Source organism: Bubalus bubalis, chromosome 24, assembly GCF_019923935.1.
Source record: "Bubalus bubalis isolate 160015118507 breed Murrah chromosome 24, NDDB_SH_1, whole genome shotgun sequence".
In the NCBI taxonomy this organism is placed as follows: Eukaryota; Metazoa; Chordata; class Mammalia; order Artiodactyla; family Bovidae; genus Bubalus; species Bubalus bubalis.
In genome coordinates, this window is record NC_059180.1 from 27,172,711 (window position 1) to 27,316,889 (window position 144,179).

The 144,179-nt window shown below is 42.1% G+C and overlaps 1 long non-coding RNA gene across 1 annotated transcript; it reads right to left on the bottom strand.

Annotated features, from left to right (window-relative positions):
- Positions 1–31,119: 31,119 nt before the first annotated feature.
- Positions 31,120–108,534, bottom strand: LOC123331563. The gene is made up of 3 exons (XR_006548269.1): positions 108,408–108,534; positions 106,281–106,398; positions 31,120–32,101 (listed from the first exon to the last, which is right to left on the bottom strand). It is a non-coding gene; the product is annotated as an uncharacterized LOC123331563 (long non-coding RNA).
- Between the last annotated feature and the right edge of the window lie 35,645 nt (positions 108,535–144,179).

Consider the following 144,179-nt stretch of genomic DNA (forward strand, 5'->3'; position numbering starts at 1 on the left):
GCAGAAAGTGAATGAATAAGAACTAAAGAGCCTCCTGATGAAAGTGAAAGAGGAGAGTGAAAAAGTTGGCTTAAAACTCAACATTCAAAAAACTAAGATCATGGCATCCAGTCCCATCACTTCATGGCAAAAATAGGGAAATACTGGAAACAATAAGAAACTTTATTTTCCTGGGCTCCACAATCTCCACAGATGGTGATTGCAGGCATGAAATTAAAAGACGCTTGCTCCTTAGAAGAAAAGCCATAAACAACCTAGACAGCATATTAAAAAGAAATTACTTTGCCAACAAAGGTCAATCTAGTCAAGGCTATGGTTTTTTCCAGATGTCATGTATGGATGTGAGAGTTGGACCATAAAGAATACTGAGTGCTGAAGAATTGCTGCTTTTGAACTGTGGTGTTGGAGAAGACACATGAGAGTCCCTTGGACTGTAAGGAGATCCAACCAGTCCATCCTAAAGGAAATCAGTCCTGAATATTCACTGGAAGGACTGACGCTGAAGCTGAGGCTCCAATACTTAGGCCACCTGATGCAAAGAACTGACTCACTGGAAAAGACCCTGATGCTGGGAAAGATTGAAGGCAGGAGGAGAAGGGGATGACAGAGGATGAGATGGTTGGATATCATCACTGACTCGATGGACATGACTTTGAGCAATGTCCGGGAGTTGATGATGGACAAAGAAGCCTGGTGTGTTGCAGCCCATGGGGTCGCCAAGAGTTGGACATGAGTGAGCGACTGAACTGAACTGAATGACTAATGATGTCAGTATTTTTTCATATGCTTATTGACTATTTGTATATTTTCTTTGGAGAAGTATGTATTCAAATTCTTTGCCCACTTGTAAATTGGTATATTTGTCTCTTTATTCTTGAGTTGTAAGAGTTCTTTTAAAACTGTGGGTACAAGACCCTTACCAGATATATTATTTTCAAAAATGTTATCCTGTTTTGTGAATTTTCTTTTCACTTTCTTGATAGTGTCCTTTGAAGCACAAATTTTTTTTTTAATTTTGATGAAAGTTCAATCTATTTTTTTCTTTTGTTGCATGTGGTTTTTCATATTTCAAAAACTGTTGCCAAATATAAGGTCATAAAATTTTACTCTTATATTTTTTTCTAAGAGTTTTACAGTTTTAGCTCTTAAGTTTATTTAGATCTATCATCTATTTTCAGTCAATTTTTGTATCTGATGTTAGGTAGGGGTCCAGCTTTCTTCCTGGATGGAGATATCCAGTTGTCTCAGCACCATTTGCTGAAAAGACTATTCTTTTTTCCATTAAAATTGTCTTGGTAACACTTTAGAAATTTTAATAATTTATTTCTGGACTCTCAGTTATCTTCCATTAACCCATACGTGTATCCTATGGCAACACACATTGTCTTGATTACCATAGCTTTGAAGTAAATTCAAAATAGGGAAGCTTGAGTTTTCCAATTTTTTTTCCACCCCAAAGAACCTTTTATGCTATTCTTGGTCTCTAGCATTTCCATATGAATTTTCAGAGCAGTTTATCAAATTATGTAAAAAAGATAGCTGGGATTATGATAGGGATTGCACTGAAGCTAAAGTTTAATTTGAAGAATATTAAATTATTACAATATTAAGTTTTAATATCAATATTGTTTTCCAGTGCATGATCATGAGATCTATTTCCATTTATTTAGAGCTTCTTCAATTTCTTTCAACAATGTTTTTTGGTTTTAATTTAATAAGTCTTATACTTGCTTTGTAAAATTTATTCCTAAGTATTTTATTCTTTTTGATGCTCCTGTAAATGTAATTTTTCTCCATTCTTTTTAGGTTGTTCACTGATGGTATATATGAATACAACATTTTTTTGTATATTGTTCTTATATCCTACAACCTTGCTGAATTCTCTTATTAGTTCTATTCCATTTCTGCATGTGATTTCTTATCTATATTCTCCACACACTGCTGATAAAGTACTCAAACTTTGGATGGTCTCTTCAGATGCAGATACCACATTGTTTACAATCATAAACCTTCTATACCCTGTTGGTTCTAATGGACTTTTTGGTCTTGTTGTTTCACTATTTTTTTACCACCTAGTGTCTATTCCCTCCTTTTCTGGAATAGTTTCCAGGGGTATACTCCCTTCCTTACTGTCAGTCCATAAATTCAGGGAGCTCCAATTCCAGGCATTGACACAAGCCTGACCGCCACTTCCATCTGGTTGTAATAACTCGTTTGAGCTGGGCATATAGCACAATCAGAGTCAATGAGTTGCAATCTCAGGACTTTGAACAGTTGCCTACAAGATGACACGTTTTTATTTTTGGCTGGTCTTAGGGTCAACACAAAGAAAAGAAAGGGAGAGAGATTAGTTCTGATGTTATTACTTAAACTCAGGATCACATTAAACTGGAGGCCCAGTCAAGCCCTTGACTATTCAGGTTTGTGAGCCAACGAATTATCTTTATGGATTAGCCAGTTCAGGGTGAACTGTCTGTCACTTGCACTGATGACTCCTCAGATCATGTGTGAGGATAAAAGACCATAGTATTTCTGTGTTGTAACACCTAAGCATTTTATTTTAAATAAATGGTTTAGTAACCAAAGATGTAACAGACAGTTTTTAAAAACCCTCATGCTTTGCCTTTCCATTCTAGGAAGAGGGCTTAAATCAAGAAACTTGATTTTCTTTAGGGGCACACATATTTAAATTATTTAGCTTTACCTTTGGCAATACACTTTGCTTGAACTCCATGTGCAGCCCCTCTGGTGGTTAATTTAATAGGTAACAATTCAGGCTTCCTTCTCTTCCAGTAGCTTTGCTCATGGTGAGTTTGCTGTCAGAGTGGACTCATCGCTATAGCATTTTTTAAACTAATCCCATTAGATGGAAACAACTGTTTTATTTTATTAGGAAGATCTCTAGAAGGAATTTTGCATAATATCCAGGAGTGTTAAGCAAGAAAAAAGAAGAAACTCCTTTAAATAACCAGTTTCGCAAGGGAGGCTGTTTGATTTTACTCCCTTACACAGCTCATTCCAGAGAAGGAAAACCACCCCCAGCTTATGATTTAACATTTACCAGGAAGTGCAGAGGTTTTCAGCTCCACATACTAAAAAGTATACTTGTGGCTCAATTCTTTTAGCTCATAGGGAACAGGAAATTACTCCAGGGAAGGGGTTCTTTTATCGCCCAGCTATAGATTTATTTAGAAAGAAGGGTTTAAGGAGGAAGTCAGAGGGTGGTCCTCTCCTGACTAAATGGAGTTGGTTACCTTTATACAGTAAAGGCATACAGTGGTGCTTAACATATTAGACTGGGAATTTGTCAAACACGGATCAAAAATTTGCCTCTACTGCTCACTAGAATGTGCCCAGCATAAAGTTCCTGGAACACTCTGAGTTTCAGACTCTTATGTGAAATGCGGTTAATCATAAAACCTACCTGATAGTGTTTTTTGAGGGATGACGTAAAATTCACTTAGTTCCTGGTACTTTAGAAATGCTCAAAAATATTATCATGTCATTATTGTTATTTCTTAACCTTAGGAATGGTGAATATCAAACGGCCCTTCCTCCCTCTAAGAAGGCATGCTCATAATCCAATCTCAGAATCCAGGTGGCCAAGATAAGTAACTTTGCCAGATTTTATCCAAGTGAAACAGCTAGCATTATCTGTTCCTGATGCTCTCCTTGGAGGAATGGGTATGTCAAAGCAACATGGTGTCACAACCATCTAAATACCATGAATTTCAATATTGTACAACATGAGGAATATAGCAAATATTTTATAATAACTATAAACAGAGAATAAACTTTAAAATTTGTGAATGACTACATCGTCCACCTGTAATTTAAATAACGTTATATATCAACTATACTTCAATTAAAAAATGACCCTAACATTAAAAAAAAAATTACCAGAAATTTCAGCTCTGAAACAAGTATTGGATTTTGCATCTAGTTTTTTTCTCATTGTTATTTTTTGCCTTATGATTCCCTTTCCTTATTCATAAGTTTTACAAGATTTAGGAGATACTGCCATTAAACTTCTCAGATAGGTCTTTGTTTTTATCCCATCCAATCTACTTAGAGCATCTCTTCCGAAATTTGGCCAGAAACAGCAAGGGATCATGAGTTAATTCCACTGAGAATCCATGCAGAATGATAACTCCCAAACTAAAGGCATTTTTCAATCATCACAGTGGAGTGAATGATATGGACATTAGTGCTCCTACTTACAGTCATTGATGAATCTGCTCTTAACCCCTGGAGCCCACAAGTGTGCTGCAGCAATGGGGAGGGGGTGTTTTACAGGGGGCATGAATGAGTTCATGGTACCTATATATTTTGGAAGCCAAGACCATTGCCAGATTGCAAGAAATGGGATGCAAGAAAAATGATTTTATCACTGAAAATAAAAAGCAGAGACATCATTTTGCTGACAAAGGTGTGTACAGCCATAGCTATGGTTTTTCCAGTAGTTATATATGGATGTGAGAGTTGGACTGTAATGAAGGCTGAGCGCCAAAGAATTGATGCTTTTGAACTGTGGTGCTGGAGAAGACTCTTGACTGAAAGGACATCAAACCAGTCAATCCCTAAAGGAAATCAATCCTAAATATTCATTGGAAGGACTGATGCTGAAGCTGAAGCTCCAATATTTTGGCCACTTGATGCAAAGGGCTGACTCATTGGAAAAGACCCTGATGCTGAGAAGATTGATGGCAGGGGGAGAAGGGGAAGACAGAGGATGAGATGGTTGGGTGGCATCACTGACTCAATGGACATGCGTTTGAGCAAACTCTGGGAGATAGTGAAGGACAGGGAAGCCTGGTGAGCTGTAGTCCATGTGGATGCAAAGAGTTGGACACAACTGAGCAACTGAACAACAAATCACTGAAAATTAAAAAAGGATTCAACAAAAGCTAACTCTGGAAAGAAAGAACAGTCAGTGGTGCCCCGTTTCTAGCTCTTCCAATTATGGTATTGGTCTATTCCATTACACTAGTCAAGGAAAAAGTCCTCATTTACAGGTCTGTTCTGCTGGAGATGATGATTATTAAAGCAATTTGTTAGAGACAGTGTGTGTACATATTAAAGCAAGATAATCATATTGGAGAAGTTGGCCTGAAGCAGAGATTCACCTGGAAAGGCCACTGCACATAACTCGGTTTTCTCGACCTGGGTAATGATGGTCACCCTTAGTGACCAAGCTGCACAGTATGCTTTAATTGGATTTTCTCCCAAATATATCTGGTAATGAGATTAAGCCTGCTTAAAAAGTAGACACTTCTGGAATCCTGCTTTGATATAAGAGAGGAAAGCTTATCAATCAGATCACAGCTTCTTTTAAAAGAGAAAAAAACCAGTATGCCCCTACAGTCTATTTATTCACTCAACAAATACTTATCCAAGACCTACTCTGCAAAGAGGTGGGAATATATGCAGGAGAGAATAAGAAAGACATTATCGCTGTCTTTGTGGGGTTTCTATGCTGTGGAAGGGATCAAAGAAACCATTATGCAATTGAATATTCAATCACAATCATGACAAATGCTTCAGAAGAGAACTATAGGCTACTTTATCTATGCATGTTGGGAAGTCTACCTAAACTGAGTGATCAGAAAACATTTTCTTGAGGTGGGAGCATTTGAGCTGAACACTAACGATGAGAGTTAGTTAAGAAGTGGGATGGAAAGCAGAAATGTGTTCCAGGAATCTGTCACAGCTCCCAGGCAGGAGTGATAATGAGAGAGAGTGTGATTGGAGCTGGCAGAGTAACCGAGGAGAGACGCAGGAAGGTTCTGGAAAAGTTGCTAGAGCCCTTTGCATATGCCACCCTCCTTGCCTGGAGCACAGTGGGATGCCTTAGTGTACAGGATGGCATGGGGACCAGCATCGTGGACAGCATCCAGCTCCACTCCTAGAGCCCTGGGGATCCTGGGGATCCTGAGCAGGGGGTGTGACAATAACAGCGTTTCTGAAAGATCACTTTGCCTTCAATGTGAAGAATGACTTGGAGAGGCGCAAGCAGGAGTGCAGACTGCAGAGGTATTCAGGAGGAAAAACCAACAGTACTTGGAAATTATCTGGATATAGAAGGGACAGATGAACTTCTGTGAAATATGACTAGTAGGAAAATCTCATTTTAGAATCTGATAATTGGGGAAATTTCTAATAATTACCCCACAACTATCCTCTCTGAGCTTCATTTAGTTCGTAAGACAAATAAAAGCCGTGTCAGAAGCACTGACTGTGACGGTATCATTAGATGCACTTGTGGTAACACTGGAAAAAATCAGTGGGAAGATACACAGGGTACTTTAAATGTGCTCAAAGCTTTTCAAGGTTTCAACCATGAGAGGGAATATGAGGCATGCGACTTCCCATAGCAGACCCAGAGGCCTGGGAGGCTCCTTTTCTGAAAGTGCTTAAAACTGTGTTTGAATGATAAGTATTGTGAAGTCAAGCATGTGTCAGTTCAAAGTCTCACTTTTTCCTTTATTTTGGATGATTCTGACTTTTGAAGTGGTTACTTGACCCCTCTAAGCTTCATTTTTCTTATCTGAAAATTGACCTGAAAGAGGTAAGCGACTCACTGTTTGGTTTAAAATATTAGTTCCCATAACCTTTCTCTAAGAATAATTATTAAAAAATGTAAGGACTTCCCTGGCATCCCAGTGGTTAAGACTTCATCTTTCAATACGGGAAGTGCGGTTTCAATCCCTGGTCAGGGAACTAAGATTCCACATGCCTCATGGCCAAAAATCCAAAACATAAAACAGAAACAATATTTTAATAAATTCAATAAAGACTTTTTAAGTGGTTCACATAGGAAAAAAACATAAAAAATAAAGGTGTAACACTTTTTAAAAAGAAGAATAATTATAAAGATCTAGCTAATAATCATATCTGTAATAAAATAAAAATAGTTCATAGTCATTGGATGCCTACAGTGTGCCAGCAATTATGCAAGGCACTTATATTTATTAATTCATCCAGTCCTATAACAACCCTTGGAAATAGGTAGTGTCATCATACCCATTTAACAGATAAGAAAACTGAGGCCATAGACTCAGGGCCACTCAAGTGAGTGGCAGAGTCAGGATTCAAAGACAGCTAGTTTGAATGGGTGTTAAAAAAATGTTTCCATGCAACTTATGAGACAACAACAGGCAGAAATAGAGGATGCAATTTATGTTAATCACCTTCTGTGACTCTATACTCTCAATAAATTCAGACAGAAAATCCCAAGTTGATGGCACAGAGGCACAGCGCTCTGAAAAATTTAACACTGTGCCATGCTTATGAAGAATGAAACTCACTGGATGTCTATTTCACAGCATTCCAAATGTTCTCCCACCCTTCGTCTTACAACCGAGGAACAACAACTTCAATTTATATGCCAACTCATCATGTCCTGGCAAGCCAAGTACTTTGCTGGGGACAAAGCACAGTGGTTTAAGGGGACAGCATGTCGTGCTGGGTTAATTAATGACAGAGAGAAGATATAGCACTGCTGAGATCCCTAGGTTGGATTTAAGAAACGGGGCTCAGTCAGGGATCTGGCCAAGTCAGCCCAGCCCAGACTGGAAAAGGCTGAGTGTGCGAACCAACCTTCCCTTCTGCTCTACTCTGATGATGGACAAAGAAATCCTTCAAACCTGGACGTTTTAAAGTCCAGTGTTAAAGTGGAAACCAGCTCTTCAATGCAGGGTGCTATCATCGCAACCACTGCAAAGATAACAAGGGGACCGTATAAGATGACACTTGGAGAACAAAGATTTTGTTCCACATTTTGGAACAGGGATCACTGAATACTGATGTGCAGTGATGCTGCGTGCTGTTATGTAATGCCTGCTTTTCCAGAGAACTCTGTGAGGAAGAGTCAGTTTGATTCTGTACTACCTCATAGTACTCAGTGTGCATCATGCCTGGAAAAATACTAATAACAATAATGAGGAGGAGAAGGAAGGAAGCCAACAGTTTCCATACATTGTTCAATTACAAGAGGCCCATTGTAGTCTAAATATTTTCCATGAATTATTGTTTAACCCTGACAACAATCCTATGAGATAGGTTTTATTACTACTGTGTTTATTACTGCATAATGAACTGCAGTAACAAACTGAGACTGAGAGATAGATACAGAACTCGAGTCCAGGCTCCAGCTGTAGGCTATGTGCTCCCAGCTGCTAGAAGAGGATGTCTCTTATAAAGGGTGGAGATGAGTTAGTATTTGTGGAATAAATAAATGTTCTAGAAACTATTGCAGTAGTGAGAGATGTGAATGGGGAGTGAGTGAGTGGCTTCTAAAAGGCATACTGGAATTGCTGGGGAATTCTTTCAAACTATCCATCCTGTTCTTAGTCACTTTCCATCTCCACTTCTGGGTGAAAATCCTCTCTGTGGTCAGTCACTTTTAGCAGTACAAAAGGCTGTCTCCCCCAAGCATATTTCGAGGGAAAATGAGACTAGAAATTAATGATCTAGAACAGTGGTCCTCAAGCCTGGCTGCACATTTGACCAAGCCAGCTTTTAAAAATACTGATACTGCACCCACCTCAGATGGATTAAATACAATTGCTGGGGAGCCTGGGCACTGGTTATTTCTTAAGAGCCACCCAGATGATTTCAGGTGAAGACTGAGAAGCACTGGTCCACACTCCTCAGCAAAAAGCAACCAAAGGACTCTCCGGACTCACCTTATTCCCCTTCCTTAGGTACTAACATAGAGGTACAGTTCCCTGAACAGATATCAAGGGTGTCAGCTATTTAAATTTTAATTTAATTCAACAAACATTTCATGAGCACCTCCTATGTGGAAAAGGCAAGCGCAAAGTAAAACTTTTATAATTTATGACCTTAAACCTTAATGAGAAAATATAAGCACAGAGATGAGTATATAACATAGCTATAACATATAAGAAAACAGCATAGATATAGGAAAGAGTAGGAGGACTGCAGGCTTCCCTAGTGGCTCAGACAGTAAAGAATCTGCCTGCAATGCAAGAGACCTGGCTATGATCCCTGAGTCGGGAAGATCCCCTGGAGACGGGAATGGCTACCCAACCCAGTATTCTTTCCTGGAGAATCCCATGGACAGAGGAACCTGGTGGGCCACGGGCTACAGTAGGACTGATAGGAAGAGAGACCCCGATGGAAAGCAGAAGTGACTCTCTAGACAGCAGAGGAAAATGCCATAGAGGCACAGAGGAAACAGATGAGGAAAAGCAGAGAAAGCAAGGGGGGAGGCATCTCCTTCCTTTCTTTTACTTTTTGTTTTGAGGTAATTGTAGATTCACAGACAGTTATAAGAAATCATACAGAGACATTTCATATGCTATTGTCAGTTTTCCCCAATGGTTAACACCTTGCATAACTATAGTATTCTATTTTTTTTTTTTTTTGACAGAAGGCTCAGAATAAGCAGTAAATTTTTTAAAACATTTAAAATAGCCTAACAGATAATATAGCTATGAGCATAGCTCGATATTTTATTAAAAACTTGTGCAAAAGAGAGATCTTGCTTGACCTTGGAAGACGCATTCAACAGGAAGAGGAAGGTGAGACAGTCACAGTTAGACTGCTGCTAAGTCACTTCAGTCGTGTCTGACTCTGTGCGACCCCATAGACGGCAGCCCACCAGGCTCCCCCGTCCCTGGGATTCTCCAGGCAAGAACACCGGAGTGGGTTGCCATTTCCTTCTCCAATAGTTAGACTGGATACATGTAAAAAGAACGTCTGGTTAAGAAGATCATTAGAAACTTGACTGACAGTCAGCTAAGCAGGTGGGTAGGTAGTTTCCCAGAAGAAGTCTTAATCTCATTAAAGTTTAACGTAAACTGCTTAAGCATTTTATCACAAATCTTTATTTCTTTCCCAGTAGGAGGCTGTGAAATACATCATGAAAAAAAAAAAAAAAAAAAAAAACCTGTCTCAAACCCAGTTTGGGACAATTTTTCATATGCAAAGGAATTAAGTGCAGTGTTGAGATTTGGAACATGACAGACACCTGGACCTGAACCCCTAGAAGATGACCCAAGAAGAGACCCAAAGGTAAGAGACCAGCAACATGGAGACTTTAGCTTCTGTGTGACGTAAATGACTTGATGTTTGTTATATATTATTTCCATGTTAGACTGTAATCCCTCTACAACATAAGTTACAGAGGATGGGGATTTTTATCATTTATACTGATTTTTCCCTTGAACATTACTAAGTACCTGTTATTAACATGCAATAAATATTGATTGAGTAATTCTTAAACATTGGGATAACCAGTAATCTTCCTGGCCCTATATTTGGATCATGTTGGAGGTGGGGACAGTTAATTCAAGATGACATTTCATGAGCTAATATTTGGGGAGCAAATGTATGAGCACACTGATATACACCAATGCTACAACCGTGAGGAAAATTTCAGCTTCATCTTGTACAAGGACCTCTACTGAGACACATTGTTGGGAATCCAGCAATCACTCAAGAAAGCCTTTGTTTTAATTTTAACAATGAAGAACAAATCAGTGGTTACTGGGAACTGGGGTTGGGGTGTGATTACAGTGGGATAGCATGAGAGAGTTTTGGATGCCATTCTATATCCTGATTATAATGTATATGTCTAATAAATCTATACAACTAGTAAAGTTCATAGAATACTGTACATCAAGTCAACTGTTTTAAACATAAAACATTTACCACTAAATGCCTACAGAATGGAAATCTTGTAGAGTCAGCCAATGAATCAGTATTCTTGTCTCTTTGACCATCCTCTGTCTCCTTGACCACCCTCTGTTTCCACACACGGTTAGATTTCCAGGAATGCTACTTATATTGGGACATTCTGTCCCCACCCCACTCAAGATGATTGATGATGAGCTGAACCAATCAGGTTTCTCAGATATTTGAAATGTGGGATTGTTTCCACAAGTCAGTCTCCAAAAGTGGATGGAATGGTAACAACAAAATCTATGATTGTGAGCCAGCCATATTCTATTAAACAAATACAGAATTGAGAAAGCTGGTTTGCAAAGCAAGACAGAGAAGGATGCAAACCGACCAAAATAAGTAGCGATGAAAGAAATGAGAAAGAGAAAGACAAGAGAATCAGACATGCTGACTGATCAATTTAATGGTTCCTCTTCTCATTCCTCTTCATAAAGTCTATCTACTTTCTTACATTTGATTTTAATGAGCTATTCTATGCTTTTATAATCTTGTTTATGTTTACATTTAAACAAGCTCAAATAATCCTGTTCCTAAGATCATAGACTCTAATTTATGTGCCATTAAATACTAACTCTACTGTCTTCAACCCATGAGAATTTGGGCAATTGAACCTCTCAGTACCTCAGTTTTCTATCTCTTAAAGAAGCCTAATATCTTCCAAAGAATTCCTTGGATTCTATTTCATTATGACCTTTATGACAGCTCTTTAAAGCAGACATTACTGTTGAAATTCCATGGATGAGGAAATTAAGGCTCAGAGAGAATCCAATGTCATTTTGGCATTGAATAGAATAGATAGGATGGAGGTCTTCTGGCCCCAGGAATTAAGCTTTTTCACAATAATCATATCTGTACCTACCAAACAAACAGCTCTGCAGATGAAGCTAAGCATGGTATAGATATTTTTCCCACTTCTCAGATTTTACTACCGGCTTGTATGTTGTATTCCCTACATTTTGTGCTCACAGAAGCATGGTAACATAAGCAAGCTATCCTCATGGTCTAGATTATGAAGTCAGGTCTTTAGTGATTCAAGTTTAAGGTCATTTTGGGGGTATGTGAATTAATAAGAGTATAAATCTGGAGAATCAACCCAACTATCTCCTTCCTTCAAATCCAGTACTCTATGCCATTACATGCCACTGCCTTTTAGGTTATTTTATTCTTAACCCTAGCATTTCAAATTATCAACTAAGGCTGAGTGGTGGAGACATATGTTCCTTGTAGTCAGAAAATTGCCAGAACTATGAGAAAAACAGAGAAGGCAATGGCACCCCACTCCAGTACTCTTGCCTGGAAAATCCCATGGACAGAGGAGCCTAGTGGGCTGCAGTCCATGGGGTCGCTAGGAGTCGGACACAACTGAGCAAATTCACTTTCACTTTTCACTTTTCACTTTCATGCATTGGAGAAGGAAATGGCAACCCACTCCAGTATTCTTGCCTGGAGAATCCCAGGGACGGGGAAGCCTGGTGGGCTGCCGTGTATGGGGTCGCACAGAGTCAGACATGACTGAAGCGACTTAGCAGCAGCAGCATGAGAAAAACACACTTACTTTTCCCAATGGGATAGAAAAAGAGCTATGGTCAAATAATAAATATTGCACAAATGTTACAGAAGAATAACATAGATCTACATAGTCCAACATAGTACAAGATGGAGTGTTAAATGTGGGAGGGGGTGGAGGAAGAAAATGTTAAGACAGATTAGGTGTTTGCTTAAAATAAAAGAGGAAAATGAGCCACACTACATCGGTATAAAAAAAAAGAGCGTTTCTCTAGAAAGATGTCATTCATCCTAGGATAGATCAAGGGTGTGGTCCTCACACCTGAAAGAATACAGTGTTTCTCTTTCTTAGGGCCAGGGGAGGTGATTGAGGTAAGTGAGGAGAGCTGATTATAGGCACCATGTGGCTGAGGATAGAAATTCTCCTAGCTCTAGCTATCCTGCAAATGGGGTTTGCCTTGGAAGATAATTGCAAGAGAGAGGTAGTGAGAAAGAATAATGTGTGCATGTGTGCACCCATATATGTGTGTGGATGTGCACATGTTTTGTAAGATCTGTGTTTACCAGAGCTCTGGGAGCCTAGGAACATGTTGGCAAGAGAGCAGACAAAACAATATGTCACAGAAAAGATCATTCCTTTTCCTCATCAGTACCCACAGAGGTCCAACACATGACTCAGGTGACTTTATGCAGTGGAAAGATAAACTGGGTCATCGCGTTTGGGCAGGCAGTGTAATCTCAGGTCACTGCTGGTTTTCTGCCCGACTTTAAGCCGGAAATGCAGGTGTTTCAAGGGTGACCATGTGAAAATGACAATTACCGAAGCCAAAAACAGCATGAGTCCTCAGCCAGCTGAGGAGGATTTCTGTTCTTCCTTTTATCTCCTCAATATAGGAGAGCAAATCTGCTTTCCTGAAGAGTGTTCGCACTCCTTCTTTGTTAGAAGTACCATAGGACAAAGGATCCAGGTAAGGAAGAAAGACATTATCATAATATGTGGTTTCAGCGACTTGTAATTTAAATCATAAAAGGAATGTGCCCCAGCTTCTACTTTCTGCTGTGACAGTGGCTCACATCACGCTAAATCCTCTGCCAATAATAACCGCAAAATCCAGGTAAAATACCCCCAGAAAGGGGATTTGAAGCACTGAAAGTCAGGGAAGCAGGATGGTAAGATCATGGAGAGATACTGATCACTGACTTTTTTCCCCTCGAGATGTTTCATAGTCCAGGGCACAGAGGCCAAATAGAATGCCACAACCTAGAACTTGCAGCTACCTTACAAAGCTGGGAGGTCAACATCAAAGTACAGGACGACAAAGGCATGTGTCATTTAGTAAGTGCATTGCTTAACTTCCAAATATTCGAGGATCTTCTAAGACCCATGACCCTGGGGAAAAAGTGTACTAGTGAGAAGTGAGCCAAAAATTCTACCTGCAATTTTCCCTCAAGACCATATGCAAAGCTTCAAAAATGCACACACATGAAGCAAGATGCTGAGAATCCGAGAAGAAAACATGTGCCAAAAAGCCAGAGTTGCCGAGACAAAATTTGGAGTTCCGAGGATGCCAAAGAGAGTAGGCGCTAATTAGAGATAGGAAAAATAAAACACAATTTGAACTGAAACTTCCAATAGGCTGGTTCCTTGGATTAAGCATTATACCTTAGGAGAATGGACAAGCTGGGAATATAGGTAGTCCTTACGAAATCTGAAAGCAGGTTTCTACCAAAGTAAGGTGACCTGCTTATGTTCTTTCTGGCTGCCAGGAGAAAATTACATATCCTGTAGAAGAAGATAATATTGTGCAGAGTCTCTACTACTTTCATACAAAACATCCACCATTCTCCAAAAAGTTATCAGACAACAGAAACTATACCAGAGATGATACAGATCCTGAGTTATTATACATATTATTTTGTCCAAAAATAGAAATCCATGGAGAATGTATAACAGAATTAGAATCCATAAGAAATGAACAAATGGAAATTCTAAAATTTAAAAATAGAGTAACTCATATTTATAATTCAGTAGTGATTTTAACAGAAGATAAAACAGAGAAAGGAAGAGTAATGAAATGAAAGGTAAAAAATTAGAATATATCCAAGTTGAGGCACAGACAGGAACAATACAGAAAATAGATAAATGACCCGTGGGGTGTAGTGAAATCAGTTAAGAAATGTATAGAGTCTCAGAAGGAATGAATAGAAAAGATAAAAAAGCACTATTTGAAGATTAGGATTAGGAATTTTCCAAAATGATGGAAGATAATTCTACAGATTTCCAAAATCTCTACAAACACTGAGAGGAAATGAATATAAAACAAAATATCTGGACACACTGTTCCAAATCAAAGAAAGAAAAGCTTGCAAAAAGCAGCTACAGGAGAGAAAAGTCATTTTTACTTTCAAGAAGTATCAATAAAACTAAATAGCTGATATATTAATAGAAGTGTTGTTGCTGCTGCTGCTAAGCCTCTTCAGTCGTGTCTAACTCTGTGCGACCCCATAGATGGCAGCCCACCAGGCTCCCCTGTCCCTGGGATTCTCCAGGCAAGAACACTGGAGTGGGTTGCCATTTCCTTCTCTAATGCATGAAAGTGAAAAGTGAAAGTGAAGTCGCTCTGTCATGCCCAACTCTTAGCAACCCCATGGACTGCAGCCTTCCAGGCTCCTCCGTCCATGGGATTTTCCAGGCAAGAGTACTGGAGTGGGGTGCCATTGCCTTCTCCAATAGAAGTGATAGGAACTAAGATATTGAAGCAGCATCCTTAAAATTATGACAGAAAACAATGGCCAAACTAGAGTTCTATACTCACTCCCAAAATTCCTCTAAAGTAAACGTAGAAAAAAAATACATTTTCAGACCAAAAAAAAAAAAAAACTAAGAGATAAAATTACAGCAGATTGGGACTAGAGAAAGTGCTAAAGGGAATTTTTCATGTAGAAAAAAAAAAAGAAATGACCCTGGAGGAAATTATAGAAACAGGAAGGAATAAAGATTTCTGGAAAGACAGACATGTGATTAAATCTAAACGGATATTGACTGCTAAAACATCGATAGTATGTTATGTAGTACAATATATTTTTAGAATTAAAATACATGACAACAATGAAACAAGGGATAGGAGATGTAAATAGAAGTAAAACATTAATTCAAAAGAAAACAAAAAATTGTAAACAGATGAAACAAAAATATGACAGTATATTTAAATGTAAATATTTTAGTAATTAATATTAAGTATAAACAAACTAAATATATCAATTAAAAAAGAGATCGTCAACTTGGACAAAAAGAACCAATTAAATGCTGCTTTAAGATACCTTTAATATAAATATATAGAAGACTAAAAATTTAAAAAATGGAAAAATATACCAAAGATATACTGTGTGTCAGTATCCATTTAGATTTAATCACATGTCTGTCTTTCCAGAAATCTTTATTCCTTCCTGTTTCTATAATTTCCTTCAGGGTCATTTTTTTTTTTTCTACATGAAAAATTCCCTTTAGCACTTTCTCTATTCCCAATCTGCTGTAATTTTATCTCTTAGTTTTTTTTTTTTTTTTTGTCTGAAAATGTATTTTTTTCTACGTTTACTTTAGAGGAATTTTGGGAGTGAGTATAGAACTCTAGTTTGGACCCAATGTGTAATTGTCATTTCTGACAAAGTAGAATTCATGGCAAGCCGTATATTAGAGATAAAGAACATTTCATAATGATGAAAGAGGTAATCCGCCAGAAAGATAAATTTGCATGCACCTAATAACCTAGTCTCAAAACATATGGAGCCAAAGTTGACAGGAGAAACAAAAAATAAAACTAAATGAAATCATATCTTTCTTAGAAAAATGCAGACAAAAAAACAGAGACATAGACATGTTGAAAAACACCCTCAACCAATTTGAGATAACTGACATTTATAAATCAGTACACCAAACAACCTCAGAATACACATATTTCTCATATACACACATGCTTGCTTAGTCACTCAGTCATGTCCGACTCTTTGTGACCCCATGGATTGTAGCCCACCAGGACTCTCTGTCCATGGGATTCTCCAGGTAAGAATACTGGAGTGGGTTGCCATTTCCTTCTCCAATGTACACATAAGTGATTTATTAATATAAAAATAGATAAAAAGTTGTCTCCAAAATTATACAAAATATGTTCTCTGGCAGGACGCTAGGGAACATGAAAAGACCAATGAATTCCATGAGCGTGGGTCCACTGCTGCATTTCCTTTGCTATGAAACGACTTCTTTGATTGGCTCAAAGCTGTGTGCAATACCATGGTGGTCAGTAAGACGCTCTGTAAGTTCATGGACAGAAGCTGTGGCAGACGCATTGTGTGCAAGCAAGGCAAGTCCACATGGGGTGCACTGAACCCTAGAATTTCAGTAGTACACCACATTTTAATGGCCAGGAACTTATTCTCTTCCAGGTGCCCAAGCCTCCATCTTAAAGGTACTGTCCCAAAAATTTGGGTGGCAGGGGGGATGGAAGAGGTGTGGCATGCATCAGGGTCCCCCTGCTTCCTCAGTCAGAAAACCCCTAGGAGAAGGTACTCACCTTCTCCAAGAAACAAACGCCAAGGGTGGGGCTAAGGGAGTAAGACATACTTTTTACCCCAGGGCTCCTGCTCTGATCTGACACTTATGCTGCAGACCTTTATAACGAGGTCCTTCAATGACGAAAACTCTTTAAAAGTGCCAGAAGCCAGCTTGCCTTTCACCCATGTCTATTCAGAGTGACTGACTGAACACTATATTGAGACTTCAATTATGTTTATTATGAGAAGGTTGGGTGATACTCAAGTGAGCAAGGGGGAAATTTTCTAACTATAAAAACATTAAAACCATATGATTTTGCTAAAAACATCCTGAAAAATAAGTCTTTGTAAATTCTCCTAATTCAAACCTTAGGATGGGAGAGAGAATAGAGAACAATGATAAAAGAGAATGATGTTTGCACAGACTTCATCAATTAAGAAATGATAAGAATTTATCACTAATTTGAGAAGAAACAAATATATGTTTTGTTTTTGTTTTTTTAAACAGGTACTTAAAGCTGCAAACTAGACTTTGAGTATACATTAAAGCAGAAAAAAAACAGCAGGGTGTCTCCTTATGCCTTATCCAGTTGCATTAATGAGAAGTAGGGCATGAAGGTAAAAAGTTCCTTTGGAGCCATCTTCTCCGGAAAATTTGCTTATTCCTATCTTGTGCCCATCAACTTGGCAGTCTTCTAAAAGGTCTGTTTTCTTAATAAGCAAGTCTTATCTAAAATGATGTATGGTTATCCCATGGGTGCTGCATCTCTACCAACAGGGAAACAGAGTTCATGCTCTATCAGCTACCTGGAGTTTGAGATGGACAAGTCATGACAAGAATAGGATGTTGTTCAGTTGCTAAGTCATGTCCTCCTCTTTGCGACCCCATGGACTACAGCATGCCATGCTTTCCTGTCTTTCACTATTTCCTGGAGTTTGCTCAGATTCATGTCCATGGAGTTGGTGATGCCATCTAACCATCTCATCCTCTGCTGCCCTCTTCTCCTTTTACCTTCAGTCTTCCTGAGCATCAGGGTCTTTGCCAATAACTCCGCTCTTCACATCAGATGGCCACAGTATTCAAGCTTCAGCATCAGTCCTTCAAATGAGTATTCAGGGTTTATTTCCTTTAGGCTTGATTGGCTTTATCTCCTTGCAGTCCAAGGGACTCTCAAGAGACTTCTTCAGCATCACAATTTGAAAGCATCAGTTCTACAGTCCTCAGTCTCCTTTATGATCCAACTCCCACATCCATACATGATTACTGGAAAACCCATAGCTTTGACTATATGGACCTTTTGTCTGCAAAGTGATATTTTTACTTTTTAATCCGCTTTCTAGGTTTGTCATAGCTTTCCTCCCAAGGAGCAAGTGTCTTTTAATTTTATGGCTGCAGTCACCATCTGCAGTGATTTTGGAGCCCAAGAAAATAAAATCTGTCACTGCTTCTACTTTTTCCCCTTCTATTCGCATGAAGAAGAGGATGGCATGCCTCCAAATACTGTGGCCTATCTCAGGACTCCTGAGCACAGGTTCAAGTGGACCAGTGCTCCAGGTGTCCCGAGGCCCCTTTCTACTCTGTTGTTCTCAAAGCAGGTCCTGGAGTGGGGTGGGGACAGGTTGAATCTTGGGTTGTACTTAGGTATCAAAGAGAACATATAAAATCAGTGCACTAAGGATCGGTGGTTCCCAGCCACTGGCTCACAGCCTTCTCCTCCTTTCTTTTGGCAATGCAGCTCTTATAAATAGCAAGGTTTGTTTTTAAATTGGGTCTGTCATTGGACTCTGTAGGAGAGGGCGAGGGTGGGATGATTTGGGAGAATGGCATTGAAACATGTATAATATCATATGTGAAACGAATCACCAGTCCAGGTTCGATGCATGAGACAGGATGCTCGGGGCTGGTGCACTGGGATGACCCAGGGGGATGGGATGGGGAGGGAGGTGGGAGGGGGGTTCAGGATGGGGAACGCATGTACACCCCTGGTGGATTCATGTTGATGTATGGCAAAACCAATACAGTATTGTAATTAGCCTCCAATTAAAATAAATTTATATTTAAAAAATAAAAAATAAATAAAAATAAAATAAATTGGGTCTGTCATATTTTTTATCCCCATAATATGTATTTGAAAGTTTTGTGCTTTTGTGTTACATAATTAAAAATAAAAGTTAAATTATAAAAATGTAGATGATATCCAGAAATATGTTTGTCAAGTAATCCATTATAATGGAAATACAAAAAAAGGAATGTGTCTCCTACCCTAATTCCACACTTCCCCATCCTTAGCAGCTTGATAATATATACATACACGTGTGTGTCACAGGATATGTACTTATAGGCTTTGAGGCCCATATAAACACATACAAACATTAAAAAAATAAAGGTAAGGACTACCCTGGTGGTCCAGTGGTTAAGACTCTGCACTTCCAATGCAGGGGGTGAGGGTTTGATCCCTGGTTGGAGAACTAAGATCCCACATGCCACATGGTATGGCCTCCCCCACAAAAATGAAAAAATAGAATAAAGGTAAGATATTATTTTAAAATAAGTAAACAATAAAATGATACCCATGTCATCCTGTTAGCTTCCCTGAAACACTCATTCCTTTGAAATTCAAATGAAATTCACTCAAGCCATGTGCCATGTTCTGGGTGAATGAGTGGTGAAAGTCGCTCAGTTGAGTCCAACTCTTTGTGATCCCATGGACTGTAGCCCACCAGGCTCCTCTGTCCATGGAATTCTCCAGGCAAGAGTACTGGAGTGGGTTGCCATGCCCTTCTCCAGGGGATCTTCCCAACTCAGGGATCGAACCCAGGTCTCCTGCATTGCAGGCGACTTCTTTACTGTCTGAGCCGCCAGGGAAGCCTGCCAGGTGCTGGAGAAAAGCTCAGTGCTGACCCCCATCTATGGAGATTCTTGAAATGTTGGGGTTGTCACCATCACTGAATCGTTTCTAGCTCAGAATCCCGTAATTCAGGTGAGGCCATTCAGTTTGTGCATAAACACAGTGTCTGCCCATTTCCGCACTATTACCAGACACCAGTCTCCATCTGTGAACCTCAGGCTGTAAGTGTGGCAGACTTTTTTTGAAAATTTGTGACAATGAAGAAAAGTTTACACCACACCAAAAGCTGTAGCGGCAAATCACCTCACTTAAAGCACTTAACACACTCCAAGCTTCACAACTTCTAAACCAGAGACCAAACCAAAAGTGACTTCTTTAAGGACTCCTTTTTGGTGTACCACAGGTATAAAGCTTTTTAACGTGAGTGAGTGCTTAGTCACGTCTGACTCTTTGTGACCCCATGGATTGTATAGCCCGCCATGTTCCATGGAATTTTCTAGGCAAGAATACTGGAGTAGGTTTCCATTTCCTACTCCAGAGGACTTAAAGCTTTTTAAACTGAAGGTTAATACAAAAATTTCCACACTTTCACCTCCACCTATCAAAAAAAAAAAAAAATTCCTTCGATCTCCCTGTCTGCCAAGAGAATTCCCACGGACCACCCATCTCAGCCCCGTTTTCTCTCTCCTTCCTTGTCTCAGCCTTTCTTTGCTCCACGCAATCCATAAGGTACCTCCCTACATTCTGTTAATCTCTTGTGCAGGACAGTTTTCACAATCTCTTTATTTCACTGTCTCTTTCCTAACTATGCCTTCCAAACTCAAGTGATCTGTATGAAGCTATTTAAATAGCAATAGGTCTCTCCCTAAAAGAAACTCAGCTGCCAGATTGAAAATTATTAGTTTTTACTCTGTTTCAAACAAATGATATAAATTCCCTCCTACTTATAAATTCAACCAGTGGTTGGTACTCAATCTGGCCAGACACTAATGTGCTTCGGATATAGTGGGTGAATGTAATAAATTCCTAATTTTATCAAGCTCCCAAGAGGGGGCTCAATAAATCCTCATTTGTTTGGAAAAATATAGTAAAGTCTTCTGCATTAATGAATGAATGAAAGGTATCTTTTCCACATCTGTGATTCGGAACTCAGACTTTTACACCTAATAATGATTCTTTCTCTTCTTAGGATATCTACCTAGACCCCTTCTTTCCATAAAGAGGGGAGCCAAAAGCTACAGAAACAATGTTCCTAAATCCACTTTATCAAAATAAGCAACACTCTCCATTTCCTCTGCAAAACACACTGACTGCTCCCCACAGAAACCAGAGACCTTTTGGCTAATAGGCAGCTCTCATTCTTCTGCTAGATTAGCCAGCCAACTACCAGTTCTAATTATATCAGATTAGAAGTCTTCTACTGTATTTTTCCAAATAAAAACAGTTTCTCCCCAAGTGGAACTCTCATGCAGGCAGTTGAAAAAAGTAACTGCTTTCTTCCTATCCCATGCAGATGTCTGGATGCTTCAGCAAGACTTCCAGGACTACACAGAATTCACCTCCTCCTTATTCAGTTCAGTTCAGTTCAGTCGCTCAGTTGTGTCCAACTCTTTGTGACCCCATGAACTGCAGCACGCCAGGCCTCCCTGTCCAACACCAACTCCCGGAGCCCACCCAAACTCATGTTCATTGAGTCGATGATGCCATCCAACCATCTCATCCTCTGTCGTCTCCTTCTCCTCCTGCCCTCAATCTTTCCCAGCATCAGGGTCTTTTCAAATGAGTCAGCTCTTCGCCTCAGGGGGCCAAAGTATTGGAGTTTCAGCTTCTACATCAGACCTTCCAATGAACACCTAGGACTGATCTCCTTTAAGAGAGTATAATTCCATTGTTCATGTGCAGGAAGGGAATGTAAGCAGTGTTATCACTTGTACTGATGGCTTAAAACAATAAGCACATATTATTGCTGAGGAGTCTGTTGATAAGCAGGGAGATTTTACTGACCTGAGCAATGCTTCGGTGGCTTGACCTTGTGTCTGCAGTCAGCTGGCAAAGTCATCAGGAGTTACCTGGTCAAGGATAGCACTATATAGCAGGTGATTGATTGACTGTTGGCAGGAGAGGAGGAGTGGCCAAGTCCTGGAATTTCTACATCCATCAGGCTAGACAGCAACAGCAAGACAGAGTTCAAGAAGAAAGGTAGAAAGTATAAAGCCTACTGAGGTCTAGTCTCAATACTGACACACTGTCACTTCATTCACATTCTACTGGCCAAAGCAATTAACATGAAGAGCTCATTTTAAGGGTAAAGGAAACAAGTTCCACCCTTTTATGAAATGAGCTACAACACCATATTTCAAAGGTTGTAGATATAGGGATGGATGGAGAATCCAAGTCATTATTGTAATCAAGGTACTACATACAAGGTACTACATGCAATCAAGGCAGTGTAATTAACATTTTTTTGTGTTGTGTGTCAAATTTATCTGGAAATTTTAGTACTCAGAAGAAAATCAGTGGATTTCCTTCCATTTCAGACATAGAAAATCATGAGTGACAGTTGTTCTCACCCAAAAGATGAAAATAACTCACTCAAGCTATACCAAAGAAAACATACTAATACTCAATCACATTAATAATTACATTAAATTACAAAACTACCCAGTTAGATGGCAGAGATTGTCAGATGGCTGAGGGGAAAAAATGTAATAACTAAATATTACAAACAACAACAATACATTTTAATTATCAAGAAAAATACAACTTGATATAAATGTATACCATATAAACACCAAGCACAAGGAAGCTGTAATGTCAATATTAATATCAAACAATTTAAAATTGGAGAAAATAGTACTATTATGGATCAGTTCACTTAAGTCACTCAGTTGTGTCCGATTCTTTGTGACCCCATGGACTGCAACACACCAGGCTTCCCTGTTCATCACCAACTCCCAAAACTTGCTCAAACACATGTCCATCGAGTCAGTGATGCCATCCAACCATCTCATCCTCTGTCATCCCCATCTCCTTCTGCTTTAAATCTTTCCCAGCATCAGGGAATTTTCCAATGAGTCAGTTCTTCACATCAGGTGGCTAAAGTATTGGAGCTTCAGCTTCAGCATCAGTCCTTCTAATGAACATTCAGGACTGATTTCCTTTAGGATTCATTGGTTGATTTCCTTTCAGTCCAAGGGACTCTCAAGAGTCTTCTCCAATACCACCATTCAAAAGCATCAATTCTTCAGCACTCAGCTTTCTTTAAGGTCAAACTCTCACATCCATATATGACTACTGGAAAAACCATAGCTTTGACTCGATGGATCTTTGCTGGCAGAGTAATGTCTTTGCTTTTTAATATGCTGTCTAGGTTGGTCATAGCTTTTCTTCCAAGGAGCAAGCATCTTTTAATTTCATGGCTGCAGTCACCATCTGCAGTGATTTAGGAGCCCAAGAAAATAGTCTGTCACTCTTTCCATTGTTTCCCCATCTATTTGCCATGAAGTGATGGGACCAGATGCCATGATCTTAGTTTTTTGAATGTTGAGTTTTAAGCCAGCTTTTTCACTTTCCTCTTTGACTTTCATCAAGAGGCTTTTTAGTTCCCTTTCACTTTCTGCCATAAAGGTGGTGTCATCTGCATATCTGAGGTTATTGATATTTCTCCCGGCAATCTTGATTCTAGCTTGTGCTTCATCTTAGCCCAACATTTCTAATAATGTACTCTGCATGTAAGTTAAATAAGCAGGGTGACAATATACAGCTTTGGCATACTCCTTTCCCAGTTTGGAACAAGTCTGTTGTTCCATGTTCGTTTCTAACTGTTGCTTCTTGACCTGCATACAGATTTCTCAGGAGGCAGGTCAGGTGGTCGGGTATTCCCATCTCTTTTAGAGGAACATTTCACAATTATAAAAGTATCCACTCATCAAATAGACTTAACAACCCTAAATGTTAATGGGCCTAACAACAGAACTTCAAACATATAAAGTATATTGACATGGAACATTCTCCAAGAACTTAATAAATATAAAAATAGTAAGTCATACAGAAGATGTTCTCTAATCACAATAGCAGTAAATTACAATTCAATAAAAAATAAAGTATGTGGAAAATCCCCAAGTTGTCAATTAAATAACACGTTTATAAGTAACTCATAAGTCAAAGGAAAAATGATGAGTAAAATCAGAAAATATTGTGGATTGAATAATAATGAAAATAGAGCATATCGAAATTTATGAGATGCAGCTAAAGCAGTTCTCAGAGGAAAATTTGGGGTATTGAATGCTTATTTTATGAAAACGACACAGTTTTAAAATCAATAATTTAAGACAGGTGTCAGTAAACTATACCCATGGGCTAAATCCAGTTTGCTGCCTGTTTGTTTATTTTTGGCTGTGCTGGGTCTTTGTTGCAGCACAGGCTTTCTCTAGTTGCAGGGAACAGGGGTTACTCTTCATTTGGGGCTGGGGCCTTCTCATTGTGGTGCATATAGGCTTGTGGGCTCAAAAGTTTCAGTGCATAGGTTTATTTGTCCTGTGGCATGTACAATCTTCCCAGACCGGGGATGGAACCTGTGTCCCTTGCATTGGCAAGCAGATTCTTAACCACTGTATCACCATAGAAGCCCTGCTGTCTGTTTTTATAAATAACCTTGTTTTGGAACACAGGCACAACCACTCATTTACATTTTGTCTATGGCAGCCCTCATGCAGCAGTGGAAAAGTAGGATAGTTGGAACTGAAACTGCTTGGCCTACAAAATATTTCTTTGCATCGTCCTCTATTCTTCAATCTCTTAAGCAAAATTTTACCTTAACAAACTAGAAAAAGAACAAAGTAAGCAGAAGGGAAGAGAACATAAAGAGCAAAAATTAGCAAAGCAGAAAACAGGGAAACAATGGAGGAAAAAAATAAAGTCACAAATTTGAATTTTAAAAAGACTAATGAAATTGATAAATTCCTACCAAGATTGAAATAAAAAGGAGAAAATAAAAAATTATCCAGAAGAGAAATATAAAAAGAAGAACACCATTACAGATAACATAGACATTAAAAGGATGGTCAGGGAGGTTTTTGAACAAAAATATGCCAAATTCAAAAACTTTAATGATATTATAGGCCCCTTCCTATGGGGAACACGTGTATACCTGTGGCAGATTCATGTTGATATATGGCAAAACCAATACAATATTGTAAAGTTAAAAAATTAAATTAAAAAAAAATTTAATGAAATGGGCAGCCTCCTTGGAAAACAGATTATTAAAACTGTCAGAAGAAGAAATAAGCTCCAGTTTCATTCACCTCATTAGAACTGATTCAAATGTGGAGCCTATTATATAGAGTGAAGTAAGCCAGAAAGAAAAACACCAATACAGTATACTAACACATATATATGGAATTTAGAAAGATGGTAACAATAACCCTGTATAAGAGACAGCAAAAGAGACACTGATGTATAGAACAGTCTTTTGGACTCTGTGGGAGAGGGAGAGGGTGAGATGATTTGGGAGAATGGCATTGAAATATGTATAATATTATATATGAAACAAGTCGCCAGTCCAGGTTCGATGCATGATGCTGGATGCTTGGGGCTGGTGCACTGGGACGACCCGGAGGGATGGTATGGGGAGGGAGGAGGGAGGAGGGTTCGGGATGGGGAACACATGTATACCTGTGGCGGATTCATTTCGATATTTGGCAAAACCAATACAATATTGTAAAGTTTAAAAATAAAATAAAATTTTTAAAAAAAAGAATAAGAAATAAATCTGAATAGTCTCATATGTATTAAAAAATTAACTTCACAGTTAAAAATAAAGAAAGCTTTAGACCTAGATGATATCACTAGGAAAGCCCACAAATTTTGTTTTTCTTTTTTGCCTGGACTGGTCTTAGTTGCAGCACACAGGATCTTCCGTCTTCTTTGTGGCATGCGAATGCTTATTTGTGGCACATGGGATCCATTTCTCTGACCAGGGATCAAACCAGGGCCCCCTGCATTAGGAGCACAGAGTCTTAGCTACTGGACCAGTAGGGAATTCCTTCTACAAAACTTTTAAAAAAGAAACTACATCAATTCTACTCAATTCTCTTGGAAAACAGAAGACAAAATACTTTCTAACTCATTTTAGGAGGCCCACATAACCCTGATATTTACAGTTGACAAAGATTACTACAGAAAACTGCACACCAAACACCTCCTGAAGAAATGTAAAAATTCTTCTGAAAAATCTTAGCAGAAAGAATTCAGTAATAGTTTTGAAAGTTAATACACCATGACCAAGTAAGATTTATCCAAGGAATATAAGATTTATTTAACATTCAAAAAAATCAATCCATGCAATATATAACATTAGTGAAAGAAAAAAGTTATATAATTATGCCCATAGAGGCCGTAATACCTTTTCATGATTTAAAAACTCAGCAAACTGGCATAAGAAAAAAAAAAAAAAATTCCCAAGCTGAAAAGCAAATCTGTGAAAAACTTACAGCTACCATCATATCTCTTACCATACTTAATGTTAATCCTTTCCCCCAGATAAAGGCAAGGCGATAAAGTCTGCTCTCGTCACTTGTATTCACCATTATCCTAGAAATCATATGTAGTGCAATAAAAAGTAAAAGAAATAAAAAGTATTAAGATTAGAAAAAAGACAAAATCCTAATTATTTGCAGGTTACATGATTGTGTATGTAGAATGTCCAAACAACTCTTCCAAACTCTAAAATTAATTAGTAAATTTAACAAAGTGATGGGATATAAGGTAGATATGAAAAAATAATTATTAATATATAACCACATATAAGCAATAAACAAATTGAAATTTTTAGACTTACTAGTTCTTTTCTCTTCCTTTCCCCTTTCCTTCCTGGATAATTCTGCTCAAAAGTCATTAAGTGGGGCTGAACGTGGCTAAGTATCCCCGCAGGGAAGTAGGGCAAAGTTGTAATGGGACGGTACATGGTATTGAAGCCCAAGCATAATAAAGAGGACATTTACATGAGAGTCTGACCCCAGTTAAAAGGGTCCAAACCTGAGCAGAGTGAAACAGTTATCTGTACATGGGAAGGTGGCTGATGTGGGGCACCAGAGCCCATGTATGCTGAGCAAGGCATGGATGTGGGAGAGCTGCCTGGTACAAGGTGAGGGAGTATGAGTAGGGTGTGCAGGGGTGGTAGCAATGATGATTTTGGCACCTAGAGGTGGATTGAAGAAATAAGTAAAAACATTGAGGGTAACAGATGTGAGGTTTCTCACTGTCAGTAAAGGGATTACTAACAGGAAAGGGAGAAAATTGGAATGAACTCTGCGGTGCTGGATGCAACTGAGTGTGCTAGTGCTGCTGTTGCTCAGTGGCTCAGTCGTGTCCGACTCTCTGCAACCCCATGGGCTGCAGCACAGCAGGCTTCCCTGTCCATCACCAACTCCCAGAGCTTGCTCAAACTCATGGCCATCGAGTCGGTGATACCATCCGACCATCTCATCCTCTGTCGTCCCCTACTCCTCCTGCCTTCATCTTTCCCAACACCAGGGTTTTTTCTAATATGTCAGCTCTTGACAGCATGTGGCCAAAGTATTGGAGCATCAGCTTCAGCATCCGTCCTTCCAATGAATATTCAGGACTGATTTCCTTTAGGATTTGACTACTTTGATCTCTTTTCAGTCCAAGGGACTCTCAAGAGTCTTCTCCAACACCACAGTTCAAAAGCATCAATTCTTCGGTGCTAAGCTTTCTTTATGGTCCAACTCTCACATCCATACATAACTACTGGGAAAACCGTAACTTTGACTAGACGGACCTTTGTCGGCAAAGTAATGTCTCTGCTTTTTAAAATGCTGTCTAGGTTGGTCATAGCTTTTCTTCCAAGGAGCAAGCATCTTTTAATTTCATGGCTGCAGTCATCATCTGTAGTGATTTTGGAGCCCAGAAAAATCTGCTGGATCATGGAAACAGTAAATTTACAGTGGAGAAGCCTAATAGGCACATTGTAGTAAAATCATCAGTAATAGAACAAATTAAAGCTATGTAATACTTGTAGGATATAATAAGAATATAGACTTATTTCTGTGATATTTCTGCCAAAGATGAATAACCTGAATCGAATCAAAAGGAAGATCAGATCAACCTAAGCTCTATAAAGTAAAATCTGTCAAGGTCATAAAAATGAAAGACTGAGGAATTTTTTCAGAACAGTACACCTAATAATTAAAGAATCAGATCATTTTACTATAAAGAGCATCTTTGGGACAACTGACAAAACTTGAACAGAGTCTGAGGATTATATGTTAATAATGTATTCTTGCTGATTTCCTGTTTTGATGGTTGTGCTGTGGTTATTTAGGGTAATGTCCTTGTTTTAGGAAATAAACATAAAGTTTGAGGGGGTGATAGGATATAGTGTTGGAAACTTATTCTCAAATACTCCTGGAGAAAACTTTCTTTGTTCTCTACTTTTAAATTTTTGAAAAGTTTGAAGTTGTCTCAACAAAAAAGCAATATAATTTTTAATAACATCAAAATGATAAAAAAGTATAGAAAAAACACCTAATGAAATATGTGCAAGACACCTAAACACAAAATGTCACTTAAAATCAAAATCCTGAATAGCTGGGAGTTAGTTATACAATGGAATTCAGCTGAGCTATTTCAGATCCTAAAAGATGATGCTGAAATGATCCTAAAAGATGATGATGTGAAAATGCTGCATTCAATATGCCAGCAAATATGGAAAACTCAGCAGTGGCCACAGGACTGGAAAAGGTCAGTTTTCCTTCCAATCCCAAAGAAAGATGATGCCAAAGAATGTTCAAACTACTGCACAATTGCACTCATCTCACACGCTAGCAAAATAATGCTCAAAATTCTCCATGCAAGGCTTCAACAGTACATGAACAGTGAACTTCCAGATGGTCAAGCTGGATTTAGAAAAGGCAGAGGAACAAGAGATCAAATTGCCAACATCCATTGGAGCATCAAAAAAGCAAGAGAATTCCAGAAAAACATCTACTTTTGCTTTGTTGACTACACCAAAGACTTTGACTGTGTGGATCACAACAAACTGTGGAAAATTCTTCAAGAGATGGGAATACTAGATCACCTTACCTGCCTCCTGAGAAATCTGTATGCAGGTCAAGAAGCAACAATTAGAACTGGGATTGGTTCCAAATTGGGAAAGGAGTACGTCAAGGTTGTATTTTGTCACCCTGCTTATTTAACTTAAATGCAGAGCACATCATGCCAAATGCCAGGCTGGGTGAAGCACAAGCTGGAGTCAAGATTGCTAGGAGAAATATCCATAACCTCAGATATGCAGATGACACCACCCTTATGACAGAAACCAAAGAGGAACTAAAGAGCCTCTTGATGAAAGTGAAAAAGGAAAGTGAAAAACTGGCTTAAAACTCAACATTCAAAAAACTAAGATCATGGCATCCGATCCCATCACTTCATAGCAAATAGATGGGGATGCAATGGAAATAGTGACAGACTTTATTTTCTTGGGCTCCACAATCTCTGCAGATGGTGACTGCAGCCATGAAATTAAAAGATGCTTGCTCCTTGGAAGAAAAGCTATGACCAACCTAGACAGCACATTAAAAAGGAGAGACATTACTTTGCCGACAAAGGTCCATCTAGTTAAAGCTATGGTTTTTCCAGTAGTCATGTATGGATGTGAGAGTTGGACCATAAAGAAAGTTGAGCACTAAAGAATTGATGCTTTTGAACTGTGGTGTTGGAGAAGACTCTTGAGAGTCCCTTGGACTGAAAGGAGATCCAACCAGTCAATCCTAAAAGAAATCAGTCCTGAATAGAAGGACTGATGCCAAAGTTGAAACTCCAATACTTTGGTCACCTGATGTGAAGAACTGACTCATTGGAAAAGACCCTGATGCTGGGAAAGACTGAAGGTGGGCAGAGAAGGGAACAACAGAAGATGAGATGGTTGGATGTCATCACCAACTTGATGGACATGAGTTTGAGCAAGCTCTGAGAGTTGGTGATGGACAGGGAAGCCTGGTGTGCTGCAGTCCATGGGGTTGCAAATAGTTGGAGACGACTGAGCAACTGAACAGAAACTGAACTGAGTTATACAATTTTCATAGATTGGAAGACTCAATATTGTTAAGATATTCACTGACCCTAAATTGGTATACAAGACTCATTACAAAAACACAAGATAATTTTTAAATTTATATGGCAATACTATAGATGTAGAATAACCAAAACAATATTGAAAAAGATGAACAACAAAGCTGAAGAACTGAGACTTCCCTGGTGGTTCAGTGGTTGGAAACTTTGTGTTTCCACCCCCAGAGGGCACAGGCTTAGTCCCTGGTTAGGGAACTGGGATTCCACAAGCTGCGTAGTGCAGCCAAAAAAAAAAAAAAAAAAAAACACATTATTTTTTTATTTGGAAGATAATTGCTTTCCAGAATTTTGTTGTTTTCTGCCAAGTATCAACACAAATCACCCATAGATATACATTTGTCCTAAATTTTTTAAAGAGTGACTAAATAAATTTGAAAAATAAAGCAAAAATTAAAATATTTTTAAAAAGCTGAAGAACTAACAATTTCTAGTTTCAAGTCTTATTCTAAAGCTACAAAGATATGTTAATAGTTGGAGAGTAGGATAGAAAACTAAATCAGTGGAAAAGAATAGAGTGTGTAGAAATATACAATACTTCTTTGGTCAGTTGATTTTTTTCATAAAAATGAGAAGTCAGTTCTATGGGATAAAATACATCTTTTTAACAAATGTTGCTAAAACAACTGAATTTTATATATATATATATATATATATATATGCTGCTGAATCACTTCAGTCATTTCCGACTCTGTGCAACCCCATAGACGGCAGCCCACCAGGCTCCTCCATCCCTGGGATTCTCCAGGCAAGAACACTGGAGTGGGTTGCCATTGCCTTCTCCAATGCATGAAAGTGAAAAGTGAAAGTGAAGTCGCTCAGTTGTGTTCGACTCCCAGAGACCCCATGGACTGCAGCTCACCAGGCTCCTCCATCCATGGGATTTTCCAGGCAAGAGTACTAGAGTGGGATGCCATTGCCTTCTCCATATATATATATATATACTGCTACTGCTGCTGCTAAGTCCCTTCAGTTGTGTCTGACTCTGTGCGACCCCATAGACAGCAGCCTACCAGGCTCTGCCATCCCTGGGATTCTCCAGGCAAGAACACTGGAGTGGGTTGCCATTTCCTTCTCCATTGCGTGAAAGTGAAAAGTGAAAGTGAAGTTGCTCAGTCGCAACCGACTCGTAGGGACCCCATGGACTGCAGCCCACCAGGCTCCTCCATCCATGGGATTTTCTAGGCAAGAGTACTGGAGTGGCTTGCCATTGCCTTCTCCAAAAAAAAAAAAAAATATATATATATATATAAAACTTTATACCCCTTTCTACCCATAAACAAAAATTAGTTGACTATTAATCGTGGATTTAGACATAAAACTCAGGACCTTAACACATCTAGAAAAAAACATGAGAAAATTCTCATGACTGTGGGTGGATAAAGGTTTTATTGAACAGGGCACCAAAAACATAACCCTAAAAAGTAAATTTTGAAAAATTATACTTTATAAGAAATAAAATTTCTGCTCATCAAAATACATTAGTAAGACAATGAATAAGCAAGGCACAGGTTGGGAAATATGTTTACAACATCACTATGGGACAATGGACTTGTGTCCAGAATATACAAAAGAACCATAAGTCAACAATTTTACAAATGAGCAAGGAAATAGCTTAAAAGTCACAAAATATTTGAACAGATGCTTCACAGAAGTAGATACACAAATAACCAACAAGTGTCATTAAAGAACTCAATGTCATTAAATTCTTAGGGAATGTAAATTAAAGATCTTAATTAGATGCACTTGATACCCACTTGAATGATTAAAGTAAAAGGTTGACAACCCCAGAAGTTGGCAAAGATATGGAACAACTGGAACTCTCATCCATGGCTGGTGTGAGTATACAAATGCTCAGTGTTTAGATTTCTTCCTTCCAGAAAAGCACAATGTTTGAAAAACTGAGGACATAATATGTATGTGTGCACACTTGTGACTCAATTTTGAAATAGTTGCTACTCCACAAAACAGAACATGGAGAGAAAGCGATCACAGTTCATGTGTAATCAGCCAGATGCCCACGATGTCGTGGTTCATATCCAACCACCAGCACTTCCCCGTTCATGATTTGGTGACCAAGCAGTTACAACTGCATCGCAGGGGTACACAGCACTAGCTTGGAGTCAGAATTCTGTCTTCCGATAGCATCATGCTCTTCTTTCAGTAATTCTGTGAGCCAGAAGTCTAGTGGTAAATGGGTAGCTCTTGTGATTTCAATCTATTAAGTGGACCTCTTCATCTTAGGTCTGTAACATCAGTTCCAGTCTCAAAGGGCCCCTCCAAAATTGTAAATGGATCCTTTGCTCAGCTCCTCACACCTTCATCCACTCCCTTCTCCTCTTTGGGAAACAGAAAATAAATAATAAAAAGATGCCACATAAAATGGTATGAATATTGGAAAGTAGAGTCAGAATGTAGAATGCTTTTCTTGAACACAACAGTAAGGGGGTAAATAGACATTTACTTATTTGGGGAGTTATGCGTGATTGATGATGCCACTCGGCAGCTCCACATTCTCATTTAACGCCCCTCAAGCGTGCAATTGTTCGACAGGCTTAAAACACATGATTCTGCTTCCAGAGATCGAGGCAGACAGCAAGGTCCTCCTGCCCGAGTGTGTGGAAGAAAAAGCAAGCAGCAAAAGAAACCGGCCACGGAGGATGAGCACATTGGCAGTTGCTGCTCCATTGGTTTCAGAATGGAAGCAAGGAAAATGCTCTTTGGACATTTGAAAACTTTCTATGTCTCCCCTGCTAAGCTTGGCAAGTGCCAAGCTATCCCTGACTCTCTCACCAAAGCCCCAGATGCCCACATCTCTCCTTATTTCAGGATATGCTGCTGCTGCTGCTGCTGCTGCTAAGTCCCTTCAGTCATGTCTGACTCTGTGCGACCCCATAGACGACAGCCCACCAAGCTCCGCTGTCCCTGGGATTCTCCAGGCAAGAACACTGGAGTGGGTTGCCATTTCCCTCTCCAATGCATGAAAATGAAAAGTGAAAGTGAACTCGCTTAGTCGTGTCCAACTCCTCGAGACCCCATGGACTGCAGCCTACCAGGCTCCTCCGTCCATGGGATTTTCCAGGCAAGAGTACTGGAGTGCATTGCCATTGCCTTCTCCGATTTAGGATATAAATGTGACCAAAATCATCTCTTATTATAAGGCAAGGAAAGAGCTCCAGATTTAGTCACTGGTGCTACTAGGACCTTGCTGAACCAAAGAGAATGCCAAGACGCAGCAGCATGGCAAGAAGGCCCTTTGGATAGATCCACATGCTCATAATTCGTTCACACACTTTCCTCTGAGCAAGGCGAAAATTTTAAATCATCCAATGTGGGTCTTCCTGGAGTTAAAAAAAATAGGAGTGTGTCCAGAACTGAGGATTGGTTGCCCCCTGTTCCCCAGTGCCACCCCAGATGGAAGACAGCCAGAAACTGGGTTACACAGTTTCTTTGACAGAAATGGAGATTAGCAGGTGTTAAAGACAGATTAGCGACTAAATGAGTTTCTCACTGGTATAATAAGTATTCCAAAAGGAAGGGTTTAGAGTGAAGTTGGGCAGCTGATGGGAGCCTTCTCCAGTGAGAAGAAATTTTCCTGCATTTACCAAGCCTGTGCAAACTAAAGAAACTGAAGTAAAAAGGTAGTCCATAATTGAAATCTGTAGCAGGCAGGCACTCAGATAGAATGTGCAACTGAGATAAGATGGGGTGACAGCAGGTTTTGTTTTATTTGGGGGGCACTTCCTGGGGATTGGCAGCAGAAAGCTCTATTTTTGTACTTTCTTTATCTCTAGACTGAGATTCTGACTCTAGTTCCAATCAATATTCCTGTGGTTGATGAGGTACCTCTTCCTGCACCCTAAGGTTTGGCCACAGAGCTGGAGGGTAGAAGGAAGAGTTTGAATGGTCTCAGATGAAACAACACCAACTTAATCAGTGCAGGCTGCTATAACAAAAATACTATAGACTGGGTTTAACATCAAGGATTTATTTACTAGCAGTTCGGAATACTGGGAAATCTAAGATCAAAGCGCTAGCAGATCTGGTGCATGGTGGAAGCCCTTTTCCTGGTTTGCAGATGACATCTTTCCTTGTATCCTCCTGTGGCTGAGAGAGAGAGAAAGAGGTCATCTACCTGATGTTTCATCTTCAGTTCAGTTCAGTTCAGTCGCTCAGTCGTGTCCGACTCTTTGCGACCCCATGAATCGCAGCACACCAGGCCTCCCTGTCCATCACCAACTCCTGGAGTCCACCCAAACCCATGTCCATCGAGTCAGTAATGCCATCCAACCATCTCATCCTCTGTCATCCCCTTCTCCTCCTGCCCTCAATCTTTCCCAGCATCAGGGTCTTTTCCAATGAGTCAACTCTTCGCATGAGGTGGCCAAAGTATTGGAGTTTCAGCTTCAGCATCAGTCCTTCCAATGAACACCCAGGACTGATCTCCTTTACGATGGACTGGTTGGATCTCCTTGCAGTCCAAGGGACTCTCAAGAGTCTTCTCCAACACCACAGTTTAAAAGCATCAATTCTTCGGTGCTCAGCTTTCTTCACAGTCCAACTCTCACATCCATACATGACCACTGGAAAAACCATAGCCTTGACTAGACGGACCTTTGTTGGCAAAGTAATGTTTCTGTTTCATCTTAAAGGGGCACTAATCCCATCCATGAGGGTTACATTCTTATGACCTAATTACCTGCCAAGAGCCCCACCTCCTGATACCATCACATTGGGGCTTAGACTTCAACATATGATATTGGGGGTAGGGGACACAAATATTCAATCCATAGCAAATGCCAAGTACACAGTCAACTCCATTTCTAGATAGAAAGGAAAGGAAAATGATTTATTATGTACCTACTATGCACCACATATTTTACTAGGCCCTTTCACCATTTTATAATAACCCAAGGAACAGATTAACCCAGAAGACCTGGTCCACATTAGAAGATCTGGCATAAGGGAGACTAAAGACAGATTGTCTCCTATTTCTTTCCTTCCCACTGTTTTGTGTTTCCTTCCTAATGTTATTTTGAATTTGTTTGGGCTCAAATTATATTATACCCTTGTCATCTCCATTAGCTAAAATGTATTTATGGCTGATTATGCATGCAGAAAATAAATTAAATATCTGAATAACATTACCAGTAATTGGTGAAATTGCCTTATGTTTTCACATCCTTACAACAAAAAAGGCATCAACAAATGACCAGGAAAACAAAAGGATAATCCATTATAATTGTCCATATTACCATAGCGATAGGACAGATATAATTATGGGCAATTTCGGTGTCTAAAAATCAAGTGTGATGAAAATTATATTGAATTTAACCAAAAAAAACCTTTAACTTTGGTTGCAAAACAACTGCTAGTCAGGATCAAAGGAAATAGCCCCTGCTAGGAAAAATCAGTCACTGACTTGGAAGTTGACACTGACTGTCTTGAGGGTCTGCAAAATATAAACCACCATTGAAGTGCTCATTTAGGTCTGCCTGAGTGATTCCCCATGATATGGTTTCTCTGCAGACATCTCTGGTTTATTGGTGAAATATTTATGCTGATTAGCGAGAGACTCTAGAATGCTTTAGTTTCTAAATACATTAAGTACCACCTCCAGCACAGTGTGACATATATATATTAGATCAGACTGGCATAATCTTTTTCTTTTTGGTTGCATATTGGGGTTTTTTGAAGATGATCAAAATTTTTAATATTTAATAACCATAAAAACTACCTGGGTTCAATCCCTGAGTCAGTAAGTTCCCCCAGACAAGAGAATGGCCACCCACTCCAGTATCTTTGCCTGGAGAATTCCATGGATAGAGTGTGGCGGGCTACAGTCTGTGCGGTCACAAAGAGTCAAACACAAGTGAGCAATTATGACTTTCACTTTCATAGAAACTATTATGGGGACTGATCAATTGAGAAGGGTATCAACTGTTGTATTAGGGTCCTGGCACCCCTTTTGTGAAGGCAGGAGGTCTGAATTACTGGGACACAGAGAAGCTGCTGCTGCTGCTACTGCTGCTAAGTCGCTTCAGTCGTGTCCAACTCTGTGCGACCCCATAGACGGCAGCGCACTAGGCTCCCCCGTCCCTGGGATTCTCCAGGCAAGAACACTGGAGTGGGTTGCCATTTCCTTCTCCAATGCATGAAATGAAAAGTGAAAATGAAATCGCTCAGTTGTGCCCAACTCTTAGCGACCCCATGGACTGCATGCAGCCCACCAGGCTCCTCCATCCATGGGATTTTCCAGGCAAGAGTACTGGAGTGGGTTGCCGTTGCCTTCTCCTAGAGAAGCTGCTATATACCAACAAATATGGAAGTCTTTTTTTTAACTTTTATTTATCTATTTATTTTTGGCTGTGCTGGGTCTTTGTTGCTGCACTTGCTTTTCTCTAGTTGCGGCGAGTGGGGGCTACTCTCCAGTTGTGATGCCTGGCTTTCTCATTGTGGCGGCTTCTTTCATTGTGGAGCACAGGCTCTAGGGCACCCAGGCTTCAGTAGTTGCAGCTCCCAGGCTCTAGAGCACTGGCTTAATAGTTGTGGTGCATGGGCTTAGTTGCTCCGAGGCATGTGGAATCTTCCCAGATCAGGGATCCAACGTGTGTCTCCTGCATTTGCAAGCAGGTTCTTTACCATTGAGCCACCAGGGAAGCCCTGGAAGTCTTTTAACATTTTAACAATGGGGTAACTGTACTGGTATGTCCTGCTAAATGTCAGCGCTGCACAGATACACAGATAAAAGACCAAGGTCCGGCCTCTCACTTTGCTTCTATTTACCCAGGTGGCTTCTCTCAGCATCTTGCAGAATGGACACCCCAGGAAACTGCATCCCTGCAGGGCTCTGGCAGGTAATACGCAGCCCAAACCAAAGGCCATTTCTATAGGGACACACCTTCCTTTTCAGTACTAACACCTTGAAAACCACAGTCCAACCCAGAGAGCACAGCCAAGGGGCCCAACCACAGTTGGCACCATTTGGGTTTTTAACGCCAAAGATCCGTGGAACTTAAAACAGACAGGAAGGCTCCAAATACACCCAAGGGAATTGAAAGAAGAAGATAAATCAACAGAGAGATAGGTGGTAAGGTTTGTACCTCAAGAGAACCTTTTCATTTACTGTCAGAGGGCAGGTCCACACGTGACAGTCCTCCAGGTTCCTCTGTCACCAACCTCGTAGCACCCAGGGACCTGCCTCATCTTGGTCCTTGCCACCTGCACACTGCTGCTCTTGTTGCCATTTTTCAGTCGTTAAGTCGTGCCCAAGTCTTTGTGACCCCATGGACTGCAGCACGCTAGGCTTCCCTGTCCTTCACAGTCTCCCAGAGTTTGTTCAAACACATGTCCATTGAGTCAATGACACCATCCAACCATCTCATCTTCTGTTGCCCTCTTCTCCTCCTGCCCTCAATCTTTTCCAGCATCAAGTTCTTTTCCAATGAGTCAGCTCTTGGCATCAGGTGGCCAAAGGATTGGAGCTTCAGCTCACACCCTGTATCCAAGTAATACTGAACCAAGTGTGGTATAAGAACATATCCTGTTGCTTCATACCCCCCTTTCCACTCCATTACAATCCATGTCTCAAGTCTAGAAAATGACCTCGTTGCCTCCATATAAGTATCCTGAGTAACCTAAGGCTTGACAGATATCAGGTCCCAGTAATTTTTGTTGGATAGATAATTCAATATAGTCAGGCACTTTAAAACTATTAAAAAAACAAAAATGGTGGACAGCCTGTCACAGCTCTTTGGGGAAGTAAAGTTCTGTCCAATGTATTCTAAGATCACAGGATGAAAATGAGCAGAGCTTAAAAGCAAAATGACTAGCCATACACAAGTGGAGTAGTGGAAATGAGGAGGAACTGGAACTGCCATACATTGGTGTTCAGTTCAGTTCAGTCACTCAGTCGTGTCCGACTCTGCGACCCCATGGACTGCAGCACAACCAGGCCTCCCTGTCCATCACCAACTCCCAGAGTTTACTCAAACTCACATACATTGCTGATAGGAATACAAAATGGCACAATGACTTGGAAAACAATTTAGCAGCTTCTTACAAAGTTAAACATAAACCTACTGTATGATCCAGCCATTCTAGTCCTAAGTATTTATGTAGAAATAAAAGCATATATTCATATAGGCTTTTTATACAAATGTTCATGGAAATTTTATTTGTAACAGCCAACAACTAGAAATAAGCAGATGACCTTGAACAAGTGAATGGCTAAACAAGCTGTGGTATGTCTGTTCACTAGAACACTGTTGTTGTTTTCATTGTTTAATTGTTAAGTCGTGTCCGACTCTTTGTGACCCCATGATCTGTGGCCCACCAGGCTCCTCTGTCCATGGGATTTCCCAGGCAAGTATATTGGAGTGGGTTGCCATTTCCTTCTGCAAGGGCTCTTTCCAACCCAGGGACCAAATCCGGGTCCCCTGCATTGGCAGGCAGATTTTTTATTGCTGAGTGACCAGGGAAGCCCTCACTAGAATACTACTCAGCAATAAAAAGTGATGAATATTGATTAACACAAAAACATGCATGAGTCTCAAAGAAATGGTGCTCAGTGGAAGTAACTAGGCAAGAAAAGAGTATGTACTTTCTATCTTTATAAAATCACAGAAAATACCAAGTCATCTATAATAGATCAGGGCTGAAAAAGTAGATCAGGGCTTCCTTAGGGGTGTATAGAGAGGACTAGGGAGGAAACACTATAAAGAGGCAAGAAGAAATGGGAAGAGGTGATTAAATATAGTCATTATTTTTATCGTGATGATGGTTTCACAGGTGTATGAATAGGTTACTGCTGCTGCTAAGTCGCTTCAGTCGTGTCCGACTCTGTGCGACCCCATAGACGGCAACCCACCAGGCTCCCCCGTCCCTGGGACTTTCCAGGAAAGAACACTGGAGTGGGTTGCCATTTCCTTCTCCAACGCATGAAAGTGAAAAGTGAAAGTGAAGTCGCTTAGTCGTGTCCGACCCTCAGCGACCCCATGGACTGCAGCCTTCCAGGCTCCTCCGTCCATGGGATTTTCCAGGCAAGAGTATTGGAGTGGGGTGCCATTGCCTTCTCCAATGAATAGGTTAAGACTCATCAAATTCTACACTTTAAATATGTGCTGTTTACTGTATGTCAATCATACCTCAATAAAACTATAAAAACTTAAAGCTGAGCTAAGGCCTTAGGAGAAAACAGTCACTGTGGTTTGAGAAAATTACAATTAGATATTAAGAAGTAAAATGGGAATACTCTGATTTTAGAAGCATAAGTTAGAGGTTGAGAAGAGTGACCCATTAGAAGAAGGGAAAATATAAGGAAAAAGTCTAATACTCAAAACTGCCCATTGAAAATAAAATAAATGTACCTTGGGTACAATTAGACATGAATAAATTCAATTCATTTGGCTAAAAATAAAAGACTGTCCAATGATAAAATAAAATGGCTTAGAGATAGTAAGTTCCCAGTCCCTAGAAGTGTCCATTTGATGACCATTAAGCAGCTCTAAAAATGAATTCTTGCCTTGTTTGGGCAATTATCTTATATGATTCCTCAGATTCTTTTAAACTCTAAACTCACCCATTCACTGAGACAACACTGGCAGGATGTATTTGCTGGGAGCAAATTCCCTGTTGCTGATACTCACAAAAACAACCATTAGGAATCTTCCACAAGAATAAAAGAAGTGAAAATAATTCAAAGGACTAGGACTTCAAAGAAGTAAAGTTAAAAGCAAATCAGTTCTTCAGATATAGAAATTACAAGTGAGTACAAAGAGAACAGTGAGTGATGGAACTTTGGGGAGAGGTGGGTGGGTGGGTGGCAGATAGTCTGAGTGTGAGAATATTTGAGATGAGGAAAGTTGGCTTTGGGGGGTTGTCTAGAAAACCTAAGGTGTTGGTATAAAAAATTGAAAACAGGAGGTCTCAGCAGGGATTGGGAGGCTGGGGTCTAGGGATGTTTCACCACAGATGCTGCTGGACTTAATCTGGAATAATCTTCTAAAGAACAAAATACACCCCCATGTTCAAAAACTTCCAATAGCTTCCTTTTGTTCTTAGTATAGCATTAAAATTCTTCAGCAGTTACACAGGTACTGCTAAGTGAAAATAGCAAAATGCAGGGAAATGCACAACAAAAATGGAATAGCATTAAAAACAAAGACAATAAAAACTTCTTGTTGTATGTAAGTGTATTCTACATGAGCATTTTACACAAGGGCACCACTGTCAATGACGACACTAAATTAAAACCTCCCCAAAAGCCTGTCCCCGGTCCTCTACAAGCTCCACTCTGGCATATGGTGCTGCTCCAGGGGGAGACAGGGATAATTGCTGGAAGCAGAGGGGGTCCAATGAGGAGCAGTTGTGATCCCACCAGCCACCTGGAGGAAGCAATTAAATGATCGAGCGAGTGAATAGTAACAAGATGCCAAAGGGATGAAAACTGACTTGGGTGAAGAGAAAATGAGGTCATTTCCCTCACTCCTAAAAACCAAGGTGAATGTTAAGGGCAGACCCTTCTCCTTATCCCACGTTTCCTCCTTGGCTCACAGCAGAGAGGACAACTCTCTGTTCTTGTGGGAGGGAGGCTGCCAAACTCTCTAGACTCCTCAGTCCTCCCCAAGAAAGTGAAAGTCACTCAGTTGTGTCTGACTCTTTGCGACCCCATGGACTGTACAGTCCATGGAATCCTCCAGGCCAGAATACTGGAGTGGGTAGCCTTTCCTTTCTCCAGGGGATATTCCCAACCCAGGGATCAAACCCAGGTCTCCTGCATTGCAGATGGTTTCTTTACCAGCTGAGCCACAAGGGATGCCTGAGAATACTGGAGCAGGTAGACTATCCCTTCTCCAGCGGAACTTCCCAACCCAGGGATCGAACCAGGGTCTCCTGCATTGCAGGTGGATTCTTTACCAACTGAGCTATCAGGGAAGCCCCGGATAGTTAAATAGTTAGGAAGGGCTAACACAATTGATCAGAGAGCAACACCTACTGGATGGATCTCAGTTTACTGAAGGGCAAGGCCTCAGAGGTTGTTAGGACCACTGTGCAAAACTTCCTCTTTGAACACACCCCAGACACCCCTCTCCTGTCTTCTGTGTCCCATAAACCTACTGGCCTCACACTCCTACAGTTAGATGGCAGCTCAACTATCTTCAGTTTCAAGCAGGAAGACTAGGAAGCTCTGCTAGCCCCAGGCCACGTTCTCATTCAATGTGTAACTGGACACTCAGTTTAGGAAGTGTTTAAGGGAATTGGGCAGCTACCAATACAAAGGGAATCATGTGCTTTGTGGGGGAACCCATCAGTCAGAATCCTGGAATAGAGATTGGTAGGATCTGGCCACCATGAGAGTCTTAAACAGTGAAGAAAACCAATAGGTTATACAAAGCAAGTAGCAAAGCAGTCTATGTACATACAAGAGCCTCAAGCACCCCTCTATCTCCCGCCAACATCATCACCACCACTATGAGGTACTTGCTTTTATCCCCATTGCATATATGATTAGGGCAGACTCAGACAGCTATGGACAGAATGTTTGTGTCTCCCCTGAATTCTTACATTAACACCTAATCCACAATGTGATGGTATTAAGAGGTGGGACCCTTGGATGTGATTAGGTCATGAGGGCAGAGCCTTCATGAATGTGGTAGTGCTCTTATAAAAGAGACACCCAGAGTGCTCTACCCCTCCAACCACGGGAAGACACAGTGAAAAGATGAAAGTTTATGAATCAGGATGAGGGCGATCACCAGACACCAAACCTGCCAGCACCACGAGCTTGCACTGCTCAGACTCCAAAACTGTAAGAAATGAATTTCTGTTCTTAAGCCACTCAGTCTATGATGCTTGTTAATAGCAGCCCAAACAGACAGAAACCTATAGAGTTAAAATAACAGGGAACTATATTCGATATCCTGTGATTAAACCATAATGGAAAAGAATATTTAAAAGAATGTATACACATGTATCTCTGAGTCACTTTGCTGTACAGCAGTGATTGGCACCACACTATAAATCAACTACACTTCAATAAAAAAATTTTTTTAATAACTGTTAGTGGCACCAGCTGACTCCAGAGGGCTCTTAATCACTGAACTATTCTACATCTTTAAATATACGAAGAAATACTGTAATTATTATCTTACTAATATAAGCTGAAAGAGAAAATCACCAAACCAAGAATGCCCAGCAGCTCCTCTAAACCAAAGACAGGCAGGAAATCGCAAAGAAAGCAGTGTGGAGGAGTGGGGAGAGCTCAGAGTTTAATCCCAGAAGACCTGGGTTCAAGTCTAAACTCTACCATGAAACAGCAGCCGCTTCATCGGGGGAAACTGCATGTCCTACAAGGCTCAGACAAGATCATACCTGACAGCACTTTGTACACAGCATTATGTTGGAACAAGTATTTACTTTACCTAGGAGTAGTTACGGTTGTCACAGGTCAACAACTTCGAGTTGATTCAGTGATTCTTCGTTCAGGGTGATTTTGTCTCCCACGGGACACTGGGCAGTGTCTGCAGACGTTTACGGTTGTCACAACTTGGGGGAGGGGACACTACTGACATCTAGCGGGTAGAGGCCAGGGATGCTAATGCAAAACATTCTAAAATGTGCAAGACAGCCCCCGAAACAAAGCCCGAAACGTCAATAGTGCCAAGGCTGAGAAACACTGGTTTGGAATGCATTCATGTGTCATAGCAAACCAGGAACAGAGGTGGTGCTCCATACACATTTGTTGAATATATGATGAGAGAAACAAAGGATGATCAAACCTTACAGTGTGGCTAATCTGAGCAAGCAATGTTAGGATAAGTAAACACGATATAAACAGGCCAGGACGACCGAGGGTAAGCAACATCCTTGGACCTTGAAGTGTGGTGCATGGTTCAACCTCAGCCTCACTTAGGCACCTGTCAGAAAGAATCCCAGATGCTACCTCAAGCTACTGAATCAGACTCTGCACTATAACAAGGTCCTGGTGATCTGTAGGCTTATTAAAACTTGAAAAACACTCTCCAAGAGTCTATACTTAATGGCAGGTTAATTTCCAATAGCAGCCCTAGAATCTGCCTTCTAGTGCAGAAGACACAAGTTCGATCATTGGGTCAGGAAGATCCCCTGGAGAAGGGAATGGCAACCCACTCCAATATTCTTGCCTGGGAAATCCCACGGAGAGAGGAGCCTGGTAGGCTACAGTCCATGGGGTTGCAAAAAGTCAGACATGACTGAGCGTGCGCACACACACACATTCCAACTGCTGTGTGCAGAAGCTAAGGTGTCTTTAAGATGAGCCCAGCTGGAGCATGCCTCTTGAATGTAACCCAGCTCCATCCACAGGTGGCCTTTCCGCCTGGATACTCTCCATTTGGATAACAGAGAGTCCCCCAGGCACATTAGCAAATCTTCTCACTTTGTTCACAAAATACAGCGCTGAATATAATGAAATATGGCACATTATCAATACCCCCTATGCAGAAACTGCACACAATGCCACAGCTGAAGGATTCTTTGAAGGGGAAAAGAAAACTCTATTGCAACTTTTATTTGGAGCTTGATTGCTTCATTGCTCCTTGCCCTCCAGGTGAAGGGGCAGCCAAGAAAAATACATTCTGTGTGACACTGTGAGCTTGGAGAATGTTCTGAATGCTGCTCAGTCTGTGACTTGTTGCACTGAGAGGAGAAAAGAAGGCCCTGCATCAGCTCCAAAGCCAAGCATTTCCTCCAATCAGGATTCTCCTATTCCTTCTTCAAAGAACAAGCGGTCATAAGAACTCAGATTTATCCAGCATTGACTAAGTGTCATGGAGCTTTTTGAAGTATTTCACCTATATAAGCTCATTTAATACTTACATACCCTGTGAGGTAGTAGCTCTCAATATCCCCATTTCATAGATGAGGAAACTTTAGCACTGAGAAGTTAAGTAACTTTCCCAGGGTCAGATATCAAGGAAGCAGTGAAGCCAAGATTTGAACCTACAACATCTGACTTCAGAGTCACTGCTCATAACCCCTCCACCATCCTGTTTACACTGGACTATGTATTAAAGATTCTCAGAGGATTTTATAATTATCAATAAGATGACATTTCTGCCCTGATGGAATATCCAGTCCGGTGAAGGGAGATAGTTAAACAGATAAAACACACCATACTAGGCACTTGAAGAAAAATGCACTGTTTTCTCTCTCTGGCACCATCACATCCCTCCTTATTTTCTGTCTTTATTCTATTTTGACTCAATGTTTTAGAATCACAAGACAGGTTGCAACATATCAGTTACCTTCTAGATGGTGACTAAATAATGGTTGAATGAATGAATGAATAAAGTAAATTCACAAGTGAATGCGGTCCCATAGAGAGGTTTTGAGAAAATAACACACTATGAATGACTATGACTCTTACAGCCAATATCTGTGGGTTTATCTTTCCTGTCCAGCACTATCTCCCACCCCCATCCTTACTTGTGGAATCACCCTTTCCCCCAACTGTATCCGTATAGTTCCGACTGGAGCTGCCAGGACCTGGCGCTGCAGGACTCCTTGCCTTAGTTGACAGAACAGTGGTGAGCTCCTAGAATGAGCTGAGCCAACCAGTTCCAATCCTTAGAAATTCTGGAATCAAGAAAAAGGAAATCAGAAATGCTCTCCCTAGGTAGTTAAAACTGTGTGAGGGGGAAGAAAAAATGGGATCTGCTGGCATCTACGTTTTCAATGACAGGGAGAAGACTTGCCTGCAATAAGAGGGCTGCATAAAGCTTTATGCTAATGTGCAGCCCAGAGGCAAAGATGAGAGATGGACAGAAATTACTTCTGACATCGTTCAAGTCGCTATTTCCACACACTTAACCTCTCTGAGCTTTCATTTTCTTTCTGTAAAATAAGGAGGGGGAAATTATATCCTAAAAGGCTATGTATCACCACTGTTCAAGGAAGAAGGGGCTTGCTCCAACCAGGCAATGTCCGAGCAATGTTGACCCTCCCTCCTATAATCATCCTCACAGCCCCAACCACCAGAAAGCAATGCCAGTCGAGAGAATCCAGTTCCTTTTGTTCCTGAGTTCTGTCAAACACCTCCTGATAAACATGCACAGGTAAATAGGCAAAAAGGATTGCCCTGACAGGCAGCAGTTTGTCTCAGGTGACTCTCATGTTTCTCATGAATAAAATGGTGATATATGTGTACACAACTGGTTTCCTATGTTTGGGGACACCATGAGCCATGTTTCAGGGTCTGCTCACCTGGAAGGGCTCAGCATTCAAATTCTGCTCTTGTAGGGCTGCAGGCCCATGCCCGCTTGACTCTCACCAAACATCTGGCCCAAACAAGGTGGTTTCCCACGCTCATGGCTAAGTTACACTGCTCCTTGATGAAACAGCACAGTAGCATCATTGAGTTCCAACCACAGAACCAAGGGCAGAAACAGCCTCTAAAATTCCCTAGACCCATCGTTTTCACACTTTTCTCTGAGGAACCTCAAAGGTCACCTGGGGAGAAGGAGGGAGGTTAAATGTGATGATTCTTGTTCTATTGCAGCTCTACTCAGACATGATATAAATCTGTGGGTTTTGCACATACTAAGGTTCTCCAGAGAAACAGAACCAATAGGAGATAGATGGATGGATGGATGGATGGATAAATGGATAGATAGAAAGATGAGCAGGTTTACTATAGGAATTGGCTCAAGTGGTTGTGGAGACCGAGAAGTCCTACAATTTGCCATCTGGAAGCTGGGAAACCAAGAAATCCATTGGTGTATTCAGTCCAAGTCTAAAGGCTTGAGAATCAGAAAAGCTGATGGTGTAAATCCCTGTCTGAGGCTGGACGTCTGAGAACCAGGAAAGGATGGGTGCCTTAGCTAAAACAGGATGAATTTGCCCTTCCTTCACCTTTCTGTTCTATTTGAGGCCACAGTGGTTGGATGATGCCCACCACGTTGGTGAGGAAGATCTTTACACGACCTTCTGATTCAGATGTCGATCTCTTCCACTGACATCCTCACACAGACACCCAGAAATTATGTTTACTAGCTCTCTGGGTATCCTTTAGCCTGGTCAAGTTGACACATAAAACTAATCATCGACATAACAGGTAATACATTGTGACATTCTATTTTACTTAAAATGAAAAAGGCAATAATGCCTCACTAAACCAATGTCATGATCTCCTCATGGGTCCCAAACTGAAGTTCGAAAACAGTGTTCTGACATGCCCACAAAGCACCTCCTAGTTTGCATTGGCTTAAGTTCATTACATCAAAGTTCACAAACTGGTTCCTACCAGTTGGCGAGGGACACATTTAATCTGAGCCTCACATAGTTGGCCTGCATGATGTTTAAAAAAATATAATTTCCCAAAGCTTTAAATGGAGACATGTACATTCTAGGATTCTAGGCTAGAAGGGGTAAAGGTAGAGGGGGACAGGAAATAAACAGAAGGCGGTACAACATGGGGTCTACAGGTCCACATAGCTACAACTGGCTAGAGTTGAGTAGCAGCCAATGAGTTATATGGAACATCTCCCTTCCTGTTGACCAAGGTTCTTTTTGCTTATGGCAACTCCACTAATATGAAAAAAGATGTCTGAGTTTGCTCCCTCCACGATAGGTCTTCCCCAAAATACCGGTCTGAACAGGAAGCAATTCCAAGACCACAAGGGCTCACCCCAAGGTCACCAAGCCCTTTCACGTGTCAAACCTCCTGCTGTAAATACCTCCTCACCATGGATTCTGCAAGTACAGCCAGCTCTCCTTTTGATAAATACCCTTTGCTAAGATGCAGGTCAGTGTAATTTTCCAAAAGGTTAGGCGGAGTGACTGCTCAGAGAGGGCTCGCTTATTATTTCAAATGCCACTCGTCCCATCCGCTAACATTCCCTGAGTTATTTACAACTCGATTCCTGCCATACCTGCCAGAGTGCCTGACCTGCCCTCCCTCTCCCCCTCCCCTCATCATCTCTCCAGCCCTGAAACTGAAGCTGGTGGCTACAGGGCAGTGCCTTCCTGAGCCAAGGAGGCCTCTAACCTAAGTTAGAGAAGCCACTGTAATGGGTAATTTTTTCTCCAAGTCGTGCTTAAAAAGCATCAGCAAAATTTACATACTTTGAGGCACACAGGGGGCTGTCAACTGTCTTCATGTGGCTTCTAATGTTTATTCCATTTTCAGGTTGCTCAGCCAGATAAAAAAGTCAGTAGTGATGTTTAAAACTAACAAGCCTCAAAATACATTTTATTTAATGCCCCTTAAATATGTGGGGCATTGCTTTGGGTCAGTAATTTTAGTTAAACTTTGAGGGCACAAATATCCATCCCATAAGCCTGCTGAAGTTATAACAAAAATGAAAATAAGGGTAACATTAAGATCTATCATGTCTTCAGTGTCTGCTATGTGCCAACTTGATGCAAGTTTAGCTCTTTGCTAAGTAGATAGATAGAGAGATGGATAGATATAGTTGTTTAACTCAGAACATCTATGCAAGTTAGGCATCAGAGAGCTATGTCCTTTTTACAAATAAGAAAGCCAGTGATTTTCCCATAGGTACTCAGTCTTTACTGGAGCCAGGACTGGATTTCCAGACTGTCTGAATTTTCTACCCCACCCAGTGCTTCACCACCATAATTACAACAAGAAGCACCTCCCTGTAGCCAGCATCTATGCCCATATATAAATCAAAGCACCAAGATTATTCAGTAAGAACACTGTGAATATTCCGTATTGTTGTGAACTTTCTTCGATCTGGAGTAAGAAGTCTGGAGCTAGAGTGGACCCAGCTTTCTTTCTCCCACAGGATCCAGGGAAATTTGGTCTCATAGCCTAGAGCGGTTGAACACCTTGGCAATGGAATCAGATTAACTGAGACTGGAATCCTACCTTTCCTGTATTAGCTATTGGATGTTGGGCAAGTCATTTAATCTGTCTGAGCCTCAGTTTCCTCATCTTAAAAGAAAGGGGACACAAATAATACCTACCTCACAGGGCTTTCCGGGTGGTTCAGATGGTAAAGAGTCTGCCTGCAATGCAGGAGACCTGGATTTGATCCCTGGGTCAGAACAATCCTCTGGAAAAGGAAATGGCTACCCATTCCAGTATTCTTGCGTAGAGAATTCCACAGACAGAGGAGACTGGTGGTCTACAGTCTGTGGGGTCGCAAGGAGGCAGGCATGACTGAGTGACTCACACACATAGGGTTATGATGGGAGAAAAATGTGGTATGTATATAAAGCACATAATCCTGTGGCTGGAGCTATGATAAATAAACATAGATACTGTCATAATTAGCCAACTGGAGGTGATTCCTAAGCAGCTGTTAGAGCCATAAATAAGAATCTCTCAGAACAGAACATGAGAGATTTACTTCTGGAACAAAGTAAAACTTCATCCCATCTCATATACTCTAACCCCATCCACCAGCAGCAATGACACGACCACCTCCTCCTCCTCTGCACAGAGAAGCTGTCAGCCAGGTTCTGAAAAGCAGGTAACCAAAAGGCAGCCCTTGATAGTCCCAGACTGTGTTTCCCAGACTTGTTCTCAGACGTGCCACCTTCTCCACTGGGCATCAGCTCTGGGACCCTCTGCTTCTCAGTCTATATGACTAAGAATCTCTAACCGGCACTAGACTGACTCATGGGTCCAAGGATAGGTTCACTGATTTTCTTCTGTCTCTTCTTTCTTCCCCCTTCCTCTTTCTGCCTCTGCTTCTACTTTTCCTTGAATGCCCCCTTTTCACTTTTTTTCTCCAAGGTAATAAGTCTGTGTTTTGACCTATGATTTCTCAGATCTGTCCAATGTTATCTGCTTCTCCATCTGGGTTCAGTACCCCTTGTAGGCTGAAAAAAAGGACTTGAACTCTCCCATCCCATTAACCATCTTCTTGTCATTATGCTCCATATGCATCAGGTCTATGTTAGTTTTCTAGGGCTGCCGTAACAAATGACCACAAGCACGGAGGCTTAATCTAACAGACATGCATTCTCACACAGTTCTGCAGGCCAGAATTCCAAAGTCAAGATGTCTGCGGGGCCACACTTCCTCCAAAGTTTCTAAGGAAGAATCCTTCCTTGCCTCTTCCAGCTTCTGGGGAGTCCAGCATTCCTTGGCTTGTGGCAGCATAACTTCCCCAAGCTTTGTGGTGTCCTTTCTCCTTCTCTTAAAAGGACACGTGCCATTGGATTTAGGGACCATCTTAATCCAGGATGAGTCCCAACTCAACATCCCTAACTTGGTCACTTCTGCAAAGACTTTTTTCCAGATAAGTTCATATTCGCAGGTTCCAGCTGGACATATTTTGGGGGGAATCACCAATTTAAGCCATTCCTTGATACTAATGAGCCCAATGAAGCTTGTGACATGAATACCCTCCTTTCACCTCTCTCCTTTACCAAAACAATGTCAAGACCTAGAGAAAAACCTTCCTTTGTATTACACAAGCCAGATCTTTCCACTCTCTTCCTCTAAGTCCACGCTTTGCAGAAATCTAACATTGCTGGAGGAGGTTGTGTGGGTGACGTTGGGAAATGAAATAGAACTCCAGGAAGATAAAGGGGATCCTGGTCTCCTCTCTGAGTCAGTCAGCTTCCTGCAGGACAAAGATCACAGTATGGAGACACGGGTGAGCCCACTGTCCACTCTCTCCAGTGAGACAGAGTCTGAGAAACAGGAAGACGTTTGTTGTTGCTGTTCAGTCACTCGGTCCTATCAACTCCTTGCAACCCCGTGGACTGCAGCATGCCAGGCTTCCACATCCTTCACTATCTTCTGGAATTTGCTCAAACTGATGTCCATTGAGTCAATGATATCATCCAACCATCTCATCCTCTGTCGTCCCCTTCTCCTCCTGCTCTCAATCTCTCTGAGTACCAGGGTCTTTTCCAATGAGTCAGCTCTTCACATCAGGTAGCCAAAGTATTGGAGCTTCAGCTTCAGCATCAGTCTTCCCAATGAAGATTCAGGGTTGATTTCCTTTAGAATTGACTGGTTTGGTCTCCTTGCTGTCCAAGAAACACTCAAGAGCCTTCTCCAGCACCATTAGCACTTCCTAAAATCTGTTTCCATCATGGTTTCATATTTTCTATTTTCAGACAAATTTAAGAAGTGCTGAGTAAATAAATTCAGACAAGTTTCCCCATTACAGAACTTGCCAGAGCTCTCAACTCAGTAAACAATGAATAGAGGTAGAAATAATTGGTGGTATTTCCCAAACTTATGGCCCAGAGAACCCCTTTACTTATAAGGCATCCCATGGCCCTAATGTTCTTCCAAAGATACAGTGGGAGATACTGGTAAAATTCATTCAATTCAATTAGGTTGCTATCAAATCATTATTATATTAAAACCACAGTAAGTTACTGTTTCATACCCACTTGGATGACTACGACCAAAAGAAAGACAATAACCAGTGTTGGTGAGAACTTGGACCAGCGGGAACCCTTCGATTTTTCTGATGGGAACGTAAAGTTGTGCAGCTGTTTGGAAAAAAGGTTTAGCAGTTTTTCAAAGGTCAAATTTATCATATATGCCAACAATTTCACCTTTAGAAAACACACGGCCATAGTGAATGTTCATAGCAGCATTATTCATAATAACCCAAACCTGAAAACAACCCCCAAATTCATCAACAGATGAATGGATAAATAAAATGTAGAGCTGTACAATGAATTATTTTCCAGCAATTTTAAAAAATGAAATATTGATACGTGCTACAACATGGGTGAACTGCAAATACATTTTGCTCAGTGAAAGAAGTCAGGCACAAAAGACCACACATTGTATAATTCTGCTTATAAAGAAATGAAAAACCAGGTAAGCATATAGGGACAGAGCGTAGACTTAGCGGTTGCCAGGATCTGTGTTAGGATTAGGGGCTAATTGTTCATGGGTATGAGGGTTTCTACTAAAGTGATGCAAAGTTTGTGAAACTGAATTGTCATGATGACTGCACAACTCAGTAAATTTGCTAAAAAAAAATCATTCAATTGTGCACTTAATATAGGTGAACTTTATAGTATGCAAATTATGGAATGAGTCGCCAGTCCAGGTTCGATGCACGATACTGGATGCTTGGGGCTGGTGCACTGGGACGACCCAGAGGGATGGTATGGGGAGGGAGGAGGGAGGAGGGTTCAGGATGCGGAACACATGTATACCTGTGGTGGATTCATTTCGATATTTGGCAAACCGATACAATATTGTAAAATTTAAAAATAAAATAAAATTTAAAAAAAATTATCACACACACACACACAAAAAGAAAAACAAGAGAAATCAAGAACTATGAACAATATGTAAGCTGCTTTGGAAAATAGTCTAACAGCTCCTCAAAAGGTTAAACATAGAGTTATCATATGACCCAGCAATCCCATGCCTAGATATATACCCAAGAGAAATAAAAACTTGTTAAAAAAAAAAAATTATGCCTCAGTAAAGTTGTTTTTAAAAGTGCTGTCACTGATTAATGAAATAAAATTTTATTAGGCTGAAAAAAAAAAAAATGCCTGTCAAGCTATACGCACAGCCTTATGCTTGCTCAAACAAAGACACTGAGCAAAAGGTTTTACACTAAAGAAGGGTAAGTTTCAGGTGCGAAGTGTTTCATCGCACTTCAGAAAGTTGCCTGGAAAATCCCATGGGCAGAGAAGGCTGGTAGGCTACAGTCCATGGGGCTGCAAAGAGTCGGACACAACTGAGTGACTTCACTTTCTTTTTTTCTTTCTTTCGGAAAGTTGAGCAATTTGTATATGGTACCTACCTTGTGGGTTGTGTTTGGAAGGACACATTGAAATCTCTTTTATTGAAGGCTGTGTTCCATGTAGAGGTACTTGCAAACTGGAAACACTTGTGATGAATCCCCACTTGCACATTGTACACTCAACAAAACAAGACCCAGCCCATAGAATTTATTTAAATGGTGGAACTGATTAGAATTCCAGGACCAGTGTGATAGAAGTTCTAAGAGAGAGGGACTGGGCTCTTTGATCTGCCTGGTTCCACCCTGACTTCTTTCTAATTAGCAAAGCTTTTGAGGCTGACTGATAAGCATTCTGGGCATTGCACATGTTTGGCCACTGACTAATTAATTAATTTTTGACTTTGAGCAGTGACACTTAATTTGAAAACTTTCTACCATCCACAGATGAATGTGGAAAAGTAGGGCAAAAGATTTAAAAATATGCTAAAGGTGCCATTTCAAATCCAGTTGATTTGCAAGGGGGCAAGATGGGTCAGTGCGTTAAACAAAGAGATGGATTCTGGCAGGAAGAGCTGAGGGAGTGTGTGCTAGGCCAGCTTTGCACCCACTGTGCTGTGCATTGGGGCTTAGCCATGTACCCTCCCTGCTTATTTGAAAATCAGGCGTCTCCTTGACATCCTCATTTATTAAGTGACTGTGTACATTGCCCATAAGAGAAAAGGGACAGAGAACAAAAATGACTCCCAGAAAGGGTATTAGGAGAGTGGACAAAGCTTATGAACCAAAACACAGGCTCTGAGACAAATACTGCCCAGGTCAAGGGTCTGCAAACTACACCCCGAGGGCTAAATCCAGTCTTCCACTTGTCTTTTGTAAATAAAGTTTTATTGGAACACAGTCACACCCATTTGTGTATCCATTGTCTTTGGTTGTCTTCCTCGTACTGTGGCAGAGCTGAGTGGGTGCAACAGAGACGGTGTGACTGCAAAGTAGAACATATTTACTCTCTGATTCTTCATAGAAAATGCAATCAAATCCCTAGTTGACATGGAGTTAGCTTTATACTTTTTTGGTATGACTGAAGAACACTGAGAACTCTTTGTTTTTATCTTAAAAGACCTCTTTTTTCTTACAAGAAGGGAGCTAATATTCTTTGAGCACCTCTGTGTGCCTGACACTAGGCTCCTTTCTTAAAGATTAGCTTCACTGCACATCTTTGAGGTGGAGATTAACATGGTCATGTTTCAGGGGAGGACACTGAGGCTCAGAAAGGAAATCACTTGCCTGTAAGTTACAGAGCTGGTGTTTGAAACCAGACCAACTTGTCTCCAACATGGTAGCATGATGTCTCTCCAGTATGTTAACATTAAAGCGAATGTTTTGGCAAGAGGCTCCCTAAGTCATTCCCTTTTAAAGGGTCAAAGAGCTTTGGGAACAAATTTTAGAGGGATGTATTTGATCAGATTTATTCAGTAAAATCTGTGCCAACTCTTATTTTTTAACCTTGGAGAGAATTCCCTCTACTAACATCCCTCTTGAAGCAGAACCAAGATTAGGTCATACAATTTTAACAAATCTTTACCAAATTGGGGAAGACTTCAAAATTTTTCACAGAGAAGAACTCATGGCTGCCACTAGAATCACTGCCTCTCTAGTGAAAATCCTACAAATGGAGTTCCTACTCTGCCCAGCCCCAGATGCAAAGGAGTCCCCTCCTCAGCCCAAGGCCTTCTCAATTTCCACCCCAGGATGTTGACCATGGTATAGACCCTTCCTTCAGAAGAAATCCCCACTCCAAAAACACAGCAGACTCCACCCTCAAAGGTCCAGACAAGGCATTAAACCACTTCACAGCATACTTCTAAATGTCTAAGGTTAGTCACTAAGCTGGAAGGGCTATATCAAGGCCAGTCTAACTCATGTTCAAAATCCTTTCTCCAGCTTGAGGAAAAGAGATCAGGTTTGATCAGACTGCCCTTCGGGAGGGATTCCGGAGCCCTGATCACCTCTAAACAAATGTCTAGGAAAAGAAACATATATTTCTTAGGAGCAAATAATAAGTTTTTAGTATCATCCAACCTAAATCCTTTTTTTTTTTAAGAGAAGAGCAAGTCTCCTCTAACCCTACTGAAGGATAAACACAATCTTAACTTCCATCACTAAATAGAACTCTGAGCATTTCAGGCCTCAGTTTTTAATAGAGAGCAAGGTGGACAAAGGTCCATAGAGTCAAAGCATAGTTTTTCCAGTAGTCATGTATGGATGTGAGATTTGGACCATAAAGAAAGCTGAGCATCAAAGAATTTATGTTTTTCAACTGTGGTGTTGGAGAAGGCTCTTGAGAGTCCTTTGGACTGAAAGGAGATCAAACCAATCCATCCTAAAGGAAATCAACCCTGAATATTCATTGGAAGGACTGATGCTGAAGCTGAAGTTCCAATACTTTGGCCACCTGATGTGAAGAGCTGACACATTGGAAAAGACCCTGATGCTAGCAAAGATTGAGGGCCGGAGGAGACAGGGGCAACAGAGGATGAGATGGTGGAATGGCATCACTGACTCAATGGACTTGAGTTTGAGCAAACTCTGGGAGATAGTGAAGGACATGGAAGCGTGTCATGCTGCAGTTCATGGGGTCACAAAGAGTCAGACACAACTTATCAACTAAACAACAATGAAGGTGACTTAGAGCTCATATGGAATCTTTGTGCAAATTAGAAAGTAGCTGCCTCATCCCTACAGATGCACCATGCGATGCAACAGGCACACTGTGTCTGATGGTCAGAGCCGAGCCATGCCCTCCTCTAGGTGGACATACCTCACTTTAGTGCTCAGGGCTGGACAAAGAGATCACAGGCTGGACTTCAGTGTTACCACTGTGCAGTAAGCAACTTGCACAGCCATCCATGACTCTTCCTGGGCTTTCTTGAAGAATACTCGGCCATTTTCCTTTATATCTGTTTCACTACTGAGCTCATTCCAATGATTTTTTTTCATAAATAGAGGACATCTGCAAAAAGCTTAATTAATAGCCACCTTAGAGGGGAAAAAATGGTGGGATTTACAACAAAATAATTCAGAAGCCCTGAGTTGAATTCACAACTCAGCCAGTTGCCAGCTGTGTGATCTTAGACAAGTCCCTTGGCCTCCCTGAGGTTTTCGTCTGTCAGTTGGAAGCATTAATAACAACACTACCAAGATCTCAAAGACGTTTAAAATCTCTAAGTGGAAAATGTAGAATGACTCAGTAAACCTAAAGTGCTCTGTAGATATTAAGCAGTAACCACATGTAAAGGCAGAAACAACACATGAAATCGTTCATGCTTCCATCCAAAGCCATTCTTTCCATTCCTGCTGTTTCTGGCTACACTATTCTTCCAGCAAAATCTGAGAAGGGCCATTAGTTGTCCTTGGTTTCCAAAAAGGTCATCCAAGTAATAAAGGGTTTCCCGTGTGGAAGGTAATTAGCTCTCGAAATCTTTCCATCCCACCTGATCAATCAGACTAAGCACTGAACACTCCCATCCCTAAAGAGCATAAAGCTGAATTGTATGTATGCCTTACTATTAGGGAACAGTAATACACTGCTTTCAGAGTTGGTCACACAAGCTGAGGAGTCATCAAATTTTTTCAAGTCACCACCCTGACTGATGATAAGATGTTTGACTAGGATTTTTAATTCTTGAGAAAACAACAGAAAATGCAAGTATGATATCAGCATCTGCATGGCCCATCAGGGTTATTTAAAGTCTTCCATGGAATCCATTGCAACCGGGCTGCTTGATCCAGGCCTTTCCACTGCTGTATCCACAATCCAGCCTCATTGACTGGGCTGGATGTAAGTATCAAACGCAAGGCCCATTTTTCTTTGTCAGAGGCTCCCTGTGCGAGGAGATGTTAGACATCTCAGCAACCCACCCAAGCATAGATGCATACCCCTTTCCTCCTCTCCTGGAAGACAAGTTATTAAAAAGATGTATTTTTGAAAGCTGCCTTCTCTGCACGTACAGTCAACATCAGCAAATAAAGGGGGAGGGATGAAAAGGCGATGCAAGGGCCATCCAAAGGGGGTGGGGGTGTGCCTCCCAGAGCACAGTTTAAGAAATGATCAATGCCTGTGTCAGAGGCAGCAATAAGACGTGCTGAGCTTATCAAAAACTGAAGCTCTGATGACAGAGTTCACATGTGGCTGGAAGATAAGAGAAGCCGCCTTCTTCTCTCCCTCTTTTCTCTACCCAAAGACCCTGTTTTAATTTCCCACTCTGCAGGTTCCATTTTCAGTCCCAATGGAGACCATGGAGCCTTGTTCAACTCCCTCTCTAATCTCACTGTGAATGTTTCCAGGAGACTGTGATTAGCAAATGTCCACTTCAATGCTATTTGGGGAAGTTTTGTATGAGTGGTTCTGAAGATCCAAATACAGCTGAAGGTTCCAGAAACACTCTGAGCACCAGAGAAAGGAAAAGGAAGGGCAATAAGCTAGAGGCTGAGAACCATATATATTCATCTGGGCTCTACCACAAATATGCTTTGTGACCTTACATTGGTCACATCATCTTCCCAGACAGGAATTTCTACTTCTATAAAATGGAAGGAGATGGACTGTGTTCTCAAGAATCTTCTCACTAGGGGTTTCCACAGTGGTTCAGTGGCTAAGACTCTGCACTCTCAATGCAGGGGGCCCAGAGTTTGATCGCTGGTCAGGAAACTAGATCCCACATGCTGCAAATGAGAGTTCTCATGCTGCAACTAAAGATCCTGCATGCTGCGGCTAAGATGCAGCACAGCCAGGTACAGAAATAAATAAATATTTTAAAAGAAGAATGTTTTCATCTAGAAAAGATTCTTCACCTTCACCCCCACTGTCTGGGAACAAGGCTCGGAGGCTGCAAAGCAGCAAACCCGAGGCCACGGTCTTCACCCCTCTGCTCTGTCTAATGTACTAACGGCACTGCCTTAGCCATCTCATGACAAAATGCCGTAGACTGGGTGGCTTTCACAACAGAGATTTAATCCTCACAGTTCTGGAGGCTGGGAAGTCAAAGACCACAGTGCCAACAGATTCAGTTCTTGGCCCACCTCCGGGTCGCAGACATCCCCGCCTGTCTCACTGTGTGCTCACATGATGGAGAGAGAGAGAGAGGAAAGAAGCTCTGGTGTTTCTTTCTTTTCTTATAAGAGCACTAATCCTATCACGGGGGCTCCACCTCATGACCTCATTTAAGCTTCCTCCTAAAACCTTATTACCTCCTAAATTACCTCCTCATTACCTCCTAAAACAACCCACTGGTAATTAGGGCTTCAAGATATGAATTTGGGAAGGAGACCACATTCAGTTCATAACTGGTACCAAAGTTTTTGCAAGAGGACCAGAATCCATGACAAAGTGGAAGGTCATCTGCGTATCTCTCCCCTCCTCCCTCCAGTTCAGCAGGTTCTCTCTCTGCTATCCACCCCGCCCCCCAGCAAGGCCATGTCGACCCCTTTGGTTATTCCTGAGCCATGAAGATATCCTTGGACCTTATCCTAACTTCAATCTGTTTTATTTTAACTTGACCCACAACCAAAACCAATTTCTGTCCCCTTTCTCCAAAACTGAGATGAAACTAACCCATTCCAAGAAAATAGATTTCTCTTAGTTTCCCTACCAAAGGTTCTCTGGCATTCTACCTTGATTAACAGAAGTGGTTGCCTGGCATTCAGAAGGACCCAGAGGCCATGTCTGGGCCGAAATGAAGAGAGCTGTGATTGATTAGTGACTTCTGCCAGGGCAGGAGAGCAATGACACAACACAGGCTTGCATCCCTGACACCCAGAGGCTAAAGCAGTAGTTTCCAACAGGATAGTCTAGAATGCTGATTTAAGGACAGGTTTCCAGACCCCACACCAGAAATTCTGATGTAGTGAGTCTATGGCAGAGCTTGTGTGCCTAGCTGTAAAACTGCCCCTACCTGATGATGGTGTAAATCAAAGTCCACATGGCAAAAATTGGGAATGAGATGAAGAGATAGAAATGTGAATTAGATTCACTATAGTAATCATTTCACTTATGTATATGTGTACATATACAAAACATCATGTTGTACACCTTAAAATGCATACAAGTAATTACATAAATGTGTGTGTGCTTAGTCACTTCAGTCATGTCCAACTCTTTGTGAGCCTATGGACTGCAGCCCACCAGGCTCCTCTGTCCATGGGATTCTTCAGGCAAGAATACTGGAGCAGGTTGCCATTTCGTCCTTTAGGGGATCTTCCTGACCCAGGGATCAAACCAGAGTCTCCTGCATCTCCTGAATTGCAGGCAGATTCTTTACCAATGAGTCACTGGGGAAGCCCCAATTATATAAATAAATAGAGTTAATTTCAGGCACGAACTTTGTGGGGGACCATATCCTTGTCAGTGTTAAACACATAATGGAGATAATTTTTTCTTTAAATTCCCTTCCCTCAAGACATGTAGCTCCAATTCTTTCTTCCATCCTACTCCACATTCCACTCATAACACGCATAATTTTGTGTATTTATAAAGCATCTTTCACTTCTCCAAGCATTTATGCATTCAGACATCCTTTTGGAATTTACAAGAGATCTACCAGCTAGGAGAGAGGCAACAGCATTCTTCTCTTTTGGTAAATGAGATCAGCCCCTTGAAGACATGCCCTAAGAAGCATGCCACATCATACCAGGTTACGGTCAGACTGCCCTACAGCATGCCACCAGCGTTGATTTGGCATGAGGATTAATTTAGGCTAATTATTACTTTTAAAACTATGTGGCTGTACCAGGTCTTAGTTGCAGCACGTAGGATCTTTGTTCCTGCTTGTGGGATAGTTTAGTTTCAGAATGCATGATCTTTTTTAGTTGTGGCATGCGAACTCTTAGTTGTGGCATATGGGATCTAGTTCCCTGAGCAGGGATCAAACTCTGCCCCCTTGCACTGGGAGCATGGAGCCTTAGCCACTGGACCACCAGGGAAATCCCAAGACTGATTATTTTTAAGACACCCCCCCAAACTCAGGAAGAACCTTTGACCTTCTCCTTACTGCCTAAAAATAATGTAGATAGAGGACCTGTTCCAGGAGGGAAGCGTCACCATATATCATGATAATGTAAGAAATAAAAACTTAAAGTGATCCATTTTCAAGGATAGCTACCTTTTGAGTGACAGCTTGCTGATGTAACAGCCATAAGGGTTACAAAGCGGGAAAGTCTAGGCAAACAAAGGGAGAGTGGAATGCTTCGAGTTTTCACACAGGCTCATTCTATTGGTGAATTCAAAACATAAGAGCGGGAATAAGTGCACAAGAAACGGGGAGACAAGATGTGAGGGAGGGGGCCAGCCCATAAAGACGAGGGGAATGAACTTAGGTGATGTTCGGAAAGAATGTTCACCCCATAGTACTCAACCAATGAGGAACTGGCGGAGGGACCTTGCATGCCAAAATATAAAATGCTTGTTGTAACTGCCATGGCTGTGCCTGCCCACCAGAGGCCATCCTGTAAGACCATCATTAAAGCCTCGCTTCCCGCTGCACCTCGAGTCTCCAAGTCCATGCTTTGGGTTTGGGCCAATGGGCTCTATTTTCCACAATAGTACGAAGCAGGTGTGTGGGCAGGAAGGAACCTAGCCAAGTCTGTATTAAAATTTCTTCCTGTGTCCCACTGTCTCTGCCCAACCCAGCAAACATTTGTTTACCAAACAAATTTATCAAACAAATGTTTTTCCATCTCCATATAAACTGCCTTTCCCCCCTGGAAGTCAAAAACCGCTACCCCAACGTCCCCTTTTGTCTTTAGCTAAAGACGATATTTAAGGTGATGATTTTGGCCACTTTAGCAAGTTACCCAGTTACTCAGGGTCTCTCTCATGCACACATGTTATTCAACTTTTGTTTGGTTTTCTCCTGTTACTCTGTCTCATGTCAATTTAATCCTTAGACCAGCCAGAAGAACCTGGAAGAGTAGGGGAAAATGCCTTCCTTTCCAACGTGTCTATTTTCACCCTGGAGCAAGGAGATTTCTCTGAGAAAACTGCCATTCAGATACTTTCCCTTGATGGGAAAGACAAACCAATTGAGTTTTCTGGGCTAGAGCCCATCAATCCTACTTAATTCTTGTCTCCTACTCATGGAGTCCCAACACTTGGGGCATATGGAAGTGAATGAACTATTTGATGCAGTAATTCAAAGGTCAGGCTACTGTGTTCACAGATATAAATGTAAGATACAGCCTAGCACACCTGAAGAGAAATCAGTTTGTTAAAAAAAAAAAACTGTAAATCAGTGATTCTCACACTTGCGCATGCATCAGAATCCCCTAGAGGGCTTGTTAAAATCTCCATGGCTGGACCCATCCTAGGGTTTCTGATTCAGCAGGCTTGAGAGTTTGCATTTCTTTTTTTTAAATTAATTTATTTTAGTTGGAGGGTCATTACTTTATAGTATGTGATCATTTTTGTCATATATCAATATGAATCACCCACAGGCATACATGTGTCCCCCCCATCCTGACGCCTACCCCCCGCCTCCCTCCCCTTCCTATCGTTCTGGGTTGTCCCATAGCACTGGATTTGGGTGCCCTGCTTCATGCATCAACCTTGCACTGGTCATGTGGTTTACATATGGCACAATGGAATATTACTCAGCTAGGAAAAGGAATGCATTTGAGTCAGTTCTCATAAAGTGGATGAACCTGAAGCCTATTAAACAGAGTGAAGTAGGTCAGCAAGAGAAAGACTAATACTGTATATTAAGGCATGTATATGGAATTTAGAAAGACGATGTCAATGCTCCTACATGCAGTGCAGCAAAGGAGACAAAGATGTAAAGAACAAACTTTCGGACTCAGTGGGAGAAGCCGAGGGTGGGATACTTTGAGAGAATTTGCATTTCTAACAAGCCCCTGGGTGAGACCAAAGATACAGCTGAAGACCACTGCTTCCAGTGTTTTTTAAGTGTCCTGTGCCTACAAGTAACCCAGAGCTATAGTTAAAACGCAGATCTGGCCTCAGGATGTCCCAGCTGTCTTTCTAACAAAATCCAGGTGATGCCAGCCTTGCCAGTCTGTGGACCACAGTGAGGAGGGAGGCTCCAAGCCCCTGGCTCTCAAAGGGATTTCTTAGCAACTACCCCCTTATATTAGTCACCAGTGAGTTTATTAAAAATGTAGATGAGGATGCAGTGATGCCAAAAAATGTCCCATTGAGAATGACTGGACCTGCCCTCGGAGGTGAAGGGATACATCTGCCTACAGCCTCACGGACAATACAGATGAAGGGAGCGCATGAACCCAACTCTGCACCCCCAGCAGGACCATCTCAGAGCCTGGAACTCAGCTCTCTTGCATTTGCACCCAAAGTGGAATTCTCTGAGTCTCTTTAAAATAGCAACTTGCAGTAATCCTCTTTAAAGGAAGAAAGAGCCAGCAATCCTATTCGACCTTGAGGTGACACAGTCTGTGTGCTGGAAACAAGCTAAATGTTCATCAGTTGGACATCCCTCAGGATATCAAGACAGCACCTCTCACCTTCAGCGAAAAGAGAAAGAAGGAGGGAGGGAAGGAAAGAGGGGGCAGGAGACAGAAGAAATCGTGCTCTTGTTACAAGAAGGCATTCAGAATAAGGTAGAAATTCAAAACAAATATTGAACAACTTGCAAATTGCTTTTTCCTGGTACTTTTCTCTTGGTTCTTTTGGTTTGTTTGCTTTAATTGAAAGCCGTGTGCGGCAATGAGCTCACGTGATAGGCCACGATCAGTTGTTCCAAATGACTGGAGCCACGTGATGCTCTATTTCTCGTCGGTTGCAGAACACATTTTATGTTTCAGGAACTACAATACAATCTTTCTAACTATCATATCGCACAGAAATGACTTTGGCACTCAGGTACAATGGCACTTCCTGAGTGATGGGGGGTGGGGGGAGGTTGTCCCTGGGTCAAAGATGAGCAGAGCTCATAAAAGGCAGATGGTTCCCTGTGAACCACCTGGGAAAGGGCAGAAAACTGCACTGGGAAAAACAGATACAGAAAAACGGAACACAGCACCCAGGGATCCCAGAAAAAAAGCCCAAGAATGTGGCTGGAGAATTGGAGGAATTGGGGCTGGGGTCAGACAGGAAGTCACCCACTTTGTTTCCAGAGAGATTTACCAACCCCATACCTTGTATGTCCTCAAGACTAGAAGCCTGTACCAAATCACTTCCCCAAATGGGGCAAGTTGTACTAATTCATTGAATCCAAATATAGAAGGTTTTTTTTTCTGTCTACTTTGAGAGTCCCTTGGACTGCAAGGAGATCCAACCAGTCCATCCTAAAGGAGATCAGTCCTGAGCGTTAATTGGAAGGACTGATGTTGAAGCTGAAACTCCAATTCTTTGGCCACCTGATGCGAAGAACTGACTCACTGGAAAAGACCCTGATGCTGGGAAAGACTGAAGGTGGGAGGAGAAGGGGACGACAGAGGATGAGATGGTTGGATGGCATCACCAACTCAATGGACATGAGTTTGGGTAAACTCTGGGAGTTGGTGATGGACAGGGAGGCCTAGCATGCTGCAGTCTATGGGGTCACAAAGAAATGGACACAACTGAGTGACTGAACTGAACTTTACAACAGGTAAGAATACTTTTTCAAAACAAACCAACCAATGAACACATAGATTTACTCACAGTGACAAGAGTTAATACAAACATTGCTGTATGATAGACCTGTGAGTGTGCTCAGTCACTCATTAGTGTCCAACTCTGAGACCCCATGGACTGTAGCCCACCAGGCTCCTCAATCCATGGCATTTTCCAGGCAAGAATACTGGAGTGAGTTGCCATTTTCTACTCCAGGGGATTTTCCCAACCCAGGGATTGCACTCGTGTCTCCTGTGTCAACAGGTGGATTCTTTACCACTGAGCCACCTGGGAAGGGCTGTATGATAGACACTGGACCAGTAACCTGATTTAGTCCCCTCAACCACCATATAAATCAGGTATTATTATTTCCATTTTAAAAGCAGAAAACAGAGGCAATAGCCTATTCAAAGCCACACAAGTCATAATAGTAAATCATAGAGATTAGATCCTGAAACCTGAGTTCTACTCTGTTCTACCTTTGGTAGTAAGACGCAATCAGATATGGAAACCCCTATATAATGCTATTATATATGTGAAATCTATAATGATTCAGTTGCTTTAGAAAACAGTAGCAGTTTCTTTGGAGAAGGAAATGGCAACCCACTCCAGTATTCTTGCCTGGAGAATCCCAGGGACAGGGGAGCCTGGTGGGCTGCCGTCTATGGGGTCACACAGAGTCGGACACGACTGAAGTGACTTAGCAGCAGCAGTTTCTTACAATGTTAAATGAAATTTACCATATGTAGAAAGGACCCAGCAATATCATTTCTAAGCGTCTACCCAAGAGAAGTGAAAACATGCCCACAGAAAACTTTCAGATGAATGCTCACAATAGTGTTACCAAAAATAGCCAAAAATCGAAACCACCCAAATCCCAACAACTGGAGAAGAAATAAACAAAATGTGGTATACCCAAACAATGGAATACAAATCAGAAATGAAAAGGGATGAGGCACTGAAATATGCTATAACATGGATGAACCTCAAAAATATTATGCTGAGTGAAAGATGCTAGACAATGCATATGACCACATATTGTATAATTCCATATGAAATATAGCAAAGCTCAATCCATGAGACAGAACAAAAAGTTTGGTTACTTGGGGCTGGGGATAGGAATGGTAGTGACCACAAAACAGCAGAAGGGATATTTTCAGGGTGATGAAAGTGTTCTAAAGTTGGGTTGTGATGATGGTTGCACAACTCTATATATTTACAACTTATAATTGTGCTATTAAAATAGGAGAATTTTATAATATGTAAATTACACCTTAAAAGCTTTTTTAAAAATGTAAAAAACTTTAAAAAAAAAACTAAAATCTAAAAAAAAAAAAATAGACAAAAGAAATGACCACTGATCTGGCAAATGACGACATGATAAGCATGCGTTAAGCGCTGACCAAGGCGCCCTCATTTAGTCCCTGCAACAAGGCCTCCCTGCCTGCCTCAACCTTGCTTCTACAATGTCACTTCAAGCACAGGAATTCTCATGCTCCTTGCTCCCAACACAGAGGCTGACAGGCAGGAGCCTCTCAGTAAATACTTGCAGAATTGTGCAATATTGCATCATAATCAAAAGATCAGGCTCTGGACAACAGACAGAGAGTGAGTCAAAGCCTGACATACTAGTATATGTTCTCTTGCCACTTTCTACTATCACAACATTACTAGGGTTGCTCCAAGGTACAAGGGGATCCAGAGTATTTAACTTTCCCCCACTATTGCAACAGAAGAAAGTTAAATACTCAATTGGATCTCCTTGCACCTTGGTGCAACCCTAGTATTGAGGGAAGGGACAGGTTCTAAGAAATGTTTTTGCTTTCCTGATAGAAGCAACTCTTGCAGCTGGTGCCATCCCTGTCTCCTTCTTCCTGACTTGAACACAGATCTGATGTTAGGAGCACAGCAGCTATTTTGTGGCCATGGGGGAAGAGGAATCACAAAATTCTGGCCTCTTATTGTTGAACTATTGAAACAACACGAGTGGCTACACACCCACTAGACTTCCTGACATGTGAAAAAAGTCTCATTTAAGTCTTGTCTGAATTTTTCTATTACTTATACCTGAGAGCATAGATTAATTAGTATTATTCGAAGCAGAACTACAGTAGTAGTTTTTCCTTATTAGAATGCCTTAGGTTTCTCTTGCTTTCCTGCTATCTCTTCTAAACCATGTCTAAGTCCTTTGTTGTCTGACTAGAGGCCTCAGAGGCACACTGAGTTGTCCCTACTTTAGCTCCAGGGTTTGTTTTTTTAATAATTTTATTTTTTAATTTATTTTTGGCTGTGCTGGGTCTTCCGTTGCTGTGTGAGCTTTTCTTAAGTACAGTGAACAGGGCCTACCTACTCTCTACTTGTGTTGCACAGGTTTCTTTTTGCAGTGGCTTCTATTGTTGCGGGGCACGGGTTCTAGGGCGTGCGGGCTTCAGTAGCTGCACTTCCAGGGCTTTCGAGCCCAGGCTCAATAGTTGTGGTGCAAGGGCTTAGTTGCTCTGAGGCACATAGGATGTTCCCGGATCAGGGATCAAACCCATGGCTCTTGGATTGGCAGGTAGATTCTTTACCACTGCGCCACCAGGGAAGCCCTAGCTCCAGTTTAAAATTTGCATTTGGAATTCCTCTTTCCTGATGCTGGATTCACTGGAAACGTCCCAAAGCAGCCGCCCCAATGGGAAAAAAAATGAGTCTAATTTCAGAAAAGACAAGCCCATCTTCTCTCCTCACCAGCAGTCTCATAATACAATGATAATTACCAGTAATGATAATAGACAGTTAATATACATAATTCTCCATAATCAATGCCCCTCACTATGAGCATCCTTCATTTTTCCCATCTCTGATCTTTGTGGAAGAGGGAAATTTCATTGTAGCATCTTCCAGAAACATGCAAATGGCCCTTCAACTGGCCACCCTGATGTCAATTCCCACACTTTTTTTCAGAATAGGAGTCAGAACACTGAGCAATCACCAATGGCACCAGACTACCTTGCCCCTCTCTGCAGCGGGACTGACACTGTCCTAATCTCCAGATTTACACTGAGAGAAGGAGACTCCAGGAGGCACCAGGGAAGATCAGGATGGAGAAGCTCCTGAAATTTGACAATAATATCCAGTGAGTGATCAGGCACAGTGGGATCCAGGTGCAGTGGGATGTATTCTTAGAAGACAACTGGGATTAGGGGATGGGACACAGGAGAAGAGATTAGGGGACTATGGCAGAAAGCTTCAACATAATCCTCTAATGATCTCCTCCCCTTATGTGTGAGCCAAATCGGGAGATTCTCTTCTAACAAATAGAACGAGGCAAGAGTGATGGGCTGCACCTCGGTTATTAGGTCACAAAAGACTGGTTCCCATCTTGTTCATATTCTCTCTGGCTCTTCTCACAGGCTTGCTCTGGTGGAGAGGGCCACACTGCAGAGAAGAAAGGATGTCCTCTGCCAATAGCCAGCAATGAGCTGACACTCTCTGCCTGACAGCTGATGAGGAAGCAAATCCCACCAAAAAACACTGAGTAAGCTGGGGAGCAGTCTGCTCACTGCAGAGAGGAAAGCATGGTCTCTGCCAATAGACAGCAATGAGCTGAGACACTGTCTGACAGCTGATGAGGAAGCAAATCCCACCAAGAAACACTGAGTGGGCTTGAGTGCAGACTCTGCTCCAGCTGAACTTGAGATGTTAAAGTTCCAGCCGACAACTTGACTGCAGACTGTGAGAGACCCCGAAGCACAGGGTCCGGCTAAGCCATTCCTGGATTTCCCCATCCACAGAAACTGTGCTGCTTATAACTGCTAATTTGGGAGTCATTTCTTACGTGGCAATACAGGGAAAGAGTCATTATGATATATTTTTATGAATATTTATTGGAGTAGAGCTGCCTTATAATGTGGTGTTAGTCTCTGCTGTACAGCAAAGTGAATCAACTGTATGTACACGTATATCTCCTCTTTTGGGGGTTTCCTTCCCATTTAGATCACCACCGAGCATCGAGTAGAGTGCTCTGTGCTATACAGTTGGTTCCATAGCTATCTGTTTTATACTCTGTTGTTGTTATTCAGTCACTCTGTTCTATCTGACTCTTTGTGATCCCATGAACTGAGGTACTCCAGGCTTCCCTCTCCTTCAAAATCTCCTGGAGTTTGGCTAAAACTCATGTCCACTGAATCAGTGATGTCATCCAACCATCTTATTCTCTGTCATCCCCTTCTCCTCCTGCCTTCAATCTTTCCCAGCATCAGGGTCTTTTCCAATGAGTCACTACTTCACATCAGGTGGCCAGAGTGCTGGAGCTCCCATTTCAGCATCAATCTTTCCAATGAGTATTCAGGGTTGATTTCCTTTAGGATTGACTGGTTTGATCTTCTTTCTGTCCAAAGAACTCTCAAGAGTCTTCTCCAGCACCACAGTTCAAAAGCAACAGTTCTTCAGTGCTCAGCCTTCTCTATGGTCCAACTCTCACATCCATACATTACCACTGGAAAAACCACAGCTTTGACTAGACGGACCTTTGTCAGGAAACTAATGTCTCTGCTTTCTAATCCACTATCTAGGTTTGTCAGAGCTTTTCTTCCAAGAAGCATATTTTAATTTCATGGCTGTAGTCACTGTCCACAGTGACTTTAGAGCCCAAGGAAACAAAGTCTGTCACTGTTTCCATTGTTTCCCCATCTATTTGCCATGAAGCAATGGGACTAGATGCCGTAATCTTAGTTTTTTGATTGTTGAGTTTTAAGCCAGCTCCTTCATCAAGAGGCTCTTTTAGTTCCTCTTCGGTTTCTGCCATAAGGATGGTGTCATCTGCATATTAAGGTTATTGATATTTCTCCCAGCAATCTTGATTCCAGTTTGAGCTTCATCCAGCCTGGCATTTTGCATGATGTACTCTACATATAAGTTAAATAAGCAGGGAGACAATATACATCCTTGACATACTCCTTTTCCTACTTGGAACCAGTCTGTTGTTCCATGTCTGGTTCTAACTGTTGCTTCTTGACCTGCATACAGGTTTCTCAGGAGGCAGGTAAGGTGGTATTCCCATCCCTTGAAGAATTTTCCAGTTTGTTGTGATCCACACAGTAAAAGGCTTTAGCATAGTCAATGAAGCAGAAGTAGATGTTTTTCTGGAATTCCCTTGCTTTATCTATGACCTGACGGATGTTTTATACCTAGTAGTATGTATATGTAAACCCCAATCTTCCAGTTCATCCAACCCCTTCCCCACCCCACCCCCTGCCGCCTTGGTGTCCATATGTTTGTTTTCTACAACTATGTGTCTATTTCTAGTTTAAAAATAGGCTCATTTATACCATTTTTCTAGATCCCACACATATGATATTTGTAAGTGAAAATAAACACAAACTCTTTGAGTACTCAAAGTCTTTCTCTGATCCATATTATAAGAAGGGTTTGCAGTCGTTCTGTTTGGAGATTTTTTTTTTCTGTTTGTTTCTTTGCTTGTTTAATTTTGTTTTGGAGGTTTCACTATTTTTGCTCAAGCAGCTGCTGATTAAATCTGGGCATTTCTTGGGTGAATCAAGGCAGTATCAACTGTTATAATTGTTACTATTTAATCCGAGTTTGTAATATGTCAAGCACTGTGATGAACTTTATAAGCATTATCTTATTTAATCCTTATAACAACCCAGTGAAAGAGGTGCTATGATCCTTTGTCCCCTTTCCACACATGAGGATGCAGATGTTTAGAGAGTTACAGTTCTTGCCTGAGTCACTTAACTAGTTAGTTGCAGAGCCAGGAGGCACACCCAGGGATTCTGACTCTCGGCCTGTTCTAATCACTTAGCAAAACTAAAGAAGAGAAAGGAGCCAGGAAGGCTAGAATAACTGATATCAGAAAGGGCACAGATCCAAAATGTTGTGAGTCAGGGGACAAGGAGGAGAAAATCTAAGAAAGACTAAGTTTGAAAAGAGAAAGATTGGGGAGGGTTGGAAGGAATGATGAGGAATTGGGGTCACTGCTTCGCCTGCTGGTGGCGGTGGGCAAGGGAGAGAGGAATTAAGGCAGGGAAAGGAAGGACAGGGAGAGGAGGGGGAAAGAAGTTGACTGATGATTTTGTTGTACAATATGTACATAACCCCTTTTTAGCATTTTCCAGAGATGCAGTAAAGATAGATTGAAACTACTTTCAATGTAAGAGATGGGTAATACACACAACCATAAAAGAGACGGGCACTGCATCTGATTACTTTGTCTCTTCTCCATTTACAATTTCTGTGACGCCTACTGTTTCTTTGACCTCTTCTTTGTCTTCTGTGGATCTGAGCTTGTTCCTATTACCGCGAAAATCTCGCTCCTTTTTCACACAGCTGTTCCTGTCCCAATTCCCACCCTCACCTTCTGTCTCCTGGATGATGACAACAGCCTCCTAAAAGACCTTCCTGCCCCCAGTATTCCCCCTGCTGAGCTCTTTTCTCAATTAGTGATTAGGCTCACTTTGGCAACATATACACTAAAATTGGAATCAATTAATGATTAGGCAACCTGTTCAGTTACAACCTTCACCAGGACATTGCTCTGCTCACACCCTTCACTTAAAGAATTAATTTCAAGCATCAAACTATGATACGAAAGACTACTGCCACCTCTTGTTTGGACTACAGTGATTGTTTCTAAGTAGTATGAGAAAGAAGTAAACAGTAAGTCCTCTCTCACCTCCTGATCCCGAGGATTCACATCCCAGAGACAACTGCAAACCTTATTTATACTTTCAGAGGTGTGAGACACAAATGTAAGCATTATGTATAGGCGCATCAAACTTCACCCACTACAACTTACATGTACAAAAAAGGCAGCAAATATAGTCAATGGATCTTAGACAAAGAAGAAAAGAGAAAACAGTGGCAAAAAGACAGTTTCATCATAAATGGTCCTGGAATAACTAGGCAGGCAAAAAAATAAAAAAATATATCTAGATACAGACTTCACACTCTTCACAAAAATTAAGTTAAAATGGATCATAAATCTAAATGGAAAACACAAAACTATGAAACTCCTAGATGATATAATAGGCAAAAATCTAGATGACCTTGGGTCTGGTGATGCCTTTTTAGATACAACACCAAAGACACAATCCATGAAAGAAATAACTGATAAGCTGGACTTTGTTCAAATTAAAAACTTCAATCCTGTGAGAAGACAAGCTTCAGACTGGGAGAAAATATTTGCAAAAGAAACATTTGATTAAAGACTATAATCCAAAGCATACAAGGAACCCTTAAAACTCAGCAATAAGAAAGCAAACAACTTGATTAAAAAATGGGTCAAAGCCTCAACAGACACCTCACCAAAGAAGACAGACAAGTAGCAAATGAGCATATAAAAAGAGGCTCCACATCATTTGTCTTCAGGGAAATGTACACTAAAGAGACAGTGAGATCCTGTTACATACCTATTAAAATGACCAAAATCTACAACACCGACAAGAATGTGCAGCAATAGGAATACTAATTCATTGCTGGTGGGAATGAAAGGTGGTAAAATTCCTTGGAAGACAGTTTGGCAGTTTCTTATGCAGCTAACCATACTTTTATCATGTGATCCAGCAATCTCACTTCTTGGTATTTACCCAAAGGAGTCAAAAACTTATCAGTTCAGTTCAGTCCCTCAGTCATATCCAACTCTTCGCAACCCCATGGACTGCAGGAAGCCAGGCTTCCCTGTCCATCACCAACTCCCAGAGCTTGCTCAAACTCATGTCCATCGAATCGGTGATGCCATCCAACCATCTCATCCTCTGTCATCCTCTTCTCCTCCTGCCCTCAATCTTTCCTAGCATCAGGGTCTCTTCCAATGCGTCAGCTCTTTGCATCAGGTAGCCCAAGTATTGGAGTTTCAGCTTCAGCATCAGTTCTTCCAATGAATATTCAGGGTTGATTTCCTTTCAGATTGACTGGTTTGATCTCCTTGAAGTCCAAGGGACTCTCAAGAGTATTCTCCAGCACCACAGTTCAAAAGCATCAATTCTTTGGTGCTCAGCTTTCTTTTTGGTCCAATTCTCACATCCATACATGACTACTGACAAAACTAGAGCTTTGACTAGACGGACTTTGTGGGTAAAGTAATGTCTCTGCTTTTTCATATGCTGTCTGGGTTGGTCATAGCTTTTCTTCCAAGGAGCAAGCATCTTTTAATGTCATGGCTGCAGTCACCAACTGCAGTGATTTTGGAGCCCCAAAAAATAAAGTCTGTCACAGTTTCCATTGTTTCCCCATCTATTTCCATGAAGTGATGAGACCGGACGCCATGATCTTTGTTTTTTGAATGTTGAGTTTTAAACCAGCTTTTTCATTCTCCTCTTTCACTTTCATCAAGAGGCTCTTTAGTTCCTCATAGCTTTCTGCCATAAGGGTAGTGTCATCTGTGTATCTGAGGTTATTGATATTTCTCCAGGAAATCTTGATTCCAGCTTGCACTTCATCCAGCCTGGGATTTCACATGATATATTCTGCATATAAGTTAAATAAGCAGGGTGACAATACAGCCTTGATGTACTCCTTTCCCAATTTGGAACCAGTCCGTTGTTCCATGTCTGGTTCTAACTGTTGCTTCTTGACCTACATACAGATTTCTCAGGAGGCAGGTCAGGTGGTCTGTATTCCCATCTCTTGAAGAATTTTCCACAGTTTGTTGTGATCCACACAGTCAAAGGCTTTGGCATAGTCAATAAAGCAGAAGTACATGTTTTCCTAAAACTCTCTTGCTTTTTCTATGATCCAACAGATGTTGGCAATTTGATCTCTTGTTCCTCTGCCTTTTCTAAATCCAGCTTGAACATCTGGAAGTTCTCAGTTCATGTACTGTTGAAGCCTTGCTTGGAGAATTTTGAGCATTACTTTGCTAGCAACTCTTTGCATTGATCACTGATGAAGGCTTTCTTATCTCTCCTTGCTATTTTTTGGAACTCTGCATTAAGATGGGTATATCTTTTTGGTCTCCTTTCCCTTTAGTTTCTCTTCTTTTCTCAGCTATTTGTAAGGCATCCTCAGACAACTATTATGCCTTTTTGCATTTCTTTTTCTTGGGGATGATCTTGATCACTGCCTCCTCTACCATGTCACTAACCTCCATCCATAGTTCTTCAGGTACTCTATCAGATCTAATCCCTTGAATCTATAGGTCACTTCCACTATATAATCATAAAGGATTTGATTTAGGTCATACCTGAATGGTCTAGTGGTTTTCCCTACTCTCCTTGGTATTTACCCAAAGGGGTCAAAAACCTATGTTTGTACATATACTTGCATGTGGAGGTTTATGGCATCTTTATTCATAATTGCCAAAACTTAAAAGCAAACAGGATGTCCTTCAGTAGGTGAGGGCTTTTCCAGTATTCTTGCCTAGAGAATTCCATGGACAGAGGAGCCTGGCAGGCTATAGCTGATGGGATTACAGAGTTGGAAATGACTGAGCAAGTAACACTTTCCCTTTCACTTTTCGGCAGGTGAATGAATGTGTGTGTGCTAAGTTGTTTCAGTTGTCTCTGACTCTTTGCAGCCCTAAGGACTGTAGCCTGCCTGCCAGGCTCCTCTGTCCATGGGATTCTTCAGGCAAGAATACTGGAGTGGGTTGCCATACCCTCCTCCAAGATATCTTTCTGACCCAGGGATCAAACCAAAGTCTCTCATGTCTCCTGCATTGGCAGGTGGGTTCTTTACCACTAGTGCCACCTGGGAAGCCCCAGGTGAATGAATAAATAAACTGAATTTCATGCAAACAATGAAATATTATTAGCATGAAAAAGAAGTGCACTATTAAGCCATGAAAAGACCTAGAGGAATCTTTGATGTGTATTACAAAATGGAAGAAGCCCATCTGTAAAGGCTTCATTCATACTGTGAGCTTCCAACTATAGGATATTCTGGAAAAGGCAGAAATGACAAAATGATCTGTGATTGCCAGGGGTACAGTTGGTGGGTGAGATGAATCAGCAGAACACAGAGGATTTTAGGGCATTGATAATACTGTGTATATTATAAAGCTAGATACATGTCATCATGAAGTGAAAAAAGTTAAAAGTGTTAATTGCTCAGTCGTGTCCGACTGTTTGCAACCCCATGGACTGTAGCTTGCCAGGCTCCTCTGTCATGGAATTCTCCAGGCAAGAATAGTGGAGTGGGTTGCTATTCCTTTCTCCAGGGGATCTTCCCAACCCAGGGATTGAAGCTGGGTCTCCAACATATGAGGCAGATTCTTTACTGTCTGAGCCACCAGGGACATGTCATTATACTTTTGTCAAAACCCACAGAATGTACACCACCAAGAGTGAACCCTAAGGTAAACTATGAACTTTGGATGATTTTGATGTCTGTATAGGTTCAACCTTATTTTTAAAAAATGTATTACTTCGGTGAGTGGTTGATCACGAGGGAGGCTATGTACTGGAGCAGGAAGTGTACAATAAATCTCTGTATCTTCCTCTCAACTTTGCCGCAAACCTAAACAGCTTCAAAAATAAAATAAAATCTGTTTTAAAATTAGCAAACTTTATGTTCCCCAACTTAGCCTTGCTCAGAGCCCCATTCCACCAGTAATGTGAAAAACAGTGTATGTGCCAGGTGTTGGGGGGAGGTGGGATTGTTTGTTTTGTTTTTGAGTTTGGAGCAGAGAAGGGTTTATTGCAGGACCAAGCAAGGAGAAGGGTGGCTCAGGGTCTCAAAAACCTGAGCTCCCTGAAGGGTTTTGGAAAAGCATTTTTAAAGGCCAGGTGAGAGAGGCAGATCATAGGGTCTGAGATGACCTCATGCACAAATCTCTGATTGGCTGATGGTGAGGTAGCAGGGTGCTGTCACAGGGGATAACAGTATCAGTCCTTAGGCTCCCGGAAGCCTGGGGGGTCTGGGGGCTACGTGCTCTTGGTCATTAAGTAGTTAACATCTTCCATTTGGTGGGGTTTTCATATCTGTAAAACAGCTTAGAAATGTTCATTAAATGCTACTATCAAGGGACTTCAGAGAGGAGCTAAAGTAGAGGGTGTGGGGCAACGTTTGTCCTGGGAAAGCCCCACTGGGTCCTGCTCAGTTACAATTCTCCCCCTTTTCTTTCACATGCTCAATCTTGAGGAGAACAAGTTTTGAACAAGAAAAGGAACAAAGGTTCAGTAACGAGGTTTAATCTTAAATTTGACCGTTATCCATGACGTCCTGCTCGCTTACAACTCCAGCAGACACTGCTTTGAGGATAGCTGGTGGTTTCTGAGTCTGACACAGACGACTGTCACAGTTACGCCATGTTTACTTCCAAAGCATTTCTCTCCTCAACGGCCAAAGCAGATGTCACACTAGGGATTTTAGTGTTTTTCTGGATATGAAAAGATGCAAGAATTTGGACTCATAAAATCTTCTGAAAATGTCTATCTGAAGGCCTGTTCTGCCAGTTTTCCCCAGAGCACAGAGTGCCTCGTTCCTGATCCCCACCCTGAACTCCTTTCAGGGGATGTTGAAGGTCAGCAGCTGCAGTGGATCCTTACAGAGATGGAAGGCAAGTGCCAATTTTCAGTTGGCAGGGTCCCTTCAGGGTCATAGATTTGACCATGGTATGAAGGGCATTTCATGGCCATTTTGCCCCATGGTGCTAGGAATGATCATTCCCAGGACTGAAAAGATTTCACTGCTAGGCCACTCAATGTGCCATTACTGGACTAGGCCTTATTAACATAATGTGACAATTTTTTTGTTTTGTTTTTTTTATCCTCATATCAGGAAGTTTAAAACAGTTGGTTCAGACTTTTTAGGAATAGTATTCAATCAAGTCTGAGGTTCAAACTCCATACAAAACTGTTGCTATCTTCCACAAGAAGTTACCCGGGGTCAGAAGAATGTGTATGCATCCTCAGAGGAGTAGGAGACGGAACCCTCAGGCCCACCTGACATCCTTCTGGACTTTTCTGGAACGTGCAACAGTATGGCCGGGACTGGTCTGTCTCTGGTGTCTCTAGATGCGAAGGCAGATCTCTCAACGTTTGGACTATCATCCTGGGACCCACTTGTAATTTGGGCCATTTGCCTCTTGTTGCCAAGTCCATATCTTCTGAGCCCTCCTGGTTCTGACCCCAGATGGTCCATAAGTTCCCCCAGCATCTTCACATCCCCCTGCTGGAATTCATGGGGACCTCTGGACACAGGGTTTCAGGGAATCCATTCCCCCATACTCCTCTCTGGCAAATGCCAAGGGTGTGAAAATATTTACTCTGCACTGCAGGAAATCAGGAAAGTGCCCCACCAAGCTCTGAAAGACCCCCCAGATTTATCTTCCTGATTCTAATGCTACTTCTGGTGTATACATCAGGAAGCATGCATTTTCGACACACAGGTCTTTCTCCTTCCCATCATCTCTGTTGCTCCTTCCAGGACCACAGGGGCTTCCTATAGCACCTCCAGCAAGCAGGACACAATGACTGGTTATGAAACTCCATGCTCTCAGTTGGCCAGGCTTGCACCCTGGTTTGTAAACAGCTTTTTGGAGTTTAGAAAGGGCAAACAAAAAATATACAAAATTTCATCTCAGTGAAGTTTGGCTTCAAAGATTGTTTTCTTGCCATTCAATTCATTGGGGCAAAAAAGAAATGTCACTTTGAGACTCAAGACTGAATCTCTCTGTTCCATTCCATGTGGCTCTCTCCTCCAGGACAAAAGGCCTGTGGCTTAGCTTCATAACCCAAAGGGTGCCATGAAAAAAAAAATTGGCTTCTGAGGGAATAATGAATCCCCAAGAGGTATTTCAATCTCTGTTTTATTTCTTTCCTCTCAGATATTTATGATTTTCTTTCCTCTGCTGACCTTAGGTTTTGTTCATTCTTTTTTCTAATTCTTTTAGGTGGTATGCAAGGTTGTTTATTTGAGATTTCTCTTGTCTTTGAGGAGAGTCTGTGTCACTACGTGCTTCCCTCTAAGAACTGCTTTTGCTGCATGCTCTAGATTTTGTATGGTTGTGTTTTCATTTTTCTCAAGGTGTTTTAAAATTGTAGCCTTGATTTCATCATTGACCCACTGGTTTTTAGTAGCATGATTTTTAGTCTCCAGGTAATCATGTTTTCTCCTTTCTCTTTCTGTGACTGATTTCTAGTTCCATGTCATTGTGGTCAGATGTGGTTAATTTCCCTCCTCTTAAATTTGTTGAGGTTTGTTCAAGAGGTATTTCAAACACATTGCACCTATCATATTTGGTGTGTATAGGTATAAGTGTGTGTGGTGTGTGAGAGTGCATCTATACACAAGTGACAACATATTCTACATCAGTTCAGATCAGTCGCTCAGTCATGTCCGACTCTTTGAGATCCCATGAATCGCAGCATGCCAGGCCTCCCTGTCCATCACCAGCTCCCGGAGTTCACTCAGACTCACGTCCATCGAGTCAGTGATGCCATCCAGCCATCTCATCCTCTGTCGTCCCCTTCTCCTCCTGACCCCAATCCCTCCCAGCATCAGAGTCTTTTCCAATGAGTCAACTCTTCACATGAGGTGGCCAAAGTACTGGAGTTTCAGCTTTAGCATCATTCCTTCCAAAGAAATCCCAGGGCTGATCTCCTTCAGAATGGACTGGTTGGATATCCTTGCAGTCCAAGGGACTCTCAAGAGTTCTACATCAGGGGTATGCAAAACTATGGCTCCAAGTCAAATCCAGTCTGCCTCCTGTTTCTGGTATGGCCAGCAAACCCAGAATGATTTTTATAATTTTTAATGACTAGGGAGAATAAAGAGCAACATTTTGTGACATATGAAAAATTTTTGAAACTCAAATTCTAGTATGCATAAAGGTTTATTGAAACACATGCTTAGCCCTTTATATGTTGTCTATTGATACTTTCACATGAGGAAAGCACAGATCATAACAGATCATAAAATATTATAGTTACCATGTGACCTTTTAAGAAAAACTTTGTCACTCCCTTTTCTATACTATTCAGTTCCTTTTCTTTCTTCTTAAATATATCTTGGAGAACATTCCTTATAATACGTTGAACCTACTTCATTCTTTTAGAAGGCTTTTTTCCCCCGAATTTTCCCATCACCAACACCACCCCAATGAATATTCTTGTACATCTGACTTTCTATATTTAAAACACAACACTTCTGCCTGTCTGTATTCCTCCCCTACCATAACTATGCACCCCATGAAGGAGGTGATCTTGCCTATTTATTGTTATGATCCCAGAGTAGAACTAAATAAAAACATGAATTGATGGATTACATCTGGTTCCAAATATAAATTAAAACAATCTTGGAATAGTTCAAAGAAACGGATTTGAACTTCGATCAATCACGTGTCCTTTCATATTGAAATCTATCTTCTGCACGACTCTTTGTAGGCATATAGATCTTCTCTGCCTGCCTTTTTCTTAGCAATTTGACTTATGTTTAGCAGCCATTCCCCAAGACAGCATATTCCTCTGTGACAAGATTTAATTAAACTTCCAGCAAAATAATTAGCAAGGCTATCTCAAAAGACTATTTTAAAATACCGGAGTGATACCAAGGAGCAAATAGAGTTAACACTGTCATGAGAGATCAAAGCCATCCAAAGACGTGACTAAAAATTTAACCTCCAGCAGCCGACTAATGAAGAAGAACACGTTGGAACTCTTGTGATAGCCTCCCTCTCGAGCCCCATGGACAAATTCATTTGACATGGAAAATTTCCCAAAGGAAGCTTAAAATTGGTAAATTTCCATTAATTACACAGCAAAGAATGTTCTCTTCATAATTTATTATCTATTAGGAAACTTTGGGGGAAGCTGTAACTACCTCTTTTTGTACAGACTCTCCTTCTTCACTGGGGGAGGATAAGGGACTGATGAACAACCTCTTAACTGATATGAGAGCTCCTCTGGTAGAACTGCCTTGACCGTGAAGGTGGTGATGGTGTCAGTTTTCCCAGCGGGTCCCATGGTGATGGCGACAATGGGGGCGGTGATAGATTCATGCCACTTCCAACAAGTCCAGCTCCCACTTCCCGCCCCCAGGACTCTTGGGAAGGATGAGGAAAGTTCAGGAGATCCAAAGTGAGAAGACTCTACTTTTCATTTTGGGCATGGGGGCTTTCACTGGGGCATGGGGGCTTTCTCCAGTTGCGGAACACAGACTCTAGAGCACGTGGGCTCAGTAGTTGTGGCAAACAGACTTACTTATTCCGCAGCATATGGGATCTTCATTCCCCAACCAGGGATGGAATCGGTGCCCCCTGTATTGGAAGGCAGATTCTCAACCACTGGAACTCCAGTGAAGTCCCCAGTGTAGAAGACTTTAGGCTTGAGCCTCTAGCCCTTGGTCATTCTGTAATCATAAGAAAGTCCCCTGTCCTCTTTAAATGTCATTGTTCACCTGTACAATGGGCATCGTACTCTCCTCTTTACCTATCTTGCACACTTGTGTGGATGACAGGAGATGCTGTCCGCACTCAGGGTGATGGAAAGTGTAACTCTGCACAGCAACCCCATTCTTACTTGTGTTTTTCACGGCCTTCCATGAACATATCTACCCCCAGGCAGCCCCAAGAGATCTAAAAGTGGAATAATAAAGGTCAGACTCAGGTTATTTTGCAATTTACACCAGGATACAGTGACTTTCATTCCTTTCCTGTGGCCCTACAGTTGGCTATTATGTCTTAATTGTTTTTCCTGTGCTTGGAAGATATTTACAAAGGTTTATTTACTCTTTAAAGATGTAGGTTAATCAACTTTCCAAATGGAAGTGAACAATTATTATGCTTTCACATTTCTTAAGTATTAAGAATATCCCAATTATTATCCCCTATGAGCAATATTAATACCCAATATTTAAGCACTTCTGTGTCAAGCATGGCACTAAGTACCTTTGAAGCTGGTGCAATTATCAGACTCATTTTATGAATGAGCAAGTTAAGGTCTATGGGTATTTTTCTAGGTCTACAACTTTTTAAAATTTTCTCTGCCTCTCACACCCAATATGCCTTCCCACTCCTACTTAAGTCACTACCACCCTTCTCATTAACACCAACCTCACCACTAATCAGACATCCACAGATCTTACTCCTCTGTTCCTTGTCTTCCAAACTGCAGTGACAGACATCTGAATGAACATTTCAACAGTTAAATGTACCAGTGCATGTAATGGACCCAAAACACAGTGACTGTTAAGTGGTGGCTGGAATAGGGTCTGGTGGTCCAATGCAGGAGTTCAGGGTTCCAAGGTCTTGGTTCAAACTCTGGCTTCTCCGCTTGTTAAAAAGGGAGACCTTAGTCAACATGCTTCATTTCTCCAAGATGCAAATGCTTGGTGGGGATAATAACACCTCCCCTCATTGCACTGCAGTGAGGATTAAATGAGTTGCCTACAACAACGTGCTCAGGACCCTGTCTGGCACTATCAACATTCCACATTGCAACTCCCACTGCTATTGTTATTTCCAATAATGCAAAACTTTTACGGGGTTCTTTTTCTTAGTGCTGTGCTCTTGCCAGAAAAACCAAATTAACCTTAGGAAGTTTATTACTTTTAAATCTTGATTGCAAACATGCCCCACCCCCCCCAGCAAGACCCTCATCCTCTCAATTCCTCTGTTAATACTTCTGCTGATTATTTTTCTTAAAGAGGGTTAGCTTGTTTTCTCCCCAACAAGCTCAGCAGAGAAAACAGAGATGAGGGAAATCTCTGTTTCAGTCATTAGCTCTGTCTCTCATGCAACTACTGACCTCAGTGGGGCCCTGGCCAACCCTCCTCATCTCCCATCTGCACTCAGGTTTCCTTTAACAGAAACTGTAGGAGGTCACCCTGCCACAGCTTGTGACCCCACCAGCAGAACAGGCCCCCCAATACAGGGCTTGCAGTTCAGGGAGCCTCCAAGTGCAATTTAAAGTCAGTATTCACATTGGTGCTACGATCAGCCCTCAGAATTTGTCTCCAAAGGACTTCCATATTCAGAACTCTATTCTCCAATGCTTTGGCCCATTGGGGAGTGATTTGCATTCAGGGAGGGAAGGCTAATATTCCAGTCTTAGCAATTATTGAAACACATCCAGTCAGGACTCTAATAAATTATCTTAACCCAATTACTAAAAACATTGCAAAACATTACTATGCATCGAAGACCGTTCTGCCCAGGAATCTTTATTGGCAGGGTAATTAAAAACGTACTAGCTATGGCTTCTGCTCAAATATTTGGGGATGTTTTGTGCCATTTGAATTAGTTCTCTTGGACTCTGGAGAGAGTGAGATCTGCGTGAATCTCCTCCATCATTCCCCTCCCCCAACTCCTTGTTTCCAGACCCTCTTGTCACTGGGGTCTCCTTCCCTCATCAGTGCTGCCCACAAGCCCCTTCCCACCCTAATCCTTCTTACAGAAAGAAATACTTGAACAGGTTCAGTCCCCTCTCCTGCATCCATCTTCCTTCTCTGTTCAAAGCAAAAGACTTTTGTTAACCATCATGTATTGGGTACCCACTGTGTGTCAGAAACTTCCACGTTATCAGAATAAATCCTACAGTAACATTGCAAGGAACAACACTCCCACTGCAAGAATTAGAAAATTTAAGAATTATGAAGGTTAAGTGAATTGCCAAAGTTCATGTAGCTGATGAGTGATAAAAACAGAATCAAACAGATCTGGTGGTCCTAAGGCCTTTCTTTCACTCTTCAACAAGGATTGATCAACTGCTTAGATGTGCCAGGCACTATGCTAGGTCCTGGGACTAGGACAGTGAACAAACCAGGCAGAGTCCCCTGCTTTGTGGGTCTTGCAAGCATCCATCGGGTGTGCGGGTCAGGATACATCAGTGATGCTGAATTAACAAGCAAACCCCAGATGTCAGTGGATAGTGCAAACACTGCTTTCTTACTTGTCAGTGGAGGTTTACTGGGACCACAGGAAGTCTCAGGTCCATATCCAGTTTTAAAGTAAATGAGGAAATATAAGCCTAGCCAAGGACTGAAAATGAGGAAGTTGGAAATGTCTGGTAAACAGCACTAATGGCAACCTCAGCTCCTGCCAGACAAGAGGGAAGGGAGGGAGGGATATTATTTTCAGAACAGCAATGAGGAGCTCTGCAGTGAATTTATAATCAAGCTGTAATACTGGCCAAGGTACCCGACAGTCCACTCACAAGCCCGACACTTCGTCTCTAAACACCACCATCAGACCACAGGGATCCCGCATCAAACCCTACCATAATCACAGGGGCATGCAACACTCACTCCTTCACAATTCGGTTCATCTTCACAGCCCGCGGTGTGCACCAGAAAGCTGGACACAAGAGCCAAGATCTAAGGGTGCAAATGGATCCAGCCTGGAGCTATCAAATGGAGGTGGCCGTGGCAGCTCTGCATGTTAACTCAACTATCGAGAATCACTAAAAAGCCCTGATGAAATGGCCACAAAGATGGGGTTCTTCCTTGAGATCATTAATTACATCATTTGGTGTTAGTTTTCCTTTCACTATAGGATAGTTTCTGGACTAAACTGAATTATCTAATTTAAACTGTACAACAATGTTGAGAAGAACATATTGGTTCCATTTTACAGATGACACAGGATCCAAAAGATTAAGGAAGCAACTCACAAAGTGGCAGAACAAGGCTTTGAACCCAACTCTGTCCCATAGCTGAGCACCCAGTAGCCTGGAGCAGCCAAAGCCTTGATCAGAAGCACTGTAGCGGAGACCTTGATTCCAGGGCTTCAGAATCTAAGAGGCTGGAAGCTGTGGCTGAGACCAGAGACCAGCAAAATGGTTTGCAGTCCAAAAGAGAAGTGACAATATACCAGCATTATTGTGAGAAGAGAAACCTATTTTAAGCAACTACAATGTGCCAGAACACCGGACTAGCCCAGACCGTGCATTTCCACAGTGCACGTGACGTAGGCTCAAGGCATCATCTCGTTTACTCTTCACAACACCACTGCTAGCTGGGTATTTTATGGATAATAAATCTGTGTCTAAGGCCACACAGCTTACAGGAGGCAGACTGCCCCCCCAGGGATCCTGGGGCTGTCTGACTACGTATTTTCTCCTCCATCACAGTTCTTCTTGAGGGGTCACAGGGGAAGACCAAGGAGCCCCCAACACATGCAAACATGGATTTTTCATTGAGGTCTAGTTGATTCACAATATTATGTAAGTTTCAGGTGTACAACACAGTGATTTTCAATTTCTTTTTGATTTACAATTTTTAAAGATTATATTCCATTTATAGTTAATGTAACACATTGCGTATATTCCCTGCACTATGCAATCTATCTTTGTAACTTATTTTACACATAGTAGGTTGTATAGGTTGTACCTCTTAATTCTCCACCCTTATCTTGCCCCTCCCTGCTTCCCTCTCCCCACTAGTAACCACCGGTTTGTTCTCTTCATCTGTGAGTCTGTTTCTTTTTTTGTTATGTTTACTAGTTTGTTTTACTTTTTAGACTCCACATATAAGTGATAATATACAGTATTTGCCTTTCTCTGTCTGAATTATTTCACTAAGCATGACAGCCTTCAAGCCCAATGATGTTCTTACAAATGGAAAAAATTCATTCTTTTCTGTGGCTGAGTAGTATCCTTTGTATACAAGATGTAGTGTATATATACACATACACACATTAAGATCTTTTCATGTGCCTCTTGGCAAATGTGAATTTTGATGACTATCTCAAAAAAACTCACAGCATCATCTGGGAATGGGTCTTGGTTCTTCTCCTAAGTGGAATTGGGTCCCACTCCAAACCAAGCCCATTACCTTGCCAGGGGATAGCAACACCACCACCTCTACCAACAACAACAGTAATAATAATAGAAAGAAAAAGGAGAGGTCAATTAAGGAGTTATTAGTTAATGCTGACATGTTCTGAGTACCTTACAAGCACCACCTCACTAAATCTTCACAGAAAGCCCCAAAAGGTAACAAATACTATTATTCCCATTTTACAGGCAAGGAGACTGAGCAGAATTGTCACATATGTTTCCCAAGGTCAGCTGCTAGTGGGCACAAGAACCAAGACTCAAACCCACACCTGCATGCAAAGTCCATCCTCTTCAACAGCTAGAACATCTGCCTTGGAGGAAAAGCAGAAAGGATCAAGGCTTGGGGAGTGAGGGACATAATTTTTCCCCTTCCTGTCAGGGGTGAAAAAGGAAGCTGAGAACAGGCTTGTTTCCTTTCCAAAGGAGATTCTTTCTCAAGGGTCTGCCAGGTAGCCTCCTCTTGGTACCCTGCCCAGCTTTCCTTTCTGGCGAGTGCGCCCCTCCTCCACCTGCTGTGAGTCTTCATTGACAGCAACACACAGCTGCCCACAGTCCTCTCCAGGGAACTGCATCAGCCTGTTGCACTGAGGCAGGACCAACTCTGTGCTGGATTCAAGCTCCAGAGCTCCCCAGTGTGACACTAACCTCCATCCTGCTTGGTTCCTCTGCCCCATCCTGCTTCCATCACTCCCCTTTCAGCCCCTCATCTTCCAAAAGTCACTGGCACAGGAATCCATGCCTCAGGCTCTGCATCTGGAGAACCAAACGCAAGTTACCCCATCTCCTACTCCCATCACTTGCGGTTCCTGAACACAAACTTCTGCTTCTCCGCCTCAGAGGCAGGAGAAACAGGAGAAGGGAAACTGAGGGACTTGAGGACCCAGGGATGGAGGGAGGCATGAGGCCAGGCAGCTGACAGAGGGCAGCCAGGCTGGCAGTGCCCCGCTGCCCCCGTGCCAGCCTGCCCTCGGCCTCGTGCACTTTGGGTAATTAAGAACAGATGGCCCATTGCCTCCGCCAAGCCCCATTAACTCCTTAATGCTGCTCTTCTGGAGGCCGGACGGTAGACTGGAAAAGCCAGCTTCAGAGGTCATCTAATTAAATGATGCCCGGCACACAAGGCTGGCCAGTCTCTCTTCTCAGGCTGGCAGCTGCCCCCGTTGCTTCATCAGAGCTGCCGTTGGTGACCAGATGGGCTGGGAAGGGGGCCTGGGTGGGCTTAATGGGGGAACCGTGCTGAGCCCAGAGAGCGCTGGCTTAAAAGTCAAGGGACAGGCATTGCCCCGTGGCCTTGGACAAGTCACTTAATCTGGGTCTCAGTTTCACCACCTGCCAAATGGCAACAGTAATAATAACCATAATAACAGCATTAGCAGTAATTTTAACATTGTTCTAATGGCAATTATTATTCCTTTAATGATCAGAATAATCAGTCTAGTGGTAATACACTCTGTGCCAAACCCTTTACATGTGATCTCTTCTTTAACTGTCATAACTTTCCTTTGAAATGGTACCTGTTATGATCTCCTTTTTATAAGATGGAAAAACAGAGGCTCGGAGAGGCTCAATAAAAAAAAAAAAAAATCATCAAGTTCACACACCTGGCAAGAATCAGAGGGAGGACCTGAACCTCAGTCTCACTGACTCCAGGGCCCCTGGTCTTCCCCATCAGGTGCCAGCATGCCATGCCCCCTGCCTTGCAGGATATTCAAATCTGAGGAAAAGAAGAAACCACAGAAGCATTTTGCATTCCTTGGCACACCAAAGAATCTTTGACTTCTCTCCCTCCAAAAAGATTTTAATTAAAATACCTCATTCTTTATTCAATTCATTCTTCACCTACATTATCTTCTCAGACCTAAAAATTGAAGGCTTGTCCTAAAAATTCCAGGTTCTGTGTAGTGCTTCCAGCTACCTGAAACAAAGAAGAGGTAAAATATGCATATCTACATGTTTGGGATAAAGTTGATTAAGGAGGAGGCTCTGTGAAGGGGGCTATGTCCTTGATCAATGAAAGAACCCAAGAAACTGAAAAGTTAGTCTCCTTTTTTTTTTTTTTTTCCAATGTACTCATTCAGTTTGACTGCATCAGGTCTTAATTGCAGCACATGGGCTCTGGAGTGCTGGGGCTCAGTAGTTGTGGCCCACAGGCTTAGTTACCCCTAGGCATGTGGAATCTTAGCTCCCCAACCAGGGATTGAACCGGTGTCCCCTGCCTTGGATGGTGGATTCCTAACCACTGGACCACCAAGGAAGTCCCACTGGTATCTCATATGAGAAAGCTGGGCAAGTCAGGTGAGCTGCAAGTGAACAGAACACAGGCAAGGGATGAGGGATTCAGGCAGACCTGGAAGGCACAGGGAACCGACCTTCCACGCACACCCCATTGGGGCTGACTGATTTAAGTGGGTCTGGTTGCTTGATTTGGGGCATCAACATGAGAGACCTCAAAGAAATAGTCATTCTAGTGTGCTTTGGCAAAAGCTGTTTTAATTCTTGGTCTGGGTGATCATTATATGAGTGTATTCAGTTTTTGAAAATTCATTGAGCTGCTCACTTATGTAACTGTGCTTTTCTGAATATATATTATACTTCAATCAAGAGTCTGTTAAATAAAGGAAAATAGCCCCAGTGAAAAACAGCAAGTGCTTTGGAACGCCCAAATTGCTACCCAGGTTTACTGTTTTGATGTTCTTATTGTGTTGTAAACAACTCCCCTCCCTCATTCTGAAAGTCTGTTCTCCATCTCAAAACAAAGGGGTGTTCAGCTCACTGAATATCTGCTTACTTGAGTCTCCACATTGTGTGGGAATGGTCCCCAACTCACCTCTGGAAGGGCTCATACGCATCTTCCAGGTAGATTTTATCCCTCTCTAGTCTCCAAATGCATTAAACTGCCAGGTCTTTTCCTACCACATCCACTCCTTGGTAGAGTCCTTGACGAGCTTCAAGCAGCTCGGTGGAGTCCCGCATGCTGGCAAAAGTAAGTTCAGTTCCCTAAAAATGCCAGATGCCAAGAGCATGGGTAAGCAGTGCCCTGCTGGGTGGCCACCTCCTTAGCCTCCTTCAACCCACTCTTTTTTTTTTTTTTTAATTGAAGGATAATTGCTTTACAGTATTGTGTGGGTTTCTACCAAATATCAACATGAATCAACCATAGCTTCAACCCACTCTTCATCCTGCTCAGCTCTGCTATCTCTGCCTGGGTCTCTCTATGTACCTTGACTCCTCCATTTTGTCGTCTTTTTGTTTGTTTGTTTGTTTGTTTAAAGATTTCTTTGAGGTGGACTATTTTCAGTCTTTCTTCAATTTCTTACAATATTGCTTCTGGTTTTTTTTTTTTTTTTTAATGCTTTGGTTTTTTTGGCCACAAGGCATGTGGAATCTCAGCTCCACGACCCTGTGCACCGGAAATCAAAGTCTTAACTACTGGACCGCCACGGAAGTTCCTCCATCTTGCCTTCTAATTCCGTCTGAGGCCCCTGATTCTTTGCTTTACTGCTCCCTGCTTCCCCCAGTTTCACATCATTTTCTTCTCCGGTCCTCTCCAATCACCATCACCATCCACCTCGTTCAAACCAAAAGCTTAGAATCACCTCTGCTTCCTTCTTCTCCCCTCTCCCCATTTCGTGATCCATCAACGTCTCCCTAACCTCCCCTGACACATCACTCCACCCCAAGCTCCGGTTTATCCTCTCTCCAGACTACCTCACACCCAGAGCCAGCTTTTTAAAATGTAAATCAGATTAAGGCAGAGCCCTGCCCTGAACCACCATTGATCTTCTAATCCCATGGAGAACAAACTCCAAACTTATGATCAAGCTTTACAAGGCCTGTTCAGGTTGACATCTACTTGCTTATCGCCAGCCTCTCTCACTCAGCCCCAGACACGGGTACCAATCTCCGTTCCTCAGTCACTCCGAACTCATCCCCAGCACAGACCTTCCACGTGCACTGTTGCCTCTAAGCACTTTTTCTTTGGCTTTTCCCATAGATGCTGCCTTTTCATTCTCCAGTCGCAAGGCAAGCTCATCTCTATGGAGAGACCCCCCCACCCCCACCCCGCGACCACCATCTAAATTGTCCCTGAATTATTCTCCATCACATTACCTTGTTATCACTTAATCAGAATTTTTCCTCATCCTACGCTGTTTTGTGTCTTCCACCCAAAGAGCAAAGATCATGATCACAGAGAACTTCTGTCCTGTTCCATGATGAGTCCCCAGCTCCTGGCACAGTCAGGACTCCATAAATGAATACACCTGGCACTCTCCCCAGCGTTACTCACCTGGGCTGCCCAGAGCAGAAGTACCTGCCTCTGGCCCCTTCCCCAGCTGGCATCCCAATTCATGAAAAGCTACATGGGTCACGAAACAGTGGTTCTTGATCCTTCCTGAGATGCTTCTGCTTCCGTAACTTCACACCTTGCTCTCAAATTTTCAAAACCAAAAGGAAAAGCAAGGTCCTTCTTTTTTTTTTAAGATGATTATTTAAATTTATTTATTTATTATTTTTTTGGTTGTGCTGTGTCGCATGCGGGATCCTGGTTCTCTGACCAGGGATTGAACACATGCTGCCTGAAAGCACAGATTCTTAACCACTGGACTGTCAGAGAAATCCCAGCAAGCTCCTTCTTGAATCAGGTCTGCAACTCTCCTTTCCAAGTAGCAGTGGTCTCTTAGGCTGACCCATGTTCCTCCTTCAACTGGGAGGCAGCCAAATAAAGCAATAGATACAAGAGTCTAGACCCCAGAGTACGAAGGACCCAAGCTCAAATTCTGGCTTCGTCATATTTATTAGCGATTTGCCCTAATACTAATCCTCATCAGCCTTAGTTTCTCCTTCTGTAAAATAACAAGAAATCTGCCTCAAGACAATCTGAGGCATTATGGACTTATTTAAAGGGTAAACAATTTCCATGAGTGTTACAAGGTCTAGAAGGTACTTAGCAGAATAGAAGACGTGTGTGCTGCTGTGCTAAGTCACTTCAGTCGTGTCCGACTCTTTGCAACCCCATGTCTGTGGGATTATCCCAGCAAGAATACTGGAGTGGGTTGCCATTTCTTCCTCCAGGGGATCTTCCCGATCCAGGGATCAAAACCCCGTCTCGTATGTCTCCTGCATTGGCAGACGGGTTCTTTACCACTAGTGCCACCTGGGAAGCCACAAAGCACTCAATAAATGCTATCTATAATTCATACTAATTTCTCTGGGAAGCTCACAGATCTTAGTCTATATTTTCCTTCCTCTAATTCTGACTTAGGTGCTCTACCCACATGCAGCTCTGAAGCTCAATACTCAATGGGTTCACTGGATCCCATCTCATTCTGAGTGCAAGCCAGTTCCTATACCGAGATTCTGCATAATTGAGTCCCATCATTTCTTTAACCCTTTTTGCATCACTCTCCCCATCACTCCACTCCTCCAGCCACACTGGACCCTGTGCTTTTCCTCAAACTTTCCAGTCACTCTTCAGACTCACCTACTATTTCCTCTTCTTATAACCTGCTTGCCCTCAGCAATCTGCTTTATTCTCACCCTCACCTCCTTTGGGACCTTGATCAAATAGCTCCTTCATGAGGCTTTTCTTAGCCACTGTGGTTGGCTAAATAATGATCCCCTGAAGACATCCAGGTCCTAATCCCAGGAACCTATGAACAGGTTGCACTATGTGGTAAAATGGACTTTGTATACGTGATTAAGTTAAATCTCAGCAGGAGAAGACTGTTCTAAACTATCAAGGTGGGCCCGATGTAATCACAAGGGTTCTTATAAGAGGAAGGCAAGAGGATCAGAGTCAGAGAGACATTGGAAGATGCTAAGATGCTGGCTTTGAAGTGGAGGAGGGGGCCATGAGCTAAGGAATGCAGGCGGCCTTCAGAAGCTAGAACAGGCAATAAAATGGATTCCCCCAGAGAGCTTACAGAAGGGATGCAGGCCTGCTGCATCCATTTAAACTTTTGACCTCTGGAACTGTGATACAATGCACTTATGCTATTTTAAGCTACTGGATTTATGGTAACTTACTAGAGCAACAAGAGAAAACAAATTCACCCACTAATCTAAAATTATATTCTCCACCAAATGTACACACATTAACATGTATTTGCACAAAACACACACAAATGTATGCGTGCGTGTAGGCAAACAAAATACACACATTCTTTACCCTCTCTTTCTTCATGGTCTTCACAACACTCACCATTTGACAATCAAAATAAATGAGAAAATGATGGCACTTATCTCCCACGAGACACATATACACCCAGAAATAAACACTTCTATGAAGACAGTGATTTTTGTCTATTTTGGTGACTGCTAGAAACAAGCCTGGCATTATTGAGTAGACAGACATTCAATGTGTTGACTGCCTGCTATCTTCATCTTAGCACTTATATATATTCTATTTCTTATGATTTATATAAAATCTATGTCATCCCTCAACTTTCAGGCCTTGAAGATAGCGACCTGTCTCTCTCAGTCACTACTGTATCATTCCATCACTAATACAGCACCTTGTTCCCCAGAAGATCCCCACACGCACACGAGGAACAATAGTGCCCACACTGTCATGTCCTTCCTACGCATCTGAGCCCCAGCGCTGTCGGAATTCCAACCCGTCAAGGGCCCTCACATTTTATTTGATTGCAAATATGTTTAATTCCTGGTTCACTGAAGCAGCAAGAAGAAAAAAAAGCCACTTGAGTTTGTAATTTACAAAGCAAATCTGCCCAGCAGAAATATTCATCTTCAGAAGACAGGGGGATCCAATCATTTTTTAAAAGAGAAGGCAACCCAATCCCGTTCTTCATACTTTCTAGTTGTATTGTTTGCAAACCTTCTGCAAGCACTTTGAGGCCAAGGCTAATCATTTTCCTTCAAGGGGCTCATTTCCTGGAGCTGGTGGTAATTTTGTGTCTGAGGAAGGAACACAGCAGGCAGGAAAACTGAGACTGTGCGACCGAAGTCCTTCTTGGGGAAAGGATGTGTGAAAATCCAGCCCATTCCCCTTGACTTGCTAATTAGAATTCCAGGAGGACAGGGAGGTGCAGCCATTGAAATCCTTGGAACAATCAGATGAACAAGGATATCCCCAAGAAGGAGTGGACAAGGACATATTTGAATTATATTATATTCACTTTAAATAACCACAAAGAAATAATTTAGGTGAGCTAGGGACAATCGTATGTATTAGTTGCCTTTGCTTTTTTATTCCCTCTGTCATAGATCTATCTCATCCTGCCACATTGGAAAAGACGCTTGCTTTTTGATTTCCAGACCCATATGTGGTCCCCTAAGGAGCAGGGGCTTCCCTAATAGCTCAGTTAATAAAGAATCTGCCTGCAATGCAGGAGACCCTGGTTCAGTTCCTGGGTCAGCAAGATTCCCTGGAGAAAGGATAGGCTACCCACTCCCATATTCTTGGACTTCCCTTATGGCTCACCTGGTAAAGAATCCGCCCACGATGTGGGAGACCTGGGTTTGGTCCCTGGGTTGGGAACATCCCCTGGAAAAGGGAAAGGCTACCCACTCCAGGATTCTGTCCTGGAGAATTCCATTGACTGTATAGTCCATGGGGAGGCAGAGTTGGACACAACTGAGTGACTTTCACTTCACTTCAAAGAGTAGGGACCACGTATCATTTTTCTTTGCATTCCTGGAGCCACTATAGTGCCTGACACCTTCTAGTCATTGTATTAAACGTTTTAATAGGTGAGTCTATTAAACCAGGAATAAGTACTCCTGTATCAAATGCCTGTGTCTCCACTGGACTGGTACTCATCCAGGGCACTGGTTCAAACTATAGCGTCTCAGGCCCCTTCCCTAGAGAATCGAATTCTGTCTATCTCATAGCTCTGATCATCAGGCAAGCTTAAGAAATACATTTACATCCAACTGTTTATCACATCCTTATCTGAAGTGTCCATGTGTTATATTTCCCATCACAGGGCAATCTTCAGCAGGTGAAGTTTCTCACATTCTAAAATAGGAAGCAGGGCCTTTCCATTTCCAGCCATGTATTCCCTCCCTATTGATATTCAAGCCTCCAAATGAAGCCTTATATAGTTGGCCCTGAGTATCTGTAGGTATATCTGAGGATTCAATCAACCACAGATCAAAAAAATTTTTTTTAATTCTAGAAAGTACAAAAAAGCACAACTTGAATTTGCCACATGACAGTAACTATTCATATAGCATTAACATTGTATTAAGTATTATAAGTGAGTAATCTAGAGATGATTCAAGTAATCTAGAGGTGACTTAAAGGATACACGAAGATGTGCATAGGTTATATGCAAACTCTATATGAGGGACTTGAGTGTCCTGGAACTGATCCCCATCCCACCCCTTACCCTACCCCCAGCAGACACCAAGGGATGACTGTCTGTTCTCACTCTCATTACCAGAGCCTTCAAAGGTTCCTACCATAAGACAAGACTGTAGAGCCCACAGGTCTGTATTCTATCTGACGGTGCCAGGCTTGACTACCTGGAAGTCTTCGCATCTGAAAGCTGGCCCTCCTGACTCTTGGACTCCCTGACACAATATCCTTCCTGCCTGTTCAGCAGATGCGCTGGCTTGTGCTTATTTTATCTCATTATCTGTGTCTCTCTTGAGGAACAAGGCCTAGGCAGCGGCTTTAGACCTATCCTCAGGAGCACTTTGGGCTTCCCAGGTGGTGCTAGTGATAAAGAACCTGCCTGCCAATGCAGGAGACATAAGAGATGCAGGTTCGATCCTCGGGTCAGGAAGATCCCCTGGAGGAGGGCATGGCAACTCATTCCAGTATGCGTGCCTAGAGAATCCCATGGACAGAGAATCCTGGTAGGCTACAGATCATAGGGTCGAAAAGAGTCAGCCACGACTGCAGTGACTTAGCATGTGTGCACACTGGGATCCTTTAGACACCAAGTAGGCCCCGGACTCCATCTTCCTCCCCCTAGGACAGCATCTTATTTTCCTAGTTCCCATGGTGGACCTTCTCCTGCAAAATTTGATTCAAACGAAGAGTTCCATGGATCAAAAAGGTTTAAAAGCTACTAGTGTAAAGCACCATTTTTGACCTGTACCATATCATTATTTTGACCTTCATCTCTCGAGGTCCCATTAGAACAAAAAGGAACTGCCCTTTAGGACGTTGAGAAGCCAGACCCAAGGACTATAGCTTTCATTTATACTCTGCTGACTGACCAAACTGACTGACCCCTACGTCTGGATATCAACTTTTATCAATTCTTGGAAGTAGAAGAAACCTCAGAACAAATTAATACCTTCTGTATTAATCAGTGATCTACTGCTACATAAGAAATTACCCCAACACTTAGTGCTTCAAATGACAACATTTATCAACTCACAGTTCCTGTGGGCAAGGAATCCAGGTATCACTTAGCTGAGCCGTTTAATTCAGGCTCTGACAAGACTGCTGTCAAGATATCAGCCGGGACTGCAGTCATCTCGGGCCTGATTAGAGAAGGCTCCACCCCCTAGACCACCCACATGGTTGTTGGTAGGATTCAGTTTCTCGGGGGTACTGGACTAAGGGCCTCAGGTTCCTCTCTAGCTGTGGGCAGAAACTGGTGCCAGGGGGCTTCTCCATCCTCCAACTGACAGTTCACAACATAGCAACGGGCTTCCATCAGAGTCAGCGAGTGAGGAAGAGAGTGCAGACTGGATAGCAGCAAACTAACCTTTTAGTTACCTAATCTTAGAAGTGCCATCCCATCCCTTTTGCTGTGTTCTGTTCATCAGAAGCCAGGCCCTAGGACCAGCCCACACTCAAGGGGAGAGGATCATACAGGAACACGAATACCAGGAGATGGGGACCACTGGGAGCCATTGTAGAAGCTGCCCACCATTCCTTCTAAAGGATGTGTGTGTGCATGCTAAGTCACTTCAGTCGTGTCCGACTCTGCAACCTTATGGACTGTAGCTCACCAGGCTCCTCTGGAGTGGGTTGTCATGCCCTCCTACAGGGGATATTCCCCATCCAGGGATCAAACCCATGTCTCTTAGGTCTCCTGCATTGGCAGAAGGGTTCTTACCACTAATGCCACCTGGGAAGCCCTTCTAAAGGATACCTATCAGGTAATCTAGTCAGAACCAATGGGATAAGATATGGTCAAACAGACCTAGGTTCAAATCTTGGGTCTGCCTCTTACTATTTTAATTGAACTTTTTATTTTGTATTAGAATATAGCCAATTAACAATGTTATGATAGTTTTAGGTGAACAGCAAAGGGACTCAGCCATACATATACATGTATCCATTCTCCCCTAAACTCCCCTCCCATCCAGGCTGCCACATAACATCAAGCGGAGTTCCATGTGCTATACAGTAGGTCCTTGTTGGTTATCCATTTAAAATATAGCAATGTGTACAAACTCCCTCACTATCCCTTCCCCCATCCTCCCCTCCACCTTCCCCCTCTTCCCCACAACCATAAGTTCTTTCTCTAAGTCTGTGAGTCTATTTCTGTTTCTATTTTGTAAGTTCATTTGTATCATTTCTTTTGAGATTCCACATATAAGGGATGCCATACGATATTTCTTCTCCATCTGACTTACATCACTCAGTATTCTCTAGGTCTACCCATGTCACTGCAAATTGTATTATTTCATTCTTTTTAATCTGTCTCTTACTATTACATCTACTCCTGATAATAATGACAATGATTGCTCTTGCTACTAATTATTAGGCACTTTGAAGATCTTCACAAGCATTTATCTTTTCTGATGGTCACAACAGCCTTTTGAGAAAGTCCTTTTACTGTACCCATTGCACAGATGAGGAAACTGAGGCTTAGAAGAGTTCAGCCACTTGTCCAAGATCTCACAGCTAGTGAGCAGAAGCCAGATTCAACCACAGTGCTTCCTGTGCTGAGACCCCAAATTTATGCTCTGATTGCTAACTTATCTCCTGTGACCTCTTCCAGAAAAAACTGATACTAACACTCACCTTCAAGGGCTAGTTGAGAGGATTAAAGAAGCTAATGAAATAAAGGCACATAGAGATCAATACAGGTATTTTGTTTAACAAACACTTGCAGAGCACTTTATCTCTGCCAGCGCTGTGCTGGTTCAGGCTTTACTTACCCAGTCTCGTTCAGTGCTCACTCCAGCCCATGAGGTAGGGGTAGTAAGTGCTTACACTGGCTTATCATAGCTGGGCTCGCTGAGCCTGTTAAACGACTTGAGGAGGTAGGTGCTTGGAGCACTGCAGGGCATGTGAGCCTAACACCCAGCCTCCAGCCCCTGGATTCTTTGCCAGGGTTCTTGGGCTGCTGAAGTTGGCTTCATCCTCCCGTGCGCCATGCGCAGCTGCCCCTGCCCTGGGAACATCGTTCAACAGCTAACTAATACCCCAGCTCACTCCTCCTACCAGAAGGATAACTCTGAGCTGCATATCACGCAGTGTCCATCAGCACCTCCCGGCGTGACTTCCACTGCTGTCTCACTGGCAGTAGGCGGAATGATACCACCTTTAGGACTGCCTTCCCTTCCCTGTCTCACTTCTCCACTCACCTACCCATGTTTTCTGAATCTTCCAGATAAAGTAGGGCTTCCCTGGTGGCTCAGATGGTAAAGAATCTGCTGGCAGTGCAGGAGACCCCGGTTCAATCTGAGTCAGGAAGATCCTTTGGAGAAGGGAACAGCTACCCACTCCAGTATTCTTGCCTGGAGAATTCCATAGGCAGAGGAGCCTGGTTGAACCTTCCAGATAAATTATTTGCACCCAAATCTTTGTCTAGTGTCTGCTTCCAAGGAAGCTAAAACTGAGACAATACTATTATTACTGTTATCCCATGTTCCCATGAGAACGCTGAAGCACAGAGAGGTGACGTTAACTTGCCTAAGGTCAAACAGCTAGGAAGCAGTAGAGTCAGAATTCAAACCCAGGCAGTCTGGCTCTTAACATGATGCATGATCATGTTTTTCTTTCTGACTAAGCTGGGTAAATAGAGTAAGATCCATTGCCTTATGGTGCCGAGCAAGGTGTCTTTCCACACCAAAACAGTGTCACCAGCGGCTAGGTGTGCAAAGAGTTTCATGAACTACTACAAAGACCAACTCATTCTCTAATGAAAATGTCAGCTCCCCCGACACAGCTAGCTGTGATCCCCTGAAAGACATGATTATGGAATCCATGCTAATGGTATTATCATGCAGCAAGGATTTCTGGTGTGCTTGTAAACCTAAAGCTGTAATTGCCAAAAAGAACTCATCGCCCACAAATCAAGCCCCTCTGTATTGATAATTACATCCAGTGTTGCATGGAATTTAATGCCTAAATAATGAAGTCAAAGAACAATGCTGGAGACGGAGCATTTGAATATACTTGATTGATTCATTTCTTGCTCCCATTTAATAACCCACTTAGTTGGTGACGGTTAAGTGCAGCAGACTTAGAAAGAACATAACACACTAGAGAGAAAACATTTCACAGATTAATAACTGGATGTGGGTACAAGCTGGCTCTCCCCTAATAGCAGCACAAAAATAGGTTATCGTCAAAAATCTGAATTTAATGTTCCAAAGTGAGGATCCGTGCTTTTCTTTTCCACGGTTCCATACTTATCACCACAGGCTAATGAAACATAAATCAGAAATCAGGAGCTAATAAATGCAATTCTGGGGGAGTATTTCTTTTATCTAATACCTTCCAAGATCGTGATCTTTGTTCAAGATCTTTAATGCTCAGATTACAATGTCTGAATAGTAAGCATATTCGATTATGATTGGACTCTCCAAAAGGCTAATTTATGAGCCCTGCAGCCTAACACGTGTGCATCATTTAAAGGAGGATTTCCTCACAGTTCGTTTATACCAATTTCTCCAGTATAGAGATAAACCCTCTTCCGTTGCCTGTATGAATACAGTCATTCACATATGTATCTGGCTGGTTTGTTTGATTTGTACAGAAAGACGTACAATTAAATGATACTGACTCAGTGTGTAAAGCAATTTGGGCAGGAATTTTGCTTTGGGGAACATTCCTTACTGTTCTGATGAAAGAAGGAGGTGGTTAGTCCACAGCCATCACTCTCGCAGGTGGGACAGTGACAGAATGGGCTTCCTCTCCTGCCGTCATTCTTTCTGAAACAATTTCATGGTGTCTGTGGGAAAATATTTTCCCCCAACAAACTCAGTCTTAATGTGAGTTTATCAACATCCTCATCCCGATAATCTGCTGTGAGATTTACACTCTACGCCCTGTTTATCATAGAATGGCCACACCCTGGAGCAAAGTGAGAACTGCTTTGTGACTTTGCTGTAGGGAGCTAGCAGAAGAAGAGTGAAGGCATTTCCTATGTGCTTGAACCGTCCTGTGCTGAAAAGAACCTGGTCCATTCATTCTGCAGGCTACTGACTTTTGCCACAGCATCAGTTATTTTTTTCTTTAATTATTGCCAAAGAGTATACAGGATACCAATTCAGTAAAACTGAACGGCACAATTAGCACTCAGATGTTAGGACAAACCTGGGGAAAATATCATGCAGAGACTTACGTTTCAACTCTGCATATTTATACAAACTGATTCTGAGACCCCTGGCAATCAAGACATCAGGGGAACATCATCCCTAATTTGGCTCCATAAGAAGAACAGACATTTTCCTGGGCAAGCACCACCACTAACCTGTAAAGTGCACCTCGGAGAGCTAGTAACATCCCCCCAACACCCTCTCCTCCACACACATCCCTTCCATGGACAAGCTCCTCTTGTTGAGTACAGAATGCCTACATGCAATTTGAAAATAAAATAAGTGTCCCCTGGGTGGGAACAGGCAAGCTTACTGAGCCTTAATGCAAGGAAGAAGACATCTCTTCCTCCAGGAAGAGTCAAAGAAAACAGCACAGCAAGCAGATTCTGGCTCGATTTCAGCTTCCATGTACTCCTTTGGCAGGACTGTACACAAGGACCTGGATTTAATTCTAAAACTTTTGGATGGGCAAAACTCTCAACAATGGGAATACTATTGGGTTCCCCGAAGCAAAGGTCAGCCTCTGGTGAAAATCAACATGTGTCTAAGGGAAATTCAAAGGAAAACAATTCTACAGGAGCCGAGATAAAGTAGTCCTACTTCTCTCAACAAGCTCAGGATATACCTTTGGAGAGAATGGAGAAATTGGTAAACCATTCAGCTAAGTAATGGTGCCATTAATAAGAGCAATGCCCTACCCAGAGGCAGACCTGCCAGGACCTGTAAGGGTCATCCGCCATGCGGCAGGAATGGCAGAACAGAGGCAAGGCTGAGATACTGGTACAATTTCTACCTTCTCTCTTTTATTTCAACAAATAAGCCCCCTCTTTCCTTCTTTAAAGTCCCTCTCTTGAAGAGCTTGATTTAATGAGCCATTCAAGTGGACCGGCAAGCATAGAAACAGGCTATAAATTAGGAAAACAGCCCAGAAATCATTTGGTTCCACAGAGTAAAGGATAACTGTGGGTGGTGGGAGCTTAAAGAGGAATGCCAGTGTTGAGTCTCTTTGATACTGAAGAAGAAGAAGGGAATGAGGAATGGAATGAAGCTCTGGGGTTTGCTACTTGAAGCAATCCTCTGTAATCCTCTAATATTGAAAAGCCAACGAAAAATACCAAGTTAGCATATCAGGCTATTGTATTTTCCATAAGCATGGTGCCACTCAGCGGGAGAGTGCTATATGCCTATAAATAGTCCTCAAAAGAGACCCGCCCACTGGAAAAGCCACACCCCAATCGTGAGGGGAGGAGCCTCTTATAGATATAATTGGTACTGGCCAACCAGGGAGCACTATGCAAATTATGAGCCTTCTGATTGGACAGAGCCCGGGACGATGCCAACCTATGCCTATGCAATAGGGTTTAACCCTCTGTTCTTGTTTTCACTGTCAGTCCGGAATCAAGATTAGCTTCACTCCCAGACTCCTAACTCATTAAGCAGGCAGAAAAGGTTTGTGGGCTCCTGGTGCTTGAGCTACAGAAAGCTAGCTAGTACAATGGAAGACCAGGGGGATATTCCTCCTCCTGTTCCAAGGGTTTTATTCATGACCTATTGTACTATGATCAACATCTGGAATGAACAACTAATAACTGCAAAAAGCCTTGAGGGGCTTCACCTATTTACATATAAATAGTTCTGACCAGAGTTGGCCACCAGTAACGGTTAATTTAATTTACTATCTCTTGGCAAAAGAATAGTCATTGGTTTTCCAGCACTTTTAACCTTGGTAGACCCTTGGGAAATAAAAATTAGATTGAGAGAAAATTACCAGTGGTGGAGAACAGTATAAAAGTGACAGTAACATATATAAACCTCCGGCAGGAGTGGAATAAAGTGGCATATTATTGTTTGCTGGCTCCCAAAGTTCAATATTTCTTCTGTGATTTACACTTCGCCACTGTCTCACTCCCCCGGAGTATTTCTGGCCACTCGGGGCAGTCTCTCCCAAGATACACATCCTTGTTACTGTCAGAGAAGGACCAGATTACCTGGCTAAACAGGGAGAGATATTTAGACAAAGAGCCATGAGAAAACGGAACTCAACAAATAAGAGTTTAAAGAGACGCCTGGAATGAAGCAGGGGAGTGTCTGGGTGGTTGAGGCTGTCCTTCTGCGTTCTCTGTAGAATTCTACAGTAATGCTCAGCTCTGATCCCAGGTTCTGGCTAATGCTGCCCCTTTCAGCCTCACTGCTCACCATGGATGTTGCCATTCCATGAAACTTGCTGTGTTCACACACACACACACGCTATTCCACAATGGTGTCTCTTCCCTGAACATTTACTCACATGATATCCTCTGCCTGGACCACCTTTCATCCCCTTCCCTGTTTTGCCTGTCTAGCTCCTAACTGCCCTTCAAAGCAGCCCAGGTTATCACCTCTTCTAGGAAGCATTCCCGGATCATCTCTAGGCCAGGTGAGCACCTGCTTTGTCTCAGCCCCGGGAACTTGCCTCTTACACTGTTCATATCCATCTGTCCATGTGTTTTCATCATCCCCACTCCAGAACACATAATGAGTCTGTTGTGATTGCCTAAAGAACTGAAAATTTAAGTCCAGAGAGAAAGGTCAGTGTTCAAAACAAGCAATGGAGGCATGGAGCTCAGGAAACTTCTAACGGACATCTCCAGCTGGACAGGTTTCCTCACATAGGCTTTTTCCTTCCTGCATATACCACAATTGTGTCCTGATTGTGTAATTATTGATTAAGACACACACACGCATACATACACAAGATTATAAAGACCCATATTTTTAGTATTTAGTACAGTGCCTAGCACATATATACCCTATAAACATGCAGTAGTTAATTAATGGCTTAATTAATTAATCAGCATGAACAGATAAGAGAGATAAAAGCAGAAATAAAGTCATAGATGGGGCTAAATTCCAAAGTTCATTTGTATGTCTGCTGCTGCTAAGTCACTTCAGTCGTGTCCGACTCTGTGCGACCCCAGAGACGGCAGCCCACCAAGGTCCCCCGTCCCTGGGATTCTCCAGGCAAGAACACTGGAGTGGGTTGCCATTTCCTTCTCCAATGCAGGAAAGTGAAAAGTGAAAGTGAAGTTGCTCAGTCGTGTCCAACTCTAGCGACCCCATGGACTGCAGCCCACCAGGCTCCTTGGGATTTTCCAGGCAAGAGTACTGGAGTGAGGTGCCATTGCCTTCTCCTTTGTATGTCTACCTGGAACAAAATAGACATGGACACTGTATGAAAATAATGGATACTGAGCTCTAATTCTAATGAAATTATAACCAGGCCTGGGAGGGTGTGCATCTGAGACTTATGTTTAAACAAATATTGAAACCACCATGGTATTTCTCTTCCCCAGTTATCCCCAAACCTACAATTTATGGAGTATAAGCAGATTTAAACAATAAAGCTGTCTACATCCGACCAAAACCCTCATTTTACATGTAAGGAGGTGAAGCAAGATTTTATTCACTTATCCACCGGCATGATAACATCTCTTGGAGAAAACACTATATTTATTTAGGAGACAATTTAATTAACAGCTTGAAGTAGTGAATGAGGCCAAAAAGTTATGCGCAAGTCACAGGAGAAGAACACCAAAGTGGCTTGGATAAAAGGTGACCACAGTTAACCATTGATTCTCTTATTTTATCAAGTTCAGTTATGAGTGGAATTTGCAAGTTTGGGGCAGAGAAGAATTGCTCTGATAACAGGAGGGGATCCAGAGCACTAAACTGGGTGTCGAAGAAGGAAAACACAGACATAATATAATAGTAATACACTTGGGAAGTTTTCAGTTTGCTTGTGATGTGGTAGCTTATTGTGATAGCTCATTGCTATGTCTCCCCAACAACCTCTTTAGTAAATTGTGCTTGAGTCTTGTGTGAGTGGATTTTACCTGAGGGCGTGAGGCCCAAAGAATATGATCAGTGAATAGCAGACATCTGGATGTTAAAGGAATAGGGAAAATGATTCTTAGCCAAGCTAAACAACTTGCCAAAGGACCCTCTGCTAGCCACAGACTGAACCATTTCAGATCTATCAGCTTTATCTCTCCCTCTCTTATATATTAAGGATTTCAACCAGCCATTTAGTGCACGATTCTGAAAGGAAAAAAAGAAGGAAGGGTGAGTTCATTTTGATGAGTTAACATCAACACTTATTGACATCTAATACATGTCAAACAATTTACATGGAGGCATTTAAATTTCATAACTATGAAGCAGTTGGCATTATTTCTCTTTTATAAATGAAGAATAAAGGAATTCAGGACCATGGAAGTAAATTATTCCAAGTCAGGCAGCCAGTAGTGTTAGAACCTGGACTTGAATTCTCATCTATCTTTCCACCATATATGACAGTAGTCATATATGGGTGTAAGAGTTGTACCAAAACCAATACAATATCGTAAAGTTTAAAAATAAAATAAAATTAAAAAAAAAAGAAGGCTGAGCACCGAAGAATTGATGCTTTCAAACTGTGGTGCTGGAGAAGACTCTTGAGAGTTCCTTGGACTACAAGGAGATCAAACCAGTCAATCCTAAAGGAAATCAACCCTAAATATTTACTGGAAAGACTGATGCTGAAACTGAAGCTCCAGTACTTTGGCCACCTGATGCGAAGGACTGATTCATTGAAAAAGTCCCTGATGCTGGGAAAGATTGAAGGTAAAAGGAGAAGGGGGCAGCAGAGGATGAGATGGTTGGATAGCATCACTGACTCAAACGACATGGATCTGTGCAAACTCCAGGAGATAGTGAAGGACAGGGGAGCTTGGCGTGTTGCAGTCCATGGGATTGCAAAGAGTTGGATGCAACTTAGCGACTGAACACCACCACTACCACTAACCCTCAAAAGGGCTGGATGATGGCTAAAGAAGGAAAAGGGAGTTTGGGAAATGATGCCATCCATTCAGGTATGGTTTCCAGGGAGAACTGTTGCCATGGAGTATTTTAATACTCAAGGGTGTCAAACAAGGTGTACAGGTAAGATACATAACCATGAACTGGGAACCATGGGCCTTATGTTTGGTTTAATCACCAAGGAAGTCACATAGCATGGTGTTTTGGAGTCAGGCAAATCCTGGCTTGAATCATGGCTCTGATTTATTATCTGTAACAGTTCAACTCTAAACATCCATTTAGAAATCATAATCATAAACATAAATTTAACAGTTAATCAAAAGAAGAACAGCTCTTCTGAATCAGAGAACAACTATTACCAGAGAATATGAACTCTAAATCTCCTTCATGGGATTCATAGCAGCCTCAGTTAACAAAGAATAAGAGCTCAGCCTTGTAATTTCCTTAAGTCCTAAGAATAAACTGGAACATCTGGTATCTATAGAATAGTCTTCAACTTTATAGAAGAAACAAGGTTGATAGTGTGACCTTGGGAAAATCACTTCACCTTTTTGAGACTCAGGGTTGTCATCTGTAAAATGGGGATAGTCAAGCACAAAAGTCACTTTTGTGAATGATCTGAGATACTGTGTACAAAGTGCCAAGCACAGTGTCTGGCACATTAAAGGGAGTGATGATGGTGGCAATGATGATGACTATTACAAACAGGACAATGACGAAAACAATGATGTAAAGACAAGACCATGAGAGAATGATGTGTTAAGGATGATGTGGTAGAAGTATTGCTCCTGGGGGCTGATGCTGATGATGTTAATGATGCTAATGAAGATGGACATGGTAGAAGATGATAATGATGATGATTACAATGACACCAAAGACACATGATTCAGTGGTAAGACCATGATGAACAGTGTTTGTCACGCTGCTGTATTTGTGTGTGTTGATGACATTGGTACAGGTGAAGGAGATGGAGAAAGAAGAAACAGTAGAAAGAGGAAGGAAAACAGAAAAAGGAAGAAGGAATTAAAATAAGAAAGAGGACAATTTCCCTAAAGCTGCCACTACAACTCAGAGATGACCAGGTCTCACAAACCCAAATCTAAGGTACTTTGCTTCTCCAACTAGAACAGATACCCCCTTCCTGACTGGAGCAACATCAGGTACAACAATGGAGATGGGATCTCCCTTCCACCTCATTTTCCAGCATGCTCCTCACCCAAGAATGATAAAAGAACCTTATTCTTTCAATCCTGTGTGTAGAAATGTGCTCACCATAACCTTTATAGCCAGATACTTTCTGTGCACTGGAGCCCAAACCATGAAGACTAATGAAATATAGGGTCAATCCTCAAGAGCTGAGTGTCCAAGAGACTGAGACCTCACCTGGGAGTACCTGGCCAAATCACCTCCTAGATGTCATCATTCATGAAATGGAAACTACACCTTTTCAAGAGTTCCAAGAATATCAAGTGGATGAATAAGATGACACAAGTAAATATACTCTGAGTTCTCTCAAGTAGCTACTATGAATATCTCAATTTTAGATAATTAAGAAGTGCTGAATTATTCTAATGGGTAGAAGCATTTAACAAGTTAATTAATCTCTCTGAATCTCTTTTTGATGAAATAATAAACTTATACAGCAGTACCTATCTTATAGTAACAAGCTTTGTTGTTGTTGTTGAGTTGCTAAGTTGTGTCCAACTCTTTGCAACCCCATGGACTGCAGCACACCAGGCTTCCTGTCCTTCACTATCTCTAGGAGTTTGCTTAAACTCACGTCCATTGAGTTGGTGATGCCCTCCAACCATCTCATCCTCTGCCACCCTCTTCTCCTTTTGCCTTCAATCTTTCCCAGCATCACGGTCTTTTCCAACGAGTCACTTCTTCACATCAGGTGGCCAAAGTGCTGGAGCTTCAGCTTCAGCATCAGTCCTTCCAATGAGTATTCATGGTTGATTTCCTTTAAGATTGACTGGTTTGATTTCCTTGCAGTCCAAGGGACTCTCGAGTCTTCTCAAGTACCACAATTTGAAGGCATCAATTCTTGGCACTCAGCCTTCTTTATGGTCCAACTCTTACACCCATACGTGACTACTGGAAAAACCATAGCTTTGCCTATACTGACCTTTGTCAGCAAAGTGATGTCTTCACTTTTTAATACGCTGTCTAGGTTTGTTATACCTTTCCTTTCAAGGAGCAAGCATCTTTTAATTCAAGGCTATAGTCACTGTTTGCAGTGATTTTTGGAGAAATCTGCAGTGATTCTGGACAAGCCTTAACTGAGATAATCTGTATGAAGAGTTCAACATAATATCTTTCTTATGGCATCCTCCAGTAACATTAGCTGAGATTATTATTAGTGTAGGAGACAACAAGAAAATAAAACAAATATAGCCAAAGTACATTATTATTGTGTGAATCTTCTGCCTGAAATTTTCAGTGGTTTTCTTGCAATTCTAAGGATAGAATCCAAATATTTAATACAGCTGGCAAAGCCCTTTATGACCTGGCTCCTGCCTAACTCTCACCACAGACTAAATCTTCCTAAACTGCTTTCACACCTTCCAGGTTTCAAGGTCTTTCTCTCTTCACACTCTTTCATCATGCTGCTCACCCTCCTAGAACACTCAGCCCCAGGCTTGGAGGAGCTGCCTTCCTCCAGGAGCCTAACACCCTTGAATATCCCATATCACAGTGTGGCTGGGTAACTTCCTGGTGACTTATCTGTTTCCACAACTACTTGGGATTGAGATGGTATATGCTCAGTCGCTCAGTTGTATCCGATTCCTTGCAACTCTGACTCCATGGATTATAGCCCGCCAGGCTCCTCTGTCCATGGGATTTCTCAGGCAAGAATACTGGAGTGGGTTGCCATTTCCTCCTCCTGAGATACTGACTGTTAATATTCACCATCTAACACAGCACCTGGCACAGAGTAGAGCTTGCTAAATGAAGGAAAGAGTGCTATGATTGACGTGAGCCTGGGGCACAGCGAAGGAGCATGGAGGGGGGTCAGAGGGAGCCAAATGGAGAATCTATCCAGACAGATAAAAAGAGTAAGAGCATTCCAGAAAGAGAGAACAGCATGCATAAACAGAAGTATGACAGCGTGGTACGTTGGGGAAACTTCATATAAATGGGTAGCACTGAAATACAGGATTCCAGAATAGGGTGGTACAAGATGATGTTCATTGTGTGTGCTGGCAAGCAACCTGGGCTTTATCCTGTAGACACTGTACAACCATTGAAGAACTGAAAGCAGAGGACTCATCCGACCAGACTGAGATTAGTGACTGGGACTTAGGATCTCTCTTTCATTATTTCCCATCCTTTCTTCTCACTCGTCCCATCCTTTTTCTCTCCTTTATTCTACCTTCTCAAATATATTCTTTCCTTTCCTATGGTTTCCCTTTACATGGATTTTGTTGACCCTGGATGTTAGAGAACCATGAATTTTGGGAGGTAGTCCTACCAGCATCAATTGAGATTCAGGTAAATAACCTTCCAATCCAACATGACCCAAAACACAAACAGACACTTCTCCCCAACATGAGGACTCTACACATGGTCTGAAAGTGAGGCAGAAGTGATATCTTCATCTTGATATAAAGGGAACATGCTTGTTGCTTGCTTAAACTAATTATTTACCTGAGAGTGTCTGTGGAAACACTAAGCTTTTCCAGCAAGCAATGCACTTCCTTTATAATTGTAAATATGACTCTTCTCATCCCTCCTTCTTTATGTAACTTCTGACTAACCTCTTTCAGTGCAAGATTACCAGGAAATTCCACTGAATAACATGGCTAATGAAATTATTCTAAGATGATCGCTATCAAACTCAAAGTCCTAGACTTAAATTTGAGAATGAAGGTTAGGGCTAAGATTTAGGTTTAGTTCTGTGAAGCAATTAGCCATCAATTAAAAATAAATAATTTTTTAAAAAAGATTTAGGTTTAGGGTTAAGGTTTTGAGCTTGGATCAAGGTTAATGTTATGGGTAGGTTAGATTTGGGCAATGTTTGAGTAGATAAGAATAGGTAATGTTAGAGTAGGTAAGAGTAGGGTTAGGTTAGGGTTAAGGCTGGTGTCAGGTTTAACACTAGAGTTATAGTTAAGGGACTTCTGGGGAAAGGGAAATGAGATTGAAGGGCAGTTAAGATTCTAATGACTTTAACACACACACATCAAACACTTATTTTACCTTTTTTTTTTTTTTTCTGTTGAACTTCACTCAAAATAGTAATAATAAAAAAGGAATCTACTTTTGTCTGATTCATGAATGGGGTTTGAAAAATCACTGATCTAAGCAATCTCCAAAGCCATGATCAGATTCAAAGACAGACACCATGAGCCATTTTTCAGGAACTCAACATCCTCATGAGTAAGAAGCATTTAGACTCCTGCAGGCATGGTATCTTCATAGCTGAAGCTGCCCCATAACAGGAGAGGACAACTGGGATCCCCTGGGGTGAGAGAACAGTCTAGATGCCCTTTCCTCCTGACTGGCAGGAGCTGGGAAGTATGATCAGGAGTAGGAACAAGACCACACATGTCCTCTCTGTGGTAGGTGGAACTAAGGGAAATAGTACAGAATGATTATTGCCTGAGCCAGTTAGAAGTTCCAAGAACAGGCCTCTGGATTCAAGAGGTTAGGAAAAAACTATGGTATGAAACCAAGGATTGCTGGGGAGCTAATAATTGATTAAGTGTGGAGAAATTTTTGAGACTGAGGATTAGTATCCTTTTTATTACAGTAGGTATCAGCAAAAGTTTTCTGTAAAGGACCAGATAGTAAATATTTTAGGCTCTGAAGACAAAAATAGTCTCTGTCATAGTTACTGAACTCTCTGCTGCTCCAGAACAGAAGTAGCCATAGACCATATATATACTAATAAGCATGCTTTGTCCCAGTATTTAGTTTAAAAAATTAGGCAGCAGACTGTATTTGACCCTGGGTCATGATTTATTGACTCTTGTACTAGGGTATTTGAGAACAACTTTTGTGATCCTCTGTAAGAAGGGTGTTCTGAGAACTGAACCAATATAGAGATATACAGAATGAAGATACTGGAGAGCAAATCAAGGCTGTAGCATTAGTCGAAACCCTGGATCCAGCCATACCTGAAACTAACATCCCTGATACCTTCATTTACATGACACAGTGAATTATTCTTTGTAAGTAGTATGAGTGAAGTCTCTGTCCACTGAAACCAGAAAATCTCCAATTGGTAGCCACAGCACACAAGATGTCACCAAAAAATGTCCAGTCTCATCCCAAATCTTCTGACTCCCATTCCAGCTCTCATCCATTTCAACCAGCATCAGGCAGAATGAATGCCCTAGTTGAGATATCTTTTGTCCTAGCCAAAGACCCATGTCGCCAACGTGGGTTGGATTCTGCTCCAAGAAACCCCCACTTTTTGAAATATCATTAAAGGAAAGTATGTGCTTAAGAAATACTACCCATGGATGTGGAAAGTTGACAGAACAGCCCTGGAGGGCCAGATGGATTCCAAACAGCTGTGACTTGATGGAGGCGCTCCATTTGGCAGGACCAGGAAGAGCTCAGCAGGAACAGCATCAATTAGCAACCTCTTCTTAAAGAGGATGATTGCAGTACATCACTGCAGTCAAGCTTCATGCAGCCACTACAAATGATGGTTATAAAGCCTCTGTAGCAACATGTAGACATGGTTGATACGATTTTAAAAGAGAACCTCAGAATACACTGTAATTCTCTTTCATTGATGAAGGGATGATTAATTGATACAAACTCCCTAGAAAGCAATTTTGCAATATGGTTTGAAAACCCTTACAATCAAAACCCTCATAACTTTCGATTCAGCAATCCTCCTCTCCTATAAGAAACTATCCTAAGCAAATAATCAGAAATGTAAACACAGATTTCTGCCACTGCTGTTCATCACAGCATTATTTATAATAGCAATAAAAGAAAATAGTGCTCAAATGCTGAAGGTAAGAAGTTGATGAAATATATTATGGTATATAGCCAGAGGATGGAAAGTTCTGATAGCCAGCAAAAAATACAGTTAGGAAGAATTTTTAATAACATGAGAATATATTCACACTACGGTAGGTTAAAAAACAGGACACAAATTGCATATATCCTGTGATAACCTCTAAATAATATATGGTGAAGTCTTTTTACTTACCTAAATATGGTGATAAAATGTTTGTGTTGGCGGGCTCAGGGCTCCTCTTATGGGTTTATTTGCATGGGGATGTTTTTCCAGGGGCAAACGAGCTAACAAGGAGGTGATAGGAGTTGTCCTAGAAAGAGAAGAAAGCAAGGACAATTAAAGGCATGTACAACGAAGTAGCATCTGACCCCTCATGCTAATATATTGGAGGGGCCCATTGAGTTGAAGTTGAGGAGATTCTCAAGATCTCAAACACCTCTTCTCCAGGGAAGCCTTCCTCTTCCCCTATATGAGGTCTGGTGCCTCTGATATAAACTCTCAAAGCACTTTTTTCATTTCTATTTCAAAGCACATAATAAATGTTGTCATTGTATATTTAGATGACATGCCATTCTCGTGCACCAGTCCTGTCTTGTTGAATATAGTAGTCACTTTTTTAAAATAGTTTATTAGCATACAGTTGATTTACAATGTTGTGTTAGTTTCAGATGTACAGTAAGTGAATCAGTTATACATATATCCACTCTTTTTTAGATTTTTTCCCCATATAGGTCATTACAAAGTATTGAGTACAGTTCTCTAAACTATACAGTAGGTCCTTATAGTTATCAGTCATTTTAAATAGCAAATTCCATGGACAAAGGAACCTGGCAGGCCGTAGTCCATGGTTTGCAAAGAGTTGGACACGACTGAGCAACTGAGCATACACACATACCTTGAAATTTAAGTATAAATTAATTCAGAAACTTTTCTGGTGGTCCAGTGACTAGGACTTCACCTCCAGTGCAGGGGATACAGGTTTAACCCCTGGAAATAGGATCCCACATGCCTCAGGGCCAAAAAAAATAAATAAATAACAGAAATAACGGAAACAATATTGCAAGAAATTCAATATAGATTTTAAAAATGGCCCACATCAGCAGAAACCAACACAATATTATAAAGTTATTGTCTTCCAATTAAGAATAACTTTTTAAAAAATAAGTAATCAACAAGGACCTACTATATAGCACAGAGAACTCTACTCAGCACTCTGTAATAACCTATATAGGAAAAGAATCTGATAAAATAAAGAATGGATATATGTGTATGCATAACTGAACCATTTTGCTGTACATCTGAAACTAACACAGCATTATAAATCAACTATACCCTAATATAAAATAAAAATCAAATAAATTTTAAACGATCTGAGAAGAATAAATAATAAAAATGGTTCACATCAAAAAAAAACTTTTTAAATAATTAATTCAGATAAGATACTGGAGTGGATAGCCATTTCTTTCTCTGCAGGATCTTCCCAATCCAAGGATCAAGCCCTTGTCTCTAGCTTTCTAGGAAGATTCCTTACCACTTGAGCCATCAGGGAAGCCAGATAAAACCAAACAAAAGTCTATTTCTTGGACAAACAAGCCGCATTTCAAGTGCCCAAGAGCTGCATGTGACTAGTGGCCATCACCAGGGACGGTGGACAGTGTAGATATAAAACACATCCATCATCACAATCTTCCAGAACGTGCTGTCTTGCTTACGCTCCCTGCTTCCTAAAGTCTGGCCCATTACAAACACTCAATAAATTTGCTGAATGAATATACAGCAAGGAAACATTCTCATTAAAAAAGAGGGTCCAGGTATAGCACCTCCTTCTTAGATTTGTCCCTTTTCCTAACAATCCAGCACCATCAAGATCTAGTTATGAATACATGAGGTAAGGAATAAACAGAATAAATGATGAAAAAAGAGCTCTGAGCTCTAACTAGGAATCCAAATGTGCAGCATCAGCCCTGACAGCAAGGGTGTCATGATGACATGTGTCTTATCCACCTTCTCAGGAGGAATTCTGAACTGGAAGTAGCTTATCCCTGTCACTGGGACCAGGGTGCTTGGGATGATGCAGATGAGTGGCTGATGGTGGCCAGCCCATTCTCTCTTCTTCTCTCTTCATCACTGTTTTTTGTTTTGTTTTGTTTTTTTCCTTCCCTGATAGCTAAAGGATTAAGCTTAAAATTTTGGTCTTGGTCACGAACATTCTGAACTCTGGAACTTTAGAAGACCCAGGCTATTCAACCTTTGTATGCCCTTCACAAAAGATGCCAGCAAGTTACGAACCTCAGTATGGAGCAAGAAACACTTCCTTACCTACAGGAGGTACTCAGATCAATGTTGAATTAACAGGTAACTCTTAGTCTTGGAGAGAAGGTACCTAGTGAGTAACATCATTCATTTGGCAAATGTTTATTGGGCATCTACTGGGAGACAGGCAATGCTTAGGCACTTGGAGACATACCGGTGAACAAAACAGAAATAGAAACATACACCTTCATGAAGCTTACATGCCAGGCTTTTCAGCCCTGGCCGAATATTAGAATCAGCTGGGGATTTTTTGAAACTTCCCATTACTTGGGACACACACACACATATGCACACAGATTCTTATTAAAACAGTCCATAAGGACTAGAAAAAGGATTTTTCTTAAACTTCACAGCTGGCTTCAATGAACTGTCACCTGGAGAAACGTCAGAACCAGTGGTTCTGAAAGTGGTGATCCCCAGACCAGCAGCACCTGGGAATGTGTTAGAAATGCAAGATTGGGACTTCCCTGGTGGTCCAGTGGTTAAGAATCCACCCTGCAGTGCAGGGGAGGTGGGTTTGATCCCTGGTCAGGGAACTAAGATTCCCACATGCTACAGAGTAACTAAGCGTGCACGCTGCAACACTGAGCCCGCACGCCACAATTAGACAGTCTGTGTGCCACAAGGAAAGATCCCACATGACAGTGAAGATCCTGCATCCTGCAGTTAAGACCCAACATAGCCAAATAAATAAATGTGTACATGTGCTCAGCTGCTCAGTCATGTCTGACTCTCTGCAGCCCCGTGGACTGTAGCCTGCTAGGCTCCTCTGTCCATGGAATTTTCCAGGCAAGAATACTGCAGTGAGGTTGTCATTTCCTACTCCAGAGGATCTTTTCACCCCATGGATCGAATGTGTGTCTCCCACTTGGCAGGCAGATTCTTTACCACTAGCACCACTGGGAAGCCCCAAGTAAATAAATATTTTCAAAAAGATAAAAGAAATGCAAGCTCTCAGACCTCTCCCTAGAAGTACAGAAACAGAAACTCTGGGATGGGGACCCAGGAAGCTGTGTTTTAACACGCTTTTCAGCCAACTCTGATGCATTCAAAAGTTTGAGAACCACTAGTCGAAAAAAAATTACCTGGAGAAATGAGTTTTTAAAGAAAGAAGAATCCTGCTGTCTGTCTTTTCCCAACGCCTTCCTGCCAAGTCATTAAACCTGGATAGGAATCGTAAGAACAGCTTCCCCACGTGGGTACCCGAATGCCACACTGCTGGGTTTCAGAGGCTCTCTCACCAGCTGCTCAAGGCACTGCCTCGCTAGCTGGGACTCCCGCCCCCACCCAGTTCCCCAATTAGCAAGGCCTCCCCACTGCCAACGAGCCTGACACAGACACCCTCCGCTGACTTCCCCATAATCACCTGCAGGTGCAATGGGCCCCCACAGTCATATGATGTTCCAGTCTCCCAGAAAGCTGCACAGACAGGGCACAGGCCCATACAGAGACGCATGGCCCACTGTGGCACAGACACATACAGCTTCATGTTACATGATACACAGAAGCACTTTCCTACTCTGTCACATACGATGTCACAAACACATGCATAGCACTCATTGTCAAGCACACATTCACATCCTCTTACTCTGTTCTAGACACACACACACACACACCACACTGTACCAGAAACTCTCAAATTTGTCTGCATATTGGTCTCACCTGTGAAAGTGTGAAAGTATCAGTCACTCAGTTGTGTTCAACTCTTTGTGACTCCATGGACCAGGGATAGAACCTAAGTCTCCTGCCTTGCAAGCAGATTCTTTACCATCTGATCTACCAGGGAAGCCCACCTAGGAGTTTAAATTCTGATGCCCAGGCCACACCCTGCATAAATTAAACAAGGATCTCTGGAGTTGGGATGTGGGTATCTATGTTTTCAAATCTACCCAAGTGGTTCCAAAGTGTAACCAAGGTTGAGAATACTGCTCTCCACCCTGGTCCTTGACTAACAGGAAGAAGAAGAAGTAGAGGGTCTCAGCTTCTTTCAGAAAGGAAGAGACAAGATCAACGGGGGAAACTAGAATTCAAAGATTTCCCAAAGTCTTCTGTAGCATCCTTTGATTCACAAGTATCTGGATCACTAATTTGGTGTTTCTTGAGCATGTCCTGCTAAGTATTATTCCATCTGCTGATGCCCATGCATCTAGGACCATCAGGAACACACTTTTATCAGACAAAACTGTGTTTATTGACCCACTGTACTGAGGTGGGGCAGGGTGGGGGGGTGGCGGTGGTAGACCAAGGAGAACATGGGGCATCTCAGCAAGAGACTAATAGCAAGAACTCACTTTTGAATTGGGGCTGGTGGTGTGGGATTTGTGGGAGGTTTCAAGGGAGCAGGGCTTTGCTCTGGGTTGGATGTGTTGGGAACTTAGCATGAGATAATTCCATGACTGGGTGTCTTAATGAATCTTATCTAGAAATTCAGAGGAACAAAGTAAGACTAAAGCTATAATTTTGGAGTACAGAATGAAGGCTAATAGAGTTCTGCCAAGAGAACGTAATGGTCATAGCAAGCATTCTCTTCCAACAACACAAGAGAAGACTCTACACATGGACATCACCAGATGGTCGACACCAAAATCAGATTGATCACATTCTTTGCAGCCAAAGATGGAGAATCTCTATATAGTCAGCAAAAACAAGACTGGGAGCTGACTGTGGCTCAGATCATGAACTCCTTATTGCCAAATTCAGACTGAAATTGAAGAAAGTGGAGAAAACCACTAGACCATTCAGGTATGACCTAAATCAAATCCCTTATGACTATACAGTGGAAGTGATAAATAGATTTAAGGGACTAGATCTGACAGAGATGGTGCCTGATGAACTATGGACGGAGTACAGGAGACAGGAATCAAGACCATCCCCAAGAAAAAGAAATGCAGAAAAGCAAAATGGCTGTCTGAGGATGCCTTACAAATAGCTGTGAAAAGAAGGGAAGCGAAAAGCAAAGGAGAAAAGGAAAGATATACCCATTTGAATGCAGAGTTCCAAAGAATAGCAAGGAGAGATAAGAAAGCCTTCCTCAGCAATCAATGCAAAGAAATAGAGCTTGAATGCGAAATAGGAATGGGAAAGACTAGAGATCTCTTCAAGAAAATTAGAGCTACCAAGGGAACATTTCATGCAAAGATGGGAACTATAAAGGACAGAAATTGTAGGGACCTAACAGAAGCAGAAGATATTAAGAAGGGGTGGCAAGAATACACAGAAGAACTGTACAAAAAAGATCTTCACAACCCAGATAATCATGATGGCGTGATCACTCACCTAGAGCCAGACATCCTGGAATGTGAAGTCAAATGGACCTTAGAAAGCATCACTATGAACAAAGCTAGTGGAGGTGATGGAATACCAGTTGAGCCATTTCAAATCCTGAAAGATGATGCTGTGAAAGTGCTGCACTCAATATGCCAGCAAATTTGGAAAACTCAGCAGTGGCCACAGGACTGGAAAAGGTCGGTTTTCATTCCAATCCCAAAGAAAGGCAATGCCAAAGAATGCTCAAACTACCGCACAATTGCACTCATCTCACAAGCTAGTAAAGTAATGCTCAAGATTCTCCAACCCAAGCTTCAGCAATACGTGAACCATGAACTTCCAGATGTTCAAGCTGGTTTTAGAAAAGGCAGAGGAACCAGAGATCAAATTGCCAATATCCTCTGGGTCATCAAAAAAGCAAGAGTTCCAGAAAAACATCTATTTCTGCTTTATTGACTATGCCAAAGCCTTTGACTATGTGGATCACAATAAACTGTGGAAAATTCTGAAAGAGATGGGAATACCAGACCACCTGACCTGCCTCTTGAGAAACCTGTATGCAGGTCAGGAAGCAACAGTTAGAACTGGACATGGAACAACAGACTAGTTCCAAATAGGAAAAGGAGTACGTCAAGGCTGTATTCTGTCACCCTGCTTATTTAACTTCTATGCGGAGTACATCATGAGAAACGCTGGGCTGGAAGAAGCACAAGCTGGAATCAAGATTGCCGGGAGAAATATCAATAACCTCAGGTATGCAGATGACACCACCCTTATGGCAGAAAGTGAAGAACTAAAGAGCCTCTTGATGAAAGTGAAAGAAGCAAGTGAAAAAGTTGGCTTAAAGCTCAAAATTCAGAAAACTAAGATCATGGCATCTGGTCCCATCACTTCATGGCAAATAGATGGAGAAACAGTGGAAACAGTGTCAGACTTTATTTTTCTGGGCTCCAAAATCACTGCAGATGTTGATTGCAGCCATGAAATTAAAAGATGCATACTCCTTGGAAGGAAAGTTATGACCAACCTAGATAGCATATTAAAAAGCAGAGACATTACTTTGCCAACAAAGGTCTGTCTAGTCAAGGCTATGGTTTTTCCAAAGGTCATGTATGGATGTGAGAGTTGGACTGTGAAGAAAGCTGAGTGCCAAAGAACTGATGCTTTTGAACTGTGGTGTTGGAGAAGACTCGTGAGAGTCCCTTGGACTTCAAGGAGATCCAACCAGTCCATCCTAAAGGAGATCAATCCTGGGTGTTCATTGGAAGGACTGATGTTGAAGCTGAAACTCCAATACTTTGACCGCCTGATGAGAAGAGCTGACTCATTGGAAAAGACTCTGATGCTGGGAAAGATTGAAGGCAGGAGGAGAAGGAGATGACAGAGGATGAGATTGGTTGGATGGCATCATCAACTCGATGGACATGGGTTTGGGTGGACTCCAGGAGTTGGTGACAGACAGGGAGGCCTGGCATGCTGAGGTTCATGGGGTGGAAAAGAGTCGGACACAACTGAGTGACTGAACTGAACTGAACTGAACTGAAAGCTATAACTGATAAAGAAACAGAAGTCATGCCCTTAAGGCAGGAAATAAAGATGCTTAGCCATTTGTATGGTCTTGACAGGGGTCTTGCTTTGTGCTCAGACACAATTATGGAATGGTCTCATGTTTATCTTGCTCCATTTCAGCCACAGGGTGGCCTTGTCCAATGTCATTCTTTTGTGAAAATGTTCAAAAGGAGAGCACCAAGGACTAGCTGTGGCTGCCAGGCCAGCCCCTGACCATCAGGGGCTATGCTTCTTCCTCTTCTGTTTCCTCTATTCTCCAAGTTGACTGTATATTGTCTCTTTGCATTTTTACAAATGTGCCCATTTGTTCCTCTAGGAAATGAACTTCATCTCCTTAATCTCCTCTATAACACATGCATAGCGCTGGGCACATAGACAAGGGAGCCCCCGCATTCTGAAAAGTATGTTAGGTTTAGATTTGGAATCAGAAAACCTAACTCTGAGTTCCTACTTTCCACTTGCTAAATAGATAACTTGGACAAATGATTCAATCTCTCTGAGCTCAGATAGGGATGACAGGCCTTGTCTACACCACTGAGATTCTGGTGCGAATAAAAGGAGACAACTCTCCAGCCACAAATGTTGCAGGAAGGGGGACCCCTTCCAGGGCCCAAAACTGGGCTCTTGTCTAAAACTCAGAAATGAATTGTCCAAGGAGACACATGTGCTGACAAAGCAAGAGATTTTATTGGGAAAGGGCACCCAGGTGGAGAACAGCAGGGTAAGGGAACCCAGGAGAACTGCTCTGCCACGTGGCTCACAGTCTCGGGTTTTATGGTGATGGGATTAGTTTCCAGGTGGTCTTTGGCCAATCATCCTAATTCAGAGTCTTTCCTGGTGGCGCACGCATCGCTCACCCAAGATGGATGCTAGTGAGAGGGATTCTGGGAACTGGACGGACACGCGGTGTCTCCTTTTAACCTTTCCCGAACTCTTCCGATTGATGGTGGCTTATTAGTTCCGTATTCCTTACCAGGATCTCCTGTCATAAAACAACTCATGCAAATGGTTACTATGGTGCCTGGCCAGCGTGGGCAGTTTTAATCAGTGTGCTTCCCCTAACACAAGGAGTGGGCAAAGCAGCAGATTCTCAAGGAATGCACTTTGGGGAAGGCAACTGGAGTGGAGAGTGACTGATCTGACCAACACCTTGGTTGGGGGTGGGGTTGTTGTTGTTGTTTGTTGTTTAGTCAATGGGTAGCGTTCAACTCTTTTGCAAACCCATGGACTGTAGCCCACCAGGCTCCTCTGTCCGTGGGATTTCCCAGGCAAGCATAGTGGAGTCAGTTGTCCTTTCTTCTTCCAGGGGATCTTCCTGAGCCAGGGATCAAATCCGCATCTCCTGCATTGGCAGGTGGATTCTTTACCACTGAGCCACCAGGGAAGCTCCTTGCTTGGAGTAGCAAAGGACAAATGGCTTAGGGGACCTCTGAAACTCAGTGTGGGTATGAGAAGTGGAATCAACAGGTGGAATTCCAGTCTCCCAGGGCTTAGAATGCCACTGCACATTTTCTGAGTGCTTACTATGTGATACAGAAATGGAAAAAACATAGTTTCTTCCCAAAGATGCTCTTAGTCTAGTGGAAGAAAGAGAGACACATATAAAAACATTGCAATTCAGCATGGAAAATGGAGCACTTAAGAGGTACAGCATAGCATAGAGCAGGGAGGGGTTAATTCCCTGTCAGGGCCTGGGCAAGACTGGTGAGGAGATGTTAGGGGAAACTGCACCAAAATGAGCAGTGCTTCAACAAGGTTTTCAAAGGATGAGTAGGAGTCTGCCAGGCAGATGGAGGAGGAAGTATCAGATCAGAAATCCATTCATAACTAAATCATTTCAAGGGGGTTCAAGACTGCTGTGTCAACGATTTGAAACCCATTCATAACTAAGTCATATCAAGGGGGTACAAGACTGCTGTGTCAACTATTTTATCCCCAGGTCATAACAAGTTGCCCAGGACATGGTGTTTACTTAAAAGGAGAGGGAGCAATTAATGAACACAATAGCTATTGTTATCAGAGGTTTTAGCCCTCTGGTAGAATTCCAACCAGTATAAAAGTATGCATCTATCTAGTGTAGCTTTCTTTACAGTCATAGTTACATTATACTTAAGTCTCCTGGCCCCATATTTACAACTCTGAAATTTCCTACATGGTTAACTGATTTCAATATCCAAAACCAGATTTTTTAAACAAAGATTATACAAATATTCAGTGTTTTTTTTTTAATTCAATTTTTAGTTAGTGCTGTCTGTCTTGAAATAACTAATTCATAAAGGGTATGACCCCAAAGTACAAGACTCCATCTACAGCCTCTTCTGAGTATCCTGACTGCCAGAAAATCAAGTTTAGTTAGTTAGCTGTAAGTTAACAGGCCACAAGGGAGCCCTGGGCTCTTCCTATGGCCCAGACTTTTTTAGAGGAGACTCAGAAACTAATTCTAGAAGTAGCTGCCAAGAGAGCTTCAGGCTTCACAGGCCATGTGTACAAACTTCCCCTGGGTGGCCAAAACTGAAAGTGATCTATCTGGCCAATTTTCTTGAGTTAGAATTAACATACCACATTATATTAGTTTCAGATACACAACATAGCAATTCACTACTATTTCTATACATTATGAAATGACCACCACAATAAATCCAATTGCCACCTGTCACCATATCAAGTTGTCACAATATTATTGACTATATCCCTTATGTGTATGTTATACCCCCATGACTGACTTAGTTTACAGCTGGATGTTTCTACCTCCAAATTCCTTTGGCCTGTTTTATCCATCCTCCCACCTTCCTCCCCTCTGGCGACCACCAGTTTGGCCACATTTACTGGCCAGAGAGGCCCTTCTTGCAGGATGCTTTAAGGATATGTTACATACAGTTGAGGGGAGCGGGTACCCTTCTATGAGGGTGGCTAGACTCTCCAGCCCTGCTGTGCTCAATCTGCCACCAGCCAATGGCGAACTAACCCCTCCCACCACCCCCACCTGTCAGCCACGTCCAGGGCCTGCCAGTGTTGAGATAAATGGGTCCCCACTAGAGTGAGCATAAGGTGGTGCTCACTAACAGAATAACTGATCTGGGCAACTGAGGAAAAGATGGATGGAGACATAGACACCACACACAGACACAGGGTCCAAATGAAACTGTTTCATGAAATGCACATGTGAGAAAAAAGCCACATTCTAAAATAACATATTCTTTTACATACACATTGAAATTGCCATCCAAACTAAATGAACTAAATGTAAATAGCCATTTGACTTTCTATCTGTACTTCTAGTTTGTATTTTTAAGTTGACCAAAACAAAAGCATGGTCAACTCAGGGATATAGACTAATTAAACACCGAGTGTTGTGAGAGGGGACCCTTGGGGAGACCTGGCTAGGATTAGGAAGCAGAACTAGGGAGGCCAGGTCTATAAGTCACTGTCCCAGACACCACCTGCAACGGGGCCTTAGCACGCTTGGAGGGGTTCACATTCCTGGTCTGAACTTCTCCTAGTAACCCCTCCTTACCTCTTTTCATCTTGCCTTTGACCTTCCCAGGTACTGACCTCCACTCCTGTTGTCATCCCCTCTCCTCTCTCTAGAACTTGGGTTCAAAATTACTTTCCTGACTCTATCCTTATTTACTTTCTTCTTACATCAGCATCGTGAAGGTATAATTTAGGTACAATAAATTGTATCCATACTGAGCATCGACAAATGTATAGACCCATATAACCGCCATCCCATCAAATATAACATCCTAAAGAGTGTTCTCATGCCCTTTGTGGCCAGCCCCATCACTATTGACTAGTCTTCCTGCTCTGGGGTTTACCGTGAATGGACTCACACAGTACGTGTCCCACTGTGCCTGGCTTCCCTCATTCAGACTGATGCTGGGAGTCACCATGTTGCATTTCTGTGGCTGAGGAGTATCCCGTTGGGTGAACTCACCACTACTCATGTATCCATTCACTTGAGGAAGGACACTGAGTTTTCCCAGTTTTTGAGTATTACACAAAAAGTGTCTGAACATTCAGGGTCCAAAGTCAGAACACAATTACTTCGAGTATCTTGTCCTGTTGTCTAACTGCTTCCAGTGCTCCGTGAAGGCCAGAAGTGGAATGGGATCCTCTTAGTTCTCATCAGATTTGCCTCCTTGCCCCAGATCTGATGTGCTTCTCCTTTTTGAGAATGTGCTGTTTGACTCAACTCTCAGACAGCATCCTCCCCCCCACGCCCCCCACCCCCTCACCCCACCCCACCCCCCCCCACCACCACCATGTCCCTGACCTAAAAAATGGAAAGCAGATACTTAAAAATCCAACTCTGGTACCAGGTTAATTTCACCAGTGACAAATCACATTGATGGCATGACCCCCCAACATGACAGAATGAGAAGGACATTCCAGTCTGCCGTGTCCTTCTCCAAACCCTCCACATCGGTCTAACTCAGAGAAGTCCCAATCAAGGACAGACCAGTACTCTTGACAATTCTCAAGGTCATGATACTCTGACTACGTGATGCAAAGAGCTGACTCACTGGAAAAGAGCCTGATGCTGGGCAAGATTGAAGGCAGGAGGAGAAGGGGACGACAGAGGATGAGATGGTTGGATGGCATCATCGACTAGATGGACATGAGTTTGAGAACGCTCCGGGAGTTGGTGATGGACAGGGAGGCCTGGAGTGCTGCAGTCCATGGGGTCACAGAGTCAGACACATCTGAGCAACTGAACTGAACTGAATGCACTCACGTTGGTTTCTTAGTTTTGACAAAGGTACCGGATGATGTCAGCTATCAACAATAGAAGGGCCTGGGGAGGGGTATCTAGGAATGATCTGTGCCATCTTTGTGAATCTCCAGAAAATACAAAATATTTCCAAAAGTTGAAAAAACAGACTTTTAAAATGTCAGGCTTTAATATTCTGAGCACACAGGCTAATAAAGCAATGAAGCTGAGCTGCAGCCACCCCCCTAACCTGCCATGCCACCCTCACCACCCTGCATCCCCCAGGAAAGGCCGGATCACTGCTTGTCTACCTGTACTCTTTACTTTCCCTTTAGGTAGATCTGCCTGGGATTTCTGATGATCAAATTGCTGTCCCGTTGCTATAGCCACAAATCCTTGTCGAGGTTTTTTTGCACAGACTGACCAATGTGTGTGTAGGGGGGTGTGTGTTCAGTCGTGTCTAGACAGTGACCCCATGGACCATAGCCCACCAGGCTCCTCTGACCATGGGATTTTCCAAGCAAGAATACTGGAGCAGGTTGCCATTTCCTTCTCTAGGGGAGCTTCCTGACCCAAGGATCGGACCCTCATCTTCTGCATTGGCAGGCAGTTTCTTTACCAGTTGAGCCCATAAACCATCCCAAACAAAGGAAAGAGCAGCACATCTGAGCACAGACGGATGTGTTCTAATGCATGGCAAACCCCAACCAGCTCCACCAAGAGGCAGGTGATGCTGGAGGGGGACACATACCACCCAGAGGGCAGCAAGACACTGTTGGATGTCCTGCCTTTTCCACCACCTTCCCTTTTCCGCTGGGAAGCAAATCATCCCTGAGTGGATGAGGCAGCCTTTTACAAACCCTGCACTGGGCTCTAGTTCTATTTCCCAAGGTTAACGATCTAAATAAATTGCCCGGCCTTCCCCTTCTAAGCTGCTTGAGAAATGATGCTTTCTGGTCAACACGTATCAGATTGGTACTTTCTCCCTTTGAAACTTACCATCGGCACAAGTTCTCATTCTGCCTAATGAACCAATATTAGTTTAACTACATGTTGTTAATTAAAAGCAAGGTCTAATGCAAGCTTTCTTTTTCCTACAAGAAAAAAAGAAAAGGAATATTTTACCTGAAAAGTTCCCAAAACAGAATAATAGTCCTAGAATTTATAGGCCTCTCTTAATGGATATGTTGAAATATCTTTTAAGGGTGCCCTACCCTTAGGGATCTCATTTGCCTTCCAAGTGAGATCTGACCACAGATAACTCTCTATAACCCAGGCCATTCAGCTTTCATGCATGGGAGGAAACATTTCCTCCTGGGTTCTCAATCTTTTTTTCATTCCAAACCATTTAGTTGATGGGTCAACATGAATTGTGTGTCCAAGAAAACAAAAGCCACATCTCCTGGTGGATCGAGCCAAAGATTTAGGGGAGCGTCTTCACTTGGGTTCCTCTGGAAGGAAGGATTCGAGTGAAAATGATTTACTAGGAGGTGATCCAAGGACACATGAGTGGGGGAAGGAGAAGTGAGACAGAGAAGGGAAGGAAACCAATACAAAGGATGTTAGGAGATGAGTTACCACCGTGGGCACCTGGAGCTTAGCCCCCCTGGCCTGCCTGGGACCAGGGCAGAAGATGCACTTCAGAGTCACCCCACGGAGACACCAAGAGGTATGTATTGCTCCCCAACTTTCAGTCATCATTGGTTGGTGCTTCTCTGAGGTATTAATCTCCCAGTCCTTCCAGCCTCCCAATAGCAGAGGCAAAGTGGGATCTGGTGACCACAGAGAGCCTTCAGGCAGACACAGGTGCCAGTAGTTCAAAGTTAAGCCAATTTCCATGGAAGTGGTGAGAGCCAGAGGGATGTGGGCAAAGGACCAGCAGCTCCTGCAGATACAGTGGGTCAGAGCAGAGGCAGGGATGGAGCCCCGCCCTCCAGTCCTCTAGTCACGTTGGGTAAGTAGTGTTTCTGCCTTTGGCAGCCAGAGAACAAAGACATGGCGGAGGAGGTGGGGGGCGGTGGGAGGGAGGCACAGAAGGAGGGAATATATATATAGTTGTTATGACTGATTTGCATTGTTGTACAGCAGAGACCAACACAACATTGCTTATCCTCCATTTAAAAAACTATGTATATATATAGTTGTTATGACTGATTTGCATTGTTGTACAGCAGAGACCAACACAACATTGCTTATCCTCCAATTAAAAAATAAAAAACAAACAAACAAAATCTAAACAAAATAGATGTTTTGTTTAGAAACAAACAATAAAATAATCATTTTATTATTATAAAATATATTATTTTATAATGAAATAATAAACACTAAAAACAGAGAGAGAGGAGAAAGCCTGCCACACTTACAAACACACGGTGGTAGTGGGGTTCCCAGAGCCTGCCGAGTGGAACTCAGTGTGGGTGTCACGGCTTCCCGTTCTCCTCTTGTGTGGTCCTTGACACAGTAGGAAGATGACTGAACCAGTAGGTCTGGTTCTGCCACTAATGGTGACCTTGGGAAAGTCACCACCTTTCTAAAATTCAATTTCCTCCATTTGTATATAGGGGTTAATAAGAAGCAGCTCATGAATTCCTCACTTTGATTGAAAGCTCATATTATCTCAAGTAAGAACTGAGAAAACTGGGGCATTCAGTGTTGCCAACAGAATCAAATGAGGTAATAAACACATCGGGTAAGAAGCACCCTACAAAGATAAGGTAGTGTTAATAAGACTGTCTTATGGAGCACCATTGCCAAAAAATACAGCCATCCCAAGGCAGTCCTTGGGTTATTAGGGATATTGTAATCAATGTATGAACATGGACGCTAGCTCTTAAAGGGTTGTAAGAAACATAGGAACCATGTGTAATCCATTATTCCTATTTAGATCCTGAGTCTCCCACATTGCAGGTGGATTCTTTACCAGCTGAGCCACAAGAGAAGCCCAAGAATACTGGAGCAGGTAGCCTATCCCTTCTCCAGCAGATCTTCCCGACCCAGGAATCGAACCGGGGTCTCCCGCGTTGCAGGCGGATTCTTTACCAACTGAGCTATGAGGAAAGCCCTTTAAATAATGATAATTATAAAATACAATTTGAGAAAATTAGAGCAGTTTGAATATGGGCCAATATTATATTAATATGATATTAAAGAATTAATTTTGTTAGGTGTGACAACGGTATAGTAGTTACCACAGGAAAATGATCTTATATTTTAAAGATCCAGATTTGCATATTAGAGGTGAAGCATTTATGTATTTGTATTTACTTTAAAATGATCTAGAATAATATGACAAAATTCTGACAAATGCTAGGTGATAGCTAAATGGGTGTTCATTTTACTGTCTTTTCTACTTTTCTATGTGTTTGAAAAGTTTCATAACAAAAACATCACAGTGTTTTTAAAGAATTTTTAAATAAATATTTCAAACATGAAAAACATAACGTCGCTGGGACTTACCAATGCTGAGTGAAATTTAGTTCATTTACCTTTTAATTTAAATTTTTACTGAGATAATTGGGCTGTGCAGTTGTAAGTAGTAATACAGTGTGTGCACTTTGCATGGTTTTCCCCAATAGTGACATTTTACTAAACTATAGTATAATATCATAACAAGGATATTGACAGTAATAAAATCTACTGGTCTTATTCAGATTTCCACATTGTTATCTATATCCATTTGTCTGTGGGAGGATGTGGACATCTGTGTTTAGTCGTATAAATTTTATCACATATGTAGGTACATGTAGCCACCATCGAATATTTTCATCACCTCAAGTATCCTTCAGATTGACCTTTTAAAATTACATCCACCTCACTCCCTACCCACACCCCTCCTCATCTCTAAACCTTGTCTCCCTTCCCAAAATTATACCATTTCAAAAATGTTATATAAATGGAATTATATGGGATGTAACCTAAAAAGTCTGCGTGCAATGAGAGTTAACACTGGATAGGAACCAGAAGAACCAGGTTTGAGCCCAAGTTCTACCACGAGAGCCGTCTGTTTCTTCAGTAATCACCAATTTATCTTGGCCTTTGTTTCTTCATCTGTAAAACCAAGTGGCCACTTGCTTTCTAGGGAACAAGGCTTTTCCAGGAAACAAAAGCATGCCCTTGGCAAGAATCCCAGTATGAACGGTACCCTCTGGAGTTATGCAGGGCACTTTCTGTGCAATTCAATGCAGAGACCCTGCCTCCAGGCTGGCATATTTCCTCCTTTCAAATGAATATGTTGGCAAGTGGGTGTTTTCTCCGTGTCTGCAAGCTTGATTGAATCAATCTCCCAGAGAGAGAATATTCTGCTCCCTTGTGCTGATACAGAATGTTTCCGAGCCTAGGAGGTCCTGGATTGTGATAAATTTCTCCCCCAAATAAAGGCCACCTTGTGAAATCCCTTATACGTCTCCTGACTTTGCTGCCAACTCCTTTAACATCTCAGCAGATGATCTGACCATTTCGGGGTCTGCATTTCATCTATAAAAAGAGGATGTGCAACAACGAGGACCACCCCGCGCCCCCGGCCATGCCACCGGAAGAGGGCAGCCGGCTGCCGGTAGACCGGCCATGCCACCGGAAGAGGGCAGCTGGCTGCCGGTAGAGGATGCTTTGCGCTCTCAAGACTTTAAATATGTGACACGTGCACCTCTCTTCAGCCCAAGTGCGACTCCAACGCTGTTTAATTTATGTTCAATTATTTATTCTGCTGTAATGCCTTCTCCAATTACTAACAGATAATTGCATAAGAGGAAATGAAACCCAACATGCCAGACTAATGTGAGATCGTTTTATGAGCAAATTTCTGGCTGGGAAACACTGGCTGAAATGGGGCACAGGTGATTAAGTACAATGAAAGCAGGGAGACAGGGCCCCCCTTTAATTAGCTCCTTAACTTACTTAATGATGCATTGTGGGTCCTGAAAGATGTTATTGTTTGAGTTTAATGTGCCATACCATACAGGAAAAGGAGCCTGTGAAGGAAAAAGCCAAAATGCTGACTGGCGAACATGTCCTTGGTGTGGTCTGCTCAACACCACCAGCAAGCCCGGAGATGGTTATTCTGCTTTCTTTCTCCCTTCTCGGAACATCAGGTACCCGTGGGAAGACCCTTGTAGTAACTTCATGCAGCCCTCAGACTCAAATATTTACTTGGCAGCCTGGCAACTGTGTATATTTCTATTTCCTGCCTCAGCACATTCACCATCAATGACAAGAAACTAAATTTTCCCTCTAAGTTATTCTTCATTTTGGGTAAAAATCAGAGTCCAAAAGAGAGGAGCAAGAAATGCCATAATTTTTTTTTAACTGAACTGTAATTTTAGAGCCCATTTAACAGGGAAGGTAGAAACTGTCTCAGTAACTTTGGGGTCTCCTCCTTCTGGAGTTACCTGGGTATCTTCAAGCATGTCTGACCTCACCTATCACTGCATGCCCACCTGTTTCTAGTCCCTGCTTCCTGGACGAGAACACTGGGATAAACGCAGCCCTTTCACCAGAACAAGCATATATTCTAGGTGAGCAGCACCTAGATTCAATCACCTTTTTTTTGCTCTTCTCTCTGAGGCCATCTCCACTCCTGTTCAATATATTCTCCTAAGTTCAGCTTCTTCTTGTTCCATTGATGTCCCTTTTGTGGGCTTTTCCACATGAACAAAGCACCAGGGCTCATGGATCAGTCAGTCTGAAATGTGAGCAAGACTCAGAAATAACTTAATCCAACTCCCTCCCTCTTACACTGAGGTGACTCAGGAGTTGGGGGAGAGTGTGATTCTACAAGGAATTTTCTGGGATGGAAATTGCTCTGTATCCTGATTGTGGTGGTGGTTGGATGAATACACACACTTGTGTTAACAGTTCATACAACGAAATACCAAAAAATTACTTTTCCTGTATGATAACTTAAAAAATACAGACCTAGCAAGCTTGAAAGTTGGGCTCAAAATCTTGGTCTCCTGAACCTTGTAAAAGTACTCCCTAAAACAAAAAACTGCTTCCTTAAGACAATGACAATTTAGTTGACAAAGGAGGTCAAAATGGCTTGTGTGCATGTGTGCTAAGTTGCTTCAGTCATGTCTGAGCCTTTCTGACTCTTTGGACCCCATGGACTGTAGCCTGCCAGGCTCCTCTGTCCACGGAAGTCTCCAGGCAAGAATACTGGACTGGGTTGCCATGCCCTCCTCCAGGGGATCTTCCCCACCCAGGAATCGAACCCGCGTCTCCTGCATTATTCTTTTACCACTCACGCAAGATGGCACAAACACGTATATAAATATGTGGGTCATCGTGACATGCTTTATGTGTGTGTTGTATATTACATACTAATCATATATTTATTGTTACATCATATATTCTTATATATTCTCATATTGATGTATTAGTTATATTAGTACACATATATATTCTCATTTATATTCCTTTCCTAAGAGCTAAGCACAGTGTCTGGTCAAGAAACACTTATTGAATGACAAAATTAGCAGTTTGCATAAAGCAAGCACCATGAAAGAATACAAGTGAGATCCTAGATACATGAGTGGGGGTTGCTTGAATTTTAGGCTTTCAACAATCTGTTTTCTCACTTGCTCAATACCCCTGCCAGCTGTGGGCTCAGCTAATCACCTGTAATAATAAAGCCGGTGCTAACGGAAGCTGTCAGTTTCCCGTCGCTTAGCTGCGAGCCTTTCAAATCACCCATAATGGTTTTCACTCTGTCCCTTTACTTGTCCCTTGGGCTCCAGGCTCATTTACGACCTGCAGCCTCAGCAGTCCGATTTCCGTGTCTTCTAGTCACCTCAAATTTAACAAGGCCAGAACTGAACTGCTGAGTTCCTGTCCCCTAGATAAAACCCCAAGCAAAAACAAATTGTTTCTTGCCCATTTCAGTAAAAGGCAGCCGGCTACACCAGCCAAAAACTAAAATGTCACTCTTGATGCCTTCTGTTTCCTCAAATCCATCGTCCTCTCTATCCTCACTCCATCTGTCTCATCCTGGTTGTCATCTCTCACCTGAGAAACTGCTAGAATCTTCTCATTGACCTCCCAGCTTCAACGGTTTCCCTGCTACAGGTCATTCTCTGCACAATGAACTGGACTTAAAAATTAAAATTACATCATGTCGTTAAAACCTGCAGGGCTCCCTTCCATGCTCAGGATACAGTCCATTGCCAACCCTCTAGGATTTGACCCCTGGCCTTCCCCTCAATCTCTTCTCTTTGCACTGTCCCTCCTATTGATACTTTAGCCATTTTTGCCTTTTTCACTGTGTATCAAATATGCCAAGTTCATTTTTTTAGGGCCCCTTAGTTTAACCTGGCCTCTACATCTGTTCCCTTGGATTGTGTCTGGCTTCTTCTTTTCCTGCAGGTCTCAGATGTGAACTATTCAGATAAGATTTCTTTAACTACCCAAAGAGCCTAATATTTTTATTCATAAAAATAAGTTGTCTGAAGATTTCCCTGGTGGTCCAGTGGTTAAGGGAGAAGGCAATGGCAACCCACTTTCACTTTTCATTTTCATGCATTGGAGAAGGAAATGGCAACCCACTCCAGTGTTCTTGTTTGGAGAATCCCAGGGACAGAGGAGCCTAGTGGGCTGCCATCTATGGGGGTCACACAGAGTCGGACACAACTGAAGACTTGGCAGCAGCAGCAGCCAGTGGCTAAGAACCTGCCTGCCAATTCAGGGGACAACAGGTTCGATCCCTGGTCCGGGAAGATCCCAAGTGCCATGGAGCAACTAAGCTCGTGGTGGTGGTGGTGGTGGTGGTTTAGTTGCTAAATCGTCTCCGACTCTTGAGACTGCATGGACTGTAGCCTGCCAGGCTCCTCTATCCATGGGATTCTCCAGGCAAGAATACTGGAGTGGCTTGCCATTTCCTTCTCCAGGGGATTTTCCCAACCCAGGAATTGAACCCGGGTCTCCTGCACTGCAGGCAGATTCTTTACTGACTGAGCTATGAGGGAAGCCCTAACTAAGCTCGTAGGCCACACCTACTGTGCCCGAGTACCACAACTACTGAAGCCCACACGCTCTAGAAAACGCAACAGGGGGAGCTACCATAATGAGAAGCCCTCACACCACAACAAACAGTAGCCCCGGCTCACCACTAGAGAAAGCCCACATGCAGCAAAGAAAACCCAGGGCAGCCAAATATAAATTAAAAGTTTAAAAAAACAGGTTGTCTGTTGTCCTCCTCTGGAATATAAAGCCCCCTAAGTGTAGGGTTCTTTTCTGTCTTACTCTCTGCTGTATCTGCGCGCCAAGAACAGCGTGTACAGTAGGTATGCAGCAAATGTTTTATGGATAAAGGAATGTTTTATGTTTAACTGGAAAGGAAATGCACACAAAGAAAAAAATAATTGGGATTTCCTTATAGAAACCCTCAAAGACTACATAAGCTGGGTAACACATTCCAGTTCAGTACAGTTCAGTCACTTAGTAGTGTCCAACTCTTTGCAACTCCATGAACCACAGCACGCCAGGCCTCCCTGTCCATCACCAACTCCCAGAGTTTACCTAAACTCATGTCCATCGAGTCGGTGATGCCATCCAACCATCTCATCCTCTGTCATCCCCTTTTCTTCCTGCCTTCAATCTTTCCCAGCATCAGGGTCTTTTCCAATGAGTCAGTTCTTTGCATCAGGTGGCCAAAGTACTGGAGTTTCAGCTTCAGCATCAGTCCTTCCAATGAATATTCAGGACTGATTTCCTTTAGAATGGACTGGTTGGATCTCCTTGCTATTGGATCTCCTTGCTGACATATTCCAGAGGACACTTTTAAAGGAAAAATCCCTAAGGTACAGAAGATTTCAGTGAAAAACTACAGCCCAGAGGCAGGAATGCCCTTCTCTCTGTGTTGAAACTTCAACACTCAACACTTCTTCCCTCAGCCAGGGGTACTTTATCAGAGGGTAAGGAGCATGGCAGGAAGGTAGGTATTTAGGGAGTGAATTAGTATGTTTATTGGGCCACATCCTCAGAGGCAGGCCACTTGTCTCATCAAAGTTACAGCTGTCTCCTAAACATTTTCCTCTCCAACCAGCAATTTGCATGGGCAAACTTAACATATTGTACGATGTTGATTTATGGTGACAATTAAGAACGTATTACCAAAGTCTATTTCACATTAACATCCCTGGGGACAGGATAAGTTTTAAATCTTCTGGCTGCTTCCTCCCTAAAGGCTTGGATCTTGGCTAAGGATTTAGAGATTATAAATTTAACAAAGGATGAAAACTACAAGAGGAGAGTCTTGAACAGCAAATAATGAGTTTAACCAGCATTTCAAGTTCTCAGCAAGATTTATAATGCCCCCCTGCCTGAGGCCAAGGAATCTTTTATTTTGAAGTTTATAGCCTCTGTGGTTGACTGTTTTAGCTCCAGATGTGAGAGTCTGGTCCTTGAATGGGATTCTTTATGGAAGCCAGTGGTCATTGCTTCAGCAAAATTTTCCTTCTGTGGACCTTTTTGGAGAAGAGTATAATGACCAGGAGACATTAACTATGATTTCCAAAGACCAAAAGAGGCACTGTGCTATACCCTGAACAAGTTGCCTGATGGACAGACCATTGACTGCATGCTCACCTGACCATCTAGTCTAATGGCTAGACTTCCAACACTCTGACTCGGAAGAACCTTGGGGCTAATTAGTTCTATAAATACAAACATCTGGTTCTCTGGTGGGGCTACACTACCTCTGGGATCACCAATCACAGGAATGAAACACTAGCAAAGCCAATCACTGTCTACTGTGAGTTCAAACTCACAGAGTTTGAAAGTCAATTACACCTAGGTTAAACTTTCTCAAAGAACAGTCCATAGATGACTTCTATTGGCTTCTTTCCTCTAAATGTCTCCAAGGGCCTCATGGAGAGAAAAGGAAGTGAGATTCCGACTCTTCTGAGACATTTACCCTTCACTGGACCACCCTCTAGCATGACAATAGTCTTATACCATCGTGTTCAGTTTCACGCATCTACAATATCCTTGGCACTCTACTAGGTACCAGAATACTTCCAGTCTAAAATGAGCAATTAAAATTCAATAGGAGAATTTCAGGTACCAGAAAGGCTAGTAGAAAGTATTTTAACTCTGACTATTCATAGGTAATACTACCTTAACCCCTTTTTCACTCCCTCCCAGGAAAAAGTCATATAAATGTTGGCTCCCAGGACAAATATATTATAGATCAGAACCTGGCCCCATATCTGGATCCAAATTCCCCATATTGTCTGGTCATGAGGCTTTCAAAGCAGGGCATTTTACCAAAAGGATACCATCCTCAAATGCAATGTGTATTATACACACACACACACACACACACACACACACACACATACCGCAAATAATCTAGGGAAAGGTATTGTTCTGTTTGGCAGGGACTGGCAGTGGATGGTGGCTCAGTGGGCATAAAGTGAACCCATCCTGGTCACCAGAATCTTTTTGGTTAATATTTATTTATTTGGCTACATCGGGTCTTGGTTGTGGAATATAGGATCTTTACTGTGGCAAGTAGACTCAGTAGTTGTGGTGTGCAGGCTTACGATATAGGATCTTAAGGCATGTGGGATATTAGTTCCCTGACCAGGGATTGAACCCACATCCCCTGCATTGTAAGGCAGATTCTTAACCATTAGACCTGCAGGGAAGATGTCCTTGGTCACTAGAAACTTAACCATGATAATCAAAAAGGACATAGAAACACCATCCATCCATCTAAAATAAAATGAATATTTCTCCTACAGGATAAAATTTCATAATGAACTGGATATCCTATGGCCTAGTGGAATGATGATTATGATAACTAACATTGACTGGAAGCTTCCTTTGTGCTTAAGAATTGTACATGCATTGTGAGTGATTCTCAACATTGTGTTAAGAGTTGGGTAATAGTTTATTTCCATTTTGAGAATCCAAAAAACTTTAACTGATTCGAAAAGACCCTGATGCTGGGAAAGATTGAGGGCAGGAGGAAAAGGGGACAACAGAAGGTGAGATGGTTGGATGGCATCACCGACTCAATGGACATGAGCTTGAGCAAGCTCCAGGAGTGAAGGACAGGGAAGCCTGGCGTCCTGCAGTCCATGGGGTCACAAAGAGTCAGACAAGACTTAGTGACTGAACAACAAGAAGATTATACAGCACAGAAATGAGCTGGGGTTGGAATCCAGACAGCCTGACTCCAGAGGCAACTTCTTCTGCGAAGTTCTGAAGAGCAAACATTGTAAGCTTTCCAGACCATATGGTTTTTGTTATAACCGCTCAGCCACCACTGTGGTATAAAAGCAGCCATTAGACAACAAGAAAAGAAATTGGCAGGGCCGTGTGCCAATAAAACTTTACTACTGGAAGTGAAATTTGAACTTCCTATAATTTTCACACATTGTAAAATATTGCTTTTTGGTTTTCCCAACCATTTAAAAATGTAGAAACTTCTGTGTCACCCATGGTTGATACAAAAATGGGTGACAGACTGGATGTGGCCAGTGGGGTGAATTGATAAGAGGAGAGACAAGGAATTCAGGCAAAGCTTTACTGGGAGCAAACTCTCCAAGGGGAGTGAGTTGGTTCCTTAAATGGGGGGAGGGGTGGGGGCAAATCAGTGGGTGGGGCCGACTTATGCGGTCTGCCCGCCCCCCTGGTAGCGCTGTGTGCAGGGATCATGCTCAGCACCCAGCTTTTGCTCTTGGCCCCTCAGAAGCGGCAGGTAGGCTCTACTTTTCTGCATCTTGCTGTCCGTAATAACCTGCGGGTGTGCAGTTATTTCTAGTCCCTTATATTAATAGTTTCTTTGTATTCTGTTACTTAAGGAGGAAATGTTTGTTCAGGTGCACGCACTGCAGTAAAGAATCCCAGGTCCCAGGTCCCAACTTGTCTCAAAGTTATCTTAGGCACGTTGCTTAATGTTTCAGCTTTCTTGCCTTTAATCACTAGACCTTCGCTGACCGTGTCCATTAGTATTTTCTCATTCACATGTTCCTACTTTCATTTAACAAGTATTTAGTGACCCGTGCTCTGAGCTAAATGCTGAAGATGCCGGATTCAGTTCCTGCCTTTACTGAACTTATGTTTCAATGAGAGTAACAAACAGTCACATGTTCTACTATATGCAAGAGTATGACAGCAAAGTACTGAGAGCGATGGGCCACTGACTAACTAAGAGAAAGAGCTCAGTATGTCTCAGAGGCATCACGGGAAAAATAGAGAAAATTTACAGACTAAGGTAGTTCCATAAAACAAAGGGGCCTTGACTCATTTTTATCTGTCCTACTCTGCTTTGGCTGTCTTGAGAGACTGGGGGATTATCTGAATCATAGAAGTTGGTCAACTGCTCTAATTTCTTACAAAAGATGTACTTTTTTTTTTTAATTACTGTGTAACAAATCACCATACACTTAGCACCCTAAAACAGCATACATTCATTATCTCACAGTATCCATGGGTCAGAAGCCTGGACATGGCTTAGCTGGTCCTTTAGCTCAGGGTCCACTTGGCTACCCTCCCATCTAGAGGTTTGACTGGAGAAGCATCGGCTTCCAAGGGCATTCATATTGTTGGTAGAATTCATTTTCTTATAACCGTAGAACTCTTGGTGGCTTCTTTAAAGCTAACAGCAAAGTGAGAATGACTTCTCAGAGTCACTAAAGAATAAATGTAACTCTCTACCCATCAATATCTATATAGATAGATACAGATACATAAAATAATATAATGAAGGGAGTAGCATGCCATCACCCTCACCACATAACATAGCTTAAACAAGCAAGTGATACCCCACCCACGACCTTTGCCATATTTTATCTGCTAGAAGAAAGTTATAGGTCCTTCTACACCAAAGAGGAAAGGACTGACCAGGACATTTTAACTGGGGGCAAAGATCATGGGAGTCATCTTAGGATTCAGCTGCCACAGTAGATTTCATCTGAAAGACCCAGGACTGATAGTGGTACCTGGCTTGTGGGGTTGTCTGTACAGTTGAAGAGCTTAGAACACTGCCTGGCACACTGAATCATTATTATCTTCATTTGCCACTATCATGACTAAGAAGGTTTGGCCATATTTTATCGAGCTCAGAGGTCATTCAGTACCTTCAAGGTGATTTGGGATATTGTTATGCAGAGCAACCGCTCTCCTGAGTGTCCAGGGATTTCTCCATGCCTCACACTGAGTCCACATTCCCGCTGATGTCTTGGAATCTAAGCCGGACCTGATGGCTCAGTGCCATCTCATTTTCTAGGTAGAAGTGTCCGTTAGAGATGGGTTATGTCAACTTTTGCCTATAATCTCTGAGCTTCCAAATTCCAAATGTTACGTTGCTATGATTCAACAAATTCATCTCACAACCTCTTACTGCATGCCTACAGCATGCCAAGTCCTGTGTTTTCTCCCTCTCAGCTGGCTTGCTCCAGCCCCAATCCCCAGAAATTGTTCTCTCGTTTGCCTGTTTTAATTTGGATTTGGTGCCACTTTTTTCTCTATTTAAAACTGAGTCCATATTTTAGAAGCAATATCTACAACTCTGAAGTGCTGGAGAAGCAGTGCGCCTTGCTGACCCTCCCTGTACTACACAGAAGGACGTATAACTAGGCTTTTCCCTCTCTTTATTTCTACCACCTTTTCCTGTCATTGAGACTCAGAATTGATCCCTGCCTCTTCCATCTTAGAACCAATTCTACAAACAAACACCTCTGGAACTTTAGTTGACTGACTTTTCTTGCTTTCATTTGTTTCTGGGTTTGGCCTCTGATTGCCTAGAAAGCCTTTCTGAAAGATTTCACTCAAAGTTTCAAGTGATGGTCACTATATCATTAGTAACAACAAGAACTAATACTGACTACATTCCAGAATCTGTTCTAAGATCTTTGTATCTATTAACTCTTTGAACCCTCATTGTAGAAATCAGGGAACTAAAGCACAGAGAACTTGAATAACTTGCCAAAGGTCACACAGCTAGCATGCCCAAATTGTCTAATCCCAAAGCCTACATTTTAACCATTATGCTAGTCTGCCTCTCTGCATAGACTACAGGAAAGGGGGGAAAAAAAAAACAACTGTGGAAATGAAATTTCATTTCCAGAAATAAACTTTGGATCCAAACAATAGGGTCTGGGGTGAGGTAACAGGAAAAGAAGGAGGGACAGAGGGAAAAATTTGACTCTGCAATAACACCCCACAGCTCCAGATACTGCTTGAAAGAAAATCAGCCCAACTGAAATAAAATAGAGGAAAAGGCAATACTGAATTCAAATGAAAACAGGCACAATGGGAGAAGGCAAAAATATAGGGGGAAAGTATCTGAGTATGGATTCCAGCAGGATTGGTTTGAATCTTGGCTTGAGACTTAATATCCAGTTGAATGCTGGGGAACAAGAAGGTGAGCCCCAATCTTGTTTGATGAAATGAATGTTTATTCCTTAAAGCAAGTGAGTAATCATAGATGGACTCTTCATCATTCATGAAAACATTCACTCCTAAATATTCTAGAAAGTGATATTTTATTTTTATTACTTTATACTACTCAAGGCAACAAAATCAGGATATATGACTGGTAACTAATATTTGACCATTAAATATTATGACATTAATACTCAACATTAGACATTTCACTCTATTCCTATTTTTTAAAAAGAATTAAGGCTTTTCACCTTTTAATTTGCAATATCTAATGGGGACATCCATTCCATTTAGTCAGTAAAGAGTGACTTATGTTTATGAGGATAATAATTTGCTAAGTGCTGACATTATGCAGCTCTGTGCTGAGCCCCGCATGTAGGATGAGTTATCAAAATCAGACCCAGCCTTTACCTTCTAGTACTTACTATCTACCGAGTACTGAACCACATGAGATTGCCAGGAATCAACCGTGGTTTACTTCAAGGGTAGCAATTTCATATGGTTCAACCTAATAACAGGGTTATGTAGTAAATGACACAGAATGACAAAGAATGTTCAAACTACTGCACAACTGCACTCATCTCACACACTAGCAAAGTAATGCTCAAAATTTTCCTAGCCAGGCTTCAACAGTACGTGAACCGAGAACTTCCAGATGTTCAAGCTGGATTTAGAAAAGGCAGAGAAACCAGAAATCAAATTGCCAACATCCGTTGGACCATTGAAAAAGCAAGAGAGTTCCAGAAAAACATCTACTTCTGCTTTATTGACTACACCAAAGCCTTTGACTATGTGGATCACAACAAACTGTGGAAACTTCTTCATGAGATGGGAATACCAGACCACCTAACATGCCTCCTGAGATATTTGTAATGCAGGTCAAGAAGCAACGCTTAGAACTAGACATGGAACAATAGACTGGTTCCAAATCAAGAAAGGAGTATGTCAAAGCTATATATTGTCACCCTGCTTATTTAACTTACATGCAGAGTACATCATGAAAAATGCCAGGCTAGATAAAGCACAAGCTGGAATGAAGAGTGCTGGGAGAAATATCAATAACCTCAGATATGCAGATGATACCACCCTTATGGCAGAAAGCGAAAAAGAACTAAAGAGCCTCTTGATGGAAGTGAAAGAGGAGAGTGAAAAAGTTGACTTAAAACTCAACATTCAGAAAACTAAGATCATGGCACCTGGTCCCATCACCTTATGGCAAGTAGATGGGGAAACAATGGAAACAATGACAGACTTTATTTGGGGGGGCTCCAAAATCACTGCAGATGGTGACTGCAGCCATGAAATTAAAAAATACTAGCTCCTTGGAAGAAAAGTTATGACCAACCTAGACAGCATATTAAAAGGCAGAGAATTACTTTGCCAACAAAGGTCCATCTAGTCAAAGCTATAGTTTATCCAGTAGTCATGTATGGACGTTAAAAGAGTTGGACTATAAAGAAAGCTGAGTGCTGAAGAATTGATACTTTTGAACTGTGGTGTTGGAGAAGACTCTTGAGAGTCCTTTGGACTGCAAGGAGATCCAATCAGTCCATCCTAAAGAAAATAAGTCCTGAATATTTATTGGAAGGACTGATGCTGAATCTGAAACTCCAATACTTTGACCACCTGATGTGAAGAACTGACTCATTGGAAAATTCCCTGATGCTGGGAAAGATTGAAGGCGGGAGGAGAAGGGGATGACAGAGGATGAGATGGTTGGATGGCATCACCAACTCAATAGACATGAGTTTGAGTAAGCTCCAGGAGTTGGTGATGGACAGGGAGGACTGGTGCGCTGCAGTCCATGGGGTTGCAAAGAGTCAGACACGCCTGAGTGACTGAACTGAACTGTAGTAAATGATTACACAAACGGAAGTACAGTTATAATCTGAGATAAGAGGCCCTCGAGAAATATAGGGTTCTATGCAAACAAAACAAAACAGAAAACTGACTATAAATCCTTTCAGGATGCGTTGGGGAAATGCTACTTCTCCAGCCCTATGTAGCTTCTCAAGTAGAGAGGATTCTGTTAATGAAACAGCCCTGCCCTCTCCCCTCCTTCTCCACTGGTGAGTTAGGAAGAGAACTTTTGTTGAGCCCACTGTTTCCTTCTCCTTCCTCTTAGGAGGCAGCCACCACAGAAACATCTACTTGACTTGTTCTTCTATGCTTAAGTTTCTCTTTGTCTTTTTGGCAAAATATGCATAAGGCAAAATTTACTGTTTTGACCATTGTTAAGTCGAAATGGACCATTTTGACCATTTCAATGACCAATTCAACGGCATTAGTACCTTCACATTCTCATGCAACCATCATCATCTTCCCAAACTGAAACTCTGTCTCCATTAAATAATTTGCCATTCTTCCCTCTCCCCCAGACCCTGGCAACCACCATTCCACTTCCTGTCTTTATGAGTTTGACTATTTTAGACGCTTCATGTAAATGAAACCACACGGTATCTGTCTTTCTGTGACTAGCTATTTCCATAGCATAATATCCTCAAAGTTCATCCATGTTGTACCAGGTGTCAGAATTTCCTTTCATTGTAAGGCTGAAAAGCATGCCATTGTGTGTGTCTATATATATATATATACACAAAATCATATTCTCATTATCCATTCAGCCATCAATAGATACTCAGGTTGCCTTTCCTTTTGGCTAGTGCAGATAGTGCTGCTCTGAGTGTGGGTGTGCACATATCTGTCTGAATTCCTGCTTTCAAGTTTTGAGGGGTGGACTGGCAACTCTATTTTTAATTTTCTGAGCAACTATCATGTTGTTTTACACAGTGGCTACACCATTTTACAAGACCACCATCAAAGCACAAGCATTTCAATTTTCCCACAAACTCACCAACTCTTGATTTCTCTTTTTTGATTATAGTCATTCTAATAGATATGAAGTGTTATCCCATTGTGGTTTTGATGTGCATTGTTATTAGTGATGTTCAGCGTCTTTTTACGTGCTTATTGACCAGCTGTATGTCTTCTCTAGAGAAATGTCTATTCAATCCTTTACCCATTTTTTAATCATGTCATCTGTTTGTTGTTGAGTTGTAGGAATTCTTTATATATTCTGGATATTAACTCCTTATCAGATACGTGATTTGCAAATAATTTCTCCACTCCATGGATTGTTTTTAACTCTGTTGCTAGTGTCCTTTGATGCACAAAAGTTTTTTGTTTTTGCTTTACATATATTTATTTATTTGGCTCTGTCAGGTCTCTCTGCCCTGCAGCATATGAGATCTTAGTTCCTAGGCTAGGAATCAGAACATACATCCCCTGCATTGCAAGGCAGATTCTTAACCAGTGGATCGCCAGAGGCATCCCCAAAAGTTTTTGATTTTGATGTAGTCCAGCTTATCTATGTTTTACTTGTTGCTTGTGCTTTTGGCATTATGCTTTAAGTTTTACGGAGGCAGGCCTGCCACTGGGATCCTGTGAGGTCAAGGGCTACCTGTGAGCTTAGTTAATTCTGGGTTTAATACCAAGAATCTCACTCAACCACAGAAATAGGCTATATTTTCCAAATTAACTTTTCCATTAGCTTTTCCGGCTTAACAAAAGTGGTATTTTGATCTTCATCAGAATTAATCTTTGCCCTTTTCTTAACTTATATGGTGCTAATTTATTCCCCTCTCACAATACCAAAATGATGCTTGGGAGAAGGTAATCAGAGGATGACATCTGAAGGGTGCAGAGAAGTCAATTAACTGAGGAGAGAAAAGAATATACCAATGACCCGAAGTAGCAGAAATATGATGTCATTCAGCTAATGAAAAAAAAAAGCATAAGAGAGGCTGGAAAAAGTCAAGAAAAGAAAGCAAAGAGAACGGAATGAGATGAAGCTCTGGCCAGGAGTATAGCCAGACCATCAGTAGGATCTCGTAGGGTATCATGTCTCCCCTTGACCAGAAAGAACTAAGCCTGTTCTCTGGGATTCCTGGAGCCTTTTACTCTTTACCTATCCTCATTTCTAAGTACAAATAATGGAATCATCACATTTCCCCCTGAAGTTGAGGATTCTTATTGAATAATTTAGATAATCACATCATTTTTTTGCCACCAAAGCCTTAGGTCAGAAATGCTTTAACTGGGTAAAAAAACTCCCTATGTCAAAAATGGGGGAGGGGAGAATCATTAAAAAGGCAAAGCAAACAAAACTAACAAAACGCTTTCTTGGAGGGGAAATCTCTTCCTACTCTCGAGGGCACCAAAATTCTCGTCTCTAAAATTGTCCAAAAAACTTTAAAAGAAGGACTCCCCAAGATGCATTTGGCCCTTGGAAATAAAACCACTTTCTCCTAGTTCTTGGAAAGGGGTGAGACACGGGGAAGACATTAATAACAACAATACTGCTCCCTGAGCGCCTCAGTCAACCCACAGAACCAGGACCACACAGAGCTGCATCATGCACTGAATGCTCATCACTTCCCTAGGCGGGCGGGTACCACCAGGAGCCCTATTTTGCATATGAGAATGCCAAGGCATTAAAGAGGTAAAATGAATTCCCAACAGTCACCACATCAGGGCAGAGTAGAAAGATTAAAAGCCAGGTTTGTCTGATGCCAGGATTCATGTTTCTAATAATTTGGACAACAGCCTCATTTGCATAAATTATATTCCGGAGAATTGACTAGGCAGCTTTGGCTGGCTTAGAAAAAAAGGCTCTTCTCTAAATATGAGATTTTCATGTTCATTTGTCCTTTTACCCAGCGACCTCCAAGTCCTGATGGCACGTCTCAAGACGAAGCAGCAAGTTCTGCTGAGTGACTGGATTGCAGAGGGAGAAAGGAAGATGGACAAACCGCTAAGAAGGTGGATCTGGAGGGACAAGAGAGGGTGAGGGATAGAAGGAAGGGAAGAGGTGCTGTCCCCGTTCCCAGAGAGTGTCTGTTCTAATTGAAGCTAATTAGCCCGAATTCCTTTTTTCATCCAGACGTTTGCTTCTCCCAGCCCAAAATGCAAAAGCAGAGTTAAAGAGAGAGATTTAAAAATAAGAGTAACCCTGTCTCACTGATTCATTCTTTCACATAATTTTATGGAGTAGCTGCTCTGTGGCAGGCACTGTTCTAGGTATTTAAGGTAGATCAGTGGGCCAGACAAAGATTCCTTCCCGTGTGAAGTCCTACTGAAAGGAAAACAGACAGTAACCAATAAACAAAATAAAAGAGTGAGCACAAAGTGTCTAAACCCAACCTTTCCTGTGTGTGTGCATGTGTGTGTGTGTTCAGTTGTGTTCGATACTTTGTGACTCCATGAACTATAGCCCGTCAGGCTCCTCTGTCCACGGAATTACCCAGGCAAGAATACTGGAGTAGGTTGCCATTTCCTACTCCAGGGGATTTCCTAACCCAGAAATCAAACCTGCATCTCTTGCATCCCCTGACTTAGCAAGCGGATTCTTTACCACTGCACCACCTAAGAAACCCCTTCTATTATTCCAAATCTGGCCATCTGAATAGGTAGCCTGTTCTGTGACAGATTTGGTTTTAGATGTTAATCTCACTTCACTTATGTTGTTTCTCTGACGTGGACACTGTTATAATCCCCATTTTATAGATGGGTAAGCAGAAAGAAGCTTCTCCGGTGGGTCAGACAGTAAAGAATCCTCCTGCAATTCGGAAGACCCTAGTTTGATCCCTAGGTCAGGAAGATCCCCTGGAGAAGGGGATGGCTACCCACTCCAATATTCTTGCCTGGAGAATCCCATGGACACAGAAGCCTGGCAGGCTACAGTTCATGGGGGCACAAAGAATCAGACACAGCTGAGCAACTAACACTTTCAAGCAGAAGCTTAAAAACGCATCTGCCTAACAACCCACAACTACTCAGCGGCAGATTCTGTTTGAACCGATGGAGCTTGATTCCAAAATCTGTGCTGTAAGCTCTAGGTAGACCACCTCCTGGTATTAGGTTCCAAGTTATCAACAACAGAAATGGACTCTATTTAAGTTAAATAAGAGAGGGATTATCAGAAGAGTATCCAACTGCTCACACGATAAAGAAGAAATAGAAAATTAGACTTTGAAAATGGGAAAGAATCAAGGGAAAGTAGATAGCCACAATAACAGCTAACATCTCACGCTGGGAAAAGTTCAGTAAGAGTGTCTCTACCTCCCCCACGCCCATGTCTTTGTGTGGGCAGCTCTAGACTCAAGGTCCTAGGACGGAGCATGTTAATGGCTGAACTTGGGTTTGAGGCTCACACTGTAACCTCCAGGGGTCACAGAAAGCAAGTAACTGGTTTTTTAGCTTCTATGGCAGAAGCAGGGGCCAGGCACGATTCCAAGACAGCCTGTAGTCGACTTCCTAAACACAGGAAGGAGGACATACTGTCTTCACAATTTTCTGCAGCATTGGTATATCGGCTGCCCTGTTATCTGCTTAATATTTCTCTTCAAGTAGACTCTACATTTTAATTTATTTTAAAAGGAAACTTTATATTACTGTTGAGAACATGGGTTCAATGTGCCAGCTGTACTTCACTGCCTATTAGTCATTAAAATAAACATAAGACTCTGAAAGTTTTTTGAACCTAACCCAGGAAGAAACCAAGAGCACCCTGCGCTGGCAGGAGACCTTGCTCTAATGTAAGTGACTGCTTTTCTGTTCCCCATGGTGTTGGCTGAATGGATGGTGCTGCCCAGAGAGACTACAGGAAGCTTGACATTTATCACCAGGATTCAGAGTCAAGGACTTCTGGCAAATCTACCCGAGCAGTATCTCTTCTTCCTTATTCAGTAATCAGTGGAGTCCCAGAGCTTCTTTGTTTCTTGGTAATGCAGGCACATCCACTCCTTGGGTTGTGGACGCAACTGCCCTTCTCTGCATTTCCCCAAATGCTCTGTAGGCTTAACATCTATTTCGTGTTAAGAAGCAGAGTTCAAAGCCTCTTACACCCTCTCTATTTCCTCTACCCGAGACTAACAGACTGACAGACTTATCAAATAAACAGACAAGCAAACAAATCTAAGACTTACCCCCACCCCCAAAAAAAGGGAGGGGGGACTGGGAGATAGAGACAATGCGGTCCAGGAAATATTTTCCTTTTCTTGCAGTTAAAGCGATGAGCAAATTTATTTACACAACTTATATCCACCTAGGACTACTCTCACACCGCAAAGATATAAATGCTGCAAAAAATCTACTTTCTCTCTCTGTACAGAAAGTCCTGTAAACAGACCTGCTGTGAATGCAAAGCAGGACACCCAACTGGAAGGACAAAGGGCTTTGGAGGAAGCTGAGCAGGAGATGCTACACATCCCTGCCCAGAACCCTCCCCCTCCTCATCCCCTCTCCCCTTCTTCCCTTTTCTGTATCTATCTCTGTCTCAATCTCTCTCCTCCTCTTCCCTTTTCTTCCTTCCTACCACTCCAAGAAGAGGTGGATGAGTAGACAGCCAAACTTTCACAGCCTGGAGAATCCTGGCTAGAGCTCCAGAGGTGCTATGTTGGAACAGAAAAGCCACTGCTCTGGTTCCCCTGCACTAAGGGAGCTGTTCCTGGCACCCCTGATTTTCCACCCGAGAAGTGGGCAGGCCACGGAACATCATCGCAGAACATTGTCATAAATCCTCCTGCTTAATACAGTCGGCTGAACTAGATAATCAATTAATTAATAAATGGCGCTGCTTAGACTAATACATATGCTGACACAGCAAGAAGCTGGAAGAACACAAGGGAAACACAGAAAGCGAAGAGGCCTCCTCTGCAAAAGGAGAGTATTTACTCTGAGCACGGCAGAAGTTCAGTAAACATCTGCTTATTCAGAATATGAGCAACCAGGGAGCTCGAAACAAGCAGAAAGGTTCCTTGGAACTTTAAAAGAACCGTTGATGCTCTTAGCCACAAGATGCTCAAACCATATCAGATCTTGAAGTGCTCTCTGAATCAAAAGATTTCTTTGCCCCTATGGAGTTTTTAGAATAAAGTGGGTTCCAACTTTCTGAAAATTAGCTCTAAGGGTATTTCTCTGGAGCAACTCTCAGTTAATGTGGATATTCTGTCCACCAAATAATCCACTTGTCAATTGTGGGGCATGAAGGCGGTGGGGAGAAAAGGTGGGAAAAACAGGCTGTAAACCATTGCATTGGATTCATGCCAGAAAAGCTGTGTTACAGTTTATGCACTGAACCTGGAGTCTAGAAAAGTGGGTGGGACCCTTAGTTCTTCATTAACCAGAGGTGCATTTGGGCAAACTTCTGAGAGCCTCCCAGGTGGCTCAGTGGTAAAGAACCCGGCTGCCAATGCAGGAGACCTAAGAGATACGGGTTCGATCCCTGGGTGGGGAGGATCCCCTGGAGGTGGACACGGCGACCCACTCCACTGTTCTTGCCTGAGAAGCCCAGAGACAGAGAGTCCATCATGTTGCAAAGAGTCAGACATGACTCAGGAGACTCAGCACACATACACACACTGAGATCCTCAGCTGAATAATGGGAAAATGTCATTTTCACAAAGTGACTGTGAGGATGAAATAAAAAAGGTTGTGTGTTATTATATTATTATATAACGTATTACATATGTTACTATGTTATGTATCAGATATCATCAGATATTATATATATAATATATATCAGATAATATAGAGTATTCAAATGCAAGGAATAATTGTCTTCATTTATAATAACACACAGTCAGGTTAGAGTCATTTCCTTATCTCCATCTCCTCTCTCCTTCCCCCCTTCTCCCTCCTAGGGAGCATAATATTCATGATAACTATTACTCATGGAAATTACATCGTTCTACTAGATCTTACAGAATAAATTTCACCAACAGCCATTAAAATATTTCAGACAATATGCCTCCTATAAAAATGTTATTAATCACCATTATATTTCAAGATGTTGGTCTAAGGGGGGAAAGAAGATAGACTTTAACATTTTGTGAGGTAGCTTTGTAGCAAGGTGGATTTCATTAGACTTAGTCCACTCCTTTCAAATTAGCAATAAATGAAGAAAGGAAAGAAAAGTCGGATATCCATGAAATATCCAGCAATTAAACTGAGACCAAGATCTGTACTGTGTTTATAAAGATTATAATAAGTTAAAAAGAGAAGGTCTTGCCCACAAACTCTGTATCTACTCAAATGACAAGTTTACCTTCTGCTTAGTCTCAAGGAATGGAAATGTTTTGAAATTTTTTCCTCTTATTCCTTTAGGAGGAATAAGAGGGAATTTATCCTTTTCGTCCTTTTGGAATGGGCATCTGATATCAATAGTATGATATAAGATAGACAGGTACAGAGATGGATTTTTTTGAAATAGATTCTTTCTCCTGTTCATAAGGGGACCCAGACAAAAGGACCTCAGAAGAAAAATGTGCAAATAAGCAGAGACATTACTTTGCCGATAAAGGTCCATCTAGTCAAGGCTATGGTTTTTCCAGTGGTCATGTATGGATGTGAGAGTTGGACTGTGAAGAAAGCTGAGTGCAGAAGAATTGATGCTTTTGAACTGTGGTGTTGGAGAAGACTCCTGAGAGTCCCTTGGACTGCAAGGAGATCCAACCAGTCCATTCTAAAGGAGAGCAGTCCTGGGTGTTCTTTGGAAGGACTGATGCTAAAGCTGAAACTCCAATACTTTGGCCACCTCATGTGAAGAGTTGACTTATTGAAAAAGACCCTGATGCTGGGAGGGATTGGGGGCAGGAAGAGAAGGGGATGACAGAGGATGAGATGGCTGGATGGCATCACTGACTCAATGGACGTGAGTTTGAGTGAACTCTGGGAGTTGGTGATGGACAGGGAGGCCTGGCGTGCTGCAATTCATGGGGTCACAGAGAGTGGGACATGACTGAGCAACTGAACTGATGGCTGATGTAGAAGGAACCTAAAAATAATCTTGCCTTACTTTCTTAGTTTTAAAAAGTGCTGGGTGTGTGTGCTCAGTTGTGTCCGACTCTTTGCGACCCTTTGGACTGTAGCCCACCAGGCTTCTCTGTCCATGGGATTTTCTGGGCAAGAATATTGGAGTGGGTTGCCATTTTCTCCTCCAGGGAATCTTCCCCACCCAGGGATTGCAGCTCCTGTGTCTCTTGCATTGGAGGCAGATTCTTTACCGTTGAGCCGCTAGAGAAGCCTTAAAAGGTAAACCATGTAAAAAAAAAAACTTATTTGCCCTCAGTCTCAAAGCCATTTCTGCAACTGTTTATAATAATAGCAAACATGCATTTGTTGTTCAGTCACTAAGTTGCATCTGACTCTTTGTGACCACATGGACTGTAGCCCACCAGGCTCCTCTGTCCATGGAATTTCTCCAGGCAAGGATACTCGAGTGGTTGCCATTTCCTTCTCCAGGGGATCTTCCCAACCCAGGGACTGAATCTGAGTCTCTTGCATTAACAGGTGGATTCTTTACCACTGAGTCACCAGGGAAGCCAAACATTCATTCAGTTCAGTTCAGTCACTCAGTCGTGTCTGACTCTTTGCGACCCATGAATTGCAGCATGCCAGGCCTCCCTGTCCATCACCAACTCCCGGAGTTCACTCAAACTCACGTCCATCGAGTCAGTGATGTCATCCAGCCATCTCATCCTCTGTTGTCCCCTTCTCCTCCTGCCCCCAATCCCTCGCAGCATCAGAGTCTTTTCCAATAAGTCAACTCTTTGCATGAGGTGGCCAAAGTACTGGAGTTTCAGCTTTAGCATCATTCCTTCCAAATAACATCCAGGGCTGATCTCCTTTAGAATGGACTGGTTGGATCTCCTTGCAGTCCAAGGGACTCTCAAGACTCTTCTCCAACACCACAGTTCATTAGACCTCTACAATATACCAGGTTTTGCATTAAGCTCTCTATGTGTGATATCTCATTACATCTTCCCAGAACAATCAGAATGCTGGTCTTACTGATGTGGCAACTGAAGCTCAGACAAGTGAAGTAGCTGGTAAGGTACAGAGACAGGACTGGGATCTGAAAAGTACACTAAGCTACAAGGAACCCAAGACTCTTGGTTTCCAATCTAGTACAAACTCTCTCTAGATTTTAATCTGAATTTTTTATTTAAAAAGTTTTAGTCATTCCAGCGGTAATTGGAAAATTCCTTCTTTTTAATGAACACGTGGAAAAATAATTACCTCCCCAAATTGTGCATTCCCTTTCTTCTAGTGCAGTCTACCGCAAGCACGGAAGGCTAGCTCAGCTGGGGCTGGGCTGCCCCATAAATAAATCATGTCCAGGTCGAGCCGGTATGGCTGTTGCTGTATATATAATAGAAACAGCAGTGTCAAAAAGCAACCACGCTCTCTTCCGTGAGCGCATGTTTCCAAATTGCCCTTGATAGGTTATGAGCAGAGTATTTCAAAGGGATGTGTTAAATATCAGCACAAGTGCTTTGAAAGGGTGCCTTTCCACTTCCTGGCACTTTGATTTCTTCCACTTCCATTTGGTTTTGCCTTGACTACCATAAGGAAGGAAGCCAAGAGCAACTCCTGGGGCAGCTGGTCTGGTTGCAGGGTGACTCTCCTGACCTCTTAATGTGAGCAGAACAGAACCATGAGTTAATGAGGTACATGGTCTCAGAGATTGAGAGATGTGGGTTCAAATCTTGGATCTAGCATTTTCCAGCCATGTGGCCCTAGGCAACTTTCTTAGCTTCACAGCTTTTCAACCATGGAATAAGGATAATACTGCTCTCCTCCAGAGACTGCAGTGAGGGTTAAATAAGTGTGTTAATAAGTGTGTTTGTTCACTATTCATTACATATGAGACTCCCCATTAAGCACTGAACATGTATGTATTACATTTGGCCCTATATATCCATAGGGACTGTATTTGCAGATTCAACCAACTGATGGATCAAAAATAGTTTAATTTCAGAAAGTTCCAAAAAGTAAAACTT